The sequence below is a fragment of the Juglans microcarpa x Juglans regia genome, chromosome 8D, assembly GCF_004785595.1.
Source record: "Juglans microcarpa x Juglans regia isolate MS1-56 chromosome 8D, Jm3101_v1.0, whole genome shotgun sequence".
Classification (NCBI taxonomy): domain Eukaryota; kingdom Viridiplantae; phylum Streptophyta; class Magnoliopsida; order Fagales; family Juglandaceae; genus Juglans; species Juglans microcarpa x Juglans regia.
In genome coordinates, this window is record NC_054608.1 from 25,837,166 (window position 1) to 25,981,344 (window position 144,179).

Here is a 144,179-nt window from a genome sequence, read left to right on the forward strand (position 1 = left end):
CGAGTTAATATAATACGTTAGATTGTAAAATTACTTCTATTGTAAAATAGATATAACGAATCATATAAAATCATGTCAATTTATAGGTTTATTTTTATGAAATCTTGTTGTAACTGTAGCATTTTTTAAAAAATATATATATATATAAATTGACGAGCATTTAAATAGTGCAATGAACAGTAACAACTTGTGAGTAATTTGTTTTTTTTTTTTTTTTATTTGTGATTTTGATCATGCCTATAGCATGACCCGATTAATTAATGGGTTTTCATTTTCGTGTTTTGAAGTCATAAATTCAAAACCAATCTTTAAATAATATTTCATTTTACACATCGCAAAACTACAAGGTAATGATGATAGGGTGAATTGATCCAAATTGATGATTACAAGTTGATTGGTCCAAGTGTGGGATAAAATTTACTTAATTATTCTCTCCATCAACTACAAACTCCAATTGAGTAATGTTATATGCTAAGTTTTTATGACATGCAGTACAAATAAATTCAAAGCCAACCTTAAATAAGATCTCCTCATTTTGCCGCCATTAGTGATTTTATAGATAGATTAAGGCCTAATTTGGATAGAGAGATATCTCATCTTATCTCAATATCTAAACACTACAAATATGAACAATTTTCAATTTTCAATTTTTTTTATCTAATAATTACTTAATTATTACAACTTTTCTAAACTTTCAAACAAAAAATAATCAAATTTTGTCAAATCTTAAAATAAAAATCATATTAAATATTTATATTTTAACAATATTTAAATATTATAATATTTTTATTCAACTTTTTCTCTCTTATTTCCCAAAACTTCATAACATGTTTTGATTAAAACTATTTCTAACTCACGAGTCATCTTATCTCAACTCAAATATCTCACTATTATTTACAAACCATCAAAATTTATCTCATCTTAACTGACTATCCAAATAATTTTGAATAGTGAGATGAGATGAGATAGTTTTAGACGAGTTAAAGAAAATATTATTAGAATATTATTTTTTAATATTATTATTGTTTTGAGATTTGAAAAAATTGAATTATTTATTATATTTTGTGTGAGAATTTAAAAAAATTGTAATGATGAGATGAGATGAGATGAGATGAGTTGAGTTATTTATAAATAGTAATGAATTGAGATGAAGTGAATTTTGTAGGTCCATCTAAGATGAGTTTAGATATATTTAGATGTTAATATGAATTTAGATATATTTACGAGAAATTAAAAAAGATTGTGAGTCCCACGTGTAAATATGTATTGAATTGAAAAAAAATTTTGGGTCTCATATATAAAAATATTTTAAGTTTAGATGAATTTAATGATTTGAGAATTAAATATTTAAATATTAAATTATTAACTCAAATTCCGGAAACAAAGTTGCAATCATCACAAGTCCTTTTTTGTTTTCTTTGTTCTTACCAAATAAGTAAAGAAAAAGACAATCATACAAAAGGGGGCAAAAAATCTTTCCATAAGGAAAATTCTTTTGAACCCAAAAAAAAAAAAATGTGAAAACAAACACAACTAGACTTTGCTTTGCCGTGAAAGGAAAGTTAAGAGGGACGGAATTTTAAAGTACACAAAATCTTCAGAGATAGAGAGAGATAGAGGAAAGTGAAACCAGCAGTAATGCTTTTTGTTTTTATATTCATCAAAGAGATAGCATAGCATTAATAATGGTGATGTATTCCTTTCCCTCCTCGCGCCCACAGAAAGCTGAAAACCTTCGTCTTTCCTCTGAGAAATCCAGCTTCTAGCTCTTCAGAGAGGAAGTGACTGTCTTGGAGATTATTCCTATACATTTCTTTTCGTTTATCTTCAAATAGAAATTGCTACTCTGTCTCTCGGTCTCTATCTCTCTCCTTTTCTGGTTTGTGTTAAAGTTGAGAATTTCTGGGTTTCCAAATGACGAGTTGGCGGAGAGTATTGGAGTCCGTACAGGCCGTGGCAGCCCATGGCGTCCTCTTGTGCTTCACGCTTTTGTTCGTCTTCAAGCTCGACCATGTCGTCTCCTACTCCTGGTGGTCAGTTCCCGTATATTTATAGGAAATAATATTGAAATTTTATTTGTACATATATACATATTTCTTTGTGGTGTTTGGTAACTTTGGTTTCTATTGGTTTGGTAATGGATTTTGATTTCTTTGCAATTGCAGTGGAATGGAAGAGTGTTATAATTTTGTGGGTTTTGCTTGACCTCTTGTTTGGGGCATTAATTGATGTAGGAGCTCATGGGCTTAGTATATTTTTCGTTATTTATGTCGTAAAAATTGTTTTTTCAGTTGATCCCACAAACCTATACCCCACTCTCCTTCGGAATATAAGTGAAGAAAATGAATTATGGGACCTACAGATTAATGTTCTGTTGTTTTCAGAATGTTTCAGATTTTTTTTTCCTTTTAACGGTGAAAAGCTGGTAGCCAAATGCAAAAGCTTCTTTCCTGATTAGCTTCACTGTGGAATTGTGTATTGGGTTGTTTTTAATAATCAAACAAAACAATGTAATTGGAGAATGCTTGTAAATTCTCAAACAAGTTTAGTGAGAAAAATATGTGATTTAGCCTCATCTAATTTCTAGTCTGATGCGTTGGCGGTAAATTTAATTGTGTAAAAAATGCTCATGCAATGAAGGATTCGTATTAGATTGGGATAAACCATGAATGGTTTAGAATCACCCGATCTATACCAGGAGCTCCTTAATGGATCTATCACTGGGTTAGATATGTGGTGAATTTGCGTTTCTCTGTTGTTGGATGGATTTCTCTTTCTCCAGATCCAAAGGAGTTGTTCATAAATGCAGTTCAAGCAGCAATATGCTAATACTGATACCTATGGCAGATCATCTTCTAGATTATTGGAGTATGGATTTGTTAGCTAGTTCTAACTTCTACTTGTAAAGTTCAATTAGGCTTTCTCATCATGTGTCCTTGCAAGTTTGCATTTTTGCAGTGTACTTCAGTTGTGTTGGAAAGTTTGTATTATAAGAGAACTGAAACCTATGAAAATCACCATAAACAATGGGATACCAACGATTTGGTAATTATGGACATTTATGACAGCGCACACGCATGCGGACATGCACATGCACACCCATCCACCCACCTAGACAGACTATAACCACACATAGGAATAATTGAAGATGGAGTTATTATCTGTTATTTGTGAGTTAATTAGGATAGCATGCAATTATAATAATCAAAGTGCAATTTTATGAAACTTTTAGTCAGTGTGGCAAAATGCTCAAGGCAAAAATCTAGAATGACGTATTGTAACACCCCCTTCCCGTAGGCTTAGGAGTGCCACGCATTTTCCATAAAAATAATCCGGTAATAGATCCCATAATTTCATAATTGAAAAACTGAACTTTTATTATGCGGAAAAATGTCTAATAAAACTGTCTTCCAAAACATTAAATGAAATAAACTGAAATAAATTCATGTCATAAAAACATGTCTTATTTTAGAAAGTCTAAACTAAAAATAAATGCTCCTTCTACTCCTGGCCTGCCTGCTCGTAATCATCATCTTCACCTTGGTGGTTAAAAACATGAAAATAAACAAAAATGAGTCGATGACTCAGTAAGAAATCTATCACAACGTAAACATAATAAACATAAGATTTTTATAACAACTTTCATGCTGAGCTTAAAAATTTATGATTGTTCATACTGATGTTTATGCTATGTATGACTGTTTTAACTGAATTAACTGACTGATTTAACTGATTTATCTGACTGGCCAACACACTTAACCCTGTGTGCAAGGTTGTGCACCGGTCCCACATCCCGCTGCAGCAAGGGGAACCGCTGATAGTATTCTAGCATACTACGGTGGACCACGACTAAGTTCATGGCTTGCACACCACCCTGAACTGAACTGAACTGCATTGGTACCATGCATCTGAATGACCATCTTATTAACTGATCCGATTTATCTTACACTTGAACTTAAGATGGCTTACGTGTCTTATACACATGAGATGCATGACATACTACATACATAATCATAAATTCTGAATTTAAACATGATGCGGAATGACATGGTCGTATGCTATGCTAGATGACATGCTTGCATATGACATGAGCGGTTCATAAATAGTGGCTGTCAATGAACTGGCTTGGATAATACATACATATAAGCTAACTGTGATGATCCTAATTTATGATCAAATTTACTTACCTCGCTGCGTGTCTTCTTGAATAATACTTCGTAACTTGAGACCGAGGGAGGGCTGAGGCGATGGAGGCGCTGGTGGCTGGGAGTGACCGGCGGCGCGACTGGGGGTTCCAGAAGGGAGTGGGTGCGCTGGGGCTGAGCTGGTCGGCAATTTCTGGTTCCACTGGTGGTGCTTCGACGTCCTATGGTGGTCGACGGTGGTTGGGAAGAACCTAAGGCTTAAACGGCAGTGTTTTGGTACTCTGGGTGTTTCAGAAACAGATGATTTGGAGTGGCTCACGAGTTACTCCTCTCGTACGAGGTAAGTGCTATTTATAAGTGTAGAAGATAGAGAAAAATAAAAGGAAATCATAGAGGAGTAGAGACGTGCATGCGACTGAGAGTGTAGACGTGTGGATTGGAAATCGTTACTCACTAACAGAGTCGGTTTCCACTAGAATTTAAATTTACAAAGCTAGGGATGAGGCTGAAAATAAGGTTAGGATTTCAAATCGACAGAAGTGGGTTCAAACCTGCGGGTTGGAGGTTTAAAGCGTTTAAACAGAGGCTAACAACGAGATGAGGTTCGGTGGCTAGAGGGAAAAATTAAACTTTAAATTTCAAACCAAACTCTAGTAAATGTAATCTGATACACTTTAGAAATCCTTATTAAAACAAATTCTAACAAATTTAAATATAACAAATATAATAGATATTATAAAAAATCAAGTAAATATAAATTCTGATAAAACTATAATTATAATAATAAAATTTTAAAATAAAAAGTTTACTAGGAAAATTACTTATATACCCTAAAACCAAGACTGGTATGTTACACGTATGGTTTCACAAATGCCAAAGAGAAGTATTTCCACATCAAGTTTATTAATTGAGGAACAGGCATACCGTGTTTAAAAATTGAGAAATGCTACATTTATCATCCCCACACTACACACGAACATGTGATTTGTCATTTTTGTCCTTCTGTTTAAACACACAAATTTACATATCAATATGTGTGTATTTAAATAGAAGGAAAAAAATGACAAATCACATGTTGGTGTGTGGTGTAGGGGATGATAAGTAGAGTTTTTCTTAAAGATTTATACCAAGATTGAGCTGACTTATGGCTCTATTCAAACTTTGCAATGTTTGTATTGCAGAACAACTTTTTTTTTTTTTTTTTTGATAAGTAATCGATAATATTATAAATAGAGATAGGCAAAAACCCAAGTACACAAGATGGATACAGGAGATAAAACCTATCTAGGTCAACGAAAGGGAAGCTAGAAAGTCATGAACATCCAGGCCATTAAAATCTAAAGTAATGGCCCATAGCAATAAAGTACGAAAAAGTAAAGCAATGGCCCATAGCAGAACAACTTATCTGGCTGCTTAAATTATTAACTGAGAAGGAACTTGTACATTATGCTGGGTTTAGAGAAAAATGGTGATTTGTTCCCGTATTCAGTCTGTGCTCATTGTGTATGAAGTGGTTGAAAAAACAGGCCAAAACTTTTCTATGCAATTCCCTCCTTTTCAATAGTTTGGGGATAACTAGTGTGGTACGGTGCTGTGATTTTCCCCCTTCCGATTTGGATAATTTTATTACTAGAGGAAAGATAAATACATTAGGAGGGGTGAGGTCCAACAGACACTCCAAAACAACAAATACAATGTAGAAAACAAAACCCAATTGGGAAGTGACATCAATTAATTGGCTATTTCCCCTATTTGGCAGCCATGAAGGTGGTTGTTGGAGCAATCCGTTGGTTGGATTATTTTGAAACATGTTGTAGCTGCAATCCTGCAGCATAAAGGTGTGTATTGAGTTTGAATTATTGAGATGATGGCTGAAGATCTTCAATTCATTGAGTTTCCTGCTTTATTTACTGGGTAGGTGTGGGTTTGGAGAGAGGTGGAGGTCTTGGATCAGATGGTGTATATCTACGGTACGGTTCTCGGTGTTGCTCAATGGCAGTCCAGAGGGTTTCTTCCCAAGCTCTCGTGATTTGAGACAAGGGGATCCGTTATCTCCTTTACTTTTTGTTATTGTTATGGAGGCACTAAGTAGGATGATTTAAGCCTTAGTGACTAATGGTTTTATCAGTGGTTTCCAGATTGGTTCACCGAGTAGGGGTAATACAACTATTTCTCATTTGCTGTTTACAGATGACACGCTCATCATGTGTGAGGCTGATCAAGCCTAGTTGAGGGCTGTGAAGGCACTGCTGCTGTGTTTTGAAGCAGTGTCTGGTTTAAAAGTGAATTATGATAAATCCGAGTTGGTACCGATTGGAGAAGTTCAGGATATAAGGGAGCTGGCTGGCATACTGGGTTGTAAGATAGCGTCTCTACCTATGACTTTTCTGGGATTGCTGCTGGGTATAGCACCGAGGGCACTCACGATTTGGGATACAATGATTGAAAAAGTAGAGATGAGACTAGCAGGGTGGAAGAGAATGTATTTGTCGAAAGGGGGCCGGACTACATTAATCAAAAGTACACTTTCTAACCTACCCACCTACTTTCTATCATTATTCCCTTTACCGGCAAGTGTGGTGGGTCGACTTGAGAAGTTACAGAGAGATTTTCTGTGGGGGGGCTTAGGAGATGAGTTTAAATTCCACTTAGTCAAGTGGGAGATGGTATGTCGACCTATCTCCAATGGCGGTTTGGGTGTCAGAAATTTGAGGTTGTTTAATCGGGCTTTACTTGGCAAATGGTTGTGGCGATATACCAAGGAACCAGAGGCCTTATGGAAGACTGTGATCGAGAGCAAATATGGTGATTTAGGGGAGGGGGTGGTGTACCAGAGAAGTTAGAGGAGCATCTGGAATTGGGCTATGGAAACATATTAGAAGAGGATGGGAGGTCTTCCATCGTTACACTAGATTGCAATTGGGGACAGGTTCCAAGATCAGATTTTGGAAGGACGCTTGGTGTAGTAACAGTGTTCTACAAGATCTGTTTTCGTCTCTTTTCTTGATTGCAAGCACCAAAGATGCCACAGTGGCGGAGGTTATGGAAGTCTCAGGTAGGAACATTCATTGGAACATCAATTTCAACCGAGCGGCACAAGACTGGGAGATGGAGAGTTTTGTAGATTTTTATAGTCTCTTATATTCTGTTCGTCCAAATATCCTGTAGGAAGATGAGTTGTGGTGGCGTCCTGCAGGGAAAGGGGTGTTCTGTTCTTTCTTTCTATAAGGTTTTCACACAAGTTCCAGAGATATAGTTTCCCTGGAGAAGGCTTTGGCGTCATAAGGCTCCTCCCAAAGCCTCTTTCTTTGTGTGGGTATCGTCTTTGGGTAAGATTCTCACTACATATAATCTAAGAAAGAGGAGGATAATTATTGCAGATTGGTGTTGTATGTGTAAAAGCGGGGGTGAGTCGGTGAATCATTTACTTTTACACTGTGAGGTAGCCAGGACTCTTTGGGACGAGGTGTTTAAAAGAATGGATTTAGCGTGGGTTATGCTGGAAACAGTTTTGGATGTATTGGCTTGCTGGACTTCAATTCGAGGGGTGAGACAGATAAAAGCAGTTTGGAAGATGATCCCTATCTGTATTATGTGGTGTTTATGGCAGGAACGCAATGAGAGGACTTTTGAAGACAAAGAGAGATCGTTGGAGGAGCTAAAACTGTTATTCTTTAGGACTCTTTGTACTTGGGCTATTGTTGTAGACTTAAATGGCATGGACCTTCATGTCTTCCTAGTTTCTAATATGCCTTCATAATTAGGGCATTTTTCTTTGTATTTTGACACTTGGCAATTTAATAAATTCTTTTTTTACTTATAAAAAAAAAAAAGATCTTCAATTCATGACCTGAGTGTTTTCAGATAAGGGTAGATGGATAAAAACTACTTCTCGACAAAAGAGAGCGCCAGCATAGTTTGGAAAGTTGAGAGAGCGCTTGACACTTCAACTGTGGCAGTAGATCAAACTTCCAAACACCTACAAGCCAAAAAAAATTAAAAAATAAATAAATAAAAGGAAGTACAAAGATCTACCGGTTAGGTGGGGTTTTTGCGTGGTTGGGAAGGAGTGGGGGGAAGGGATGTTTTTAGGTGGGGATGGGTTGTGCATAAGCCACATAAGCGTTAGCACGAGCATATGTGGCTCACGCGTTGGAGCATGTGGGGAAGAGGTTACTTTGGAGTTGCAGATCTACCTTTCAAAGTTATCCTTAAAATATCTAGAGAAAAATCTTGATAGAGAAGAATTGTAATGCATTTATGTAAGAATTGTACCGTGTTGTGATTTTAGTCCCTGAAAAGGGATATATTCTTGCAATCTAGAGCTCTTGATATTCTCACTGTACCAAATCCCCACTCACAAAATATAAAAAAAAAGTATAGTTACCATGTGTGTTGACATCAATGTGCAGGATTATTTTTTTCCCGCTTTGGATATTTCATGCAGTTGTTGCCCGAGGGAGATTCTCATTACCTGCTCCATCAGTTCCGCATAATCGTAATGTATGTCTTTATGCTTATCTACAGCTCTGAAGATTATTTCATTAGACTGATTCCCTCATTACTTTTGTGAATATATATATCTCAAAAGTATGATCTAGATATGTAATGGGTGCCAATAAAATCTCTCTGTTTTGGACAGTGGGCACCATGCCATGCAATTGTTGCGACACCATTGCTTGTAGCGTTTGAATTACTCCTTTGTGTATATCTTGAGAGCATTTATGGTAAACAACTGTCACCTTGTTATTGGTTATTAAAGATTTGTGGTGACAACTAGTTCTTAGGCCTTCCATTTATTTTGCTTTTATATATCTTTTCATGTCTTGGGAATGAATTTGGTTTTTGACTTATTGACCTCATCCGAGCTAATTCATGATTGCTGGGCTTGCAATTATCCAGTGATTCATCATGCTAATTAATGCATTACTTTTTCATACAGTTCATGGTTTTGCAGCTGTAAACTTGAAGATGGTCTTTCTTCCCCTACTGGCACTTGAAATAATTATTCTGGCTGATAATTTCAGGTATTTTCTTTCTCACTGATCATGCCCAATGACTGATCGAGTAGGCCCCCTAATTCTCTTAGGCCTCGTTTGTTTTCAGAAAACATCTCATCTCATCTCATCTAATCATTACAACTTTCCCAACTTTCAATACAAAATAAAATAAACAATTCAACATTTTCAAATCCCAAAACAAAAATAATATTAAAAAATATATTCTAACAATACTTTATTCAACTTTTTAACTTTAATTTTAACTCATCTCATCTCATCTCTGAAAACAAATGAGCCCTTAGTAATCCATAAAACCGAGAACCCTTCTTCTGCCAACAGCTCAAAAGATTTTCTCGCCGAGTGAAAGATGACTGAAAAGTTTAGAATCTTTCTCTCCTATGAGTGGTTGAGAGATTAGGGATTCATTTTTGAATCCAGATTTAAGAATCTTGTTTGCGATCAGAGTTTGGTGGAAGGAAGAGGGTTTTCCAACGGGAGTTTCTCTTGCCCGGTATCTTGGTCTTCAGTTTGTTTCTTTTCGTTCTTCTGAATTTCAAAGATCATCCTTTACAGACTGAATTTATTTCCTTATTATGCATGATGTGTCAATTTTCCTTGATTGTAGCACAATAGTTTTACTGTTATTACTACTGTCATTATTAGTTTCCCTCTAAATATGGTAATTGCAACTTTATGCACAGTTTGTGATGCAGCCTCTATTGCCTCTACTGCTCAATTATAAAATAGGACACTTAGTTATTGACACACATAAAAAAGGGGAAAAGGATAAAACTTTGAAGAACACTTGTCCAAAGGCCTTCGACACACTGTCATGTGGCTGTATAACCTTATGCTTACATCGCATCAATTACCGTTAATTTGTTTTGAATAAGTATAGTTCAGGCATTGTAACTGTAATTTTTTCAGAATGTGCAGGGCTTTAATGCCTGGAGATGAAGAAAGCATGAGTGATGAGGCTGTATGGCAGACGCTTCCTGTAGGTCTATTGTTTAGTTTCTCAATGGTCAATAGGTTTCCGTATATGATTACTACTTATTGTGGATTCACCGATTCATATGACAATCCTAGCTACATTTTTTATGAATAACAATCCTAGCTATATTAACATATATTTAATGTAATAAACTTATTTTAATGAGGAGAATGTGAATTTTTTTACCGTCAAACAAGATGACCAAAGAATGTTCTGAGGTGTTAAACCTCAAGAACTTATGGCATGCTGGAAGTTTACAATCTTTTGAAGTTTATATAGGGAGAAAAATTAGTCTTTATAATAGCAAGTTTTGCAATGAAATCCATGCCACATTGTAGATATTGCAGACAGATATAATGGGGGAAACAATGTAGCTCTTCCTGTTCCGGAGGGGGGGGGGGGGTTTGCTTAGACTTGCCAACCAATCAAATGGTATGAATGACCTGAAGTTGGATTGAGTTTTGCATTGGGAAGAATTGAAAGATACAGCCTTTGTTGGTTTGTTCTTTTTTCTTTCTGTTCCTTTTTTTTCCGTGTCCGATACTGAATAAGCATTGCTTGTCTCCAATATCAAAATTATGCCTCCTATAAATTTACTTCTTCATGGAAACATAAGTTTTTGTTAGAAAAATGTAGGATTGGTCAAGCACTTGTTCATTTAATGACATTCATTGGGTTTTAACATATACTGTTGGATAAATTTTGGAATTGCATCTGTCAAAATGATTTGGGTACATCCAGTCTACCTGTGCTTTCATTTCATGTTCTTTTTTTTTTTTTTTTATAGGGAAAAAATTTTTGATCAAGAGATGTGGATGCTGGGATTGGAGCCCAGGTCTCCACATTTCATGTTCTTTGTAAGAGATGCATGTCTGGATATTAACTTTAACATCCAAGTAGATTGATCACAAACTTGGGGAATTTTTGAATGTGTTAGTTTGGAATATGAACTGTTGATTTGATATTGGCCTTGAACCTGTTGAGGATTTCTGAAAATAATCTGGGTTTGATCCTCCGCATATGTTCACTTTTTAAGTACTGTTATTGAACTTAAAAATGAACATTTGAAAGGACTAAAGTATCTGCCAATGTGTTGCTTGTAGCACTTTTGGGTAGCAATATCCATGGTCTTCTTTGCTGCTGCTACAGTCTTCACCCTCCTGAAGCTGAGTGGTAATTTCTTTTACTCCCCATAATATTCAGCATTACTATAACAAAATGCACTACACTCTCATAAGCTTTATGTTGCAGTCTCATGATCCGCCTTTATGCTGCAGTTGCTTGGTCCATTGTATTATAACTGTTGCACATTTATTGTATGCATTAAGTAGCACCATTTTTATGGCCATCCAAATCTACATGACACAACCCACTTGACTCATGTACCTTGTTGAAGGCACATGTACCACGTAGTATGTACCTTATTTACCTCATTGTGCCATTTTTTAGGTTCCCCGCAGTGCTGTCTTTATTTATTTATTTAATTGTTTCCATGTGTCCATGTAGGGCTGTCAATCGGGTCGGGTCATTTTGAGTTAACCCGACCCAAATAATCAAACAAGTCAATAATCCTGATCCAAATTCAACAACGTTTGTTTCACGGGTTGACCTGACACAACCCGTTTATTTATCTGGGTTGTGTATGGTTAGGTTGACCTGATACAACCCATTTGACTTGTTAAAAAAGTTAAAAATGAAAAAGAGGAAAAAATATTCACAAAAATTAATTCTTCTTGCTATTGGATAACAAGGCAAAGGTTATTTAAGAAAAATTAAGAAAAGACTTTAAATAAGTGTCATACTTTTCAGTGTAAAACTCAATTTCTGGGAAAAAAAATGTGGCAGGTCAATTGTGTCACGGGTTGACTGACTAACCCATGACCGATTGACTTGTTTTTTTTTGGCTAATTGGGTCACTTGGACACAATTAATCTGGTCAAATTTGGGTGAAATGAGAACTTGATTATGCTCAAATCTAACCATATTGTAATGTGTCGGGTTTGCAGGTTGTGTAAAAAACTGACAGCCCTACATGTCCATGGTGTGTTCTATGTCTTGTTTTGCGTTCGTATCTTTGCTGCATACATGGTTAAGATTTTGCAGAGAATTTTTCTTTAATTCACCTGAATTTCTAAATTCCTGAATCATACTAATTTTTGGACTGAGAATCTTCGGTAATTAGGCATTGCTGTTGTTTGTCACATTTTGGATGGTATCTTGCTTTCTGTTAATTATTCAGCAGTATACTGTGTCTGTATACATTAAATTGATCCATTGTACTCATGTGTACATGATGTAACAGGTGATGTGGGTGCTCTTGGCTGGTGGGACTTATTTATAAATTTTGGGTAAGCGTTATATTGTTTAATGTTTATTTTTTTAGCAAAGTTACTTGGGACATTGACATTTCATTGTTTATATTCAAGGTTTTGAATGACAATGAAATTCTGAACCTTTTTTTTTTTTTTTTTTAATAAAAACTACAGTATTGCGGAATGCTTTGCCTTTCTTGTTTGTACGAAGTGGTCTAATCCGATGATTCATAGTAACTCTCGCACAAGGGAAGCTAGTTCATCTTCTGCGACTATCAGATATCTTGACTGGCACAGTGGTTTAGTAGTCTCTCCAGAGGACGATCAGCAGGAAGAAAGAATATGCAGTCTGCAGGACATTGGTGGCCATATCATGAAAATTCCAGTGATTGGTTTTCAAATCCTCCTTTGTATGCGCTTAGAGGTGCCTTTTTAAGTTGTGGAAATGACTAGTATTTGGGATATATTCTCAAGGGTAATGATATTCTTACACCTCCTTTACTACTACTTTACTACCCAGCTATTTTTTTTTCGTTTTGTTCTTTGAATCTGGATTAAAAATCTCAGAACATGACATTCTTGCATAATCTAGAAGAAAATACATTCAATCAACTAACGTAATCATGTAATTTAATTAAAAATAAATTCAAATTTATAAAATTTGACCTTCTTTTACTCTGAATCAATTTTTATAAAATTGAATTTATTTTGAATTAATTTATATGATTACATTGGTTGATTGAATTTATTTTCTTCTAAATTATGCAAGAAGGTCATATTATGAGATTCTTAATCCAGATTCAAATAACAAAAGAAAAAAAAATAACTGCTAAGTCGTAAAGCAGTAGTAACGGAGATGTAAGGGTATCATTACCCTATTCTCCATAGACCTTTAACAGTTTCTGATTTCAGGGAACACCTGCTGATGCTAAGCATATACCACTGCCAGTTCTCTTCTCTCCAGTTTTTCTCCTGCAAGGTGTTGGTCTACTACTTGCTGCCTCTAGGTTGGTGGAGAAAATTGTACTCTTACTTCATAGTGGAGCTGGCACAGGATTATATTTTAGATTTTCTGAAAGAGCTCATGACTGCTTGGGCTTCTTGCACCATGGTTCCAGGTAAGGGCTTCTTTCCCCTCCCTAGAAAATCTTGAATAGGCAAGACTCTGAACATACAGATCAATAATGCAATCATTGAATTTGCTATGAACCGATTCTTAATCTGAAAGTCTTCAATAACAGGCTCTTGGGTTGGTGGTCAATTGATGAAGGTAGTCGAGAAGAACAGGCCTGGCTTTTACAGCAGGGGGCTTCTGGGTTAGTATTGTTTACTTTTGATTTGGTATTTGCAAGTGGACTATATGCAAATGGATTCGATGCAATTATTTTGACTATTTCTTTAAAAAAAAGTTTCCGTGGTCTAATCCGTGCTTTGATTGTTTATGTGAATATATGTGATTGGGTACGTATCATTTTGATAAGCATTCAAAATATTTTTAAAAGATAAAATAATTATGCACTGAATGATTGAATACATCCTGTCAGCAAGTCTTCACTTTTTTCTCCCCCGTGTAATTCTTTGAATCCTTGTGATTTATATCCAAAAGAGTGAATTAGAAATTTAAAAGAAAAATTGGATGTGTTAGAGGAAAATTATAAGAAATAAATTTAGCAATAGATGCAAAATAACTGACGTAAAACAGGTCAAATAAATTTGGTGGTATGTGAATCCTGAAGGTGAACATATTGCAGCAACTAATTGACTCTTGTTCCTTGAGGTATGATATTCTTGGGGTAGAAAATGCTTGCTTTTAATGCAAGTGACTAGAATCCGGTTTGTAAATTTCAGATTTTTGGGTATGTGCTGAAGTTTGGGTAATTTATCGTAATCTGGATTTAATATATTATTTTATGTTTTTCCCCAATCATTTATGGTCTTAAAATTCTTTAGTTTCAATTAAGTAGTCAGAGCTTCAACTGTTGAAGTCATCTTAGAAGTCAAGTCTTACTGAAAGTTCAAGTCTCATCAAGAGTCCAAGTCTTGTTAGGAGCCCCAATTATTTTTTTTTCATAGGTAATCAAGAAATTTTATTCATAAGAGGGAAGCCCCAATTATTATTTGAATTGGGTTTAATTTTGGATTAGTTTTCTATAAACATTGATGTAATGCAGAGTTTCCTGAATGTTTTATCGCAATTCTGCTCTTGATATATGATGCAATTCGTCTCCAAGATGTGTAAAGCTGAATCTGATTGGAATGGCTAGATCTATCTTTTTCATCTTTTTCTTTCTCTAATTCTCAGACTATACAATTTGACGTTGATAACTTATCCTTAGAATCCAAAAACTCATATGATAAAAACTGTAGCGACACCTGCCTTTCATTAGCCTCCAAACTCACAAAACCAGATCTGCCAGAATTCCAGATTTGCTGTGAAACAGTCCTGACAGCCATCCAAGAGCTTGAAATCTCTTCCTGTTACACTTCCAAACCAATTTTTTTTTTCTTACCCTATTTGAAACCCCACGTAACCTACTATTTTCCAGTCTTTTTGACCACAGACCCCTACTCTCTCTCTCTCTCTCTCTCGGGTAAGTCACAAATTCCTAATTTCAAAAACTGATTCCCTTCAAATACCTGTTGCCGATAAAATTCTGCAGCCTTGTTCCTGTTTCCAGCACCTCGAGACCCTTCACAACTCAAATCTTTCGTAGCCCGAATTGAATCATGAGCCTTCTATGTCATTTTCCCATCTTTTAGAATTTCAAAGTTATAAGCTTCCCTAAAATCTATCGTAATTAAACCATATAAAAATGCCCATTTGCTTATCAAAATAAGAAGAACATCCATGTGCTGCTCTGCTACAGGAAGAATTATTCTGTTGTACGGAATTTTTTCGAATGGCATCTACCAACTTGCACTTGATTTTTTTTTTCATTTAAGTAACATGTTTGAATCAATTTTCTTTTGGCCTTATTATTTATATTCTTATTATGATCATCTTTCTGGTCCTTTTTATTTTCCATTGGCAGTAATACTAAGGCCTGCTTGTGCATGTCCTACCAGATTTTGAGAAATTCTACTTAGATGTGTCATTTTGTGATTGTCTACTCCCTGTTTGTTGTTGTCATGTCCTTCACACTATAGTTTCGTGCAAATTGTCAATCGTAAATGTGCATTGGACATTATGCTATTTTTTATTTTTTTTATCAGTCAGTTTTATTAAGTGCTGTATGTTCCTATATACAAGAGAGAGAACCGGATTTGGAAGAAAAGAGAAAACAAACTGTTGACATCTAGAAATAAAGAGTTTTTAGCAATATGGTTCTAAGGTCAAGCAACATTCTTCAAAGTTTTTAGAATTATGTTCATTCCACAAGTACTACATTTGGTATAAAACGGAACCATGCTGCTATGACCTACGTTTGGACTTCTCCAACAAGTCAGCAACTCTACAACCCTTCGGGGCATCATCCAATGAACATCAAGAAGTTGGAAGACTGAGGCCCATGCTATTCTAGCAGCTTCATAGTGTAGCAATAAATCATCAATTGTTTCACCACTTTTCTTGCACATGCAGCACCAATCCATCACTAAGATTCTCCTATTCCTCAAATTATCCATAGCTAGAATCTTCCCCAACATACCTATCCACACAGCATGCCGTCTGCAATGGAGATTTGTTCAGAAAAATGTCTAGTGGAGTACAAAAGGTTTTTCATACAATAGTTGATAACAAGTCTTGACCTCAAAATTTCTTCGTCTGGACGGCACCCACCAAATCTTATCCTCATCACTATTGCTTAGCCTAGTGGAGTACAAAAGGCTGAATAATGAGGAAAACAAATCCAAATCCCAATCTTGAGCTGATCGAATAAAAGTGATTCCAATGTCTAGTGTTGTTGGAGAGTTGCTAAGAATCTAGCACCGAGGCCTCCTGATTGCGAGGAAGTCCGAACAATTCCAAAAAAACTGCCTTCAAAGTTTGATTGCTGCACCCAATGTCATGAGAAAATCAAATCTTAGTCCCATGCCCACCTTGAATCTGATAAAGCTAGAGAAAATCCCCCAGCCTTTTTTTTTTTTTTTTCACACCCCCATAAAGGCCTGCTGATTTCATTAGAACACCACCTTCCCACATAATGCCATAGTGAACTTGGCCATTTACCCATTAGAGCACGATTGAACACTAGCAAAGTTCTGACTACCAACCCTCTTGGAGAGATTGGAGTGTGGATCTTGACTAGTTGATTAGATGAGACTTCACTCCTCGACAGTTCCCCCCCATAAGAAATCCTTTTGAATTATCTCATATGATTGACCACACCATTTTTTTATTGGAATTGGATTTGGATCCGTCGGGATTGACGGGGCTCAAACTCGCAGCTTCCACCTTGACAGGGCGGTGCTCTGACCAATTGAACTACAATCCCAAGGAAATAAAATAAAGTGTACATAATACATATTCTTATGATTTCATTCAAACCTAGGGGCACATAGTAAGTTGGCATAAAAAGTGCTTCAATTTTATATTTTCGATTATTTTTTTATAAGTAAAATGATTTTTATTAATATGCAAAATAGTCATAGCCCAAGTACACTAGATGTATACAAAAGGGTATACCCACTTAGGAGCTAAGGATAAGATACAAGGAAATCATGAGAACTGAGTCCCTTGAAGTCTATAGCTATAGCCCAGAGAAATGAAGTAATGAGAAGTAAACTTTTTTTTTTTGATAAGTAAAAGTAAAACTTTATTAATAGAAAAAGGCGTAGCCCGAATGCACAGAAAATTTATTAAATTAAAAGTAAACTTTTAAGGTTGTCTAGACAGTGTTCCCAATCTTTGAAGCCCTGTTCATTCCCCCCCTCCCCCCCCCCCAAAACAAAACAAAATGCACCACAATAAGAAAATGGGAGCCATATTTCACACTGCAGCAATTTGGGGATTGCCACAAAGATCTTACAGGCATAATGATGCTAACCTGACTCTGCTGAAAAAATAATTCCGGCCTAGCAGCCTCATAGTGGAAGAGCAATTGACCCACTGTTTCTCCACCTTTTTACACATACAGCACCAATGAAAAATGATGATCCGACATTTCTTTAGGTTGCCCATGATTAGGATCTTTTCTAGGGAAACTTTCCAAACAAAGAAGGCTTTCCAAACAAAGAAGGCAGTCTTATGAGGTGCCTTACACTTTTAGATGCTCCAAGGAAAAGGATTATTTTCCTGAGTAGTGATGGCCTCATAGAATGAACGTACACAAAATTTTCCTTTCCTAGAGGGGACCCAAAGCATCTTGTCACCCTCTTCATTACTTACTCCTAATGAGCACAACAAATTGAAAATTTTGTGAAAGCACCAACTTCCGAATAATGGGCTGCCCTAATAAAGCAGACATTCCACTGTGGTGAACCATTAGAAATTTCCCTTAGCTTGGCCAGGAAGCCTCCTGCTCACACAATCCTATTATCGGTACTTAAAAAAATATAAATTAGATTGTTTATGTATATGGATGCCAAATATGAATGAGGACTCGCCTTATTTCATGTGAAATGCGTTCATCTCTAGATCATTAAAACATGGCTTGTTCACCTTCTGTCAGTGGTGTTTTGGCTCTAGCTGCTGCATTATTTCTTTATTTGCCATATTAAATTCTTCAATGGACTTTGCGCTCTGTATTGGGCTGATATTGTACATTGCTTATTTACCACCCAGGTATAGCACTTTCTGTGGTTATCCGCCAGAGATTGTGAAGAAAATGCCTAAGAAGGATCTCACAGAGGAGGTGATCACAATTCTCTAAGCATGTTTCTTTTGGCTAGATAATCATCTCCCCATATGCATATAGATACATTATTTTTGTCTATATTGCTTTAGCTTTTATTTTATTTTGCTGTTTACCAAATATCGGCTACTTCCCTAAATTATAAATGAGACAATTACTGTTCTGTTGTGTTGAATTTATGATTCTTCTTTGCCTCAGGTTTGGAGACTGCAAGCAGCTTTAGGTGAGCAGGCAGAAATCACAAAATACAGCCAGCAGGAATTTGAAAGACTTCAAAATGTAATCTTCTCATCCTTGCCTCTAGTTTAACAACGGCATGGATATTTAATGTGAACTTGCGCATTTGTTAACCTCATACTTCCAAAAACATTGACTTGCAACTAGTTTAAATTTCTGTTCGTGGTCAACTTAATTTCACCTCGGGGTTTAGTTTATCTAGTTGTAATTAGGGTTTTAAAGCTCAATCATGCAAAATACCTGTATGTGGTTTTTGAGATTAAATCTGAATAGTATTTCAAGAAAATATTCAATTTATGGAATGTGCATGAGTTTCCACTATAGTCAATTATAAAACTTGCTATAGTTTATGCATCAACACTTGTTAATAGGCATCATTAGAGTCCTGATAGACAATCATGCATACATAGGTGTTGCTCTAGTATATGTCTTGTGTACTTTGGGCTAGGCTTACTTTTCTCATCAGTAAAATTATTCTTTACTGATAAAAAAAAAAATTGAGTCTTGATATCTATAGATGTTGTAGGCTTGTTACTTTCGAGAATTTGTACAACTCCAATATTTATCTGTAGGGCCTTACTAGTCAACTTGTTAAAACAGTTGCTTTGAAGATGCTTTTTGCAACTTGAGAGGTTTTTATTGTCAAAATACTCGGCAAACAAGAGTACGAAGAGAACTTTTTGTGAAAAGCCAGTTTACCCTGTGCGTAGCTCCTTTCTCATTGAGTAGGCAATATGCCATTCTTTACATGGTAAGAACTATACATGGTAACTGCTCCTAACTATTAGCATCTATACATAGTAAGAATAACTATTGAGTATATACGGTAAGAATAACTATTAATATCTATATATGGTAAGAATAAGTATACTAGAATAATTACGTTAACATTCCCCCTCAAATTGATGCTGGTAAGTCAACCAGCAACAATTTGCCAACAAGAAATTGATGCCGTTGTTGAGTCATGACTTTGGTGAAGACATCAACCACTTGGAGATCAGAAGAAATGTAAGGAAGAGATATCACCCGTCTTTCCAAGGTGTCGCGAATAGAATGACAATGAACCTCAATGTGCTTGGTGCGTTCATGGAAGATGGGATTCGTTGCAATCGAATAGTACTAGTGTTATCAGCATGAAGAGGGGTAGAAGTAGTCTGAGGAAACCCAAGCTCCTCTAAGAAGATTGCGTAGCCATACAATTTCAGAACAAGCAGTAGATATGGCACGATACTCGGTCTCAGTAGAGGATTTAGAAACACGATCTTGTTTCTTACATCTCCAAGAAATTAAGGCATCACCTAAAAATATACACTAACCCGTAGTAGATCGACGTGTATTCGGACACCCAGCCCAATCAGCATCACTATAGGCAACAAGTTGAAGAAATGAGCCTGTAGGAAAAAATAACCAGTGAGTAGATGAACCTCGAAGATAGCGGATGATGTGTCGAACTGCAGCAAGATGGAAATGCCGAGAAGAAAACATAAACTGACTGACTTGATGAACGGCATAGAAGATATCAGGTTGAGTAGTGGTCAAGTAGATAAGACTCCCAACCAGACGCCGATAGAGAGTAGGATCATCCAGAAGGTCCCCTTCATCTTTCATGTATTTGACAACCTCCATAGGAGTGTCAACAGAAGAAGTGTCCTTCAAACCTACCAAGGTAATAAGATCTTGAATATACTTATGCTGGTTCAAGAAAATACCATTGGCCCGATGATGAACTTCCAGTCCTAAGAAGTATGTGAGCTGGCCAAGATCTTTCATATGAAAAGTTGCATGCAACAACTACTGAAGCTTAGTAATCAAAACACAGTTAGTGCCAATAATGATAATATCATCCACATAGACCAAGAGAAGGACTATACCTGACGCAGACTTGTGGAGGAAGAGAGAAGAATCATACTGACTTTGTGTAAAACTGAATGTAAGAAGTTTACTGCGAAACTTCTCAAACCAAGCCCGGGGAGCTTGCTTGAGCCCATACAAAGAACGCCTTAGCTTATAGACATCATGAAGAGAAGTAGTCATACCAGAGGGAAGCTTCATGTAGATCTCTTCTTGGAGATCACCATGAAGAAATGTGTTCTTCACATCCATCTGATGCAGTTGCCACAACTGGGAAGCGGCAATAGCTACGATGGTTCAAACCCTGGTCATTTTGGCAATAGGAGCAAATGTCTCCTCATAATCAATTCCATATTCCTGTTTGTTACCCAGAGCTACTAGGCGAGCTTTGTATCGGTCCAAAGAGCCATCAGAACGAAGCTTTACAGAGAAAACCCATTTACTCCCAATAGGTTTGGCTGTAGGACAATGAACAATATCCCAAGTGTGATTGTCCTCAAGTGCTTGAAGTTCTGTTTGTATTACATTTTGCCAACACTCATGTTCCATGGCCTGTTTGTAGTAAGAGAGAATGGAAATAGAGGATAAAGTAGTTACAAGAGAGACATGAGAGAAGAAACCATATCGATTAGGGGGTCGAGAAGGACGAGTAGACCGGCGAAGAGTGGCGGAAGTAGAAGCAAGAGCAGGAGCAGGATCAGGCGTCGGGTCAAGATCGTGAGGGGGGCATAGAGGAAGTGGAACTTGACTCATGTCGACTATGTCTTTCATACACAAAACCAGGTTTGAACCTTTCCCTAACTGTCGGGGAATCAGAAAAGCTAGGCATAAGAGATAAAGATGCAGATGACAGCTCAACATGAGATGGAAAGAAATATTGATTTTCAAAGAAAACCACATTCCTAGAAACACTCGTATACTACGAGCAAGGGGATCATAACAGATTGAGATATAGCATAACCAAGAAAAGCATACTTAACAAATTGAGCAGTAAGCTTATGTCATTCATAAGCAGGGAGATGCACAAAACAAACACAACCAAATGCCTAAAGATTAGAACATGAAGGAGAATGGCCAAACAACTTAAAGAAGGAAGAAACATGATGTAATGTAGGAGAGGGTAAGCAATTGATCAAATGAATCGAAGTAGAAATCACTTCACACAAAAAACGAGGAGGAACAAATGATTCAAGTAAAAGGGTTCTTACTACATCAAGAATGTGACGAGTTTTCCTCTCAGCAATACTATTTTGTTGCGGTGTCGAAGGACAAGAACGCTGAGAGATGATCCCTTTGCTTTGAAGAAAGTCCTGAAACTCATTAGACATTTATTCTCGACCGGAATCAGAGTGCAAGACCTTGATGCTTGTAGAGAATTGAGTCTCAAGAAGTGCAAGAAAGCGCTTAAATACTGAAAAAACTTCGGCCTTACCCCGTAGGAAGTAAACTCAAGTAAAGCGACTAAAGTCATCAATGAAAGTAACAAAGTACTTGTAATGCACATGAGAAACAACAAATGCAATCCCCCAAACATCATTATGAATAATATCGAAACATTGTGAGGCACGAGATGCATGATGAGGAAAGGGTAGAACTTTACTTTTGCCAAGTTTGCAGGATGTACAATTAAGAGAAAGATCAAGAGAAGAACATGCTTTATTTCCCAATAAACTAGAGTTAAACAAAGTACGAAGTACATTAGAATTTGGGTGGCCTAGACGTCTGTGCCACATCTTATTTGCAGAACCAACAACATTACATGCAAAGGAAAGTAAAGAAAAACTAGGAATAATGGTGGAAGGAGAAACGTGGAGAAGAAAGAGGCATTCCACTTTAGGTTCCTTCGCGATCATCTTCCCCGAGACTTGATCTTGCACAACACAACCAGAATGAGAGAAATGGTCATTACAATGATTATCAACTAATCGACCAATAGAAATAAGATTTGTGGAGAGGTCAGGAGATACAAAACATCAGTTAAGGAAGATGAAAGATTACCAACAGCACTGATAGGCAGAGAATTGCCATCAACGGTGTTAATTTTCAGATTTTCATCATAATTTCTGACATTGGAAAGATGAGCAACAGTATTGGTCATATGGTTAGAGGCTTCATAGTCAAAATACCATGGCTTAGAAGAAACTTTATGATTACCTGAGAGTCTGAAAGCAGAAATGATCATCTGTTGTACCATTTCAGGAGTGAGTGTGTTCAGGTTTGCTAAGGCTGTAGGAGTAGGAATAGGAACAACCGGCGAGGCATCAGACAATGCAGCAGAACTAGAGGTACCAGCATAGGCATGATAAGCAGTACCTTGCTTCCTTTCAGGTCGAATGGGACAAGCAGAGATGATACGACCTTGTTTCTTGCAGTAGTTATAGAACTTCTTGGGACAATCCCGAGCAATATGACCAAAAGCTTTACAACTAAAGCACTGGACAACACGCATGTCTCTACCTTTATTCTTGGATCCCACTTGACAAGGCCTCTACATCTCTAGGTGCGGGATCACTCCCATCAATATGACCCCATAATTCTTTCCCTTTGACAAATAATTGAAACTGAAACTCCCAAGTAGAATAATATTTGCCAGTAAAACAAATATGGAACTAGTCTAATGACCCTAATTTATCCGATGACGTGATGGAACCAAGAATAAATTAGCCCACCAAAAGAGTGTTGCGACAAGCACAAAAAAAAAAAACAGACGTGCAGAGAAAACCCATACCAGAAAATCAAACAGTTGTAAAAAAAAATATTACCACACCAGAAAACCACAACAGAAAGTTCCAAAATTGTAGTCAAACCAGGAACAAAAGGGCCTGAAAGAAAACTGAACCAGAAGATTCCACCGAAACAAGAACCAAACCAGCATGAACTGAACCAGAAAGTGCGCCGAAATCCAGAAACCACAACAGACTGCACCGAAACAAGAACCAAACCAGAGAGACGCAACAGAAGGTGCTTCTATCGAGCACCAAACCAAAAAACACGATGTCAAGAATTATGAACCTGCTCTGATACCATGTCAAAATACTCAGCAAACAAGAGTACGAAGAGAACTTTTTGTGAAAAACCAGTCTACCCTGTGCGCAGCTCCTTTCTCATTGAGTAGGCAATATGCCATTCTTTACATGGTAAGAACTATACATGGTAACAGCTCCTAACTATTAGCATCTATACATAGTAAGAATAACTATTGAGTATATACGGCAAGAATAACTTTTAGCATCTATATATGGTAAGAATAAGTATACTAGAATAACTACGTTAACATTTATCACATAAAATTGTTTATAATTATCCCCATTTTGTTGTTTAAACTTGAAAGTGAATTGTCCCAAAGGTGTTATTTATCTGTAGGGCCATAAGCACTCGTTAGTCTCACCATAATAGCAATTAAAATGAGATGGCAAAAGGTGGCCTTTGGCGAAAATCATAGAGTTTAGGATATCTGAAGGCTTTAGTCACTTTGAAAGCATTGATTGCCAATTTAATATCAGTGGTGTTCATTGGTGTAATCACTCACCCGGAACAAAAGGTGCTGTGAAAATATCCTCAATTATGCTAGTTTTGTTTGTCCAATCAGAAAGTGATGAGTTTGATGTTGTTTGTTCTTGAATTTGTGGAAGCATCTCTACATGTTCTCATTCTTGCTTGTTTGGGTCCGTTCTTTCCCAAATTAATTATTGTTATAAGTTGAATTCACCTTCATCCATTAATGTTGCCTAGATGTGCTGTTCAGGAAAAAGTTCTATGTAGGGTTTGCTTTGAGGGAGAGATAAGTGTGGTCCTACTTCCATGCAGGCATCGTATCCTTTGCAGGTAGCCGTTTCACCTTGATACTTATAATTTTTTAACATGCAAACTTCATGTAAATCATTTTTTTCCCTTTTGCTGGTGTGAAGCTAATTGTTTTCCAATGCATTGCAGTACCTGCTGTGAGAAATGTAAAAAATGCCCGATTTGCCGCGTCTCTGTTGAGGAGCGCTTACCTGTATATGATGTTTAGGTTGTAGCTTGCCCCCCATTTTGTTTTTCTAAGAGCACAAAATGGAGTGCATAGGGAAGGTAAAAAATGACGTTGGGAGAATGTTTTAATACGGTTTCGCACTTTTCAGTGAAACTTGTTCAAAACTGGGTAATGCGTGTTGGAATTGACATAACAAGAATTAGGTGACAGTAATTGCAGTTGTTGTAACTGTATGAAGCTGTTAATCTTTTCTCTTCCTTTTTTGAATTGTAAATATAGTGAGCTTTTATAGGGGAAATGACAGTCTGCAGGTTTTAAGCTCTTGTGATGCTGCAAACCAGCATTGTGTTAAAAGATATACAAAACTAACTGTGATGCTTTACTTGAAAATGGCCGGACTACAAATTATAGACTGGAATTGTACCATGACATAAAGTCCATGTCGAGATGAAAATATTTAATTAATTTTTGCTAATTTATGTTTGATTTATCTATTATACCTACTCCACATCCTTTTTTTTCCCTTTTCTTTTTTGTTCATAGAGGCTGATTAACCTTTTGCACGAAGGACAGTGCTACTGGTACCGATATTTAATTGAAGGAAGTGTACCAATGAGTGCAAATGTACCTTTTTATTTTTTTTCCTTTTTTAAAAAAAAAATCATTTTTTTACAGTTTTAAATATTTTTAAAAAATAAAAAATATCAATTCATTAATATTCACTTCCTTTATCATTAAGTAGAAAATAAAAATAAAAATTAAAAATTAGAAATTCAATCGGACGATGGTATTAAAGAGAGCTCAATTTGAACTTTTCAAGATAATCACTGAAAGAATAAAAGTGTTGCAGAAGAAAAAGAAAGAGAATAGATTTTGGAAGAAAAGAAAGAAGAAGAAAGGGAGTTGGTTTCATTGTTTTGCTACACTTTTAGTCAAGCAATTGTGCCAGTGTTATCTTGAGTTAAAAAAACAGTTGTGGTGAAGGTTGGATCTCAATTTCCTCTCAAAATGCCTTTGAGGATAAGGGCACTTCTTTGAGGGCGAGAGTTGTTACTAATAACTACTAGTCCATCTATATCTCTTGAGTACATGTTAATGAGTATCATATTTATCTCTTGCCATGTTTATCTTTTTGTTATGTAATGATCTTTGTAGGGAAGCTACATGTATTATTAAGTGGCACGATCCTATAAATAAAGGCATGATTGAAGTTTAATCTCGAACTTGTGTTTGAAGGAGGCCTATGTTACATCTAATAACCTACTTTTATCATTAAATGCGGCATCATTCAGGCTTGTAACAGTTAATATCAGAGCGGGCGATGCTGGGTTGACATATGTATTGTAGAGAAGAGCGCTAGGATCGTTTGGAACAACAGATGATCTTAATTTCTGTCACTTTGGAGCGATTAATAACGAGAATAGAGACACTGGAATTAGATATTAAACTCGATAGTTTTAACTACATATGTGATAATATGCGAGACAAGCCAGTCATCAATGTTCAAGACAGTATTTATGTCAAATGTAAGCCACAAAGTTCTCTTGTAGATGATGATATAGTTAAAATGGTTTTGAGATTTCAATGAGTGGCAATGCCCTCCTTTGAAATCGTTCTTGAGAAACCCCCATGCTAATTGAAGACAATACGAAGACATCACTTATTCTACATCTTGTTATCTTCTTTCTTCCTCGACTTTTTCAATGACTTTCGCTTCCTCTTTAGCACTCACCTTCGATGAATAAGGCCGACATCCCCAGCAACCTTGAAACCATTACAACCAAATCCTCCAATCTAACTCAAATTATAATCGAACACAAGCTTCAAAGATTTGAATAGAAGGGTGGGCTATGATGATTTCCATATCAGGCTCGACTGGATCTTTATCTTTTCTTCCAAAATGAGCAATGATCCTACGGGTTTTGGGTGATTTTTTTTAGAAAACAAAGAAAAGGCGATGTGTCAAGCATTCCTTGGGTGGCGTAAAATGCAATTTCACACCTAAGAGCACTAGTAGTAGGCTTAATAAAGTTTGGTCAAAATTTAATTAGAAAATTCACTTTTATAAATTTAGCTAGTCATTTTGCAACAACACCAAATAACAGACTCAACAAATCTATTACTATTCTATTAAAATATTGATTTTGATATTTTTCTTTATTTTAATTCTAATTTTAATTTAAATATTTATTCGTTATTAAAAAATTATACATTAATTTTTTAACGTTCATATTATTCCAACGGATAAAATTTTTTAACGATTTTTTTTATAACGGTCATATTTTTTCAACTGGTATATTTTTTCTATGGTAATATTTTTTCAAGTATGGTATAGATGCAAATTAAAGTAAAAAGCTAAGCAAAGGATTAAACATGTTTTAAGAAACAGAAACTAGGAAATGCAGCAGGTAAGAATCAAAAAGCAAGAGGGAGAGAGAGGTTTTTATGCCAAAATAATATTTGGTCAGCAGCTGGGACTCAATAAATTTGATCAGTAAAATTGATGAAAGTTTAAATTACTGTAATTTTGTTGAGTCCACTACAACCCATTTTTATGCTTTTTAGTCAAATGTTGGCCAGATTTTAATTTTGTTGAGCCCACTACTAGTGCTCTAATCAATGATGGCAAAATTCAAAGAGCGTTGCTACTCTGCCGCCTGAGTAGCACTGTTCGTTTATACCGTTAGTTGCTTTTGTAACATTTTTTTTTATTTTTCTATTCATATTTTTTTAATATAGTTAAATATTTTAAAAAAATAAAAAATACTCCAATACACTTAAAATCACTTTTTTCATCATTAAGTAAAAAAAAAACAAAAAAATAAAATTACTGAACGGTCAAATAGAGCAGTAAGCATTGAACGGCATTGTAGTGTTTTTCAAATTTAAATCAATTTTGCCTTCCAAAATTTCCCTCTCCTGTTAAGAAAATAACAAAAAGAGAGCTGCCTCAGGGACACGAAACGCACGAATTTGACGGGTAGATAAGTAAAGGAAAAACAAATAAAAAATAAAACAAAACAATAAAAAGTTAAGGGCATCTAAGTTTATTTCAAATTTTTTTATATTTTTTATCATTTTTTTAACATTCTTAATTATTAAAAAAATTTAAAAAATATATAATTTTATTAATACTCATTTTCTTAACCATTAAATAAAATAAAAAATTAAAAAAAAAATAAAATACAAAAAGAATAGTAGATAAATAATAATAAAATAATAATCCTATCATTATTCAAAAGATAAAGAGTACTGCTAGCCACCGCTGGTGGCTCTCACTGGGAGCTACCGCTGGCTCTAGTATGTGTTTTTTCATGTGTTTTATTTAATTATTTTTTATAAATTTTTTAATACTTTTTAATATTTAAAAAAATAAATTAATTTAAAATATTATTAAAAAATACTTCCTTAATCATAAAGTAAAAAAAAAATTATTAAAAAATACTTCCTTAATCATGAAGTAATTATTTTTTATTTTACTTCGTAATTAAAGAAGTATTTTTTAATGATATTGTGAATTTTTTTATTTTTTAAAATATTTAAAATTGTTAAAAAGATCTATATAAAAAAGAATTAAGAAATACACATAAAAAAACACATATTAAAGCCAGCGGGAGCTACCAGTGGTGGCTCTATCATTATTCATAATTGAGTTGGGTTGGGGCACAAAATTAAGATTAGGACAATGCTACAGGGAGCTCTAGCATGTGTTTTTTTTTAAGTTATTTTTTATATAGATTTTTTTAATAATTTTTAAAAAATAAAATAAATTTAGAACAGCATTAAAAACACTTCTTTATTTTGTGGCTCTAGCATTACTTCGTGATTAATGAAATCTTTTTTAATAATATTATGAATTTCTTATATTTTTTCAAAATATCTAAAATTATTGAAAACATTTATATAAAAAAAAACTAAAAATAAAACACATGAGAACACACGTTGGAGCCCCGGCGAGAGCGGGAGCTCTAGCATTATTCAAAGATAAATCAAAAGCTTCAGCTTTATACTTTTTGCTTTTCTCCAGACCAATGAATGGAGAAAATGGTCTGGAGAAAAGTCTTTGCTTAGTCCGGAAGCTCTTTCACTGCATTGGTTTCATCAATAATGGTCTACGGTCTGATGCAGATGCAGTAGCCATGTCCTAGAAGGGTCTGAGAAATGCCGCTGATGTTCTGAAAACAGGTTCTGTTTTAAAGAAGTGTCGTGCCTTTCGTGCTTTATAAGTACCGTGCGATATAGCATTTTTCTAACAAGAATTTCCTTTACAAGTCAAGCCTAATATGCTCAACGTGAATCCAGTCTATTCCCCATTCTGTCCGATTTTTAACCCCTGGGTTTAGCTAGCTTCCTGCCGTTGCCTTCAACGACAACAATGGCGTACGCAGATGTCGAATACCGATGCTTCGTCGGCGGGCTCAACTGGGCCACCGATGACCAAGCCCTGGAGCGTGCCTTTTCTCCCTACGGCGAGATCCTCGGATCGAAGATTATCAACGACCGCGAGACTGGTAGGTCAAGGGGCTTCGGATTCGTGACCTTCAGCAATGAGCAGTCGATGAGGGATGCGATAGAGGGGATGAACGGCCAGGATCTCGACGGCCGTAACATCACCGTGAACGAGGCTCAGTCCCGCGAGGGAGGTGGTGGAGGATACGGCGGTGGTGGACGCCGTGAAAGTGGAGGCGGGTACAGCCGTGGAGGCGGGTACAGCCGTGGAGGAGGCTACGGCGGTAGTGGGCGTGACCGTTGGTACGGGAGCGGCGGCGGCGGGTCCAGAAACCCAAGGAATCCAGACCGGAGTTCTGATAGATCTCTTGCAATCTCACCACCTGCACGAGGGCAGGGAACAGCTTTTCCTCATATGAAAGCCGTCAAAATTGACAATGCTGTCACTCTAGTTGGTGTCGTCTCGCAGATCTATGACAAAGCTTTGATGGAGCCTACTTTCTGTGAGATGTATGCTGATCTCTGTAGTCATCTGGCTGTGGAGTTGCCTGATTTCAATGAAGACAACGGAAAGATAACTTTTAAGAGAGTACTTCTGAACAAGTGCCAGGAGGAATTCGAGAGAGGGGAAAGAGAGCAAGAAGAAGCTAATAAAGCTGATGAAGAGGGGGAGATTAAACAGTCTGCAGAGGAAAGAGAAGAGAAGAGAGTTAAGGCTCGAAGACGAATGCTGGGTAACATTAGATTGATAGGGGAGTTATACAAGAAAAAAATGTTATGTAAGCGAATAATGCACGCGTGCATACAGAAGTTGTTGGATCAGTCTGAGACTCCTGATGAAGAAGGTGTTGAAGCTTTGTGCATATTGATGAGTACTATTGGGGAGATGATTGACCGTCCCAAGGCCAAGGAGCAAATGGATGCATATTTTGAGAGAATGAAGAGGCTCTCTACCAATGTGAATTTATCTTCTAGGGTCAGGTTCATGTTGAAGGATGCTATGGATTTGAGAAAGAATAAATGGCAACGGAGAAGAAAAGTTGAAGGGCCGAAAAAGATTGATGAAGTGCACAGAGAGGCTGCTCAAGAACGACAGGCAGAATCCAGTAGGTTGAGTCGTGGTTTAAGCATCAACCAGTCAGCTAAAAGGACACCTATGAATTTTGCTCCTAGTGGGTCAACACTGTTGTCTTCCCCAAATGCTCAGCTGGGTGGTTTCCGTGGACTGTCTACTCCAGTTCGTGGGCTTGGCACTCAGGATGTTCGGTTGGAGGACAGACAATCTCATGACACTAGGATGTTGTCAGTTCCCTTGCCTCGGAGAACTCGGGGACCTCAAGGTGGTCTTGGGAGAGGAATGTCAATCAGAGGACCACCGTCAATGCCAAGTACTCCAGTAGCTGATGTGTCTCCAGGCTCCACAGATTTCAGAAGAATGGCAGCTGGTTTGAATGACTACAGCACTTTACCAGAGCGAACAACTTATGGCACAAGGGAGGATCTTGTTCCAAGATATATTCCAGATAGATTTGCTGCTCCAGCTGCTTATGAACCTTCAAGTTCTCAAGAGCGCAATGTGAGTTATGGTAACAGAGACCCAAGGAATCCAGACCGGAGTTCTAATAGATCTCTTGCAATCTCACCACCTGCAGGAGAGAAGGGAACAGCTTTTCCTCAAAATGTTGCATCTGAAAAAGTATGGCCTGAAGAACGCCTTCGGGATAAGTCAATGGCAGCAATTAAAGAATATTACAGTGCCAGAGACGAGAAAGAAGTTGAACTATGTGTTAAAGAATTGGATTCCCCAAGCTTCCATCCGTCAATGATATCGCTATGGGTCGTGGACTCTTTGGAGAGGAAGGACATGGAAAGGGATCTTTTGGCAAAGCTTCTGATCTATCTTTCTAAGTCCGGGGATGGTGTGTTGAGTCAAGCCCAGCTCATCAAAGGGTTTGAATCTGTTCTGACTACTCTGGAGGATGCCATAAATGATGCCCCAAGAGCTCCAGAATTTCTTGGTCATATCTTTGCCAAAGTCATTACAGAAAATGTGATCCCTTTGAGAGAGATTGGGTTATTAATACATAAAGGGGGAGAGAAGCCGGGTCATCTTTTAGAAGCTGGGCTTGCGGCAGATGTTCTTGGAAGCACCTTGGAAATTATAAAATCCGAGAAAGGGGATTCTGTCTTAAATGAAATCTGGGCAAGCTCCACTTTGAGGTTTGAGGATTTTCGGCCTCCAGATCCTTACAGGTCAAGGAAGTTAGAGAAATTTATTTTGGGGGATATTTGATGCTCATTGTATATTGGTAGAAGAAAAGGAAAGAAATTATTCTCTAGTGTTTTAGTCTAGTTCTTAATTTGCGACAAAAAAAAAAAAAAAAAAAAAAAAATCTTCTGCTGGCTTGCCGGCGGGCGGGGATTTATATATCCAAACTGCCTAAGCCTAGCTCAATCTCAGGATCATATGGGAATGTCGAGGAAATGCCATAGGCTGTCTGGCATAAGAATCGGGAAGTAGAATACCTCTAGTGACTTCAAGCTCCACTATCAATGACTTTTCTCTCTCTTAGGCTGTGTGATAGTCTGTCTTCCGTATGTTATGCATCAGCTTCTCTAGCATCTCAAATAATTAGGTTCGTGTTGCTTTTCCATGCATCTCATTTTGTAGGCTTCGTTTAGAAAACAAACTCATCTCAATTTATTATTATAATTTTTTTAAATCTTAATATAAAATATAATAAATAATTTAATTTTTTCAAATTTTAAAATAATAATAATATTAAAAAATAATATTTTAACAATATTTTATCATCTCAATTCAATTCAACTCAACTCAGTTCAACATCTAAACGCAACCTTAATTTGTTGTCACAACCACTAGTTAATGTGGCCATTCTCTTGAACTTTGGTTAAGAGATTATTGTATCAAACTTTTATGGTCAGTTGTCTTTCGTTTTCGGTAACATTATAAAAACTAGTTTGAGAAAATTATTTGGAGTTTCAACCCCTTGATCACTTATGATAACAAGAACAGAACAACACAACAATAATAATCATGATAATGGTTATGATAATTTTCGGGACAATTATCTACAGTGCCGATAACGTCCTCCACTTTCCCAATAACTACGAAACAAAGAAACAACCTTGAGTTGAGTAATCCTAGTAGGGGATATCTCTGATGGTTAAGTTAGTGAGAGAAGTGAAAATCTTTAAATGAATCTATATATTCTATAATGTGTCTTTGTTAGTGTATTTATAGGGTTTGGGGTGCACACTATGCAGGACCTGTCCTGCTTGAGCACGACACAGAGGGCATAGTGTCCTTCCGAGAGATGTGTCTTTGCAGGATGTGTTTCATCGTCGCGAATCTCTCACGACATAATCTCTTTTGGATAGAACTCTTTGTCAATCATGACAAGTGCAGGTGTTGCCATTTGGTCTCGCCAAGCAGTGTGTTTTACCTAGTTACGACCCTTCCTTGCCTTTTTTCATGTGGGTTTCTCGTGCACACTTCTTTGGTCATCTCATTACATTTCCTTGCCCTTATTGTACACTTTTAACCAACTACTACCTCACAAATTCTTCCCACACACGTGATGGCGGGAATTTTTTTTTAAAAAAATTCCTATTGTTACCCTCTTGCCGGGATTCTATTCAATAGTCACTTCATGCAATGTACATCCTAAGATTCTATTCAACATGCCTTCACATGTTATGCACGTGGTGCTATCCCGTTGGACGAGCCTCTCACATATCTTGTCATTTCATCTTCCCATAACCGTTTGCTTTATCTATTCTTTTCTTTCATTTCTCCTTTACCTTTCTCTTTCCCTTCACTCTGCTTTGTGGTTTTTTTTCCTCTCTCTCTCTCTCTCTCTCTCTCTCTCTCTCTCTCTCTCTCTCTCTCTCTCTCTCTCATTGTATATCCTTATTTTTCTATCTCTCAAGCATTTGACTTGCGTTTCCTATGGCTCTTAGGAATCCTGCAAGGAACACACAAGGCTTGTCGTTCATTTTTGGATGGTGCTTGTGGGAAACGTTGACCGCCTGGAGGAGGTTATCAGATAGGGTGTCCAAGACTTCGATTCAAATCCTAGATCTTGCTTTCTTTCATCCACTAGCCGATTCACTTATGGACCATTTTTTAGATTTGCTCTCCAACTCTTTGTTTGAGAGGTTCTCCTTGTAGACGTCCTAATCTTCTACCCCAAGGATTATGTTGTGGTGATCAAGATTGATGAAGGAGGGGACATACTAGGTATTCTAGAGGAGAGTGCGGATAAGGTTGCTGAGTCTCGAGTTCCTGCATCGATTCTTGAGGAAAAGGCTACAACTTCGATAGAAGATGTCTCGTTGGGCAATGGCTTTGATGAGAATAGTGCCTCAACCAAAAACTGTGATATTAATGTCGCTCCCATTGACCTGACCATCAAGGTTACGAGTGAGGAATCTGAGTGCTTGCCTGAAGTATCTTCCTCAAGTCCTAGTCATGTCGGCTCTAGGCACTACTTTTATTGGCGCGTATTATTCACCTTACCCTAATTCTTTGCCTTGACAAGGATTGCCTTCTTAGTGGTCCCTCCTCACAAGGATGTTGTCCCCTAAGAGGTTCCACTCCCTATGGAGGTTCCTTTTGAAGAGGTACTGCCACATCAGGAGGCTCCTCCTTCCCCAAGGTTGTACATCAACAGGCCTTGCCTCGCCCATGATCTTTCAATTCCTGCGAGGTGCCTCCTACCTCATTCCATTTTGAGTTGAGTGAAGCCTCATATCCCTTGGTTTCAAGGATAAAAATGGAGCTCAACGTATTCCTTTCCCCAATACGTATTTTGGTGCTACTTTTATAGACTCAAATTCTATCTTTATTTGTCAGTAGGGATGCTACTTGCCCCATACGGGGTGAGGCCACCCCTTCCCCTTCCTTGCCCCCCACCCCTTGCCCCTGCATGGGCGGGGATGGAGATTTTTTCCTCGCACTTTGCCCCAGGCTATGCGGGGGCAAGGTACCTCGTCCACTGCATGGGGTGCAGAGGTGGATCTCCATCCGTTCGCCCCTCCCAACTGGGCATTTGGCTCAGTTCAGTTATTTGGGCCCAAAATAGCCTAGAAACTCAATCAAACCTTTTTTGGGCCATTTGGGGCTTGGAATTTAACTACAAAAATAAATATATTGCAAAAAAATAAAAAATAAATTATATGGATATTGGATATAAACTATTAAATAATAACTATATACTAAATTTCAACTAATGCTATTAAGTATTAACCAATAATCATCACTAAAGCACTAAGCTATTACAATTATACAAATTAAGAGAATTAGTAAACTATTACAATATTACAAACTCATCTAAAAATAGTAAATATTACAAATTGTACTAATAACTATTGTAGCAATATTACAATTAATTGTAAATTAATAAAATCATAACATTTCAAATTTGATCAATTTGGGTTGGCGGTGAGTTCATTGCGTTGTGTCGAGATCATAAAACCTGCTATATTAATAAGTTAAAAATAAAAGAAATTAGAATTATAAAGTTATAAACGCTAAACAAAAATTTAAAATACATGCATATTGTGCAAACCATGTCAAATTGGCAATGGTGAATCCAATACACACAAAGCCATACTGTATCAGAGGTAGCCGTAAATATCGTCTCATGTATCACTATAACAATTAAATTTGAAATTAATACCGATTAAATGAAAATAATAAATTAAAATAAGAAAATGAAATTCAAGTCCCACGATTACCAGATCCAAGCTGATCACCACCCTCTTCCTCGACGTCGACCTTCTTATAGTGAAGAACATCCAGATTGAATCCAATACATGCCTTCCAATACTAAAGGTAGACTTTGAGGCTATGGTGCTAATAGGGATGACCAAAATACTGCGGGCTATCTCTCCAAGGACCGGATACTTCACGACATTCATCTTCCATCAACTTAATATATCAAAGTCTCGTGAAAATGGTTCAAGCTCCGCTGCCAAGTATCTATTTATCTTTGACTGAGCCTCTGTAGAACTCTGGACGAAGGGACTCTGCTCCAACGTCTCACCCCAATCCAATTTACGTCTTTTCCCAAACTCGACTTTTGGGACTAGTGGGGCGGTAGGTGTAGGTGCCACAATATTACCAACCCGCAAGACGGTAAACTCACTAAATAATCTACAAACTTTTCCCTAACCCTTGTTGCAATATGATCCGCCCATGCTTGCCTGTACGCAATTCTCAATCTATATATCATGCCATCCACCTTAAACTGAGGGTCAACAACAACAGCTACATATAATAAAATATTAGCCCTAGTGAAATCTCCATAATACTTGTATTTCGCCCTTATAATCAATGCCATCTCTTGCAGCCTAATCTGACCACCAGTGACCATGTCATCTAATTCTTTTTTTATCCTACATTTTTTGCTAATAGAAATGATGGGATTTAGGGTACAAAGTTCCAAAAAGCGTCAAGGTGACTTCGTAGAAAAGCCTAACAAATCTATGAAAATAGATACAACTTTCCAATCATCATTCATAGGCTTCCACAATCCCCTGTGATCATCAAAATATTTTACATATTGAATGTCTTCATCAGCCAAGAATGCAAATGCCAACTTATATTCTTGGGTCGCCTCCAACATAAAAATTGTTGAGTTCCATTGTGTAGGCATATCAGTACAAAGGCCAACTCGTAGCAACCTTGAATTTCTCTAATCTCGAAGGAGAAGATCTCACCCATCTCACAACAGTCCTAACCTGAGTAATCGAGTCATAAAGATCTTTCAAACCATCAGTGACAATAAGATTCAAAATATGTGTCGTACATTTCACATGCAAACACTCACCACCCATGATTGTCTTATTTGCCTCTCTACAATAGGTCTTAAGATGTCTCAATGCGACATCGTTAGACGAGACATTATCAATTGTGACTGTAACAACTCGTGTCAACTCTCACTCCTTTATTGTAGCCTCCAATGCCCTCCCAATCGTCTCACCATTGTGATCGGTGATTTGACAAAATTTTATAATTTTCTTGTGCAATGTCCAATTACAATCAACAAAATGCACAGTCAATGACATATAATTAAAATTTTGGGCTGATGTCCAAGTATTGGTAGTGAGGCAAACAAATTGACCTGTCAATTGACCCCTCAACTTCTATTCTTTAGACCAATAATTTTTTTTACATCCTTCGATACCGTGTGGCGAGAAGGAAGATTAAACCTTGGTTCTAAGTAGTGAGAATACACTTGGAACCCTTTCCCATCAACAACTTGAAAATGTAACTCGTCCATGATGACCATCAACAACTTGAAAAGATAGCTCGTCCATGATGACCATACGAGCTAGGTGTCTCATACACTTATCGGGTTCATACTTAGTATACCCCCTCAATGTTGCACCCCCACTACTCTCATCCACCATTTTTTTAAGTCCTAGATTGGCTCTTCTTTTGCAATGGTCTTAATATTGAGTTATTTTTGCATTCTTCTTCTAAGTGGACCTTTAATTGTGAGGTACCATGTTTGCTATAATGACATCTATAAACTTTACCAAAGTGGTTACACTTGACTTGTGGGATATTGGGGTCACCACCCTCTAGTTTGGTAAAATGAGACCAACCTATGGAAGCAGATTTCTTGCTGGGCTTGGGGGAGGGGCAAGGGTCCATATGCGTAGGGGTAGGTGTTAGGCCAGGAGTAGGAGTAGGAGTTGTGGTAGGGGAGCTTGCACTAGAATCTGCCCGATTTTCCATGAACTCAAAGCAAACAACAAATTTGAAATTATAGCAAACATAACAATATGCCAAATAATTAGCATCCAAGTATTCACATCCAAACAAAAAACAAAAAAATTGATATGATACTCTCTATTTTAATAGAAACTCAAAGTAACCAAGAATCAAGAAACATACATTCTTTAATATTACAATCATTAAGCAAATTAGTTCTAATTTTCACCAAATAGTCAATGTTTTTTTCAGCTGCATGTAGTTTTGATCTATTGTTTTTAGTGCTTGTCTATTATGTAACTATCATTGCAATAACCTTTTTATTAAGGAAGACATCCATTGATCAAAAAGTTCAAATAAAAAAAAAAAAGAAAAAAAAAAGGAAAGAAACGAAGTGATTAGTCCCACTCTATAACTTAGTCATGATGAGACTTCACAAAAAACCTAAAAATACAAAAAAGAAAAGAAAAAAGAAAAAGTTAGCCATGTTAGTCTAATAGAGTGAGTCATGGTCTACTTGTTCACGATTTAGTTGATCTAAAACATGAATTTGGAAAGTTGAGACCTTGTTTTGGATATATGGTGTTGGCCTAAAATCATTAGAGTGGCCAATGGAGGCTGGTTGGCTGTAAGGCACATGAAAGCTATTGAAAAACACATAACTAAGTTCAATGCTTCTGTGGACAAGAAAAATGAGTCATATGATCCTAGAGAAATATTGCCAAGAACCCAGAGGAAAACAAGTGAGAGCCTAAGGAGAGATAAGAACGCAAGGAGAGGATGCACTCCCTGCCACAACTTGGCTAGGTAGCAAGAGTACACCCTTTAGGTGAAATCTGAACTATAGTGGGTGGTTTGACCGTTGAGGGAGCCTCTTCTGCTGTAAGGAAAGTACATGCCCGATGAACAAAGTATAAAGAGCTCTTCATAGTTGAGTGACCTTTGAAGCTAGCAAGAGCATAGGGAATGCCCATCTCCTTTGGAGACGTCGACTGCAAGGTTGAGTTATACCCCATGACGATGCTTTTGTAGTCACTACTAGTTGCCAACTACACAACCCGCATGATCTTAATTGACAATGAGATTATAGCGAACATCTTGTACTAGGATGCCTTCAAGAATATGGGAATGGAGGATTGAAGAAGATAGATTGTGGACAATACCCAAAACTTTGTAGGGATTCACAAGCGAGATTGTGAAGCTTGTAGTTGCCATCAGTTTGCCTATCGACGTGTGGACTAGACCTTGCACGACCACTGTTATGGTAGATGTTTTGGTTAGGCAAGAACATGATGAAGGCGGACCCGTCAACCAACCATCTAAAGATGAAGTTCTCAACCAAAGCATGAGTAAAGGAAGTTTGAAGTGAGCATGTACTGGCACAAGACTACTACATTCAAGAGTTGAAGACTGGAGGAGGAGATGCTCGCACTAGAGGCGAATGAAAGTCATATTCTGCCACCACTCGAATTCATCGATTGGATGATTGAGACTTGGGATGAGAATGACCTCAAATAAGGCAAAGCAATCAAGCCCCTAGAGATGATTGATTACCTTGTACCTCAGGCAACTAGGAACTACCGCGAGGATAGGAACATGTTTGACCCCAAACTCCAAGGAACAGTTGACACTACTTTTGGTCAATCATAGAGAAATTTTTGCGTGGAGTCACGAAGATATGCCCAATATAAACCTAGAGGTAATGGAACAATGCCTGTTTAGACCTCGTAGAGAAAAAAGTCAGGTAGAAGCAAAGAAGTTTCAGTGCTGAAAAGTATGTAGCGATAGCAAAGGAAGTAGAAAGCTTGCTCGAAGCTAAGCCCATAAGGGAGTTTCACTATCTCGAGTGCCAGTCGAATGTGGTGTTAGTGAATAAAAAAATGGAAAGTGGCACGTGTGCATGGACTTCACAAACTTAAACAAGGTTTGTCCCGAGGATATCTTTCCCTTACCACGAATAGATCCGACATTGGACTCAACGATAGGGTACAAGATGTTAAGTCTCATATATGCCTAATTGGAGAAAATCCAAGCAATAATAACTCAGAGAAAATCTGAGCAATAATAAAGATGAAGTTTTCCTAAAACCTGAATGAGGTACATAAGCTAATTGGAAGGATATTGGTGTTGAATAGGTTTGTGTCAAAGTTGACCGACAAATAACTCCCATTCTTTCGGATATTATGGAAGACCTTAGAGGGATATCGACTACAAGGAGGCGTACAAGCAGTTGAAAATCTACTTGTCCAGCCCACCTATCTTTAGCCAAACCAAGCCCACTAAAATACTTTACCTCTACTAGTTAGTTGCACCAAAGGCGGTGAGCGTTCCACTAGTAATGGAGGAAGGAAGAAGTCAAAGGCTTGTGCATTACACGAGCAGGGCACTGAGGGGAGTGGAGACGAAGTGGTAGTAGCTACAAGCAGTTTAAGAGCATACTCCAGTCGCACGCAGTAAGGGTGTTGACCTAGGCCCCACTAAAAAAAGGCCTTGTACCGACCAAACACATCAAGTAGACTGTTAATTGGTTGATCAACCTCAATGAATTTAATTTAGACTATCTAATGAGAAACATCATGAAAGGGCAGGTCCTGGCGGACTTCATCATCGAGTTCAACAACTTCCTAGAAGAGCAATCGAAGAGACTAAAGGGAAACTACTGGCAAGTTTACGTTGGTGATTCGTTTTGCCACAACGGCAAGGGAGTGGGAGTCTACCTCGCAACATCACAAGATGAAGAATTCAGTTATGCTATCAAAAGTGGCATTCAATGTGACCAACCAAGAAGGCAGATTATGAAGCGCTATAGGCAAGACTCGTGTGGTGAAAGGCTTAGCGGCAAAAGAGTTCCAAGTGTGTGTGGATTCACAATTGATAGTGAATTATGCAGCAGGGACCTACTCGGCGAAGGATAACAAGCTAAGGGTACATCTGCAGCAGGTGTGGAATGGCGAGGTAGGTTCTAGTAGTTCAACATTTGACAGATACCTTGAGAGGAAAACTAGCAAGCTGACAAAATTGCACTTGTCATCTCAAGAACGGAAGAGTACCTTCCCCATGGGACGTAACGACACAGTTCTAGAGTGCTTGTCCGTCCAAGCTGAGGTGTGTGAGGTAGAGGTAGCTATCTTAGAATGGCCTCGAGTAATAGCAAGGTACTCGATAGCAGGGAAATTACCGGATGCATAAAAGGAAGTAAGAAAGATAAGGTTCGAGGCCACCAAATTCACCATGGCAGACAACATATTGCATAGAAAAGGGTTTTTGAAACTGCTCCTAAGATGCATTTCAAGGAGAGAATCCCAATATATAATGGTGGAGATGCACAAAGGGATATGTGGGAATCATTTCGAAAATAAGTTCCTGATGTTAAAATCCATAAGGCTTGGCACTATTGGCCCAATGCCTTGAAGGATGAGGATGCTGAAGAGCTAGTGAGGAAGTGCAATAAGTGTAATGTACAACCTACATACCCCACAACCCGCCAGAGTAACTAACCACCATGTCTATGACATGGCCCTTCATGCAATGGGGAGTAAACATTGGGGCCCATGCCACCCAGAAAAGGTGGAGTTAACTTCGCCATCATTGCTATAGATTACTTCAATAAGTGGGCAGAAGCATAGGCCTTGACAATGATCATTTAAACCACATAGTCAAGTTTCTCTAGAACTTTATTGTGTGTAATTTTAGCATAGCATATTCTCTGGTCTTAGACAACAGCCGACAGTTTGATTGTGACCCATAAGAAGATTGGTGTTCAGAGTTGAGAATCAAGGTCAGATACTCATCCTCTGGCAACCCGTAGGCAAACAGGCAAGTTGAGATGACTAATAATATGATATTCTGCATCATCAAGAAAAGAATTGACGATCACAAGGAAGCCTGAGACAAGGAGCTTCCCAAGGTACTATGGGCATACATGACTACCTTCTAAACCTCGACAGGTTGACAGTAGTAAGTGCGGTCCTGATATTGGTGGAGATTGGCATCCTTAGCCATCAAGTGCAGCATTATTATGAGGAAATAAACAACATGAGCCTAGAAGGAAATTAGGACCTGCTTAAAGAGAGAAGGGAAGAAATGAAGGCAAGAATCGCCATGTACCAAAAGAGGACTACTGAATATTTCAACATGCAGGCCAAACACAGAGCATTCAAGATCATTGACCTCATACTGAGAGAGGTTATCACGACCACTAGAATACTTGAATATGTAAAGCTCATATCGAGTTGGGAATGATTGTATGTAGTTGTAGCGATTAACAGGCTAGGGACATACCATATAGAGGACATGAACGGGAAAATGCTACCACACCCATGGAATACAGAGCATTTGAAGAAATATTTTGTTCGGACAATTTGCGGTCACTTGTAGTTGAGGAATGCATCAATAAAAGGAATTTTTAGTGGACAATGGACCATTTGGAGCTAGTAGGGTAACGAGTAAGCATTCTGCTCTAACACTCACATTGCGAGGTAACGCCTAAAGTTACCTCGATCTCCCCAGTTACATTGGTGGTGAACAAGTGCTTGAGTCTAACACTTGTGATGTGGAGTAACACTTTTGATCTCTCCAGTCGCATTGGTGGCGAACAAGCGCTTGAGTCAAACACTCACACTATGGAGCTACACCTAAAGTTGCCCAACCTTCCTAGCCACGCCCATGGAGAGCAAGCACCCAAGTCTAACACTCCTGTTTTGGAATAATGCCCAAAGTTATTCCGACCTTCCTAGCCACGTTGGCGGTGAGCAAGCGCTTGAGTTTAACATTCGTGTTGTGAGGTAATGCCTAAATTTGCCCATAGCTTCACCAATGGTGAGCAAGCACTCGAGTCTAATACTTGCACTATAAGGCAACACCTAAATTTGCCCTGACCTTCCCAACCATGCTTATGGGGAGAAACCTTTCAAGTCTATCACTCGTGCTGTGAGGTAACACCTAAAGTTACACCAACCTTCCTGGCCAGGGTAGTTGCAAGCAAACGCTCGAGTCTAACACTCGTGCTTCTGGGCAACGTCCAAAGTTGTCCTAACCTTCCCAACCATAATGGTAGTGAGCAAACACTCAAGTCTAAAACTTGCGCTAACCAAAAACATCCTTGTGTTGAACACCCAAGGTCTATATGACGGCTTTGCTAGGGCCAATAACATGCGCATAAATGAGAATAACAAAAGAGAGATTTAGCAACTGAGAAACAACATACAAAAAAAATCTCATTATAGGGTGTCTAGTATAAAACAAGACTAAGTTAAAGCAATGCCAAAAATAAAAGTTTAAGCCTCAAGGTCGCCACTAGGTGCAAGTGGAAACCACTTGGCAAAGAAAGCATCGGGCATGACATCAACATTCAAAGTGTCCAAGATGGCAAAAACAACAACATCCGGGAGAATCGCATAGAGATCCAATGTCATAAGTTCGTCCTAGGCTAAACTACCAAGAACCTCCATAGAGTCTGGAGCCCAAAGTTGCAACCAATCTCCCATGCTTGATTTTGAACCTTTAGCATCGCAAACAACTAAGGAGAAAGGCAAGTCACCTAATCTCTCCTCTTGAAGCTTTTTGGCAAACTCATTAGCATTGCTAGCAGCTGAAGCCCTATGTGACAGTTGGCAAAGTCAACCAGCTTCACGTAAGTGGTTTCGGCCTTGCAAAGCACTAGCTGGATCGTCTTGTACTTCATTGGGCCATTTCAATTCACCCTCAACCACATCAAGCTCATGACAAATTTTGGCCCTTGCCTCCTCAAACGAGGTGGCCCAGCCAAGAGCCTTCACATGTCCAATGTATGCATGTCTGTCCTAGGGTTGGCCACCAATAACCTCCACAAAGTCCAAAGCCCAAATTTGTAACCAATCCCCCACGCTCAATTTTGAACTTGTAGGGCCGCAAACAACTAAAGAGAAAGACGAGTCACCTTATCTTTCTCCTTTTGTAGCTTCTCGGCAAACTCATCGGCATGGCTGGCAACTTTCTCGGCTTCCCTCCGTGATAGCTGGGCGGAGTCAGCTACTTCAGATAAGCGGTTTCGGCCTTGCAAAGTGTTGAACCCAAGATTTCAAGCATCATGTAATTATATATCTATATATGAATTTTGATGATAACAAACAAGTTTAAGCATAAATGATTCTTAAGCTCAAGTTGTGAATATAATAAAGCCAAGCACATCTACGTATCAAACATGAGCAAGAAAGGAAACAAGCTTACAAATAAAGCTCTTAGAGTAAATTTTGTACATCTCTTTCAAAATTCAAAACAGGATAAAAGCTCAAAAAGAATCTTTTATCATAAAGTGTCAAGTTACATTTTTCACAAGTGCATGATATATTTGAAAATTAAAAGTTTAAAATTTAAAAGATGATAGATTGTCATCTTTCACATGTGCATGACATGATTAAAAATTTAAATTTTAAAAATTTTAATGATAATTGATTGTCATTTCTTACATGTGTATAATAAGTTTGAAAATTTTGAAAAATAATTGATACTCTTTTTTACATATGCAAAAGGTAGTTGTTTTTTTTTTTTTTTTTGAAAATTTTGAAAAGTGATTTATGCTCTTTTTGACATATGCAAAAAGTAGAAGATTTGGTTTGCAAATTTGAAAAGTGAATAATGTTATCTTTGACAATTGTTAAAAGGATAAACTTTTATTTGAAATTTTTTAAAAATGAGTGATGCTGCTTTTTGACATTTGAATATTTTGAAATTTGAAAAGAATGTCTCATATGTCTATAAATAGCTCACTTGAGATCTTTAGAATCACAACACTACACATCAACTACAAACTTTACAACATTAATTCATCAGAAGCTTTTGATCCCTCTTCTCTAACCATTAAGTCTTAACACTTGTTTATTTTGAGAGATATATAGTTTGCGTTGTGCTGTTTTCATTTCACTCATTAAGGAGTGTACTTTGATAAGCTACCCACTATAAACTCTTGTATAAATAGTAAAAGGGTGTGTGTAGCTCTTGTGAGTGTAGTAGGAGTTTTACACAGGGAATAGTTGAATCACCACTCATAAGGTGATTGCAAGTGTAGAATATGTTCTACACAGATTCTTTGAAACGGTATTGCTTAAAAGTGTAATAGGTTTCTATCTCCACCTGAAGGAGATTGAATAGTGAGTTTAAGAATCCTCAAGGGGTAGCTTAAGACAAGGATGTAGGCAGTGGGGCTGAACCTCATTAAACTACTGAGTTTGCATCTCTCTTACCCTTACTCCTCTTATTTATTATTGCTTGGTATTTTATTCATAGTTTACATTGCATAATTGATTTATAATTGTTACTTATAAAAAAAAAACCCAACTCACCCCTCTTGGGTTAGTCATCTGGGTAAGACAAAGCTCATCTTAGATCCTCTTGTACTTCACTGGGCCATTTTCAATTTACCCTCAATCACATCAAGCTCACGATAAAGTTTGGCCCTCACCTCCTTGGCTAAGGTGGCCATGCTCACAAACTTATCATCCGATTTTTCTCAACCTAAGTGAATTATATTTCCTTATCCAGTTGAACTGTGATCCCTCGAAGGACTTGCAGTTAGAAGCTAGCTTCTCCTCCAACAGTGAAATGGCTTGGTTAGCATTTCACTCAGCCTCCAAGGCTTAGTCCAACTTAACCTTAGTCCTTGACAACAAGAACCACTCAAAGGCCAAAGTAGCCATTAACTCTTTCACCTTAGCCTTCATCACAAAAATCTCCGCGCCTTTCCTAAGGGAGCACTCACCAAGGTTGGTGTAGGAGGCTTCCCAATGCCAGCGCTGCCTCTCTACAATGGCCTGAGAAATAGACTTGAGTTCCCCTTCCATAAAGCTTGGAAGGCTTCCACCTTCTCCTCCAAGGCAGTACTAGCACTAGGCGATTCATCTTACCATAAAGGATAAGCCTTGCACAACAATTAACAACATTAGCCTTAATAAATAGGGGTGGCCTGCATTTGAGGCCTCCAGCGGAGGCAAGGACCAAAGGGGGCCCAGCCCGCTAATATATATTAATATATAAATTATTATGTATGTATTTATATATATATAAAAAAAGGCCACATGTATGAAACAACGTAGACAAAACGACATCGTTTCATGCATGAGGTTTTTTTTAACTTAATAACAAATGATCAAACAACGCCCCCTCCCCTGCGACTCCCTCTTACTCCCTTAGCCCCTTCTCTCTCTCTCTCTCTCTCTCTCTCCATCATCATCCAACTATCATTATCGTCCCCATTATGCTGTCGTCGTCACCGTTCATCTGCATCTCCGTCACCAAAGGCAAGAATCTACTCTCAGTCTCCGATTTCACATATTTTATTCTTTGTTGAGTTATGGAATGAAGATTAGAGGAAGGATGAAGTTTAATCGGAGATGGAGAATAAGATTGTGTTTGTGAATTGTGTGCTGTGGAGACTCAATTGTGCATGTGTTTTGATGATTGATGTGTGTTAATTTTTGTTGGTTTATGAATCTTTGATAGTGATTGTTTTGGGTTTGTGATGTGTTTTGATGATTGAATACGTGATATTATGTCTGTGATAGTGATTTTGTGGGTTTCAAAATTAGGGTACCAATCCGAAATCCTAAATTAATTTAGGGGTTTCGAATTTGAAACCCCTAAAAAACTCCTAAATTAATTTAGGATGTTGAAATTCAGTGCATCTTGCAAAATCATATGTACAAGCCCTGAGTTAAAGGACTAGGTTTTTTGAAAAATAAGAAAAAAGGATTATGTTGTCCAGCATTTTGTTTGGGCGTCAAGGATCTATCTTGATCTTGGAGGTTCTTGTTTTCCTATCAATCGACTCTTTGGTGGGGCTTGGTGTTTAGTGACAAAGTGCTCTACCTCCCCACCCCTCCACATTCATTTTATCTGTTTCCTTTACATCAATCCTCAATGCTATGACTTCACGTCTTATGGTAGTGTAACAACTCAACCCAATATTTGTAAGGTCGGGATATAAATAATCTTATTAGGCCTAAATTAAGTTTAATAGACCAATTTTAAATAAGCTGATGGGCTATTATTTATTTAGATTTACATCATGTTGAGCCTAAATTAGATCATATATTATTTATTTAATTAAATTTGAAAAAATTATCAAAAAACTTTATTTTAACATATATTACTATTATTAATTTGCTTAAACACCATGTAATTTTAATCGAGGTTATTATTATTATTATTATTATTATTATTATTATTATTATTATTATTATTATTATTAATAATTTTAGTTTGTATAAGCGAACCACCTTGAAACGTGAAACTGTCGCAGCAAACCACTAAATTGAGGTCAGCCCACGTCGCATGTCCTTCCCCACGAGCAGGTCATATTTCTTTTGCTCCATACTCTCTCTTTCTCCGCCACCCACGTTCCACCGTTAAAAAAAAAAAAAAATTACTTTAGCAATAAAATAATTACATAAAAATAAATTTACAAATTGATATAATTTGATGTAGTACGTCAGATTATAAAATTACTTTTATTATAAAATAAATTTAACAGATTCAATTCATATTAGTTTGTGAATTTATTTTAAATAATCTTTTTGCGTAGATGGCAATTTAAAAAAAAAAAAAACTCACGTTGAAGCCACGCTACTCCTTTATCCAACCATGCGCCGCTGTGAAAGTCGTAAGTTCGTAACCACACCACTACACACACATATATAGATAGAGACACATGCACTGTGCGTTCATCCCTTCAACCTCTGTAAATCCATGCCAGCAGCAACCACCATCATGTTAGAGAGCGTCCACGCTGCCACCACGTACACCATGAGCTGAGGCGTCTCTCTCCTCCACCGTTACGGCCAACAACCAGTCGCACACCAAAGCTGCATAGGAAAGGACAACCTGGCGTTGACCCTATCTCGAAGCCTTCGTCATCGACGATTTTTTGCTCCAGTCACTGTGGTCCTCGGCCACGTCTCCTACATCTCGAAGTTCTGCCACTTGTTGGGTTTATGCTCCTTTGGAGTCCCACATCGGTGGGAGAAAAATAAGGAGGAGGCCCCATGGCCTATAAAAGGGAGGTTTAGCCTCCTAGTTAAATACACCAAGTCATAAGATTAATTAGTAACTTGTGACTCTAAGAAAAGTCCTCTATTAGCTTTTTCTTGTAAAAAGAAAAGAGGTGAGAGTTAAAGTTTTACTAGTGGAAAAGTTTTGTGGGTGTCATTTGGGGTGAGGAGAAAAATTGTGTGATTGTAATAATTTTTCACATAGTGTATTTTCTTCTCTGGGTCTGGTGGTTTTTCTCCTGTTTTTGGGAGTTTCCACGTAAATTCTTGTGTTGTTATTATTTCTCTGGTTTTCTTCATATTTCACCAAAAAGTAGATCCTGGAGTGAATTTGGTAGGTTCAAATTCCTAACAAGTGGTATCAGAGCCACTAGGTTCTTTTTGGTGGGTGGAGCTTTGGTGTGGTAGTGTGGATACGTACAGCCTAAGGAGGTTCTGTCTAGGAGATTGGTATTTAAGTGGTCCAGTGTGACCCTCCAATCTTTCCTGGGAACCTTGAAGTTCTGTCTAGGAAAGAATAATCTTTCCTGGGAACTTACTTAGTGAGTACCATTCATTTCTACAGTAAAATTCATCGAGGCAATGTCAGGAAGTAAGACTTCAAATTCTATCAGATATGAGGTGGAGAAATTTGATGGGAGAATCAATTTTGGCTTGTGGCAAGTTCAAGTCAAAGATATTTTGATTCGATCAGGATTACACAAGGCGTTGAAGGGCAGACCAATCCCTGAAGTCAGCAGTGATACTAGCGTGACTGATGAAACAAAGAGCAGATCTGTAATGAGCGATGAAGGTTGGGAGGATCTGGATTTGAGAGCAGCAAGTGCGATACGTCTGTGTTTGGCCAAGAATGTTCTTATAAATATTCATGGAATATCTACGACAAAAGAACTCTGGGAAAAGCTCGAAGAGTTGTATCAAACAAAGGGCGTCTCAAATCGGGTGTACCTGAAGGAGCAGTTTCATACACTGCAGATGAGTGAAGGTACGACTATTTCAGATCATTTAAGTGTTCTCAATGGCATTGTCTCTGAGCTAGAATCTATTGGAGTTAAAATTGATGATGAGGATCAAGCCTTGAGGCTCATCTGGTCTCTTCCATCTTCCTATGAGCATATGAAGCCTATTTTGATACATGGGAAGGAGAAAATAATTTTTTCAGAAGTTACCAGTAAACTCTTTTCTGAAGAGAGAAGACTAGGTGGTGGAAGAAATGGTTCACCTGGAAACTTAGCATTGGTATTAGCTGGTAATGGGAAGAGGAAGAACTCCATGAAGATGAAAGTAGTCTGCTGGGGGTGTGGACAATCTGGGCACGTCAAGAAAAATTGTCCAAGAGCAGGAGCAGGTTCGGCAAGTGGCTCCAAGTCAGTAAATGGAGATACTAGTAATGAAACTAACGTTGTGTCTCTCTCCATGGAAGACGATGTCTGTTAAAGGGACATGTACATCCTCATGGCATGCCGCTAATTCCCAAAGTTGCCATGATAGAGGATGTGTTAATGTTAGTGGGTCCACAAGTTTGCACACATGCATTGGTTTGGCATTAATGCAGGGTGTGGTGGAAATTTATGTCGATGACTGATGAACTTCCAGAAAAGCCAAATGTGGAAGTTGCACCATAATTTTTCAGTAAGGTTATTTTCGACATGGGCCGAAATTGAAATGCTTGGAATTAGTTTATTCTGAGTGGTTATGCTTTTATGGTGGAGCATGATAGCAGAAGTTATGAAGATCTTCATTGCGGTGGAGCGTGGCTGTGGGATCGACCAAAGTCGCAAGGTGGAGATTGTTGGGTTTATGCTCATTTGGAGTCCCACATCGGTGGGAGAAAAATAAGGAGGAGGCCCATGGCCTATAAAAGAGAGGTTTAACCTCCTAGTTAAATACACAAAGTCATAAGCTTAATTAGTAACTTGTGACTCTAAGAAAAGTCCTCTATTAACTTTTTCTTGTAAAAAGAAAAGAGGTGAGAGTTAAAGTTTTATTAGTGAGAAAGTTTTGTGGGTGTCATTTGGGGTGATGAGAAAAATTGTGTGATTGTAATAATTTTTCACATAGTGTATTTTCTTCTCTGGGTCTGGTGGTTTTTCTCCTGTTTTTGGGAGTTTTTACGTAAATTCTTGTATTGTTATTATTTTTCTGATTTTCTTCATATTTCACCAAAAAGTAGATCCTGGGATGAATTTGGTAGGTTCAAATTCCTAACACCACTGTCGACCTCCAACCGCACCACCGTGAATATCGGCACAGTCACCTGAGCTTCGTGGCGCCTTGCCTTCTTCCACATGGTGCCCTCTGTTTCCTTGGGTAAGCCTCTGCCGCACAGTGCCATTTTCTCTCTCACATGCTCGTTACTCTCAAGTGAAAAGGAGCCTTATGTATCCGTAACCTAGTGTTTTATATAAGGGTAGACTTTCTTATTTTAATTACAATTATATCCTAGTGTAATCGCAGACTTTTCATCTTGCTTTTGACCTTTTGTGATTTCATAAGCACTTTCTTTTGCTAGTCTTCCAGAAATGCACCCACACCTTAGAGACTTTTACACAACTGCCTTTTAATACTTGCCATATAGCTTTACCGTACAGTATATTGAAGATTATTTTTAGTGTTATTACGTTGCTGTCCTTGAGATGTAAGCCATGGCAAATTATGTCTTGGACTCTGGCCGGACTTGATTTTTAATTGGACTTATGTTTTGAGTTAAGTTTAAGTTGAAAGGATACTAATTTAGACTTGTATCTTAACTTCGGCTTAAATTTTATGTTGAGCTTGGTTTTATATATTTCAAAAAATTATTATAATATGTTAAGTTGGATTTAGTTTTATTTGAATAAATATGTTACTCTAGAAACTCAATTTTACAAAAAATATTTAAGGGCTTTTTAAATTAAATTAGTAAGCATTAAATTATGATTAAACTATAATAACAGTTTACAAGAATTTTAATATTAAGTATTATTAAGTCTATTTTATGAACTGAATATTTCCACCTTTATTTTATAGATGTAGATAAAAATATATTCCTTACTAGATTATATTTGAAAGATTAGATATGATATTATTGTTTAAATAATTATATGATATTAGTAGTTATTAACTTTTATATATAATTGAATATTTTATTAGCTTAAATTCTCTAGTATGTATTTAATTAAGTAGAATATTCGGCACATTTTCTAGAAGCGTTAGTGACGATTCGTACTTCGTATAAGTGTAGAGCTACGAATTGAAATCTAGAAAGCAGCGCAATGAGGTAAGTAATTTGATCATAAATTGGAATTATCACATGTCAGTTTAGATAAATTATTCTTAAATTCAATTCTTGATAGCCTCTTTTTATGTACCTTGTATGTCATGAGTCATGCAATCATAGCATTTATTATAGTTCATGACCATGTTAAATTCTACATCACGTTTAATTTAGCATTTTATAATTATGTATGTATTATGCATGCCATGCACCCCACGTTGCATGAAGACACGTAAGCTTTTTATGATCAAGTTACGTAAGCTTTCTTATTATTAAGTGTAAGATAAGATAAGTTTTATAAGATGATCATTTGGATGCATGGTACTAATGTGATTTTATGGATGAACATGCAAGTCACGGACCTAAGTGTGGTCCACCATAGTATACACTATTAGTGGTTGTCCTTGTGGCCACAAGATGTGGGGCTGGTGCACAACCTCACATATAGGGTTAAATGTGTTGGTCAGTAAGATAAATATGATAAGTTAGATAATTTAAGATAAGTTATGCATGACATGAGCACATATACGAATGATCATGAATTTTATTTCTTAGTATGAAATGTTTTATGCAAAATTCCTATGTTTATTATTTTTACATTGTGATGGGTTTCTTACAGAGTCTTTGACTTATTTAAGTTTTATTTTATGTTTTTAATCACCCAAGTGATAATGATGAACAGTGACGTGAGCAAGTATGCCGGGATTAGATGGAGCAGTTGATAAATTCTAGACTTCTTAGAATAAATTAATCTTTTATGACTTAAATTTTATTCAGTAGTTCTTTTCATTTTATTTGGAGACATGTTTTTATTAAATCATTCTTTTATGAAATAAATGTTTAGTGATATGAAAAATTGATAAGTTGAGATCTCTTACTGGGTTATACTTTATGAAAAATATGTGACATTCCTAGCCCTAGGGAAGAGGTATTACAAGTAGGCACAATAGCTTTCAAACCTGTGCAAGCTAGTGCTTGCGCTTCAGATGTTCCACCTCCGCCTCGCACATTCATGCTAGTATATGTTGCTTGCGTTTCAAGTGAAAGTGTGGGAACCCTTTTCTCGCCTTCGCCCATCCTGCCTGCCATTTCTTCCCCTTTCCTCGTTTGTTTGCCAGTCGCTCTCTTGTCCGGTTGCCCTTCTCCCATTTTTCTTTGCGTTGTCCACCTTCGACTTTCATGGACCAGATGATGCTTTTAACATATCCTCAATATTGATAAAGTCAATTATTCGATCCATAAATTCTTGCAATATAGATGGAGTTTTGTGCTAACTCTGACATGAATGGACTCTTAGGTCATATGTTGCCCAAAAGGACAACCAATTTTATGTTCTCATCATGAGCGTGAGTTGTTAGACATTCTTTGTTGAATTAGGCCATGCACTTCTTAAAGGGCTTGTTTTCTCAATGCGTCATGGTGAGGAGGTAAGAGGTCGGTTGTCTCCTTCCCCTGCTAGTCATGAGTTGCTTGAGGAACTACTGACCAAGCTTGCGATTGAACCGGTTTGCAGACTCCTAAACCACCATTTGCCATGCCTTTTAGGTTTAGAGGGAAGTTACAACATGCTATTTCTCTTGGGAATTTATGTAAGGTTATATGGGTTTTGAAAGTCTGTAGGTGTTCCACTCGTATCTTAGACCTATCCTGAAAGTTCTTTGTGGGGGAATAGATCAGAGGGAATCGCAACATTGAGAATGTCCATCGTGCTTAGGCAAGACAGTTCTTTCCGGTGACATAAAACATTGCTATTTGCATAGATCGTATATATTTCTCTCTTTAATAATGATTATCATATCTTGAACATAAAAAAGACTATTTACATAGATTATTTTTTTTTTTTAATTCTTTACGTGGAGTGACATGGTTCCATATTTTTTCATATTTCACATTATAAGAAATAAAGCTACAAATTGAAATTTTATATAATATATTATATTTATTTTATAATAAAAATAACTTTATCGCATCAAATCATCATAATTTATAAATTTATTTTTATGAAAATATTTATAGCCAAAACATTTCTCATTATCAAATTAAACCGCTAAATTATAAAATTACTTTTAGTACGGCTAATATTTGCAAGATAATACAGATTGAGAAATAGCACACTTCCTTTCCCGATCAAGGCAGAGTCAGATTGGAAAGAGACCTTAATAGGTAGTTTTCCATATGAACTTCATGTAATCGAAATCAAAAATCTGTACTTTACCCTCCAATTTCTACAGCTAGAGAGCAACCCGAGGTTCAGAAGCCTTCTCTTCTTATATCCAACCCACAAAAAATCTCATTCTCTTCAAATGTTCTTATTTTTAATGGATACCCATTTGTTTTTTCACTAATTGAGGTACCCAATTCTTGCCGATCCAGATTGGTCCGTGCTAGGGCTGTATCCGGGTTATTAAGTTCAGGTAAAATGCCGACAATCCACATACAGATCTCTCTGAATTAGAACCATGACTGCCGTATACTTTGTATTTTCTGCCTTTATGCTTTGTTTGGTTGTGGAGAAATGGAACGATTCATGTGTTTTGTGGTTTTCTGATTAATGTAAGTTTGTAAACCTGAAGTACTAGTCAGAGAGAGATTGATTTGCTTTGATAAGCTGAGCTTTTAGATTCTATGGCGAGAATTCAACGTGAACGAATTTCAAGTTGCTTCCTTTCCTTTATTTCCTTCTGCCTTTTGAGTTAAGCATTTTTGTCACTCCGCATGACTTTCCTTGTTTGTGGGGTTTATTGTTGTTATAATTCTTTATTATTTTAATTTTTTTTTCTCTCTGCATATAAATGTATTTTTCTTTGTTAGGCTTTGATTTCGTGATTGCAAGTCTTGACGTGGAGAAAACACATAAATTTTTAACTGGGAAAGTTTGACATTGGTGTTTTGGACCCATGAGAATCTTTGTAATTTTGAATGGAAATGATGGCTGAAGATAATTGCGATTGAAACTTTTGAAAATGAGTCGATCTCCTTCATTTACAGTGAAGACAGAACTTAGTCCAAAACTCAATCCTGAATCTCTGCAGCAATGGGTTGTGGCCTTTTGTATTATTAGATTTGATCTTGAGCAGGGTCAGCTTATTGAAGAGTGTTACCCACCTGACTGTCTTACACAAGATGAGGAACTTGAAATTGCTTTTAGTTCATTCCCGGATTCTGTTTCCCAGCACCAGAATCGCTCAAGTATTCACGACTGTATCTTCTTTTTTCGGTTTCGAAGAAGGGGTGATTCTCAGTTGGCTAATGTCTCTTCCTCCGAGATCTCAGAAGTTGATAAGGAGTTATCTCCAAAGAATATGGACATAAGAAATCTCAGAAGATCCAATACGAGAAATAACAATAAAGCTTCAAGATACATGTATGGTTATGTTTTTAATAGACAGAGACATGATGAGAGGCTAAAGCGAGGTGGGGAACAGAAGTCTGTGGTAATTTTGTCGCTCAGTCCTTACTCCAGTGTGTTTAAACCCTTGTTACAAATTATGGGTCCATTGTATTTTGATATTGGAAGGAAAGCTCTTGAGCATATCGCTGCGTATGTTTCGATGTGGCCTGCTCCTGTACCAGGTCAGCTAATGGAGCTTCCAATAGGGAATGCCATGCTTAAAGTGAGCTTGCCACCTGCTCATAGCTTGCCCTTGAAAAGTGGAATGTTTTTTGAAGAGTCTGTTTCCTTTATGGCTCCTTTACTTCCTAATAACCAGTCAGTACCCCAGGGTCTTTTCCATGATTCCGATATTTTTGGTACATTTCGGGGGCTTCTATTGCAGCTTTGGGTGTTGTGGGAGTTGTTACTCATCGGTGAGCCTATTCTCATCATTGCACCCACGCCTCCCCAATGTTGTGAGGCTGTAGCCAGCCTTGTGAGTTTGGTTGCACCACTACTATATAGTGTTGATTTTAGGCCTTATTTTACCATCCATGATCCTGTATTTGCGCACTTGAACTCACTTCAAGAAGGAGACATCTTTCCTCCAATGGTTTTGGGTGTGACAAACCTCTTTTTCCTTAAAGCTCTTCGTAACATCCCCCACATTGTTTCAGTTGGAAGCCCTTCTACAAACTCAAACCAACCTAATCTTGCAGCAAGGTCTTCTAGTGGCAAAATTTCTGTTAGATCCCAAGCATTTGGTCTTCAACAGCTTTCCTTGAAGCAGTTTTCTCCTTCAAATTTGTTAAGTGCTGTGAAGTTGAGAAGAGATGGTCCCCTTTGCCTTATGACGGAACATAAGGAAGCCATTTGGAGCACTTATGCTGCAACAACGAAACCGGACACTTCTATCTTGAATAGGCTTATAGATGCTGGCATGTCACCTAGGGTTGAGGAGTCAATGTCACTCGTTAACAATGAGATATTGCGGCGACATTTCTTGGAACTCACTACAAACTTTTTGGCCCCTTTTGGTCCATATTTTAGGAGTAAGACACCTTCAGAAGGCTCTTCTCCATTTGTTGACCCTCCCCCTCTCTCTCCATTTAATGCTGATGAATTTCTTGCAAGTTTGTCTGCAAGGGGTCCAGGGAAGTTCTTGTCGAAGAGAATGAAGTCTAATTGGATGGATTTATACAGGTAATTATTATTAACCACAACTACATTGTTTGCTACCTGTCTCCCTCCCGAATCTTTCTTATGTGTTGTTATCAACACATATGGCATTATTAAGTGATTCTTTTGGGCACCTCTAGTTGGTTACTTTTGTCAATTTAATCTATTAATTTCATTTTTTTTGAGATTGAGATGCTTTATATTTCTGTCAGGCGTTTTTTGAAAGGTTCCAACTTCATGCCATGGTTTCAAAGAAGGCGTGCTGTTGCTGAACAAGAACAACATAAACTGTGGAGACAGGCAAGGATGAAGACCGACATACAACAATTCATATCTAAAATGTCTGAGTTGGAAATTGTAGACTCATTTAATGCTATTGAAAGACATCTTCTTGAAGAACTACAGGTACTTCCCCTCATAGATAATATTCTATATTCTGCTTCTTGTTCCTATATATTCTCCAGACTTGGAGTAAATCAGATGTCTCTGCAGACCCTTAAATAGGCATTTGCAGCTTTCAAGTGAGCACCTTTATGTTAAAATTACATTCTATGAGCTCCGAATCATAATAAGGGAGCAGTGATCTTTTCATGGGAGTGTTAGAAGAACGGGGATCAACTGTTTGTTGTTACTGCAGTGAGGATTAAGGCTACGTTTAGGTAGTGAGAATACCTGAGAAGTGTTGAGAATGTTTGTGAATAGTTATGAGTAGAGATTGGAGTGAGTTTGTGGGTCCCATTGAGAGTATTTTGAGTTGTTTGGATGTGTGAAATATGTTGAGTTGTTGACTTTTGGATAGGTAGTTGAAAAAGGTGTGGGTCCCATAAATATTATAGTGATTTTATTTTTAGTAATAAATATTATAGTGATTTTATTATATTAATAAATATTGTAGTGATTTTATTTTATTTTTATATATAATAATGATAAATATTATAATGATTTTATTTTTAATTTATATATAATAGTGATAAATATTATAATGATTTTATTTTTATATATATAATAGTGATAAATATTATAGTAATTTTATTTTTTATTTATATATTATAGTGATTTTATTTTTTATTTATATATTATAGTGATTTTATCTTTTATTTATGTATAATAGTGATAAATATTATAGTGATTTTATCTTTTATTTATATATAATAGTGATAAATATTATAGTGATTTTATCTTTTATTTATATATTATAGTGATAAATATTATAGTGATTTTATTTTTTATTTATATATTATAGTGATAAATATTATAGTGGTTTTATTTATATATTATAGTGATTTTATTTTTTATTTATATATAATAGTGATAAATATTATAGTGATTTTATTTTTTCTTTATATTTAATAGTGATAAATATTATAGTGATTTTATTTATATATTATAGTGATTTTATATTTTATTTATATATAATAGTGATAAATATTATAGTGATTTTATTTTCTTATTTATATATAATAGTGATAAATATTATAGTGGTTTTTGAAAAGATTTTGGTATGTTTGGCATGTAGAGTATTTCTAATAGTACGAGAATACTTGGAAAGTGTTGAGGTATGTTGGCTACCCAAACGTAGCCTAAGATCTGAAAGACGATTTATTAATTAATGGTATAACGACTAGTTTTTCAACTTGTCATCCTAGTAATTGTATGATTAAAGTGGAAGTAGATAATAATGTTGGGCTAAGGAGGAGTCGAAGCATTTGCTCTGAATTTCCAAGTATCAGTGAATGCCAAGTCAACTTTTGATGTTATCAATCTCTCTCCTTCAAGCTTCCAACTTGTGATGCCTACAAACATGACATTTTTTAAAGATGGTAATAAAGAATAAATAACTAAAAGATGGGAGAGAGGTGGTAGGTAAATTTGATTCTCAAGCAATGGTCTTGAGTGGAAAGCAACCAGAAAAAGAAAAAGGGGGACTGGGAGAGAGGATGAGTGGTCAAAGGAAGGGGTGAATTTATATATGTTCACTGCTTAACTCAGTTATTATGCCACTTCTCTGCATGAATTCATAAGTGGAAGGAGTATATGTGTGTGTGTATATATATATATTATATATATATATATACATATACATAGACACACCCCATAGCTTCCTTAGCTCCTCAAACATCCTTTTGGTTTGAGTTTGTTGAAACCTGAACCCCAATTACCAATCTCAGGTTGAAAACCTCGGTTCGGGTTGGATAGTAATTTGCACAAACCCTAGCTTGATTCAGGTTTAGGAGCATTTGTGGATCTAGGGTTAGAATTTTAGGGAAATGAGGTTATGGTTCAAAGATTGACTTGGATTCGAAATTATTGGTGGAGATCTCTTGACGCCAAAAATCTAGAGCATTGTGGTTGAAAGAAGGCGATCGAAGTACAAAGTTCTTCCATAGAGTGGCCATTCTCATAGGAGAATTAATACCATTGAAATGCTGAATATAAACGGCGTGGCTAATACAAAGACTCCTGTGATTCGAGAGCATGTTGCTGATTTTTTTGAACACTTACTGAATAGGTGGGATGGTGGCCAAAGCTCGATGAACTAGCTTTTGAGTCCATAGATCCACAAAGTGTTTCGTGGTTGGAGAGACCCTTTGAGGAAGTGAAGGTTCATGGTGTGGCGAGAAAAATGGTTAAAGATAAAGCATTTGGTCCTGATGGTTTCTTTATGGGATTTTTTCAAACATGTTGAGATGTGGTGAAGAAGGATTTAATGAAGGTGTTTCAAGAATTTTTTTCGGTTGGAAAATTTGAAAAAAGCCTAAATGCCACTTTTATTGCATTTATCCCTAAGAAGCTTGGGGCAACGGAAGTGAAAGATTATCGACCCATTAGCCTCGTAAATGGGGTGTATAAGATTATATACAAGGTGCTTGCAAATCGTTTAGGGGAGGTGTTGGGAAAGATTATTTCGAAATCCCAAAACGCTTTTGTAAAGGTTAGGAAAATTCTGAACTTAGTTCTCATTGCCAATGAATGCCTAGATAGTAGATTAAAATCTGGCAATAAAGGGATTTTCTGTAAATTAGATATAGAAAAGGCTTATGATCATGTGAATTGGGAGTTCTTAATTTACTTGCTTGAGAGGTGTGGATTTGGGGAGAGATGGTGTTCGTGGATCAGATGGTGCATCTCAATGGTGAAGTTTTCAGTGTTAGTAAATGGTAGTCCAGCTGATTTCTTTAACAGCTCGTGAGGCCTAAGACAAGGGGATCCTTTGTCTCCGCTTTTATCTGTCATAGTTATGGAGGTGCTTAGCAGAATGATCTCGACCTTGGTTAATAGTGGTTTTGTGACTGGTTTCTTGGTTGGTGACCCCAATAGGGGTACTCTTAACATTTATCATTTATTGTTTGCAAATGATACACTGATTTTTTGTGAGGCAGAACAAAACCAGATGAGGGCATTGATGGCTCTCTTACTTTGTTTTGAAGCGACATCTGGTTTGAAAGTGAACTTAGACAAATCAGAGTTAGTGCCAGTTGGTAATGTTCACAACATCTGACAATTGGCTAACATTCTTGGATGTATGGTTTTTTTTTTCTTCCCATGAATTACCTTGGTCTTCCATTGGGGGCAGCATCATGCGCTAAATCAATTTGGGATACAGTGATTGAGAAGTTTGAATGTAGATTAGCTGGTTGGAAGAGATTGTACTTGTCGAAAGGTGGCCGGATCACCTTAATCAAAAGCACTCTGTCTAATTTACCAACGTATTTCTTATCACTATTCCCAATTCTTGCAAGTGAAGGCGACTCGGATTGAGAAATTGCACCGAGATTTTTTTTTGGAGTGGTATAGGGGATGAATTCAAATTCCACCTGGTCAAGTGAGATAAGGTATGCTCTCCTATTTCTTCCGGTGGGTTGGGAATCAGAAATCTACAGATCTTTAATAGGGCTTTACTTTGGAAATGGTTGTGGAGATACACCATGGGAGTGGGAGTTTGGAAGCATATTCGACGAGGGTGGTGGGGTTTTTACCCATCACACTAGACTTATATTGGGAGATGGTTCTAGAATTAAATTCTGGAGCGACCTATGGTGTGGTGATAACGTCCTTAAAGATTCATTCCCTTCAGTTTTCAGGATTGCTTATGAAAAAGAAGCTTCAGTGGTTGATAACTTGACGTTATGGTGATATCTGGAGATCAAGTCCAGTGGAACGTGAACTTTAGTAGGGCTGCCCAAGATTGGGAAATTGGTAGTTTTGAGGATTTTTTTCGTCTTCTATACTCCATGAGACCGAACTTTCAAGGAGTTGACAGGTTGTGGTGGATACCCATAGGTAAAGGCATATTCTCTATTCACTCTTTCTATAAGCCTCTCACACAATTGCAAGACAATAAATTTCCATGGAAGAGGATTTGGCAAAATAGGACGCGTCCTGAAGCGACATTTTTTGTTTGGTCATCCTCTTTGGGGAGGATTTTGACGATGAACAACTTACGGAAACGGGAGCTGATCATAGTAGACTGGTGTTGTATGTGCAAGAAAAGTAGCGAGACTGTGGATCATCTTCTACTGCATTGCGAGGTTGTTAGAGTGCTATGGGATGATGTGTTCTGAAGGTTAGAGCGAGCTTGGGTCATGCCCACCAGAGTGGTTGAGTTGGCTAGTCAGACAAATCTAGGAGGGGCTCTGCAAATCACAACTAAGTGGAAAATGGTGCCTATTTGCATCCTGTGGAGCTTATGGCAAGAGCGAAATGACCGGATGTTTGAAGACAGAACGCTCTATAGAGGAATTTAGATCACTTTTTGTTAGAGCATTATTTTTATGGGCTATAGCTGTAGATTTTAATGGCCTTGGCCTTCATGATTTCCTTGTTTCTTTTTCTTCTTCCTAGATAGGCGTTAACTCGTGTATACCTTCTTGTATACTTGGGCTAAGCCTATTATTATTACTTCAATCGTTTACTTATAAAAAATGTTATATAGGAAAGAAGATAAAATGTTCTAGATCTTTAAAATTCCAATTTGTCTAATTATTGGCATGACCTTGCAAATCATTTTAAATTTAAATGGCCAAATTTATTGTCATTTAACACAAGAATGGATGATGTGGCTCAACAGGAACAAAGTTGTTCTTTCATAAATTATATATGTCACAAATATTAATAATCCCATTAATCAAGTTCTTATTATAATTATGATGGAATATCAGCTATATAGATCCAATGACTAGTCTTCTAGGACTAGGATTAGGAATCCTAATTTGACTAGCAAGGAAATTTTCAGGAAAACCCATAAAAGACTCTTAATACTATAAGAAATTATATAATAATCTTGAACAAACACAACTCACAAATTAATGACTTAGATTAAAAGCTATTTTAACCCTAGACTCAAGCTTCAAAACCTTATATGACTCATGTCAATCTGTTGTTATCTGTGAGCTCCACACAAGAAAGTTTTCAAGTGCTAAAACTGAAAATTACAGTAACTTGACTTTCCTTTACATGCCTGCATCATTATCCCCCTATTGGTAGAATCTTGGGCGGCCATGAGTTTTGAAGTGTCAAGTTACAAGAATCTTTGAACTTGGAACATACATGGACGTTTATTTTACTTTTGGAAGCAACAATGTTGACATTTGACATCTTTACAGCCCAATGTTCTGTTTGTCTTGCACCGTTATAATCTCCATCACCGTGAATTCTTTACACTCTTCATTACAGCTAAAATTCTAACCTTATGATTTTCATATAGCGATCGAGTAAGGCATTGTCATCACTTCCAGTTTTCCTTGCTGGTCCTTTGCAGCATCAATTTTAACATCATAGCCTTGCTTTTGTGAAATTTCTAGAACTGTTTCTTATGATGATGAACAAGAGGAGTCAGTTCTTGCTTTGCAAAATATTGTTTAAAATATTTACCGACTAGTGCTATTCCAACTGCAGTTGTCATTGCTTCATTTTCCTCCAAAGTAGTTTTAACAATTCCCACTTTGCCTTTAAGCTTGGTTTTTTTATTTTTATTTTTTTTCTTACTATTCTTCTGATCTTCCTTGAGAATGTTGAATTAGGAAACAAGTTCAATGTTTGTGAATTAAAAGGAAGAAAATAAAAATTTATGTTGAAGGAGGATTGGATCCTTATCTCTGATACCAAACTGATGTAGGATAAAGTATAAACTAGAGAAAATCTGTCTACATGTGCTTTTGGTCCGCTTACAGTTGGGGGAATCTGTGGATTAAGAACTTAAAATTATAATTCTAGCATAAGCACCATTTTTTGAAGCAATATTTTTGATAACTCTGCAGCTGTATTTGGGAAAGGGCTTGGTTTGGGGATGTAAAGAAGAAGAAAAGGAGATAATATGCTGCTGTTCAGAAGTTATGTGAAAAGTGACATGAATGGTAACAATTTTGCCTAAAGAAGAAGAGGAAGGGAGAGAAGAACAGTCTAGGAAAATGTCTTCAATGACATACAACACTCATAATTACCTTAATCAGATTTGAATTTTGAATCCAATGAGCAATATTTGTGTAGTCATTGAGTCTTACTTAAGCCACTCGGTCTATTACTCTTAATTTGGCACTAATAAAGACTTCTAATACTAAATTTTAGAATAATCTACACCAAACATAATTGAGAAATTGTTCCCAAGAAAGGAATGCGCGATGCTTCGAAGATAAGGAACGCACAATGGCTGAGTTGAAGAATTTTTTTCTCCACACTTTAATGTGCTGGTTTTCTGCTATTGTATTGCATGGTGATAATGTGCATGATTTCTTGTCTTTAATTTATCGCTCTTAGAATGTAATTAGGGGTCCTTCTGTATACTTCCTGTGTAAAGGGCTATGTTTATTTCTCTTATATATATAATATTGATCTCTTACTTATAAAAAAAGAAAAGAAATTGTTCCCAAATTAACATTGTGTGCATGAATTTATGAGATTTAAGATGATGTCCTTGAGGATGAAGATGTGCATAATGCATGAATTTTGGTGATTGATCTATAGGAATTGGATGATCCTATTTGGTCCAATACCTAGTGGAAGACTCCTATGATCCTTTCATTATAGTATCTATTAAAGGTCTTGGATAAGAAACCCCATGTATAGTAGCATAATGACTCATTCAGCCTTCAAAATCCTTCAAGCATTGCCTCAATCCATTTTTGTTGTGAGCTCTATACCGGAAAAGTTTCAAGTTGCCAAAGTAAACATTACAGCAGTTTGACTTTTCTTTCACGGCTGTACCACTAGAAGTTGCTCTACCACTATTTTCCTAAATTAGGAGATCAGGAGATGTTAGAAATTAGGCTGGCTGATGTAACTTTTCAGTGTTAGACTGAACTCATTTGTTCCACATTTTAATAAGTTCTACCCTGGTTTGAGAACACTTAGAGATAATATGTAATCATTTTCTCTTTTGTTGCTTTTTGTGACCCAATCCTAAGAGTACTCAATGCAGTTTACTTGGCTTTCAATGTGGTAACAGTACATGTGAAATATGGCACACATGTAGCCATCTAATGCTATAAAAACTACATGAAGAGACCGGCAGTATTATTTTTTGATATGTAAAAATTTTTTTATTAATCCGCGTAATTAGGCATATCCTAGGTACGTATATAAGAGATAACCTAATTACAAGCTTAGTGCTGTGAAAATCAGTATAAAAGTCATTAAAGCTAGTCCCATTCAATACAATGGCTGAGGCCCAAAGTAACAATGTATGAAAGAAAAAGTCTCTAAAGCCTCCCATTGATCGTTCCCTGTTGTCGAAGCAGCGGCCATTCCTTTCATTCCATATACACCACATTAAGCATAGTGGCACCATCTTCCAAACAGCGGCAATTTGACGATTACCCTGAATTCCTCTCCAGCATAACAATAAGTCAATCACCCTCCTAGGCATGACCTAGGCAATGCCAAACCTAGAGAAGATTTCATCCCATAGAGCCTTAACCACATGAAGAGACAAGAATTATTGAGGAAGTAAAAGAAATAGAATAAAGTTGACTTCTGAGGAGTAGCTTAGAGAGAAGTTTGTATTATCCATTTACGGGGATCTGGCTTATAATAATTGCTTTGAGAGTGTGCAGTGATTTTTGTTTCTTACAGTTCCTACTAGTCTATGTAAATATCAATTGCATCTTCATTGTTAAAAGTAAATAGCAGTCTCTTAAGGAACTTCTACACCTGTAGATTGCGATACCCCATATGATAAGGATAAGAGTAGGTAGTGTATGAGATCCCACATTGCTTGGGAATGAGAAGTTCTTACTCTTTATAATGTTCTAATGAGGCTCAAATTGTATCATTGACTAGTCCTTTTAGAGTATAAGCCATGTGGTTAGGGCTTTCCATTAGGGCGTTACAAATGGTATCAAAGCCTATCCTAGTAAAAAATGTGGGACTTGAGCCGTACCACCTATGACGGACTGGCCCGATGAGGACATTGAGAATTTAAGGAGAGTAGATTGTGGTATCCCATATGATAAGGATAATGGTAGGTGGTGTATGGGACCCCGCAGTGCTTGGGAATGAGAAATTCTTGCTCTTTATAATGTTCCAATGAATCTCAAATTATATCATTGACTAGTCCTTTTGGAGTATAGGCCATGTGGTTAGGGATTTCCATTGTAGCGTTACAAATGGTATCCCTGTCAGAAATATGGAACTTGAGTCGTGCCACCTACAACGGACTGGCCCGACGAGGACGTCGAGAATTTAAGGGGGTAGATTGTGATGCCCCATATGATATGGATAATGGTAGGTGGTGTATGAGATCCCACATTACTTGGGAATGAGAAGTTCTTGTTCCTTATAATGTTCCAATAGGGCTCCAATTGTATCATTGACTAATCATTTTGGAGTATAGACCATATGATTAGGGCTTTCCATTGGGGCATTATATAGATACTGTCAAAATGGGTAGTAGTTTACAGTGTTTCTCCTTTGTACTACAAATGATTGAGCTAGATATGCAAAGTTCCATATGTTACTGTAAATTTGTAATGTTATCACGCAGCTATATAGTGAATGTGCCAGTAATTTTTATTGTTCAGTTCACATGAATATGTCAACCGTCTTTATTTTATCTTTTGTTTGTTTCTTTATTTCTTTATCTTTTTATGTTTGGATCATTAGTCTCAATATCCCTGGATGATTCATTTGGCTATGCAAAGAGAATTTTTCATAAAGGCAGAAGTACTACATTTTGCTTTATGTGAAATATACTTATATGTGGATTGGCTTTTCTTGTAATGAAAAGATATATGCCATGCCAGTACATTTACATTCCTGCCAAATGCAATCTTCACAGCTGCAGCATTCTGGAAGGGCCAGTGCAGACTCTGCATCATCTTGCCAGAAACTGAAAGGAGACCTACGAACAGTTTTCTCGGTTCTTCCTAAGGACATGCAGCAGCTTCTGCTTTTCAACCCACAAAGAGCAGCTCTTCTACAAGGAAGTTCTGAACTGACGAAACTTCCCGGTCGCCCATTGGTGCAAGTTGGTGTGGTATCTTCCACTTCACCCAGATAATACTGGGAAATTGATTGACCTGGTATCTTCCACTTCACCCAGATAATACTGGGATATTGATTGACTAAGGTATGGATGGGCTTCTCATGCTGCCAAAGGACAGCGAGTGTGGTTATTTTGTAGCTCCGTTATCAGACTGAAATTAGTTCTGTCTTTTGTGCACAAATGATCTACAAGGTAAGATGAAAATCTACAGTCTGAATTCCTCATCAGATCATTGCTAACCACTAATAATATCATTATTTCAACTTTGTGGTCTCCAAATAAACAGATACACAAGAATCACGAAACTCTTCATTGTATCACCTTTTCCCAAGCACACTTGAGATAATTGGAACTCCACAAACAAATCTTATGGGGTTGGTTGTTTTTTTTGTCCGGTAATTTATTGGCACCGGTTATTCGGTAAACTAGTCTGGCTAATCCCGGGGGTGTCTAGGCTGATGAGGAGTTCACTGCAAGTGCACTTCAAAAATTATTGTGGGGTTGGTGTTTGCCACTTTAGTACAATAGCTTACAGTAACCAGTGTTCAGCATGTGAAGGATTATGACAAATGAAATCCGTTTCCTATATGGTATACTTGATCTATACCTTTCATTGGTTCCTAGAATTCCTAGAAAAAGCAAACTCCAGCATGGCTACACTGCATTGTTTCGGTTGGTATGGTTTGTCATTAATCGAAATAGTGACAGAAACAACATACCATTGAAACTCAATCAGATTAATTAATCAGTATATCCTCACTTGTATTCATAAACTTCAATCGCTTGAATCTCATTTCGTGTGTTCTCTTTTATATCTTCTTGAATCTCATTTGTCCTTTCTATAAAAAAACCATTTTTATATGGAAATATTTATTTGCTAGCCTACTTATTGATACACCAGGAACTCTACTAATGTGAAAGCCTCTTTACTCATTTTTAAGGGGAAGTTTGGATACAAAAAAATCTCGTCTCATCTCTTCTAATCATTACAGTTTTTTCAAGTTTCCACAAAAATTACAATAAACAGTTTAATTTTTTCAAATTTCAAAATAATAATAATATTAAAAAAATAATATTTTAATAATATTTTATTCAACATTTATCTTAATTCACTATCCAAATCTCTCTCCGTCCCACATTAAGTGGTGCGTTTTTACACCAGTTTGTAAATAACAAAACTCTTTCATATATCATGATTATTTTTGTATGGCAGACACCTTTAAGCTACAATTGTACTAGGATTCCATCCCTCATGAGAGAGAAGAAATGAATGAAGTTGTGAAAACAGGACCACTTGCAAATCTTATCTCCGCCATAAATCTTGAGATCTTTATTAATTGAACATTGATGGCTGAACACGACATTCTTTGCTTGTCTCTTTTATTTTTTCTAATAAATTCTTTGATTGTTTCTAATGTTGAAATCTTTATAGATATCTTAAGAGTCTGTACCAGTCTCTCAAATCCTGCATGGGTCCTGTCATTCTCCTTCTCCTTCCCTCCACGGCATGAGACTGGTGACTTGCCACAGAAATAGACAGCAATTTCATTAAAAATAAACAAAGTTCAACAAAAGGTAAGACAGACTTATATTTTAAGAAAGTGATTGGGGTTTGGCTTAAACAATTAAGCTATTATCTCTCATTGACAGTTCCTCTTAAAAGTTGGCAAATGAAACCTAAATATTTGGTATTTTTCTTTAAAAAAAAAAAAAAAAGAAGAAAAATCATCACCAATATCTAGCACAAGGGTTTGTTTCTGTATGAGCTGGTATGTGTTTACCCTTTTGAGTTAAAAGAATGAGTTTTGTTATTCATCATCCATATACATCATACATTACTTTTTTTTTAAAAAAATTATTTTTAATTTTTTTTTTTTGGTTTTATTCTTTTTAAACTTATCAAATTCTTCTACTTATCATTCATATACCACACATTTAGTAAGAGAAAAAAATAAAAATAAAAAATAAAAAAAGTGTGGTATGTGGAGATGATGAATATAATTTTTCTAAAAGAACAGGTTTTGTCCATAGTTAAAAGACCTATGCAAGCATCTAAGCAGCATCTTGAGATGATACCATATTATCAATGAAGGAATTACATTGGTGTGAATGCTAAAAGATTATAATTTAGAGGCAAATTTGATTTAAGATTTTTTTATATTTTAATAATATGAGAAGAAAGGAGATATCCTTAACAATTTACACTTGTATTAGAACGTAAGACTTTTTATAATATATATATATATATAAATAATTCTTCTCATCAGTTACTATTGACTACTTCACATCTTATGAAAAAAATTAAAAAAAGTTACCAGGTATAAAGTATGAGGATGAATAGTAACTGATGCATAACAAAATCTTTATATATATATGTATATATATGTATGTATATATATATATATCGCATAGAAACTTTTTCAAGTGAGTGTTATAGTCATAAATAAATTTTTAAATTAACGTGATTTAATATAGTATGTTAAATTATAAAATTATTTTTATTATAAAATAGATATAATATATAAAAACAAGCGAATTTATTTTTATGAAAGTCGTATGGTTACATCATGACGAAGGCTAGTACTCTTTCAAAACGAAAGGAAGGCTGTTATACACGAGGGAGGGCAAAATGTGTGGGTGCATTTTAGCCAAAAGTTGAAATGGAGAATTGGCCACGTCTGCGCAATGCAAAAGCTCTGTCATTCCCCATGTTCCCCGAGAGCGCGTTGTATCCACTAACCAGCCCTCTTTGTTAAGAGAGTAACATAGTCATAAAAAGATTATATAAAAATAAATTTATAAATTGATGTATTTTATATAATTTGTCAGATTTGATTTCTAATAAAAATAATTTTAAAATTTAATAAATCAAATCAAGTCATATCAATTTATAAGATTACTTTTATATAATCACTTTATGATTAGAGTATTTCTCTTTTGTTAATATCTCTGGCTCATGTCACAAATTTTGGAATTAAATTGGAGAATGAAAACATTAAAAATTATAAAATCTTATTTCTTCAAATATATTTTATATATATAAAAAATTTATAATCTAACATCTCAAATCATTATTTTGTAAAATGATTTCTTGTTTTATTCTTTTAAACTCAATTTAGTAAATATATACACACATTTTGTTTATGTACAATATCGGAAATCTAGCCCTTTAAATTTCCTTTAGTTACGAAGAGATTATATAAAAATAAACTTACAAACTGACGTGACTTGATATAGTACGTTAGATTGTACAACTACTTTTATTATAAAATAGATATAACGTATCATATGAAATTATGTCAATTTGTGAGATCTCTTTATGATCGTAGCACTATTCTAAATTTTTGAAGGCTAAAATTATGAATATTTGATCTTCTTTTAAGGTTATGAATAGTTTTTTGTAAAATTATGAATATTTTGAGGTTGATATTAATTTTAGCTCCTCCGTATGAGAAAGAAGGTAAACTAGTAGGATGCTTAGGATGGGATTTCAAAGGCTTTTGGATTTTTGAGGGCGTGAAGGAAAATCATAGTAAAGGGAGCGTGGTTGAGGGCAGCTTGTGATGATGGTATTTTGAAAGATTCTCCGTCTCCATGATTGGAAATGTCGCACCCCCAAGCGAAAACGATGGCATTTACAAGTTCATTTTTTACACCAAAAAGAATGGAAAATTTCACTTTCTATTCTTAACTCTCAAGAATTTTACAACTTTGTATAGTTCAGAACTAACAAAATTGATACATTAGATATTTAATTATAAAAAACTGACTCTTTGCACTTGAGGACAAGTTTGGATATTAAGAATATTTCAGAATATTTGTGAATAATAGTAAAATAGTTTGAGTTAAGATATTATATTAGATTTTGAGAAATGAGAAAGAAGAAATTGAATAAAAATATTATAAAATTAAAAAATTATTTGGATATAATTTTTTAATATTATTTTTGTTTTAAACTTTTAGAAAAAATATATATATATTTTTGTATTTTGTTTAGAAAGTTGAAAAAATTGTAATGATTATGTAATTATTAGATAAAAAGGTTGAAGATTTCAAATTAAAACGTATTTTGTATTTAAGTGATATTTAAAAATGAAATATTTGAGAATATCTGAAAACAATTGTATTCCTAAACGAGCGTTTCAATCAATTTTAACCATTAAAATAAATGAAAAATAGGTAAAAATATGGTCTATTAATAATTTGAAAATAGAACTTACGAAATTTTGATAATTTAAGGTGCAAAGTACAAATTACATACTGACTTTAACATGCAAAGTATATTTATTTAAAATACTAATTTTTTGTGAGATTGATATGACTGAACATGACAAATAACCCATGCCTTCAAGTGGTCCTCTTAAATTGATAGTTTGATGCCTACCTCACTTCTTATCCTACACACATTCCGATCCACTTCATACTATCCTACGCACCTTCTTCGTCTCCTTGGTTTTTGCTTTCCTCCAATTTCACAACCAAAGAACTGAGTCTCCAGAACACTTTTTTCCTGCTCTAAGTTGGACAGCTGCAAAGCCAAAACCATGTCAAGTGTAATAGTTTGGAGCAAAGAAGAAGATAAAGCTTTTGAAAATGCCATTGCTACGCATTGGGTGGATGAGGACTCCAATGAGCATTGGGAGAAGATTGCTTCAATGGTTCCTAGCAAAAGCATGGATGAACTGAGGCAACACTACCAAATGCTAGTGGACGATGTACGAGCAATAGAGGAAGGACATATACCTCTCCCCAACTATGTAGGACAGGAAGTAACATCTTCAAGCAAAGACAATCATGGGCTTTCTAGGGCTACTGATTCGAATAAGAGGTCAAATTGTGGCTATGGAAGTAGGTTTTCAGGATTGGGAAATGACTCTGCCGGGCATGGAGGAGGGAAAGGAGGGTTGAGGTCGGAACAAGAACGACGAAAAGGGATTCCATGGACAGAAGAAGAGCATAGGTATTGTTCAATGACTTTGGATTCATGTTGAATTTAACAAACTCTGCAACTTAGTGATACTTGCAGTGTTATCTTTCCAATTGTTGAGGTTGGAGCTTGAGTTGAGTTAGACTTAAACCTATACTAATAGATCCTATACCTATATCTGACTCAAGAAAAATGATTAAAGTTGTATAATTGGAAATGAGTTGTGTTCTTTGAAAAATCATATGTGAAATATGATAAAAGAAACCATAATTCTCTATACATACTTGACACTGACCTACTTTTGGTTCTATAGGTTGTTTCTACTTGGCCTCGACAAGTTTGGCAAGGGGGATTGGAGGAGTATTTCAAGAAACTTTGTCATTTCCAGGACTCCCACACAAGTGGCTAGCCATGCCCAAAAGTACTTCATTCGCTTGAATTCGATGAATAGAGACAGGAGGAGATCTAGTATCCATGACATTACAAGCTTGAACAATGGAGATGTCACTTCTCATAAAGTACCCATTACTGGCCAACAGAACAACATGAATATGTCAAGTGCAGCCACCATAGGACCACCGGTGAAGCACAGGGCTCCAGCTCCACTGCATATGCCTGGTTTAGGCATGTATGGAACACCGGTTGGGCATCCAGTCGCTGCTCCACCAGGGCATATGGCGTCGGCTGTTGGGACTCCTGTCATGCTTCCTCCTGGACACCATCCCCATTCTCACCCTCCTCCCTACGTAGTCCCAGTTGCTTACCCAATGCCACCTCCACCAGTGCACCAATAACATCCCTCCCTGTTGTCGTCAAAGTTTTCCAGGCTTGCATACAGAGGAAGCGATTTATACAGGGAAATATCACATTGCATTGGGAACTCTATGAACAGATCACAACACTCTCGTATCAAGTTTTAACCGAAATATGCTTTGTAGATTATCACTACTCTATTAGTAGCCTTTACGTTATATATATATATATATATATATATTAGTATAGAGATTTTAGCATCTTGGCATCCTAGTTTTAGAACTATGGCAGAGAGCTCAAAATTTTTGGAAACAATCGATAATTAGGCTCCGTTTGGATTGAGAAATGAGATGAAATGATTTAAGATAAGTTGAATAAAATATTGATAGAATATTATTTTTTAATATTATTATTGTTTTGAGATTTAAAAAAGTTAAATTATTTATTATATTTTGTATGAAAATTTGAGAAAATTGTAATGATGAGATGAGTTGAGATTAATTCTCAATCCAAACGGGACCTTATTCTGTATTCCATAAATATGAATAACTTTCATCACAAACTTCGCGCCATTAAAAAATTATGTTCAGAAAGAAATTATACAAAACGTGAAGTTCAGAATAGTTTTTTTTTTTTTTTAATGCTCAACACAAACAAGCAAAGTGTTTCTTTATCACCTCATCCAATTCCAGACTCGGGTATGCGGGATCTAATTTTTCACAAGTACAATAAGCATTTAAATTGCACTAAACTCATGGGCAACGGGGGGTTTGTCCGGTGGTCCTGCTTCTGCCCAAAGCATAGATGGTCTCACTTCAGTTTGATTTTTCCCATTTAATGCTGTCACTCAATGTAGAGGAAAGAGTTTTTCTGCCAACTATGATGGCAGAGATTTTGGAGTTAACCATGTTAGACAGGATATAGATAATGGCACAAGCACGTTGGATTCCATCATTTTCTGTCTGTCTGCGTAAAAAGCGGTGGAAACAGGTGAAAAAAGCTTCCCGGACCGAGCCAGATCCTTAAATAGGGTTGCTGAAGCTCAACTCTAGGGAGGGAGGGAGTGAGAGAGTGATTGGGCATTAAATTGGGATTTGGCACTTGATATAACATTGAATTAGCCAAAAATAAATGAGGGGTAGAGAATGAGATGGAAATCTGTTTCCAAATTAAAGCCGCAAGTGCACATACAGTAACTTTAAACATCATGAACATGCAAGAGAGATAGTATCCAGAAACTAGCCGGTATATAGTGGTGCACAAAATTACACAGAAAGGGGTGCGTACATATATGATCTACAAAAATCAATCAACAGCCCTTTGATTTTACATGGAGATGCCCATTTAGTAGATGATACAAAAAACTTTTCTGCCCCCATTTCCACCATAGCGGTGCGGCAGCTCGCTGCCTCTTTTTAATCTGTTTCTCTGCAGGAAGAGGTAAGAGAGATCTAATTAGGAACTTTAAAATGGCCCATCCCCAAAAGTCTGAAACCAGCAAGACGATGAAAGAAACAAAAAGCAGGAAAAGTGAGAGGAACATAAAAAAAAGGTGCGATGGGAATCTCTCCAAGACAAGGCCCTTCGGACCCAACCCTATAGAGTAAACTTCGGTTCTGTGCACCGCACCCTCGGAAGTTTCCTTACACAGAACTGATTAAATCGCTGGCTTTTCACCAGGAGATGTGGCCCCAAAGGATTGTTTGCACCCATGAGATGTTGAACCTTGGACCTTGAAGGGAGTGATACCCTAAGACCAAGGCCTTCACCACTTGGGCCAACCTCTTGGAGTTTATCGAGTTTATGTTCTTAAGCTGGAGGAAGAACTAAATTTGGACCATGGTCCATGACACTCGAATGTATTATGGGGAAGAGACAGAGATATCCTTACTCTTGGTTTTCATGCAGTACATCCCCCATTGTGACTGCAAATCTGAATATATGGACCCCAGAGCAGGCCAGAAGTTCATTTGAATTTTAAGCACTTCCAGAACAGTTTGCACGCCAGCTTTGGAAGGTAAAAAATTTTCTGGATTGCACCCAGGACTTTCCCCCAGCAATACCTTTTTTTAAGGAACTCCAAGTCAGAAATTCACATTAAAGAAAATAATTGCTATAACAATGAAGTCGGTATTTCAGTAGTATAGCACCATAGAACAAATTGCCTCGAATTTTGCTATTATAAATCTCCTAAACACCTCACACCAATATCTGAATAAGTTTATTGTCAATGATGGATATTAAGCAAGTTGAACCCAAAGCAGATAGTTCAATTTTGATTAAATGAAAAGTTTGTACTGCTCACAGTCCTACAAAATTTGTGCAACTATGCATTATACCCTCTTAACTTTATGGTACGTTTCTATTTGGTCTCTACCTATCAACAAGCTTCTTCTATTTGGTCTCTGACCCTAGGAACTTCATTCTCTCTCTCTCTCTCTCTCTCTCTCTCTGAGATAAGTAGGAATTTCACAAAATCATCCCCAAGCTTGGAGGAATATTGCAGAATTAACCTTTATGAAATCTCTGTTACTACAAGTGTTTCTCACCAAGCCAGTTGACATTTCCCATCTGAAGTGCCCCATGAGTCCTGCACATGATAAGCATGTCTATTGTGCTTATATGCAGGAATCGTAAGGTTGGTCTTAAACATGTGAGGCTCATGTGTATATAATTTTCAGTGGCTTGGATGAGGTCCCACAAATATATTCCGTCTACCCATAGAGTATTGGATTGTTAACATTTGCAACAATCTGCAAAGTTAGCTGTTAACATCACTCTCAACCAAAGTTTGATGTTGTATAATGAAAGTTAGGCCTAACAAATATATAATGCATATTAACATGTTGGAAAAAATATTCACCTTAATCACAGCAGTAGCAGAAGACGATATTGAACGCAGATTATAGCTGCAAACAAATGCATCGGACAAGTTATTCGGATGAAACAGAGGGGAACTAATTGTAAAATTAAGTATCAAATAGTAGCAACAAACCCGCCCTCAAGAATAACAAGCAACTTTCCACCAGAAAGGATATTCAACATGTGTGTCATCTGTGCATAGCCTGCAGGAGTAACCTATATAAACAAAATTACTCTGCAATGTAAGAAACAAAAAAAAAAAAAAAAAAAAAAAAAAAAACAAAAACGAAAGACAACAAAACAAAAGGAATCAACATATCATCCAATTACAACAAAAAAACTGACAAAAAATCCATTGCTTAAGTTTTGTGCCAGAACTTTAAGGAGTGGATTTTTGTTTACTTCTCTTTTACCTATGAAAAAAACTTTAAGCAGTGAATTTTCTATCTTACAATAATTAAAAAAATTTCAAAGTTTCTTAAATTCTTTACACGGCTTGTAGATATGCAGCACATTGCACAATTTCACTAGAAACACCAAAGAGAACCAAAAAGGTCTGGCATAGTGCTTATTTAATTGAACAAGCGAAATGACGAGAAGGAAAAAGATACACTCTGCCAACAAGCGAAATCCTTACATCACAGCATCCTAGGGGATCACCCCTTGCAGCATCAAACCCCGCTGATATGATGGTAAAATCGGGAGCAAAATCAGAAGCTGCAATAATTTGTCATTGGAAAGCCATTAAATGGGTTTCAGCTAATAACCAAGTGCAGAAGATTGCACTTGTCATGAGACATGACATGATCGCACATACTGAAAGACAAAATGCAAATATGCGAGTGCAACTAGTATCAAGTGAAAACTCCACCTTCCACGAGAAAAATGAGAACTTAAAAAAGCATAAACAAATATACAAGTCCTAGATAATTTCACTTATATATAAAAGAAGAAATACTGTATGTGCAATTCAGCAATTATTTCAGTATTTTGCATCTTAATGGTCTGGGAGAGGAAGAAGAAAATAGGAGATGACAACCTATAGGAAGCACAACATGCTGAAAGGCAAAAATATAATCATTGTCGCCAACGCCCCCACGACTCCATGGAATATTCACACAGTATCCTTCTGCCCCCATGGTACCGAACTGAAGAAATCAAGATATTATCAATGAGCATTAGTTTCTTCTTTACTGATAATATTATATATATATATATATATATATATATCAATGAGCATTAGTTATCTTACAAATACCAACCAAATAGCATAATAAAATAATGAATGAAATACAATTGACAAGACATAAACATATTAACAGAGAAATGTAAAGCTTGTCAGGACAAAGACAACAGTGGATTAAAGGGCAAGCAAACAAACAAGTACAAAATCCTGATGCGTGCTGAGTTGCAGAGAAGAAAACAGATATATATATATATATATATATTTCAAACCAGATATGTACCTATCTTACAAAGGCAACAAAAATGAATTTCTCACAACATAAGAATGCTTAAGTACAAGTTGTTTAAAATGAGTCTGTATTAAGGGTTACTCCATCTTGCTGAAATCAATCTGATGCAGGATAAAGGAGATTGGGTTTGAACAAACAACCATGCACTAAGAAAAACCACGCTCACCACCCTTTGAAGCCTGCCAGATAAAAAGCAAAAACACTTGCCACTCTATATGAATCCATCAAGGATACAAAGCAAACAAGAAAACCTTATTCTAAAAAACCCAAAAGGCTAAAATTTTAAAAGTACTCAATGTTGGGTGTGCCTGGTGGCTACAATGATTTCTTCTATATCAAGAACCAAAAGAAACCCCAAGTGAAATTACAAAAAAGAAAAAAAAAATCAGATTCAAAGTGGCATTCACGCGGTGTTCTGGCGTGTTGTGGAAAGATATTAGAAATGGTATCCAAACAATGTGTCTTGGGAATTCCCAAGAGTGTATTGAATGGTAACTTGACAACTTATGATCCTGATCCACGTGTGCTTGTAATCTTTTGTTATGTAACCCCAATTACTACCAATGTTGTACTTCCCTGGTTGAAGAAGACTCGATCCTCAATCACATTCAGTTTTGGCTTCAATATTCCAGTCTACTAAATTCAAAAAATTCTTTTCATCCCCTTTGTTGCCTCACAAGAATCAATAAATATACCACTAGTATCACCATACTTTTTTTATAGGTATCTAGTATCATCATCCTTGTAAGAAACTAAGCCTAATAACCTTGCATTTTTAATTACTTTTGACATTTCCACATAAGGGAGATGTCATGAAGAATGAATTGCTACCATCTTTCTCCATAGGATCTAATTTTAATAATTGGCTTTAATCTCACTCTTGTGCTTCTTGAATTTTTTTCAAACCAAATCTAAAAATCCCCATTATTGCATACTTTATCATTTTAAAAAAGTCCAAAAATTTCATTAAAATTCTTGGAGCAACCCAATCAACATATATATTTTAGTTGGTATTGACTAAATAAAGCCTTCAGTCAAATACTTCACATGCATCTCGATTTTAAACATTTTGCTAACTACAGAAGGAAGAACATACTCGGTGGAGGTTTATCATCGTAGGAGCAGACACAATAGAATGATGAAGAACATCTCAATCTACTGCACAATACTTTTTACTTAATCATCCTCTAAAACCTCTTCAATAGTACACTGGCCTATAAACTCCTCCAGCTGCACTCACTCTTCAAAGTTCAGAATATCTAATTTCATATCATCATCTATTTGTATTTTTTTTTTTTTTTTAAGTAAATGGTAGTATTAATAAGAATAAGCAAAGCCCAAGTACACAAGGAAGTATACAAGAGATAAAACCTATCTAGTTTGCTATAAAAGAAACAAGAAAATCATGTACATTTAGGCCATTAAAATCTACAGCAATAGCCCAAAGAAATAAGGTGCGGAAAAATAAAGCTCTAAGTTCCTCTATTGTCCGCTCCTTGTCTTCAAATGTCCGCTCGTTATGCTATCGCCATAAACTCCACATGATGCAGATAGGAACCATCTTCCACACAACTTGGATTTGTGGCACTCCACCCGGCATTACCCAACTAGCCAATAACTTTACCACTATAGCAGGCATCACCCAGTTTAACCCTATCCGACTGAATACTTCGCTCCATAAGTCTCTAGCTGTCTCACAATGTAACAAAAGATGATCCACTGTCTCTCCAGCTTTCTTGCACATACAACACCATTCAATAATTACCTGATGCTTTCGCAGATTATCAGTAGTCAGAATCTTACCCAGGGCCGCTGTCCAAGTGAAAAAAAGTGCTTTGGGAGGCGCCTTATTCCTCCACAAACTTTTCGAAGGGAAATGAGAGTTTGGGACCAAAGTAAGCGACTTATAGAAGGAACGAACTGAGAAGGTTCCTTTATCTGAAGGCGTCCACCATAGCTTATCTTCGCGCAAACCATACAACTTCAAAATACACTCGGCTAAAAAAAGCCTCAAAACTATTTATTTCCCAATCTTGAGCAGCTCTACTAAAAGTGACATTCCACTAGACTTGATCCCCTGAACGAGTCATAAGATCCGCCACCGAGGCTTCTTGATTGCATGCCACTTGGAAAACGGATGGGAAAACGTCCACTAGAACCTCCTCCCCACACCAAATATCCCTCCAAACTTTTAAACGGGTACCTTCCCCCACCATAAATTTCATATGACGAATAAACACCCCCCACCCATGTCTTATGTGCTTCCAAACCCCCACCCCATAGGACCCATTCCCCTCTCTAGTACACCAACCCCCCATAACCTACCATATTTGCAATCAACCACTAATTTCCATAGGGCTTCTGATTCCAAATTGTATCTCCAAAGCCATTTCCAAGTAGTGCCCGATTAAAGGTTCTAAGATTCTTAATCCCCAACCCATCTGAAGGGATTGGTCTGCACATCTTATCCCAACTGACTAGATGCAATTTGAATTCATCTCCCATCCCACTCCATAAGAAGTCACGATAAAGTTTTTCAATCCACACCGCCACACTAGCTGGAATTGGAAATAAAGATAGAAAATAGGTAGGTAAGTTAGAGAGAGTACTGTTGATAAGAGTCACCCAACCTCTTTTCGACAAATATAGTTTCTTCCACCCTGCCAATCTCCGTTCTATTTTCTCAATAACTGTATCCCAAATAGATAAAGCTCGTGAAGCAGCCCCCAGCGGTAGTCCCAAATAAGTCATAGGGAGAGAAGCGACCTTACACCCAAGTGTGCTAGCCAATTGCCGAGTAGTACTGACAGTCCTGACAGGCACTAACTCTGATTTATCAAAGTTCACTCTCAATTCTGATGCTGTTTCAAAACATAAGAGAAGCGCCTTTAGAGCCCTAAGATGGTCTTGCTCTGCATCACAGAAAATTAGTGTCATCTGCAAATAGTAGGTGGGAAACCGAGATAAGACCACTCTACGCATCACCTACTGAAAAACCAGCCATCACCATGGCTAACCATAGTCGACATCATCCTACTCAGGGCCTCCATGACGATAACAAAAAGTAGGGGGGACAAGGGGTCTCCCTGTATTAGGCCTCGAGAGCTGTTGAAAAAACCCTCTAGATTGCCATTGATCAAAACTGAGAATCTTGCCGTTGAGATGCACCATCTGATCCATACACACCATTTCTCCCCAAAACCACATCTCTTTAGTAAATACAAGAGAAAATCCCAGTTCACATGATCATATGCTTTTTCCATATCCAGTTTACAAATAATCCCTGGAGTGCCAAACTTAAGTCTACTATCTAGATATTCATTGGCTATTAAAACAGAATCCAGGATTTGACGAACCCTGACAAAAGCATTTTGTGGCTTTGAGATTAGTGAATCTATGGCCACCCCTAACCTGTTTGCAAGCACCTTGGAAATGATTTTGTATACCCCGTTTATAAGGCTAATGGGCCTAAAGTCCTTCATTTCCAACGCTTCGAGTTTCTTCGGAATTAAGGCAATAAATGTAGTATTCAAGCTTTTCTTGAATTTCCCAACCAAGAATAGCTACTGGAACACATTCAAAATATCCTCTTTCACCACCTCCCAACAAGTTTGAAAAAACTCCATCGAGAAGCCGTCTGGGCCAGGTGCTTTATCCTTCACCATCTTACGGACCACATCAAATACCTCTTCTTCCTCAAAGGATCTTTCCAACCAAGACGCTGTTTGAGGCTCAAGGGAGTCAAAACCAAGTCCATCTAACTTTGGCCTCCAACCCTCTCCTTCTGTAAAAAGATGTTCATAGAAATTCACCACATGTTCTCGGATCTCAGGAGCCTCCATACAATCTCTACCATTGATTTTCAGCAACTCAATAGTATTATTTCTCCGATGAGAGTTGGCCACTTTATGGAAGAATTTAGTGCTTCGATCCCCTTCTTTCAACCAAAGTGCTCTTGACTTCTGTCGCCAAGAAATCTCCTCTAACGATAGAACCCTTTCCAACTCTGAGTCTAGCTCTGCCTTACGTGAGACTTCCTCTGTAGTGAGAGCTCTATCTTCAATGATCCCCTCAAGGTTATGTAATTCCTCTCTTAGAGATTTCTTTTGCTCCCCTATGTTTCCAAAAGTTTGCAAATTCCAAAGCTTTAAATCCTCCTTTAACGCTTTCAATTTGCCTACAAGTATATAAGATGGGGTACCATAAAACTGATAAGAAGACCACCAAAGCCTTACCCTATCCACAAAGCCTTCGCTTTCATGCCACATGTTTTTGAACTTCAAATAACGACGACCTCCTTTTATACCGCCTCCATCCAACAATATGGGAAAGTGATCCGAACAAAAGTGCGGCAATCTGTTCTGACATACCTTCAGATAATGACTTTCCCAATCCGGTGATATTAAGAATCTGTCCAACCGAGATCAAGTCTGACTATTAGATTAGGTGAAAGGACCTTCTACGAGTGAAAGATCCACCAGATTCAGGTCAAATATGCACTCCGAAAATTCCACCATGGCTGGATTTAACCGACTATTTCCAGATCTTTCAGTAGGGAACATTACTACATTAAAATCACCACCTATGCACCAAGGGAAGTCCCAACAGCTATAGATACCAGCAAGTTCTGCCCACAACCACCTTTTGCTTTTGCCAACATTTGGTTCGTAGACGCCTGCAAAGGCCCACGAGAAGTTATCCTCCACCATTTTAAAAGAACATGCCACTGTAAATTCCCCTACAAACTACTCCATTTTCTCCACGACCCTTATATCCCACATCACCAAAATACCACCCGATACCCCATCCGAAGCCAAAAAGACCCAATCAGCATACGGGCAACCCCACACACTTCTCACTAGTTTTCTAGTCACCAGTTTCAGCTTGGTTTCTTGTAGACAAACGATGTTCGCCTTTCATTCCTGTAACAAATTTTTTATGCTTAAGCGCTTATTAACCTCGTTCAACCCACAAACGTTCCAAGCCACAATTTTAGGCTTCATAAAGAAACAATAGTCCCCTTCCCTTTGGACCTATCACGGCTTAAACTACCTTCATTCAAAGACCACTTAAGTCTATTAAGTTCCCTCTATTTCTTGGAATCAGATTTCTTGGACTGGGAATGACTCACCTCAATGGCCATGAGGAGGGCCATAAACTGTTCTTCATATCCCGCACACTCCATACCCACAATATGTTGGATATCTTTTACCTTTTGAAACAACCAATCAACTAACTCAAATTCATTCAGTAACAAGCAGTTTAGTGGAAAAGGTTCCCTTGCATCTGCCTCACCCTCCCCCCCAATGCCCGTCGGGGATCTCAGCTAAATCCTCATTGCCCACCAGGATCACAACTAAGTCCTCATTAACCTCCATAAACCCCTAGGGTAGCCCCATGACTCTGTCTTCCAATAGGTCCGCACTCCTCACGTCCCTATCCTCCGATAAAGCCTCAAGATGCTCTTCATAGTCTATCGGCGTTTTCTGTAACTCGGGAGCTTGGAAAACACTGAAAGGAGATGAGAACTACTTATTCTCCTCTACGCGCGACGATAAGATTTGATCTACCACCTTCTTGGGTGGAGGAAGTGTCGACGACCACTGTCGGAGTTTTCTGTACAGGTCCCAATGATTCAAGAGGAGATATTCCATCGTGATGGCTCTGTGAAGGATCACGGAGCACTATTTGTAAATTATTATTCCAAGGCGCATGATGACAAAAAGAAGCCTCTCCACTCACATCAGGCTGTGAATGTGATGGAACTTATAGACCTCTTCTCCTGATCAATTTGATGTCTAATCCTAAATCATGACGCGAATCATAAGATTTCAAAGGGTTGTATCACTCAAGATGCTATACAAGTTCTTTCACTTGTCTTTACAAAATCATCCATCTCGACATCTCCAAGGTCACATTTCAAGTTGCCCCTTCAACTTTCCAGCACAAGGTGACCACAACCAACCATGGAACCAAAGCTCTGATGCCAAACATGATACTAGGTAATAGAGATAGAGAAGGAACACACAATAACATGTTCAAAAAAACTAAGGACAATAGAGTGGTTGTACTAGCCAAAACTCATCTACGTATTATTGTAACACCTGCTGGGGCTGTCCCTTGCTTGGCTATTCGAACTCGCCTTGGGGCATACTTATTAGATCTCTTGTGGTACTATTGGCAGAGGGGAAGTGCCACTTAGAGACTTTGAATTAGAAGGAAGGCAATCGGGAAAGCCCTAAAGGTAAGAAGGTCTTTGTTCAAGTCAAGTGACTTAGCTTAGAGAAAGAAAACCATCAGGACAGGTCTTGTTGTTCGTATGTCAAGGCTGGTAAGGTTTTGTGTTGTATTGAATTAAACCACATGCTCCACCGCTTGTGCAGGCCCCTGTCAATAGCATTGAGTTTCAGTTGCACCACCGTATAGGGATACCACAATTAGCTATATCATACGGTAACTTGCAGGAAGACCGTTCAAATGATCAGTTATATCATACGGTAACTTGACAACTTTTATTCGTATTCATTTATGCTCACAAAAGGCATTCTTTTTATTAAGTAATTAAAAGGTTTTATTTATAAACTCAAAAAGCATAGTCCAACAGGAAGTATACAAGAGGAACACCTAACTAGGAAAAGAGACGAGAAAATCAAGAGGTCTGCCCATTAAAATCTATAGAGGCTGTCCAAAGGAGCAGAGTCTTGAAGAAAAATGTTTTAACCTCTTCAATCATGCACTCGTGGTCCTTTAAGTTTATTTCATTCATTTCCCTTTAGATACACCACTTTAGGCATATAGGGACCATCTTCCATACAATCTCAATTTGTGGGTGGTCATATAAAGCTCTCCAAATTGGCAAATAGGTCTACTATCTGTTTGGGCATAACCCAAGCCAACTCAACTCAGCCAGGGAAGTCATTCCATAAGGTGCTTGCAATCCTGCAATAAGGTAAGAGGTGCTCTGCTAATTCTCCATTCTTCTTGTGCATACAACACCGAGAATCTTCCCTAAAGATGATATCCATGCAAAAAAAGCTGCCCTCCATGGCACCTTAGTATGCCAAATACTTATACAAGGAAAGGAATTACTTTCGTGCTGTATAAGGACCTTACAGAGATTGAACAATGAACTTCCATTTCTTGGAACAGGACCAAAAGAATCTGATCTGCATCACCCAAGCATAATCTAGTAGAGTACAAGAGGTTGAAGAACTCTATGAAGGTGTTAATTTCATAGCCATGCGCTACTTTGATAAAGCTCACATTCCATTGTGCGGATACATTGGAGAGCTTCAATAAATCAGCTATTGAAGACTCTTGTACACACAATTCTATACGTCTCTAGGAAAACTTGCTTGAGAGCCCTATCATCTTACCGTAAGTCATGCCAAAATAAATCTTTGAGCCCTCCTTGAGTTATGCCACTAGAAAAATCCCACCATTCTTTCCTAATAGTTTTCCAAAACCCTATCCCATATGGCCCATGTACCTCATCAGCAACAATCCCAAGTACAGCTGAATTTCAAATTCACCATGACTTTCCACAAGCCCTCGCTCTCACGTTGGTAGTGCCAAAGCCATCTCCCTAGGAGGGCATGGTTAAACAAATTTTCAAAATCCCAAGCCCTCCTCAAACATTGGAGAGAACATCTTAGCCCCATTTACTAGGTGAAATTTGAACACTCCACCTAGCTTGCTCCATAAGAAATCCCGTAGTAACTTCTCTATATGATTGGTGTGAAGTGGAAACAAGGATATCAAGTATGTAGACATATAGACTTGACCTTAAAAGAGACTCCAAATGGGAGGTCTAGATATTTCAATTATTTCATCATTATGACAACACCATTATGGGCATCCGTCTACAAATGTAGGAAGTTGAAATTTCTTATCTGACATGGAAAACTGTAGTAGATGTCCTACACATTACATGATTGTTCTAATTTACTTGAGAATACAAGACTAAATAATTTACAAAAATAGTATATAAATTCACAGTTCCCAACATATTCATAATCTATCTTATATCATATTCCCATAATGTATCTAATCTATCTAATACTTAGGATGGCAGCTTCTTGCTGCCACGTCAAATAACCAAGGCATTCATCAAAAGTACATTAAACTAGATATTCAACTAAAAACAATTATTGTACTTATAATACTATGGATGTGAAGGAGTTGGGAAAATCAAGGAGCAAGCAGAGATAACAAGTCATGTATCTCAGTTTTTTCCTCTTCTACAAACATCATGTCACCAGAAAATTGTCATAATCATCACCTAGCTGAGTTTGCTGGGAGAGTTAGTCCATTAAAAATGTAGAGCAATCAATTACCTCATGTGCAGCTCCAGTACCAGGATAGAACTTTCCTCCCTCATGTCTATGCAATGATATATACAAGACCTATAAATTCGGTCCAACTCATCAGCACTAAAAAGCAAAAAATAACTTACTAGGACAAGCAAGTTTGAATTAATCCAACAAAAAAAATTCAACAAAAGAATTTTAATTGAAATGGAAGGGGGCAATTAGTCAAGTGCATCCTTACAAACCCTATAATATGTTTTTTTATACCATTATAGCATAATTGGGACGTTTTATATTAAAAATGCATTAAAAAGCTTTTACAATATCAATGGGAACTTTTGCCGACGTAAAAAGCTCCCGAAAAGCTGTAACACAAAACAAAATTGGCTTACTCATTCCAACTACATAAGTGACATCGCTGAGAACTTACCACCTCCTCAAAGACTTAATCATTCAAAATGACTAGTGCATTAAAGGGTTGGTGTGCATAGCGAAATGAAATTCAATTATCACAAAGCTCACCGATTTGTTCTGTTCAAATATCTCCTGTGTGCCATTCCCATGGTGAACATCCTACAGGAACAGAAAATAGAAACCAGCATGAAGTTTAACAGCATAGCACTTAATGGATTCAACACTTAGTCAGAAAGTTGGAAAAAAAGTACAGCTACATGCAAAGTATTATTATGAAGAAACATACAAAACAAAGCATCAAATGTAGTAAAGAGTACACATTACCCAATCAACAATAAGAATTTTCTTAGCCCCAGCAACCTGAGCTGCTAATGCAGCAACTGCCGCATTATTGTGGAGGCAAAACCCCATGGCCTGTCTTACACCGGCATGATGACCAGGAGGTCGAACCTGACTCAAAAAAATAATAAGATCAAAGAAAGCATAGAGTTTGCAAGAGTTCTCTGTTACTTCAAGGAGCTTAAAACAAACAGTATTTAAGTACTAGATTTCTCATACCAGAGCAAAACCATTTTTGGCACGCCCAGAAAAAACTTCTTTAGCTAGATCAGCGCACAAACCTGCTGCAAGCCTAGCAGCGTGTGCTGAATGCTGATTGGCATATGTGTCAGGAGTGAAATAACTGCAATCATATAAAATTAATCAACAAAAAACCTAATCTCATGTCACAGTATGTCAGCGTTGGTGTTTACAAAAGCTTGCTTGAGCAAAAACGACTTCCACAATGACTCAAAATATATCTCCTTAAGAGCGTTCATTAGAGGAGCTTAGATTACTTTATGCTAGAACTTTTATTTCTAAGGGCCAAAGCTGTAGATTTCGATGGCCTTGATCTTCATGATTTTCTTGTTTCCATTCCTACTTCCTAAATACGTGGTACCTCTTGTATACCCTCTTGTGTACTTGGGCTATGCCTGTTATTATTTATACAATCAATTTTACTTATTAAAAAAAAAAAATACATCTCTCAAATAATACTTAACTAGTTAGGATTCTATCATGTTTCTTTTCACTTTTCTCTGTTGGGCCAGTAAAGAACAAGTTGAATCAGGAAAAACTTGCGAAGTACCAATATTGCAAATGGGTGGGTGTATGTCCAAACAGGCAAACTAACGCACAACAACTAGAAGCAAAAGAGCGTGAGAGAGAATTGAAATCCAGCAGATTAACATACCTGTATAGAATCTGTCCTGTAAGTTCAACAGTTTCGATATGCTCCAAGGAATGGACCTTTAATTCCAAAATGTAAAACCAGTTATTAAGAATTATTACAATTTGTTTCATAGACAAAAAAAATCTTCTATGTTTAGTTTTGGAAAAAACACAGAAAATAAATTGGCTGGTGAATCTGCTTATTATTATTATTATTTTATTTTATTGTTACCGGGTGTCCAAGAACAGCGTCCTAACTAATCTCAAGGGTGCATAGGCCCTCAGCAAGGAGTTTCCTGCACCTCGGGTAATTTGAGGGAAAATTCCCTCAGTCCAATTGCCCCTAGGAATTGTTTGCACCCAAAAGGATTTGAACCTTAGACCTGGAGGGAGCATACTACCAAGACCAAGGCCTTTACTACTTGAGCCAACCCCTAGGGGTTCTGCTTATTATTATTATTATCATGGCAGCAAAAGAGAGGTCTTTCATGGTCAGCTCAAAGATAAAAGGTAGAGATTCCATTGTTTTGAATATGCCTTTTCTGTTAGCCCAACAAATTTCCACAGATATTTCAGATGAACACCCCTGATGCCATCCACAGAGATCCTATTGACTGCTGGGTAGTTAATAACTTCACTCTCACATACCTCCAAGGTAATGGGTGCTTACTTACCATCTGAAGTTCTTCTTTTGTAATCTCTCTAGCAGGAATAGGATAACATCTTCCAGGAAATATACCTGCACAGGTTAACATTTGCCAATTGCTTGTCAGACTGATGATGGAAGGATTAACCAGTGGTAGAAAACTTACTTGCAGGCTCCCGGTAGGATGAAAATTTGATAAAATCAAAGTTCAAATAAATTAAAATCCCTAATTCATGATGATTTGCAACATAGGTAAATACCGGCTGTAGCAAGGCTAGCAGCAATAGCTTGGAGACGATCTGGTCTTTCTGGATGTGGATGTGTCTTCATTTCAACCTACTCTAGCATAGCAAACACCCAAAAATAGAAAAAAAAAATGCAAAGCATTATATAAACAGCAATAAGAAATGTTCAACAATAAAATTTTACAATGATATGTGAGCTGAACTCACAGCAGAGAATCATGAAGTAAGGAAGCTGTAGAAGGAAGCTGAAGAAGTTTATTAATCCAAAGGTGCCCTAAACCCAAAGCTAAATGATTGCGGAGACAAGGAACTCATTTGAAACTGAGACCTTTTTCTTCCAAGCCAGTGTTATGACTAACTCAAGATGGAACATAACTGAATTCACTGCAGACATAGAGATACATGACTTATCTGGATTCAAATGTCCATGCCCAAATCTATAGTGCCCTACTCTTTACACCCCATATTTTATCAATTACACAGTAGCTTGTTTTATCCTTACACTAATGTATGCATCCAACCCAACAAAAGCCATAATTGCTCAAGAAATAGAATATCATTCACCAGAAATAATCAAATATGCAAAACATGATACAGCTTGGAATGTTGCATCTATTTCATACACAAATCAACAATTCTTAGTCAAAAATTGCCTTTTCCACTGGCTTCAATTCAGGGTGCAGTTTCATCTTTGACAAAATGCGTGCAAGTCATAAGTAAAAAGCCAATTTAAATCATGAAAAGTAGGTAGAAAGCCAATTTAAATTTCAATAGGGGCAGAGGGGCCAATTTCATAAGTACGTTAGCACATAGATACATATAGCCTCTCTATTGCTTGGCACACGTTTATGTAAAAGAAAAACAGACAAGTCTTTTTTTTTTTTTTATCAGTAAAGAAGAACTTTAAATGAGAAAAACAGGCATAGTCCAAGTACACGGGACATATAAAAGGGCAACACCTATGCCTGATTGTCTAGAGATACAAGGAAGTACAAGTCTTAAAATTATATCGTAGAAGCGGAAGTTGTAACTGTATACAAGAGTTACATATCAATAAAACCATCTCAGAAGAAAATTTTCCTATCAAATACAAAAGTTTCCTACTTTGCCATAGTCATAAAACTTCTTTGCAGCATTGTAGTTATCATATGGAAGAGAGAATTTGTATGGTATTTATCTTTTTTTGGCTATATATACCACTTGTTTCACACAAGCATATGCACATCGACTTTGACATATGAGATTTCAAGAGCTTTTGTTATCTTTTTTTTTTTTCATAAGTAAAAATTTATTAACACCAATAGGCGTAGCCAAATACACTGGATGTATACAAGATAAAACTTCTTCTTTCCAGCATTGTAGTTATCATATGGAAGAGAGAGTTTGTATGGTATTTATACTTTTTTAGCTATATATACCACTTGTTTCACACAAGCATATGCACATCGACTTTGACATATGAGATTTCAAGAGCTCTGGTTATCTTTTTTTTTATTTTTTTATTTTATAAGTAAGAATTTATTAATACCACTAGGTGTAGCCAAGTACATTGGATGTATACAAGATAAAACACCTAGTTGGGGTGCAAAAAAGATACAAGGAACAATAAACCCAACAAAGCACTAGCCCAACAACAAACCCATCTACGAAAATGAACCTAACAAAGCCCTAGCCCAAGCCCAAAAATGTGCCTGCCCCAAACCACCACCAGTGCACCAATGCCTATCCCACCAAACCAGATTTCGCCCATATACCAAGCCACTGTAAATTCCCCAACACACTGGTCCTACTAACAATATACAATTGGTTTTGTCTTCCCTCTGGTCCTCCCTCGACTTGAACTACCCCCTTATTGTCATAATTGATTGCCCAAGTAAGACGCTTTAGCTCTCTGCTCTTCTTAGATCTTGATTTTGTGCCAAGTACATGACCCGCCTCTGTTGCAGTGAGGAGTGTTGTGAATTGGTCCTTGAATCCTTCACAGGTGAGCATACCACCAAGACCAAGCCTACAGTTCCACATACAGTTCAATTTTACTTATGATTGCTTTGTTCTTAGAATTAACCAATCAAAAATAATAAATAAATGGCTTGGAGGGGTAGGCTCAACTGGTAAAGGCCTTGGTCTTGGTGGTATGGTATGCTCTCTCCAAGTCTAAGATTCAAATCCTCTTAGGTGCAAACAATTTATAAGGGTCATCAGACGGGGAGAACTTTCCCTTGAAATTACCTGAGGTGCACTGGCAAGAAACTCCATGTCAAGGGCTTGTGCACCCTAAGATTAGTTGGAACTTTGTTCTCGGACACCCATTGCCCATAAAAAAAATTTAGGGCTCATTTGGACACTTGCAGTATCTCAGAATTCTGTGAATAATAGTTCAATGGTCTATGAGTAATGAAATTGTTGGAGTTAAGATGTTTTATTGAGTTTTGAAAAATGAAAAAAAATTGAATAAAAATATTATAAATTTAAAAACTGGTTTGAATATAATTTTTGAATATAATTTTTATTTTGAAGTTTGAAAAGTTGTATTGATTTTTGTGTTTTGTTTTGAAATTTGTAAAAGTTGTAATAATTAAGTAATAATTAGATGAAATAGCTGAAGATTTGAAATTGAAAAGTGTTTTGTGTTTGAATGATGTTTGGAAAGAAAATTGTGAGAAGTTTTGAGAATTTCTCATCTCATCTCATTTACCAAGCGTACCGTTAGTAATTACATTCATCCATGTGATACCCCATTTTGATAAGTGATAAGGGTAGGTAGTGTGGGATCCTACATTGTTTGGGAATGAGAAGTTCTTAATTTTTATAATATCCCAACAGGGCTCCAATTGTATTATTGACTAATATTTTTGGAGTATAGGCTATGTGGCTTGGGCCTTTCATTAGGGTATTACAAATGGTATCAGAGCCTATCTCAACCAGAAATGTGGAACTTGAGCCATGCCACCTATAACGAACTAGCCCGACAAGGATGTCAGGAATATAAGGTGGGAGATTGCGATACCCCATTCTGATAAGTGATAAGGGTAGGTGGTACATGAAATTTCACATTGCTTGGGAAATAGAAGTTTTTTCTCTTTATAATATTCCAATGGGGCTCCAATTGTATCATTGACTAGTCTTTTTGAAATAAAGGTCATGTGGCTTGAGCCTTCTATTGGGGCGTTACAATCCATTGCATTTCGTTAGTCCGATTACATACCTTATACTTCCTTAAATTTATACCTATAAAAAAAATACTTCCTCAATTTTCTAAGAAAAGCTCATATGGTTCATTGGAATGAAGTATCCAAGGAGAAGAATTTGGATCTCGTTTTTCAACTTAAATGGATTGAACAAATTATGAAAAGCACATGTTTTTCTATATATGGATTTAAACCTTTTTTTTTTTTTATAATTAATAAGAATTTCATTTCATAGCGCAAAACCCCAATCTAAGTACAAAGGACGCATACAAGAAAGACACCAATCCAAAAAGTAAAAAAGATATAAGAAAATCATGTAAATTGAACCCGTTGAATTTTGTATGGTTTGTCCAGAAGAAAAAGAAGTATTGAAAATAAATATTGAAGAGCTCCTCAAAAGGACTATCCACAATCTTCAAAACTTCTATTAATTTTTCCAAAGAAATGGATTGTAATCATGGGGAATAAGGGCATTAAAGAATGAACTGAAATTGAATATCCCTTTTTTGGCATAGGCCCAAACGTCTTCACCCCCACTTCTCAAACCAATGGAATATAACATATTAAAAAAGTGATGAAGGCATCCACCTCCCAATCATGGACTAATAAAACCTACGTTCCACTGCACGAGATTACTAGAAATCTCCTAATGATAAGTTACAAAAGCATCCTTGGCACAAGCAATACTATACACTTCCAGAAAAGCTTCATTTAGGAGAGGTTGTTTAAGCATTATTAGTATGCGGATGTGAAATGATTAGGTGCAAGATGTAATTTCAAATTTATAACACCGGTGATTTTGTTAGAGAAAAACCCTCAAAGATCTCAAGTGCATCATATATTTTTAAAAATTAATATCACAAATTAGCAATTATGGTTTGAGTCCCTTGATTTTAAATCCTCAAAGTCAAATGTAACCCTAATTATTTCTATTTTATAATTGATAGAAAAATCCACTTAGGCTCTATTTCTCTTAGTCTAGACTATAGATTAGACAAAACAAAACTTAAACCACGTTATAAATCATAATAAATAAAAAATTACTAAAATTGAAGGGACATGATATTTACTATCTCTAAAAAAATGCTAAGATGCGAGCGAACAAAAAAAGATATAGAAAATCAATTTTGAGATAACTTAATAAGTAAATGACATATTAGAAGCACAATACAGCACAAATGATTGTGAAATCAAAACCATATGCACAGAGAAAAAAAAAGCTTTGTACAAGAGAAAACCTAAGCAACATAGAGAGGTTGAAGGAGATATGTAGAAAAGCAGCACCATACTTCTGAGTGTAGCAACATTCTCTCATCAAAACCTATTGCTGTAGAACTATTTGAGGTTGAAATTTGGGAGACCGAGTCTACATAGACAAGGAGAAAATGATTATGGCCAAAACAAACAGTTTTGCAAGACAATAATGTCCTCAATTTCAGCTACAAGAACAACGGAGAGAAGAAACTAAATTCTTTTTTTAATTTTTTTTATAGGTAAGCAAGAACTTTATTCACGAAAGCAACAGGCATAGCCCATGTGAACAGGACATATACAAGAATTACTTTATGGAATTGTGTTCTTTTTCTTCATCCCTATAGTTGGCTGTTTCCTATCATATACTTTCTGTATACAATACTTACAAGAAAAAAGAAAAAGGAACGCCCTAACTTTTTTTTATAAGTAAAATAACAATTTATTGAAATAAGTAAATAGGCATAGCCTGAGTACACGAGGTATACAAACAGCATACACTTAGTTACAAAATTAGGAGCTATAAAGTGAAAAAGAACACCCCAACTTTGACATCGAATCAACACCCAAAGTTTAGGTTCATAATGATAGCACTTATAAGAAACCAATGGCTTCAATAAAAAAAATAAGCTGCAAGAAAATAAGAAGCATCATTTATAAGATTCTCGACCAAAAATTTCAAAATACATTGAAAATGACATGAGACAAATGTAATAGCCAAGTAAGCATTCCCACCTTTGTTTCTTTCTTTTATTTCTAATTCGATTTCTACTGGACCTACATCTTGTGAAAAGGGAGATGCAAAAAACCCATGTTTTAGGATTCCAGATTCTTTATGCTCCCCACAGATCTGCATGGAAAAAAATAGCAGCAAACTCATTCATAGACAAGCACATCACCTTGGAATATATGAAGAGCTACACTATCAAATGAGGAAGAAACAATATATCTAGAGTTTTTCCGAGTAAGGAGAAAACAACACTCACCTGGAAACATATATATGAGTTTCATAATAAAGAGGAAAACGATAAAGATAAAAGACGCAATAATGAAGGAAAGTACGTCATTTTTACTAAGTATACAAATTTGACACATGTAGGTAATGTCTGGGAACAAAGAGTTTTTGAGTTTTCTCAAAATTTTGTTACTCTCCAAACATCTTTACACCAAAACAATCCCAAACATCAAAACATTGGACTTTTGAAATAGATTTTAGTGGTATGAACTTATATGAATTTCTTCTATCACTAAATCATCGAGCATAGGAGATGCTCTTGTATATGTCCCATGTACTCGGGTGATTGCCTATCCTTATCACCAATAGAATTTTGTTTACCAATAAAAAAGAAAACAAAACTGCTCTTGTATATGTCTCGTATACTCGGGCTGTTGTCTATTTTATGATTAATAAAATTTTTGTTTATCGATCAAAAAAAAAACTAAAATAACTTTCACAAACTCAAGAAAAGCCTCTCACAAAAATTTTCTTCTCAAACATATTTTCAACAAGCCCCACCACTTTTTCAAAACTCAATATAAACATATCTCAAAAGCTTTCTTAATCCAAACATATTTGCAATGGGTCCCCACACTTTCACAAAAGCCCCATAAAACTCATTTTTAGAGTTTTTTTCAAAAGTTTCAGATATCTTCAGGAAAATCTGACATCCAAACATCCCCTTCATCCAGAGGAAAAAGTATAAAAAATCTAATAACAATAGCTAAAAAAAAGAACTGAAGAATAAACATACATCACAATGAATAACATCATCAAGGTTGACCATTGTACAATTGTTGCAAAACCACTTGACAACTTCTACATGCTCTTGTGCCGGCTCCCAGTCACTATCTTCATCATCGTCTTCATCAAAGAGGCCTTGATTGTTATACATATCTTGGAAAGTCATTTCTTTCTGCTGCTGCCTAGCCTTTTTCTTCTGCACAGAAATCACATTGTTAATTGCATGTGGGAACTAAAATCTTCTGAAATTTTAAGCAAATACGGCCTCAAGTAGTCAAGTGTTCCACTTACACAAATAACATGGCTAACTTCCCCACCATTTTCGTCACAACAAGGCCCAGCAGTGGATCCAACAGAGCCCAACTTGGTACATCTTCCATTAAGGGCTTGGTGTGGGGTTTGGTCACTTTGTTTATGAAGACTGTTCTCAGCCTCTCCATTCGCTAAACGACTCATTTGAAATGTTTCTCTTGCCATGTTGGATTAAGAGTTCACACGGAGAATCGTTCCCTCATTGTTAACATCCAAAACATCACCCAATACTGTTCAATGGCATGCAGAAAACTACTTAGCAGCGCAAGCATACAATGCATACACACTCACGCATATATACAAACAGACAGGGAATATAGAGTAAAAACCAAAGAACAATACAAGCAAAAAAGAAACGCCTAAACAAAACAAAAAACAAAGAGATGAGAAAACCCTAACTACAGAAAAAAAATACAAGCGTTAGATGTTATGGGAGCAATGGGAAATGAAAAGAGAGAGTGGAAGGGAAAATGAAATTTGCGGGACGAAGTTCAAGTTAGAAGTTGAACGTTACCTGGGAGTGGCGCAATCGGAAAAGGTCGCTTCCGATGGCAGAGAAAAGGTGAACAGTGAAGGCCGATGCTGCGACCTGCGACCTGTGACCTAGGGAATTACCATGACACCTTGGGTAAAGAGAGTTGGGGAGTTTTCACTTTTTCCTTTTTTCTTTTTTTTCTTTTTTTGTCTTTGCCTTGCATTCTTGTGAATTTATAGTTGCTATATGCAGTTTTTTTTTTTTTTTTTTCTCCCTTTCCTTTTGCTTCCTAAAAATCTATTTTCTTTTACAAAAATATTGTCTAAAGTAATTTTTTTTATTAATTCTAATATAATATCTTCTTATTTTAAAAATATATTAATAATTTTATTACAGATACAATTATTCTTATTTAGACAATTACCAACTTATAAATAAAAAAATTTTCCCCTTTTTTTTTTATATATGATAGACCTTTTTTATATTATTATTTTGTCATTTTCTTCGATGACATCTTTGCCTCCTTAGCTCACTGGTCTATTTTTTTTTTTTTTTTATCCACATAGGGTATACTGAACAAAGTCTTGACTAATCTTGGAGCAGCACGGTCCATCAACAAATAGTTTCCCCAGGTGCACATCAGGTGATCTAAAGGGAAGTTCTTCTAATATGATGGACTCTAGATGTTGACTGCATTTAAGGATTTAAACCTTAAATCTAGAGGAAATATCTCGCCAAGATCAAGACTATTATAACTTGAGCCACCCCTAAAAGTTTTGTTATGTCTATATTTGTATATTTATTATAATTACATGGAATCATGTTGCATGCATTTGAGTATATATTGCACATACTGTTAAAGAGATCACCATTATTGAAAATAAATCTTGATAAATTACGAATGATAAACAGCTAAGAGACCTAACTTAACTTAAAGGAGGTAAAACTAAAAATTCCCTAATCATGATGTTTCTAAAATTGCAAAAATAGACACCTCCGATATAGACATGAGTGAGTCCTATACTAAAGCAAAGAGTTTTTCTTTTTAATAATCACGTCATGCATTAATAATAATAAAACAAAGTACCATAGTTACTTTATATTAAAATACTAAGGAGGATTTTTACTACTATGAAAACTTATCAAGGGAGTAGCTTAAGGGCTATGCTACCAAGTTCAGAGTTAGCAGCGACCCATTGTGCGCTTATTGGTTTTGGATCTGATAAATATCTTGGATTTTCCACCTTGTGAAAGACCTAAGGATGGACAAGATGGTTTGGATAATTGGATCAATTCGCGAAACTTCACATGCTCTTGGATTTTTTATGGCTATGGTGACTAATAGGGGTGAAATTAGGATTTGTTGTGTTGGGGGGGGGCAATTGGCAAAGTGTATTGTATATAGGGGTGAACAATAATCGATGGAACCGACTATCACCGACATTTAACTTTAACTATATAAGGTAGCTATCTAGGGACAAACTAAATTATTAAAGTTGTCCATCTGAACCTCTCACTTGAGCTCCCCCAGACTTCATTTTACTCCACCATGGTTGCCAGCAAGCAAATGATTCTACAATTTTCCAACTCCAAAGCAGTCTCCATGTCGTGAAGAACAGAAAGAGCAAGAAGAAAGAAAAAAGTGGAAGACAAATAAGAGAGTTATTTTGTTATTCAGTTTGTCAAAGGAAAAAGAAACTTAAATTTCATTCTGTCATTTTCTATCATAGGATAGTAGAGATGGTGTGTGAACATAAATAATAGATTTAGACTTTTAGAAATTAGCATGCTACTTTTGACTGTGTGTTCGAGTGTTGGGGCAATCACAAATATTTTAGGGATATTTGAGTGTAGAATTATAATTATACAGTACATAATATTTTTTCTTAAAACTTTTGGAGGGCTATCGTGTCTACATAGTTCTACCCCTGGTGACTACCTAGGAGTCATCTTCTTTTATTATTTTCTCGAGCTGTCTAATTGAAGCCTCTTTAATTGCTAAAAGACCAGCTGCTGCTTCCCTTTAATTTGAGTATTTTGTAGTCATTTGGCTTGTCCATTGTAAAGATGATGTCTTGTTGGTGGTTTTTGCCAATTGCTGCACATATGCTCCCCATTGATCCTACTGACACATCATATGAGATTGAGTATGCTTCTGTCGCTGGGGGGGGGGGGAGGGGGGGTCTAGTCTGATTGTTTTGAGAATTCTAGTTGTTTTTCTAACCATCTGTATTAATGCTTCTTATATGTATTGTACCTTCTTTCTACTTTGATAGGATTAGGAAGATTACCTTGTTCTGGATTGTGTACATTTTGATTAAGAAGGTACCATATGTAATCCATGGCTAACAGGGCAAAGTGCTTGAATGATTGTTTTTCTTCATCTTGTAACTTCAACTTTTTGTGAGGTTCAATTGCAATGCTAGTCCATTCCAAGATTGAGTAATTAGACAATTGCCATGTGTCAAGAGGCCAAGGAGATTATCACCAAAGAATTCTAGTGTGCATGCATCTTAGGAAGAGATGTTCTCTAGTTTCCTCTATGTTCTTTAGATGGTATCTCACCAATGACTTCGTTGATTTTCGTTTTGGTGGGAAGCATATCATTTGTTTTGTAGAGAAGGGATTTTAACCTATCTTGGACTTTTATCAGCCAAAGCTTCTTCCATTTAAGGTCTACGATCTTACTGATTTGGTGAGGGAACTAGTAGTCAATATGTTGACCTAGTTGAAAAGTTCATAAAAGTAGTTGCTATCCAACGAAGCTTGTGACATTATATTGACTTCTACTCGAGAGAGGGGGCTCTTTTGGGTTTCATTGGCACCTCTTGATTGAATAGTGATGCTATTAAAATTGTATTCAATCTCTTTGGTTCTTGCAAAAATATATCTAAGACCATATAAGTTTGATCCATTATGATGTCCATGTTTTTTGGCTTTGGCTTGAAACCGTTTACAGTTGGTATCTAGGGATCTTGCCACATTTTAGTAATTTGCCCACTAAGGACTTGGTAGCAGAGCCCTTTTTAAGCAATTCTTTTGCTTTTAAGAGGTTTCTCCATAGCTAGGAATCCTAAGCTTTAGCAATAGCAATCTGGAATGTAGTGTTGTCTGAGGTGTTTGCTAGGTCACATATAGACTATTACCTTGGGAACTTATATTCCATGTTATTTTGCTAAGAAGAATAAGGTTATAGTCTTACATTTTTCAAAGACCTAGTCCTTCATTTTTCTTTGGCTAACCTATTATTTTCTAAGCTTTTGTGGTGAAGTTATACTTCTTGTCATCATTGATCCCCACTAGAAATTCTCAATATAAAAAGTCAATCTTGCCCTATATAATTTTCAGGATTTTTAGCACTGACATCAGATAAGAGAGAATAACAGTTGCTATACTCCTTAGTAGGGATATTTCTCCCTTTTCAGTGTCCTGGCCTTTGCCTGAAAAGCCTTAGGGCCTGAGACTTGAGTAAGCCTAGCCCGACCTAACCTCCTGCAAGGAATGATCAGGTCACGGCAAACGTGGGGGGAGAGGGGGGGGGGGGGGCAGCCCGAAACACGCATGAGGAGGGACTATCACATTAAATGTGCCGATATGGTATGCGAGCGAAAATTTTGAGGAGATTCAGTTGTCGACAAGGGGGTACCTCATTAAATGCTACAACATTGCAGTCTAGGGGGACAGGATCCTATGAAGGGGGGAATTGGAGACCGAGGAAATGTAGGTTACACACTCGATCACTTTCTCTAGCTCTCTACTACCTCTTTCCTCTTTGTCCCTTTGCTTGAGAAATTCTGACTTTGGCATCAGAGGTGACGTGGCCACCCCTGCCGCCCCCCTTTCTTTTACCTTTGCATGTACAAGAGCGCCATCGTTGCCAGTGGCTACAAAACACACCTCAATAGTTGGTATCATCTGTGGGATCCAATATTAATTTGGTCTAATTGCATCAACATGCCTTTTATACGCCAGTCTCGACCCGCTCCCAAATGGCTCACGATTGAGAAACCGTGCTGACTAATCGAGAGGATGTATATGCAGAAGGGGAGGAGCAAGCAGAAGACCCCAGGCCGAAATTGGTGGAGCAAGCATCGGGGCTACCCCAAGGGAAGAAGAGCTCGGAGACACTTGGAGCGGGGAGTGCGTGGCAGAACATATTGGTACTGTACCGAAAGTTCTACCCATGCCCACTGAGCTCATTGATAGGGAAGTGGAGACTCAGGATGAACAAAACTTGAAACAAGGAGAAAATGATGAGCTCCTCGAACTGGTATCCTTGGATGTCGCACATTCAGAGAGGAGAGTTAGAATAAGGACGAGGATGAGTAGTGAAACGAGATCTTAGTTAATACGGCTCCTTGTTGAGCATCGCCTGAGTATGAGTCTCGCCGTGAGGAAAGTCCAGCAAAAGAGATGAAGCTTTAGCGCGGAAAAGTACGCCTTGATAGCAGAGGAGGTCAACCAGCTACTGACTCAGGCTTCATCCGGGAAGTCCACTACTCGAAATGACTTTCCAACGTGGTCTTGGTGCTAAAGTCGAATGGCAAATAAAGGATGTGCATAGGTTTCACCGACTTGAACAAGGCATGCCCAAAGGACAGGTTCCCCTTGCCGCGTATCGACTTGATCGTCGACTCAACAGATGGACACAAGATGCTAAGCTTCATGGACACCTACTTCGGGTCCAATCAAATTCAGATGAGCTAGGAAGACGAGGAGAAGACTGCTTTCATTATGGACCGAGGTCTCTACCACTACCAAGTGATGCCCTTTGGCCTAAAAAGCACTGGGGCCACCTAGCAGAGACTAGTCAATCGGATGTTTAAAAAGCAAATTGGTCTTCTCCTCATCGATGACCTGCTGGTTAAAAGCAAGGATCACATACCAAGGACTTAAGGGAAGCCTTCGTAGTCCTCTGGAGGTATGAGATGAAACTCAACCCTATGAAATGCGCTTTCGGAGTGGTATTAGGAAAATTCCTCGGATTCATGGTCTCGGAAATGGGCATTGAAGCTAAGCTAGAGAAGATTCAAGCTGTAATCAAAATGAAGTCTCCCTGCACCGTCAATGGGGTACAAAGACTGGCTGGAAGAATTGTTGCTCTTAATTGGTTTGTCTCTCAATCAACTGACAAATGTGCGCCATTGTTCTAGGTGTTACAGAAGACCCAAGAGTGGAACAATGATTGTGAGGAGGCATTCGCCCAACTCAAAAAATACCTTACCAACCCACCCTTATTAAGCCAAACGATGCCGATAGAGACATTGTATCTCTACCTATCGGTGAAGGCTATCATTGTCTTAGAGGCGTTGGTCCGGGAGGAGGACAAGCTACAAAAACCCATTTACTACGTTAGCTGAGCATTGAGGGGAGTAGAATCGAGATACCCGCCAATGGAATTGCTAGCGTTGAGGGTTGTACGCCAGCTCAGGATGCATGTCGGCTCAGGCCATACTTTCAAGCACACCAAATTCAAGTTTTAACGGAAGCGCCACTAAGAAAAGGCCCTATAGTGCTCGGACATGTCCGGATGCTTAGTGAACTAGTTGATCAAGTTGAGCGAGTTCGATATTGACTATGTGCTCTGAATGGTGGTCAAAGGGCAAACCGTGGCAGGCTTCATCTCTGAGATGACGGGACTCGTTGAGGACGTGCCCCTTCCACTAAGGGGCAACCAGTGGCATGTCTATGTCAACGGATTGTCATGCCAGAAAGGCGGAGGTGTGGGGGTACACATAGTATCTGACGAGGGCAAGGAAACCTACCACTCGATAAGGCTTGGGTTCAAGACCACTATTACCAACAAAGCGAAATATGAGGCTTTATTGGTGAGGCTAGCCATCGTGAGGGCATTGGTTGTGGTAGATGTAAGAGTAAAGGCGGATTCTGAACTGGAGGTAAACCAGGTCAAAGGGGAGAATGTAGTGAAGAGCAAAAAATTGTAGCTCTATCTGCAGCAAGTATAGGAAGAGAGCGATTGGTTTAAGAGTTTTGACGTCAAACCCTAAAAAGATAATTGGAGGGCGGACCAACTAGCCCGGGCCACTTTGGGCATAGATTGTAATACCCTGCTCCTTTCTTCTTACGTACGCTTCTCTCTTTCTGACGTACGTTCCCTTCTTATGACGTAAGCAAATTCCGAGAGTAGAAACTATGTGATTGTCTGCCCTTTCTATCTAGCGACTGCGAGCCTCATCATGCATGCCGAACCACGATGGCGTGTTTCAAAAGATATTATGTGATTTCTAAGGCACGCCCAGTGTTTTAAATGTACTGAAAATATTTATAAGGAGTATTTCCAGTGTTATTGAATTAAGTTTGATTTAAATACGACAATTATAATATTCTTGAAGAGCTCCAAAAATATTATAATTGTTGGAAATCATTTTAATATTATTATTAAAATGATTTCAACTATTTAAAATATTATGAGATTTAAATTATGTTGAAAGTTTTAATTAATTAAATGGTTTTATCCAATTAAATATATTAAATAAGACTTTATCATTTATTAATGATGAAGAATATTATTTTATAAACTAAAGTTAGTTTAAATAACATTCTACCTTAATTCCTCTAAGTGCTTTTAATTATTCAAATCAGTATTTTAATTTCTCATCGTTAGATCGTTTTGAGGATCTCCAGACGAAGGGACTGGATAAAATACCCAGATCCCCTCTCTTTCCCTCACTTTTCCCCAGCCCTCTCTCTCTCCTTTCCCTCTCATTCAGCTTACACAGCAAACGACTCCTCTTTTCCGCCTGATTCTTCTACTGCATAGCCCGGTGCCGCCGTGCGCCGATGAGCCTCACCTCCACCACCACTGGCACCACCTTCCTCCAGCGAGCCTCCCCAGCCCGATATCTCTCTCCCACTCTCTCTCTCTCTCTCTCTCTCTCTCTCCGCTGGCTGTGCAATGCTCGAATGGGCTTGGTACCCGTTGCGCCGCCGTGCGCCACCTAACGGCGCCACTACTTCCACAACAGCTTCCCCTCCCACTGGCCATCCTCCTCCACCGAAGCTGGCCTCCACCGTGCAGCCCTCCCTCTCCCCTCACTGTAAGTAGTCGAAACGGATTTTTAACCCATTTCTCCTCTTTGCGCCGCCGTACATGGCCACCAAGCACCGCCATGAACTTCCCCTTCCCTCATCCTTCCTCCTCCACGTGACCCATGGCCAGTAGCCCCTCCCCCATCTCAAGGTTTCTCCCTCTCTCACGCACGGGTTTCACACCCTCCACCGCCGTGTGCCGCCACCCACGGCATGTAACCGCCACCTTCAGCCTCCTTAAGCCACCACCGATCCATCCCAACCACTCGCGGCCCCGATCTGCCACCCATGCACGCACACTCTCTCTCACTCTCCCAAGGCTTCTCCTCCACCGTGCGGCCAGATCCGCCGCCTGAGTCACCGTGGTGCCACCTCGACGCCACCACAAGTTCCACCACACCTCCTTTAGCCAAGCCCTAGGTCTAAACCACCACTTTATGTGGTGGGTAACCACTACACGTGATGGACAGTCACTACGCATGACTGACTGCCAATGCACAAGGCCAGATCCGTCGTGTTACGCTCCTTGCCACCATCACAAGGCCACCACGAGCCATTCCAAGACCACGTTTAGCTATACAAACGCCCAAACAATCACCGTACATGGGTTAGCCGCTACGTACGACCCTTCCAACGTCATCGACCGTGACGATCAGCGAGCAACACATGAGTTATCCCGTTGATGGTATAACCCTCTATCTCTCGTTATTTATGTTAGATGTTGATTAGTTGATTAGGTTGTGGACTGTGCTGTTAGTATTGTAGAGTTCACTGTGTTGGGATGTTTTATGTAGTGAAGTGTTAAGACATTCTGTTTAGTGAAGTGTTAGGCATATCGGTGTAGTGCGTTGTGAAGTGTGGAGCGTAGTTAGGAATTGTGTTGTGCAGTGTTGTGGATTGTGCGGTGTAGTATGGTTGTGGAGTATGTGCTGTATTAGTGATGTGGCATGTGGAGTGGGAACAGTACACGCTGAGTGTACTCTGTGTGTGGCGTAGTGTAAAATAAGGAGAGTATATGTAGAATATACCCTCCTAGCGTATTGTGGAATGGGAAGAGTACATGTGGAGTGTACTCTGTGTGGCATAACGTGTGTAAAGAGAGTACACGTGGAGTGTCTATGTGGTGGAGTGATGCACCATATAGCGGATATGCCATAATGGTGATTTGGCGTAACGTGTGTGAAGAGAGTACACGTGGAGTGTACTCTATGTGGTGGAGTGACGCATTATATGGCGGGTATGCCATAATGGTGATGTGGCATAACGTGTGTGAAGAGAGTACACGTGGAGTGTACTCTATGTGGTGGAGTGATGCACCATATGACGAGTATGCCATAATGGTGATATGGCATAGTGTGTATGAAGGGAGTACACGAGGAGTGTACTCCATGTGGCAGAGTGATGCACCATATGGCGAGTATGCCATAATGGTGATGTGGCGTAACGTGTGTGAAGAGAGTACACGTGGAGTGTACTCTATGTGGCAAAGTGATGCACCATATGACGAGTAGGCCATAATGGTGATGTGGCATAGTGTGTATGAAGGGAGTACACGAGGAGTGTACTCCATGTGGTGGAGTGATCACCATATGGCGAGTATGCCATAACGGTGATGTGGCATAACGTGTGTGAATGGAGTACACGAGAAGTGTACTCCATGTAATGGAGCAATGCACCATATGGCGCGTATGCCATAATGGTAATGGGTCGTGGCGTGTGAAAATGAAGTATACGTGGAGTCTACTCCACGAGGCAGCGACATTCCGTGTGGCATGTCACAGAGATAAAGATGGTTGTGTGATTGATGGGCATGGAACGTGATGAATAGTATCGGAAACTGTGGAACAGTGTCCCGAAGTAGTTATGGCGTAGCTTGTAGTCTGAAGTAACAAGTGTCACTGTGATGGACTTATGGCTAGGAGTATGCATGAAGTAGTAGAACAAATGTAAGAGTACGCATCAGAAGCATGACTGGGCAACGTCACGAAGTGACGTGGTTACTGACAGTCATGCTTATGATGGGTGAGGAGTTAGTGTAGAAATGATGTAGCAGGAACGTGATGAGATGTCACGATGTGATAGGAGTACGTGAGGAATCGTACTCGTGATGAGTTAAGGGTTGATGTAAGAATGACGTAGCGGGATGTCAGGTGATGTGACAAGGTCATGGTGTAGCTTGGATATAGTCTCAAGCTATATGACATGACATAAGGCGTGGTTGTGAATGGAGGTTTGTCGTGTTAAGTGTTGGGATGAATTGTCAAAAGGGACAGATAGCATGAAGAGTCATGCTAGCCGAGTTAAGAGAAGGTTGGTATTGGAGTATGACCCTTGTCCCTGCGAGCAGGTGATCAACATGTTATATGTTGATCTTAGGTGATAAAGGGGTAAGGTACATGTGTAATCTGGTTAGACACATGTGCGGACGGATTCACCATATGCAATGGGTAATCTGTCTTGAGCACAGTTACACAGTGCTTAAGCCTCAGAGTTGGCTTAGACTCGTGTAGCTTGTATGGATGAGAATGAGGATTTAGTGTGGGCTAAGGTGCATGAAGGTAGTGACTGGTGTATTGTTAGGATTGGGATGCATAATTCCATTGGTCGGAATCATGCGTCGAATGTGGTTAGTAAGAAGAGTGAGACGAAGGTCTTAGTGTCTTAATCCTAAGGTGAATCAAGAGTTCACTTTTGTGGATGAGCACTCAAGGCAAGACCTTGAGTTTGAAGATGTGGTGACTGTAATGGTTCCCGAAGGGTTTAACATAGTAAAGGGCACGTAAGTGCACGGGATAGAAGGAGAGTGTTCTAAGTAAAACGTAGTTCTATTTCTAGTTTAAGTTGATTATGCATTAGATAGAGAATGATGTTAAGGTTATGTGTATGCATATAGGTTGCCATATGACACGCACATGAATGGACTGCATGATATGCAAGTAGCATGGAGTCCAGGTAAGTGTTACGTTCATACTCTTCTAGAGTCTTTCTTAAAATATAAGGAAACAAAAACGAAACGATTTTCCTCATGATGCTTTATGAAAAGACACGAAAGACGTTTTACAAAAGAAAATGCTAAATGTTCAAAGGTATAAGTATGTACAGCCCTCCTTGGAAGCTCCTTTTACGCAACGAAAGTATTAATTGTACACATGTGAATGGATGACTATACGCTGTATCTATTGTATGTATTTTTTAAGAAAATCTACGAACTGCATGAAAGGCATGAAAACAGACGCTTTTACGGATCCTATGAACAGAGGCTTTCACGTGCGCCATGAGGTGATGCTCATGGATGCCGTGAAGGACGACGTTTAAGGTGACGCAAAGCCGACGTTTAAGCTTATGTATGTTTTAAAATGACGTTTTCCACGAATGAACTGTTAAAGAAAAGATAGAACTGAAACAAACTGAAAAAGGAAATACGTTTTCGGGCTTACGCCCCAAACGATGTTTTCTCATGAAAATGAATGTTTTCTCATGAACTGAATCTTAAATAAAAAAAAGAACTGAATGAAAGTTCCAGCTCTTTAGAGCTAGCATGAACGAATGAATGAAAGCAAAAGAAAGACATGAAAGCATGAAATGTATGAAGACACGTAACGATCACATGAATGAATGAAAGGGTACCAATGAATGGGCAGATTGCAATGCCGGGTAAGTAGTACTGGAAGTGCACCCAGTGCTGCCCCCTATGAAAGTGATTCCTAACCCGTGGCCACGGGCGGAGTCCGGGTCGAAAGGAAGATCGCTAACCCCAACACACGGGGCATAACCGTGTGTACTGGCCTATGAAAGTGATAAGAAAGAATGTATGAATGCATGTATGCATGTACGCACGTAACGCACGAACGCACGAACTTTTAAGAAATGAAGGCACTGACGGGGGAAACGTCTTACGAAAAGAAAGCCTATTTTCAAAAGGAAACCCCATCCAGTGATGTTTTCGAATGAACGCACATATACCGCATTCTTGCAGAAATGAAGGCACTGACGGGGGAAACGTTTTACGAAAAGAAAGTCCATTTTCAAAAGAAAACCCCGTCTAGTGAAGTTTTCAAACGAACGCACGTATGCACGCACGCATGTACGTATAGCATATATGAATGATGAATGCATGAATGAAAACCTATGTTATTATTTTTTAACTATATGAAGTAATGCTTACGAGTCATCGACTCATTTTAGTTTTTATGCATGTCCCTCCCCCTCACAAGAACTGAGTGAAAAGGACGGACACGGCCCATGGGGAAGAGCACGGAAGTCTAGGCACGAGTTTTAATTGTATGAGAGACCTTTTGATTGTAAGAATAATATTTTCCGCTGTAAACCTCTTTTATTCTAAAAGCACATTTTATGTCATAAACGTAGAGTCTTGCACCCTGGGTATGTAAGTAAAAAGTTTTAAATCGAAAGGTAATTCCCGTCGTCCTTTATAAAAAGTCCCACCACAATGACAGACGTTACATGGATGATGCTGAATTACCATGGGATTCGTTCACGAGGGTGGTGGAGGTCCCAGTCGTGGGAGTCGTGATAACAGAAATGGGAGACACTATACAAACAAGGTTTCTCTTCCCTGCTTCTCAGGTGTATCTCGCCGGAGGAAGCCTAGTATGTCATGGAAGAGATACACAAATGAGTTTGTGGGAACCATTCGAGTGGAAGGACCTTGGCGGGACAAGCATTGAGAGTGGGTTACTATTGGCCCCAAGCCCTTAAAGATGAGGAGAGAATCATATTAAGGTGTGAGAAGTGCCAGGTACACGCGCTAGTCCCGCATTACCCACCTGAGGAAATGACATCCATCACTTCCCTCTGGCCATTCGCGCAGTGGGGGTTGGACATCTTGGGGTCAATGCTGTGGGAAAAAGGCGGTGCGAAGCTCATCTTAGTGGTAGTGAATTATTTCACAAAATGGGTAGAGGCGGAATCCTTTACAAAGATAAATGCCACCCACGTGACTCGGTTCTTGTGGAAAGCTGTGGTGTGCTGATATGACATACCTCGGGTCATCATTGCGAAAAATGAAAGATAGCCCAATCTTTACCACTATAGAAGCTGGTTCAGCGAATTGAGTGTAAAGGCCAAGTATTCATCCCCGGGACATCCCCAAGCTAAGCCAGGTGGAGGCAACCAACAAGACCCTAGTGGGAATCATGAAGAAAATGTTGGTGGCCAAGAAGGGGGCATGGGCAGAAGAGCTTCTTGGGGTTCTATGGGCATATCGTACCACGATGAAGATCCCTACTAGACAGACCCCCTTCACATTAGTGTATGGGAGTAAGGCGATCATCCCGGTGGAGGTGGGCATTAGTGTGAAGGACCCATTCACACTGAAGCCCTTCACTTGTGCCTTGGCCTCGGTGGCCACAAGGGGGAACACCTTTCCTAAGTGTTCCAGTCCCTCCTGGATCCTTAGCTCACACCTCGACATCCAAATGCTACCCAGTGCGGTCGATTTCAGATCTAACTTGGTTCTTAAGATAAGTGCTCCGCAATCGAATCTTGATGGTTAAGGGAGGGAACACCTCTCTTAAGTGTCTCAATCCCTTCTCGCCACCCAGCGCAATTGATTTCAAATCCAGCCTGGTTCATTAGGCTGATGCTTTGCGCTTGCGCCTCGACATCCAAATGCCACCTAACGTGGTCGATTTTAGATCCCACTTGGATATTTAGGTCGATGCTATGCGCTCGAACCTCGACAGTTAAGGGAGAGAACACCTCTCCTAAGTGTCCGAGTCCCTACTCGCCACCTAGTGCAATCGATTTCAGATCTAGCATGGTTCCTTAGGTCGATCCTCCCGCTTGCGCCTTGGCGTCCAATCGCCACCCAACTCGTTTGATTTCGGATCCTATCTAGCTCTTTAGGTCGATGCTCCGCTTTTGAACCTTGGCGATCAAGGGAGGGAACACCTTTACTAAGTGTCTTAGTCCCACCTCGCCGCCCAGCACGATTGATTTCAAATCTTGCCTAGTTCCTTAGGTCGATGCTCTGCGCTAGTGCCTTGGCATCCAAACGGCACCCAGCGCGGTCGATTTCAAATTCTACTTGGCTCTTTAGGTCAATGCTCAGTGCTCGAACCTTGGCGGTTAAGGGAGGAAACACCTCTCCTAAGTGTCTAAGTCCCTCCTCGCTGCCTAGCACGGTCAATTTCAGATCCTGTATGGTTCCTTAGGCCGATCATTTGCGCTTGAGCCTGGCCTAGATGCCACCCAACGTGGTCGATTTTGGATCCCGTTTGACTCTTAAGGTCGATGCTTTGCGCTTGAACCTTGGCGGTCAAGGGAAGGAGTACCTCTCCTAACTGTCCTAATCCCTTTTCACCACCCAGTGCGATCGATTTCAAATCCCATCTAGTTCTTTAGGCCATTGCTCTGCGCTCGTGTCTAAATGTTCAAAAGCCAGCCAATGAGTTTGATTTTAGATCCCGCTTGGCTCTTCAGGTCAATGCTTCACGCTCGAACCTTGGCGATCAGGGAGGGAGCATCTCTCCTAAGTGTCCCAATCCCTTCTCACAACCTAGCGTGGTTTTTAGATCTCACTTGGTTTCTTAGGTTGATGTTTCGTGCTCGCATCTCGACACCTAGCGTGGTTGATTTCAGATCATGTCTAGCTCTTCACGTTGATGCTTCAGGCTCGAACCTTGGTAGTCAAGATAGGGAACAACTCTCCTTAGTGTCCTAGTAAATGTTTTTATTTTCGTTCTGTTCAAGCTGGAATGGTCGAAATTTGCTGTGCCAGAATAGTAACCGGCACGGCTTTGGTGAATGTTTCGTATCGACTGGAATTCCTATTTTGATGTGTTTCGGCCCATTCTGCGAGATTCCAGTATTCCAGCAGGATTGTAGTATTCTGGCCAAAATTAGCATTTCGGTCTAAAACATTGATAAAGAGAGTCTGTAAAATAGAGAGAGATGGAGGGAGGAAGGGGAAGAATTACTCTGTATGAAATCCCTAAAATCATGGTTAACAAAACAAATATCCAAAATTAAAAACAAGAAATTTTGCTGAAGAAACCCACTGACAATTCATCAATTTCTTCGCACCCAACTTTCTCCGATGCTAAAACCATGGCCACATACAAAAAGCTCAGTCACTTCTCTTTCTCTCTCTCTCAACTTTCTCTCAAAAAAGAATTTTCTCTAATACTCTCTTTTAGCTTTATGAAGCAACGAGAAAACTCTCTCCCTTAAATTTCTTTTTTTAAAATAAACTCTATTAGCTTTACGAAGTAAGTACTCCTGAAATAACTTAGAAAAAAAAAATGTATTCCTGCAAATAAAATATTCATTACTCTCTCTTAACCTTCTTGAGCAATGTGTACTAACTAATAAAAAACCTTCTGTGCAAATGATAAAACCATTGACAATCTGTCAATTTCTTAGCTTTTTACTATACTTCATTTTCAAATAGTTTTGAGTAGCTTTTCACTTTTTATTATATTTTTAATATTTATATTGATATTTTTAAGATTTAGAATATAATTTTTATATATAATTTATTTATATAATGAGTATCCTAAAATAATATACCGAAACGTATCGGTACCGAAATATTTCATTCCAATACCTTAATCGGAATGATCACCGAAACAGAATTCAAAACTTTGGTCACAATCCCTCCTCGCCACCCAGCGCGGTCGATTTGAAATCCCGCCTGACTTTTCATATCAATGTTCCTTGCTCAAACCTTGGCGGTCAAGGGAGAGAACACCTCTCTTAAGTGTCCAAGTCCCTTTTCGTCACCCAACGTAGTTGATTCTAGATCCCTTTTGGCTCTTCAGGCCGATGCTCCACACTCGCTCTTTGGCTACCAATTGCTACCCAGCGTGGTCGATTTCAAATTCTGCCTGGTTTCTCAGCTCTGTGCCCCGTAAAAGCAAGCTCACTCGAGAGACTTGTCATGGCGAAACAAGTTTAGCCCAACCTTAAAGCGATGAGCAATGGGGAAAATGCTAAACCAACAATTGCACATGTGAGGAACGCCAGGAACTATGTTTATTATTCAGTCCAAGCATTATAGAGTACATATCCCTAGTATTGGGCAGTAAAGAAAAGAAAAGAAAAGAAAGAGAATAAAAGTGCACAACATGGGCTACAAGGAAGAATTTACCACATACATTCTCTAACATTACAAAGTAAAAGGTACAAGGTTCCCTGCCCTTAGGCAGGGTGAGAAGTGAAGAATAAAAACTATATACAAATTTTTGTGGTTGATCAGGGATGGGTCAGAGGAGGAAAGGCGTTGGGCACCAAGTAGTAGCCCAAAGAGTTGAGGAATTGGAGCGAGGAGCCGTGCCATAAAGACCTCAGGTCGAGCTCTAAAAGGTTGACCTTAGGATTCTCAGGGACAAAGCTCTGCATCCTCTTCAAGCCCTCTTAGTAGCCATGACCCCAGGCCCTGTTGCAAATCGCCCTTGCCGCTGCCAATTAGGGGGAGATCCTCATCAGTTTGCCCTGCGAGGCAGCCAGTTTAGCCATCAGGGAAGCCACCTGTGTGTCGCGAATAGTGATCTTGTTTTGAGCCGAACCCAACTCAGATCTTAGGGACTTAACTTCCTCCTCTCGAGACCTAATTTCTTCTCTACTCTGCTGGAGGGAGTCATTAAGGCTTGCAATCAACTGGTCCCACGACCCGACCTCACCCTCTAGCCGTTTCCACTCTTTTGATTCCCGTGAGCGTTGCTCCTCCAAATTCCAAATGGACTGCTCAATCCCTCGAACAACTTTGTCATGGCTTTGGTAGTGCTCTCTCAATTTCGTCAACTCGGCTTCCTGATGAGATAGTCTGGCTCGAATGGCATCGCGCTCCTCCTCGAGTACCTTTCCTTGTCCCTCCCAGCCATGTCATCCTTGAGGCTAGCAACCTGGTCGTGGAGGCGAGCACTTTCATTCTCTAAGTTGGCCTGTCTGTCCACAATCCAAGTCGTGACATGGTCGATTCCCTGGTACACGTGAGTAGCAAGATTATAAGAAGAGGAGAGACATAATGCAATAGATAACATGCATTGCAAAAGAAAGAGGCATATCGGGGACATGATTCCTCTCAGTGAGCCAGATATCTCACACCCCAGCATCGCCTTGCCTTCCCCCTCGCAGGAACTGCACCGGTCCAACCAGCTCGCCCTGCGGGGTAGGGGAAGGGGAGGCTGGTGGAGAACCATCGCCCTCCCCGACACAACTCTCCCTCATAATCGGGGACCCCACCACTATTAGGCTAGCTACCTCTCTGGCTAGATGCTCCACAGTGCCTCCAACTTGGGCCTCACTGCTCAAGAACCTCGACGTCCCATTGCTATCACGGTGCCCAATAAGAGCCTCTGCTTTGATACCTCTTGGGCCGACTTTTCCTCTGACACGGTGATGGAGCAAATGAGAGGTGAAGAAACTTCCTTTTCGACTGGGGCCACACCCGATCGGTCTATTCAAGGTGAGTCCCTAGTAGCCGAGTGGAAGGTAGTAGGCGTCTCACTCCTAGAAGTCATGGACGGAAGAGAATCAGAAGGGCAACCCTTCCCCATGGATCTCTCTGACAATATACCTGAAGCAGTAGCTGACATAATCCCTTCGGCACCTTTGAAAGGCTCACATAAGGCAACCAAGCCCGCTAGCACAGGATCCAGAAAAGTCACGAAGAAGGCCATGTCGAGCTCATGGTCTGTGCCATTTGACGATGCGAATGGACCTTGCCCGCTTAGCGGGGTAGAAGCTGGAATCCGATGATGGAGGGGAGCAGTTTGTGGGCTTGAAGAAGAACGATTGACCATGGCGGCCACGAAGTCAGCCTCTGCCTATTCCATAAGGACCTAGACGTTGTTTGGTGAAGGCGGGTTGTGCTATGCCTCTACCATCTCGGCTTAACCCCTCCACGGCGATGATGAGGTCGAAACCCTAGTCAGAATGATGGGTGAGGTGTCGGACGCCCAAGTCGCGCTCCTCGATTGGGAATAAGCCCGAGGCCTCCCAAAGGTACTACTAGAGGCCGACAGGCCTCATGTGTCGGCCTCGTGTAGACCCAGTGTAGCTTTTCTTCATTTCCTCTCTTGCCCCCAGATTGCGTGGGCTTTTCTCGCCCTGAGAATCGAAAGACCCCCTCAAGAAATTTTGGCCAAAATTTCCAGACTGGTCCACCATCACCATGAACTGTTTGATGTTTACCCTGCTCTACAAAGCTTTGCTCCAGACTTCATCCTTGTGCGCTTCTACCTAGGCATAGATGTGCCCAATGTGAGCCCGCTCTCGGGTAGTAAATTTTATTGGGAAGTCCTTATCGTCAGTGACAACCCCTCAAAACATAATGTGAGGGGGAACTCCCAACCCTGCACTGACACAAAAAATAATTTCTTCAACCAGTCCTTAACACGATTGTACTGGGGTTCCAAACGAGAGATCTAAAACCTAGGGTGGGAGCTGAAGCTGCACAAATTGCCTTGGTGGCGCTAGATCTGGTGAGTGTGGAAAAAATCTCTCATGGTCAGATATGGATATTATTCATCCCCGTTGCACAACACCACCAAACCATGCAAGTAGACATGAGAATCCTCCAAGAGTTAGGGTGGAGCTATCCTGGAGCCAATCCAGAACATTCCGTATGGGACAGTAGAAGGGTAGTTGCAACCCGTTGGAGAACATCATGGATTACAAGGCCACTTTCTCTATGAATCCCTCTGAGTCCACGACCCCCTGCTTGGGCCCTGATCTCTCCAGGCTAATGTAGTTGAATATCCCAAACGAGTTGCATGTGGCATTCTTGTCCGCTGGAGAAATGGATGCCGACTAGTGTTACCCCTCGAAATACTACAAGGCATCATGGGGAACATTCCCTAAACCCTGGGGAGGAGTCTTGGGGTGCTAGGGTTGAGATTCACAAGACGAGATGTAGGAAGTGACTTTGGGGGCCATTGTCTTGAACTCTAATCTGAGATGGAGGATGGGTTTACGAGAAGGAGGAAGAGAGAACGGTGAAACAATAGAAGGTGAAGAGTCGACAACATGGACCAAGCATTTAAAGGGACTGCAAAGTTGGTTGCGCGGAGTTCGATGCGAAAAGGGCTAATGTCAAATATAGGTATAATTGGGGGAAATAATAAAAGAGTAACATTTAATTCCCACTGTTAGGATGACAGAAATTGATGGGCTAATTGGAAGGAATATTTCTCCCTATTTAGTGGCTTGGCCGAAAAGCCTCAGGGCTTGAGACTTGAGTAAGCGCAACCCGACCCAACCTCCTGCAATGAATGATTGGGTCAAGGTAGACGCAGGCGGGGCCTCAGCCCAAACCACGCGTGAGGAGGGACTATTACATTAAATGCATTGGCATGGTGTGCGAGCGGAAATCTTGATAGGAGATTAAGTTGTCGACAAGGGACTGCCTTATTAAATGCGACAACATGGCAGTCTGAGGGGACAAGACCCTATGAGGGGGAACTCGATCACTTTCTCTAGCTCTCTACTACCTCTTGCTCACTTTGCTTGAGAAATTCTGACTTTGGCATCGGAGGTGACTCGATCAGCCTTGCCACTCGCTTTCTTCTACCTTCGTAGGTACATGAGCGCCATCATTGCTGGTAGCTACAAAACACGCCTCAGCATGCCTGATTAAGGAAGTTCTCCGTACTTGGGACAGTGTACTCATTTTCCAGGAAACCAGCTTACTTTCAATTTTTCACAATCACATTCATAGTCACGTTCATGTAATTCTTATATTTACATTATTTAGTCGCACAACTTAGTCATGTATTAATATTTAGTCATATTCAACCCCATAAAGTCTAATTATGCCTGAACATTCAGTCCTCTTTAACCTCATGGTCAGTACACACTATTAACTCCCATGCGTTGGGGTTAGAGCTCTTGCCGTGACAAGCAGATAAGAACTCAGCCTCCGTCTGAATTAATCATAACTAGGTGCACCACCAGTGATGCATTTCGACATTACAAGCTGCCCCAAACTCATAGTACCGTTTTTACTGTCATGGCCATAAGTATTTTACCTCAAATAGTCAAATATTCATTTCATTCAATTTCCTTTACTTTTCATTTAGTTTTTCCTTTTCTTATCTTTCACGCATTCAATATACAATGATACTATATGTATACACTTAGAAACATGTAGTCCATTTCTATTCATGCATAACATGTAATAGTAATCGTACATGTATAAAGGGCAATCAAAGAAGAGTCTATACACATATATCCTTAAAATATATACGTATAACATAGTTTACAGATAGGGTGGAGTGGGAGTTTCTTAAAGCAGTTATGGCCAAGCTAGGGTTCAATCAGAAATGGATTGATTTGATTATAAGTTGCCTCAGTTCAGTTACATATTCTATATTGATAAATGGCTCTCCTCAGATCAAATTTGAAGCTTCTAGAGGATTGAGGCAGGGTGATCTATTATCACCATACCTCTTCATTATTTGCTCTGAAGCTTTAAGTGCTTTGCTGAATCGAGCTGAGATGACAAAAGCTATTACTGGTTTTCCACTTGCTTGAGGACAGATTTGTATTAGCCATTTATTTTTTTATAGATAACAGTTTGTTATTTTGCAAAGCTAATTCATTAGAATGGAGCAATATGATTAGCATGTTGGATAGTTATGAAAAAGTATTAGGACAAAGACTCAATAAGGAGAAGACTTCAATTCATTTTAGTAGAAACATAAGGACTGAAGCCAGAGACTTTATTCTAAACATAGCAGGTGTAAGATCTTCTTCCTCTTATATGAAATATTTGGGACTACCTACTCTTATATGTAGATCTCGATTTAAGGCTTTCTCTAGAATTTTGGATATAATTAAAAGTAGAGTGAGTTGTTAGAAAACAAAGCTATTGTCTAAAGCAGGAAAAGAGATACTATTGAAGACAGTAATCCAAGCCCTACCTACCTATTGTATGGGGGTTTTTAAATTACCCAGATCTCTGATCTTTAAAATTAACCATATTATGAGTCAGTTTTGGTGGAGCCAACAGGAGAATGAAAGGAAGGCTCATTGGGTGTCATGGGGTCAAATGGGGAAAGCCAAGTCCAATGGAGGTCTGGGGTTCAGGGATTTGGAAAGTTTCAATTTGGCTCTACTTGCAAAACAAGGCTTATTATGGAGGATTGAGATAAGGAATCAGGTAAGGATATGGCAAGATTGATGGATTCAACAACCTAACTCTTTTAAGATTCAAACCATGTCTACAAGTTTGGACTTAAATACAAGAGTGAGTGCTATCATAGATCCATATACCAAAAATTGGAATGTCAATTTGATTCAGGAGTGGTTCTCAAGTAAGGAAGGGGAATTGATCCTAAAATTACCACTAAGTTGCTCAAACTTGCCAGACAAGCTTGTTGGAGATGTAGTCAAAATGGTATGTTTTCAGAAAGAAGTACTTATTATTTGTAGAAGGAGTTGAATGAGAGAGAGAGAGAGAGAGAGGGGAAAGGTTCAAATCCTAATGTAGATAAACAAATTTGGTCTTTTTTTATGGAAGTTAAATATGCCTATTGCAGTAAAGATCTTCATATGGAGAGCTTGTCTAGAGTCTCTACCAACAAATTCAATTTTTTTTTAAGAGGAGAGTTTTGGATTCACCACTGTGTTCACTGTGTCAGTTAGAGGAAGAATCAAGTATACACATGATATGGGAATGTCTAGCTGTGAGGGATGTTTGGTGTATGCGATTTAAAAAATGTAGAAGGTTGGCTTTCCAACAGGTTGGTTTCTAAAGTGGTTTGTAGCTATTATTGAATTGTTTAAACAAGAGCAAGTAGAGGAAATTGTAGTTACAACTCATCAGAAGATATGGCATAGAAGAAATAATTTCTTGTTCAAAGGATTTTTTACTCACCCAACATAAGTGATGGTATCAGCAATTAAGGCAACAAATGAATTTAAAGATGCAAACAAGAAGGTTAGCAGAACAGATGCAAAGCTGAATGCAGATGTTGTTAATTGGACTCCTCCTCCTTAGGGGGTCTACAAAGTGAATTGGGATGCATATTTGAGCAAGAGAAGCAGCAAGGTTGGAATAGAGATTATTGTGAGAGATCATAGGTTATGTCATTGCTACAAAGAGGATGAAGGTGAGTTATGCTGAAGACTCTCATACAGCTGAATCATTGGGGGCTTATCATGCAGTACAGTTTGTATTGGAGATTGGTATAAGGAAGATAATCCTTGAGGGTGATGCTTTAAATATTGTTAACTACATAAAACAGGGAGAGGATTCTTGCCATTACTCGAGGGCCACTATCTGGGATATTAAAAATGGTCTTGCTCAGTTAGATTATTGGGAAGTGGTTCATATAAAAAGTGGGTCAAACATTGTAGCAGATGCATTAGCAAAAAGTGCGTTAAGCATTTCTGAAGATGCTGGTGAGTCATAGAGTTGTCCCTCTTTATTGTTTCCCTCATTTGAGGTACTTTGATCAGTGAAGAGTTACCTTCTTCTTTCAAAAAAAAAAAAAAAAACATAGTTTACAAAAATGACATTTTTGTTTACATAAAATAGTCATATGGGTATGAAAATTGTTACTTACCTCGAGCCTCATGCAAAGACCATCACCTTTATGTAGAAAATCACTTTCATGTAGTCAAATCAAATTCATGTTGCTTGGCACATACATTTAACATGTTATTACGTCAATTTCCTTTTTAAGCGCACCATTAAATTAAAAACTTAGAACTTCACCTAATAAGTCCTCAAATAAATTCCATTTGATCTCATAATTAATATTATTTAAATATCCAATTGGTGATTTTATGTTAATTCCTTAACATATTTCAACTTGTAGATCCAAAAATCATCAACCTTCATAAAAATTATAGTGACCACCTTTCTTCCCACCTTAAGCCTGTAAAATTCATATGTAACATATATTAACCTCAACTTTGCCACACCAACGTACCATATTGACCATATATCTCAAACACGTAAATCCATAATTTCATGTAACCTCATGATTTCATGCAAGTTCATTATATGAAAAAGCATCACCATGACCTAAAGTAATTCATCTTTTCCTCGAAATATGCATACATAAAAATTGAATTTTCTTCTCTAGGGATGAAAGTTGTATTGTATTTTACTCAAGTCAACATATGGATGTAGCAGTAGAAATCTTTAATTGCCTGTGTTTCAGTTCTCTTGTATAAAAAGAGCTAAGTTGCTATAACATGTTTTGGTTGTATTTTAAATGACTTTGCCCCTACTTTGGTAGGTGTTTGGAGAAATCTCAAATAATTATTATTCTCATATTTGTTTTCCATGTGGGACAAATAGTATGTTTACCTTGCGGAAACAATGCTCCTTTTATAAATACTCTATGTTGATGTTGCTATTGTTGCATTTCGTTTTCATATGGGATAAATAGTACGTGAGTTTATTTTATAAAGTAAAAATATTCATTTATTTCCTTTTCATGTGGTTCAATAATATCCAAACTCTAAACTCACAACTTTATTGTTTGTTTGAGTATAACATGTTATTCTACACAAGTTTCTTTAAACTTAATTTCTTAACCACACAAATTGTGACGCCCTGACTCCCATGTACAAAAAAAAATAAGGGAATCGTGATGTCAGGATGATGACAACACGGTCACGCATCCCAATGAAATGTGCTCAAGTGTGTGTGCAACATGCAAATGTGCACAATAAAAATCGCAGCGGATATTATAATAGTCAACTAAGTATCAGAATTTTAAATACAAATATTCAAAACAAATTATCTTTAAAAAGTTATACAGTCATCCCAAATATATTACAAAGGCAATACATAAATTGATAAAAAATGAAACTCAATAAATAGGAGCAATCCCAGATTACTCCACCAACGGAGCCAAGCTAAGGCTCGTCATCCTCATCTGCATCAAAATCTGCAATACCATAAAATGGTACCATAGGTAAGTATAAACCAAACAACTCTCGAGATAAAAACATATTAATGCAACCAACATGCATTCAAACGACAAAATCCACTTAGCCATAAAACACATTTTTTCCCAAAAATGATTATTTCCAACACACGCCAAAATCCCATTTTGGCCCAAAAACATAGTCTATCATTTTTCCAGAAAATGACTCACACAAAAAAACCATTTATCGGACACTGTAGGCGGGAATCGCAGGCGGGACTCTACCACCATCCCTACCGCATGCACTGTAGGCTGAAATCACAGGCGGGATACAACCACCATCCCTGTTTACCACCATCCCTACCGCGTGCACCGTAGGCGGGAATCACAGGCAGGACTCTACCACCATCCCTGCTTACCACCATCCCTACAGTTCCTTTCCACACAATGAATACTTAGCAGAGCACTGTAGGCGGGAATCACAGGCGGGACACAACCACCATCCTTGCTTACCACCATCCCTACAGTCTCTTTCCTTTTTCTCACATGAAAATCCAATTTTCAATAAACACAATAACATGAATGCAATTACACGAAAACCCAGTTTTCTTTACAAACATGATCATGCGTGCAATATGTCATGTACATGAACAACGTCATAACAATAACCAACAATGCAAACCAAACACACAACAACTCCATCCACAATCTATCCGACCCCCGAACTCCTTGGACTCAGTCCGGCATAACCAACCAGTTCACAGATAAAATGAGTTAGTGCAAAAATACATTTAAATCACGAAAGTTCTTTGAGAAAATACTTACAGTGCTATATAATAATTTCTAGAGGATCACGGAGGTACAAGAGACAGTAACACAGCAACAAAACAGTGCCAAATGCATTGTGGCCGTGGGTCTCAAAAACCTACTTTTGAACGGAGACAAACCAAGACCCGAAATTGATAGGGTAGGGCTTAGAGAGGTCGGTGAAGCCAATTGTGGTGATGGTTTACCGTGGGTGGCGGCACAAATGGTGGTTTTAGGCAAAAAATGTCGAAATCGGAGATGGAGATAAGTAGGCTTCACCGGTGACTGATCGGAGCTGGGGTTGGGTCCATTGGGTTGCTAGGAGGTCGAGGATGAAGTGGTGAAGAGATGGTGGCCGGTGGTGGCACGACGGTGGCGCTGGAACGAAGAGAAGGCCACGGCTTAGTGTTGGGCATGGGGGCTATCGCCGGTGATGGAGGAGCTGGAAACAGAGGGAGGTGGTCGCCGGCTGGTGGGGAAGCTGATGAGAGGGGTGGTGAGGTGCACGATGGTGCACGGCGGTGCAGAAAATCAACAACCCGAATGGGTTTCACATAGCCAGCTGGGAGAGAGAGAGAGAGAGAGAGAGAGAGAGCGTGGGGAAGGGAATCTGGGGTGGGGGAGGTCGCCGGAGTGTGGGGAAGGAGGTGGGACGGGCGGTGTCGCCGGACAGTGGCGCACGGCGACGGCTGGAGGACGAACGACGCGGATGCAGGGGAGAGAGGGAGAGCAGGTCTCGCGGGAAGGGAAAAACAAAGGAAGAAAAGAAAGAAAGAGGAAATAAAAAGAAAAGAGGAAAAAGAAAAGTGGGGAAAAGAAATGAGGTTCAGTCCTCACTTCTTGGGTCACAGAAAATGATCCAACGAAAATGATTTTAAAACAGAAAATCAATTAAAATAAATTAAACGTAATGATTCAATGAAAATAAAATAATTAAATCCCACAATAAATTAATTTAAAAAAAGAAGAACAATTTAAATGCATAACAATAACAAATATTAAGGAAACATCTCAAATTAATTTTCATAATTTAAAGATCATAAAATAAACCATCTAAAAATATCCGATAATTTTAAAACAAGAGAATAAATTTTTGAATTATTAAAAATAATCCTTTCAATAAAAATACACTAAAATACGGAGTGTTACACAAATGATGATATTTACCCGCATCAACCCTTAGATCAAATTTCTTGTATACATGTTTCTTGTGTATAGTCCTGTATAATGTGATCAACATGTTCAATATAAAGTAACGTTCGTGTAACTATAATTGGGACACAAACAATCTTGTCAAAACTCACAAGATAAAGTTCTTCTCTAGCTCTAGAGGCTCTTCAATGGTGCGGCAACATGCAACCTAGAGTGTGGCATGGCGGGCGGTTTTGTTGAAGCATCCTTTGAGTGTTCCCTATTGTTGTTACATGTGATGGTCTATATGGGGGTTGCAGAGAAGGCTCGATCCTCCTAGGTTATAGAACGACTTGGTGTTGCAACCTGAAACAGCTAAGAGGTGGCGGAGTGGAGCTGTGTTATGAAGGATATGGATGTAAGAGTTTTATTTAAACTCTATGTCTCACACAGTCATATCCTGATGGGTTTAAAATAGTTAAATACTTATCATTTAATTGATGAGTCACAATGAGATAAGATTAACTCCAATAAGATAAGATTAACTCTATACCTAATCACAGTGGGATACAAAATCTCTAAGTTTCTTGATGGCTAGAAGCCTATAAATAGTACTGATTGGTTAAGGGTTCTCACCTACAACATTATTGTGCCTCTAGCATCAGGAGATACTCGAAGGTAAAGTTGTTAGGGTGATCATTCTCTCATAGTTAGGTCAGATTCATTATCAAACTGTAATGGAGGAATGTACGTTTTCTAATTGTTATTATTTTATTATTGTGGATCATAGAAGATCGAAGATCCAATTATTAATATTCATATTAAAATATTTAACATGTGGTATCAGAGCTTTAGGTTATAGATTTTATATTATCGTATATTAATTTAACATCATAATACCGTATACTTCTCCCATTTTATGTTGATATATTTCTATAAAAGAAAAGCTCTCACGTGATTGTTCTTGATTCCACGAAGTATTGATGCATCTGCTTCAATCTTTGCTTGGGTTTTATTTTATTTTCTCCCTCATTGTTTGCACTGTGTTGGTAGTGTTGGTAGTTTAGAAGCCGTTGTATGTGTTTAAAGTATATGGTGTAAGGTGACCGAAGTCCCTTACCGGTGACTTGGGATGTAGGCGGCTTTAAAAGGCAACGTAAAAGGGTTGAGAAGTCCCGATCGAATGATAAGAATTTTCTATGGGTTTTCCTTGATACAAAAGAAAAATCAGAGAGATAGAGCCACTGAGTGAGGACTGGAGGGGGTGACGCAAGGTGGTAGGAGTGCTACGTTGGCACCCCGGAATGGAAACTGCCACCACCACCGTATAGATTCTTGATATGGTGGTTTGATCCATCTCTGAGATGGGTTTTTTGGAAAACCATACTATGAAATACAATGTTTGATGCCGAGAGGAGGCTGAGAACCCCCTCATCGGCGCCTCTGTAACAACGGCAGAAGGCTTTAAAGCTCACTGGTCGTGGTGATATTCTAGTAAAAACAAAAGAAAGGGAGGTAATGGGTTTGATGTCAGCAAGAGGAGGCCGGGGGCACCATGCCGTCCTCTCCTTGCCGGTGACACCTGCAGTTGCAGTAGCCTAGAGTTGGAAGAACTCTGGTATGGCGGCTGCTGAAGGAAGAAGAAACAGCCTAGGTTTTTTTCCTTTCAAAACAGAAGGGTTGGGTTGTAAGGTCGGGTAGTGGGCTCTGGCCTAGTCTGAGATAAAGTAAATAAAATCCAATGGGCCAATATATATGGGCCACTGTTGTGGCCCAGCCCAATAAAAGAAAGAAAGAAAAAATTTATTTTCTTTTATGTGCATGTATTAAATTTTATTTTTCTTTTATGTGTATATTATTATTGTTAAATACATATATGAATTCTTTAATATTTATTTTGGTTCTTATTTAAATTATTATGTCATATATAATTGTTTATCAAATATGAGACAAATGATTTATACCAAAATTAATGAAAAGATTGGTTGCCCAAAGGTACAAGAATTTTTTAAATTTTGGTGAAAAATCATTAAATTCCATAGTAAGGTGGATATGGTGGAGTGGACAATTTTGTATGTCAAGATCTACTCTCAAATGAGGATTTTGATGAAACTACTAGTTCATCCATTAAAGTAAATTTGAAGTGAACAATTTGTGTGTCAAGATCTACTCCCAAATGAGAATTTTGATGACACTACTACTTCATTCATTAAAGGAAAGTTGGAGTGAACTATTTTTCTGTTAAGATCTACTCCCAAATGAAGATTTTGATGATACTACTAGTTCATCCATCAAAGCAAAGTTAGTATGAACAATTTGTGTGTCAAGATCTACTCCCAAATGAGAATTTTGATGACACTACTTGTTCATTCATTAAAGTAAAATTGGAGTGAACAATTTGTGTGTCAAGATCTACTCCCAAATGAGGATTTTGATGACACTACTAGTTCATCTATCAAAGTAATTTAAGGTTAGAAGGAACACTTTGTATGTCAGAGTTTACTTCTAAAGAAAAATTCTGATGATACAACTAGTTTATCCACATAATTTAAAATTTGAGGGAACATTTTGTGCGTTGGGGTTCACTCTTAAAGGAGGGATCTCGATGACACTACTAGTTCATCCATAATGGCTTAAATTCTGTTAATGTTTGTGATTGTCGAACTCAAAGCATTAATGTGATTAAAATATTTTTCTTGCAATATGTATGCGAATATTTTTACATGGTTTCCTATACATAATGGATTATAGTTTAGAAAAACATGAACATGCCAAATTTACACTAACAATTTTAGACCTTGGTTTATCTATTCTAAGTCTAACATCAATTATTGTTGCAAATAGTGATAAGGATCAGAAAAGTACAATGTTTAAGAAGATTGAATTAATTACTACATATAAAACCATATGAATTTCTTAGTTTTATACATATAGTTTACTTCAGAGGCATTATTATTTCGTTAAAGTAATGAGATATGAACAAGTTGGTAGCATGGTTGTTAGCTAGATGCAAAATTATTTTGCTAATTTGTATGAAAAATAATTTGTATCTTTTGGAAAAAGAAGGAAATGATAGTGATGAAAATATAACAATTGTGTCAGTTGAAGTTTGAAAGAAATAAAGACATAAAGATTTAAGTGCCCTAAACATAAGATATATTCGAATGGGAAAGTAAACCTATTTTTGTACAAGTTTCAAATCAGATCTTATACATATTTATACATTTTTATTATATTAAACTTGAGTACAAATGTTTATATTTATTTTATCTGTATAAGTTTCAAATCAAACTCTATAAATGTTGATACTTATTTTAGTGGCTGAACTCGAGCACAAATGTTCAAAATTTTAAATTGTTTCAAAATGCCATTTATGTTTGTTTTATTTTTCCTTCCAATAAAATTTTTATTTGTCATGCCTTCATAATAGTGCTTTTGTTAAAAAAATTTCATTTTCACTCATGAGACATGTATTGGAACTAAATGAAAAATGATTTATGAATTTTTTTTTACAATTTGTAGCATAGAATTTGAAACATAATTTGTGACATAAAAGTTTGGAGAATATCTCTATGAAAAGTTATACAATATTTTCTGCATTTAGATTTTCTAAACTCAGGATGCGTGTTGATTTATATAAAAGGAAAGTAAATCAAACATATTAAGAAAATATGGTACAAGGAATAGAGAGTTTTTTTAGATAATGCATATAGATGCATGCAAACCTTTTTTTTTTTTTATAATATTTGATAGATAGAAGTATTTCATTACTTTTATAAATGATTTTCATGGTATGAATATATCTATCTGTTGCATGAGAAGTCTTAAACTATTAGTAATTCTTGAGGTATTTCTCATGGAGAAGAATTGTAGTTAGATAGAAATGTGAAAATCATTGAATTAGATTGAAGTAGTGAGTGCCAGGAAAAGTATTACGAGTCAAGCCATAACTGTGACATATTTTGTTAACTTCTTGAAAAAATGTGCAATAAAATTATTAATGTAACGACCGGTTCCCGGAGGTCCGGAGAGTTAGTTTTTAATACCTAATATCAACTTAAATAACACAACTATAAAATCTATAAAATCCCATAAAATATTAATCCATTTAATCAATCCAAATATCTAAGTTCCTCTATGGGACAATAAAGAAATTCACAATAACATAAATTAGAAATTCTCAAAAATTTCGAAAATATCGTTAACTCATCAAATCAAAATACCCGAAAAATAAATCAGTTTACTAGCTACGACTCTCAAATAAGCACTTGTACTCTCAGACACTTATTCCACTAGGATCATCACACATTGCTAAAATTTCTACTCTTGTTCTCCAGCTGAACCATCATAATTATCTGAAAAATAATTGGAGATAAGTGGTAAGTTATTAACAACTCAGTAAGCAGAGGATATATACTAGTGTGTAAACATGGCCATTTACAGAGTTCAGAATGCAGAAATAAAATATTTTCTTTCAGAATGCAGAATCAGAATAATGTTTTCAAAATGCAGCGTTAGAACATGTTATAAAAAATATTAGAGCGAAAGTTCGAAAATATTCATAATCAAAATCCCTTTGGCATAGCGTAAATTGAAACATCACATCTTATCTTATCATATCAGAACAAATACCATGTTTAACCCCCGTGGTAGGGTTGTGCAAACCCCGGTAACTAATCGAGTAGAAACATAATGTGAATCTTCCCCTTATTCATTCTCGGAGCCCCGAGTGTACGCATAGGAAAGACCACGCAGAAAACCACTTTGTTTCCAAAGTGGGTGCACCAGAAACAGAAAAATTGGTACCAACCTTAACAGGGGCCACAATTTTACACCCGTGGTGAGGTCAGAACGGAATAGAAACAAAAACAGAATGTTATGCAAGAGGTTTTCAGAAATTACATCATATAGAGTACAGAAAATCTTCAGAACAGAACAAAATCATATCAAAAAACATATTTTATGCACAAAATTTCATATTAGCTCTATTTTTCAAAGTTTAGAAACAGAATGTCAAAAATAAGCTCATGTCTACACCAGTCATGACAGAAAATACTTTCTTCTTAAACAGAATCTCATGAGTAGTACAGAACAAATAACTGACGTTGTTTCAGATTTCTTTTCATAACAAAACATGCACATTTTCCAAAACAAGACCCCAGTTCCTTCTATTTTAATGTAAAGTCTAGCATATGAACCCCGCTTACCTGAACTTCTTAAATACTATTCTGAATCTTTCCACATCATGCTGAATGAATGTCAATCGTCACCTATACAAAGCATTAAGCGTTACTAAACTTCTAAAAGGACTTGCTAAAACTCTCTGTTTACTTAAATTCATAATACAGAAATAGTTTTTAAAAAAAATAATTATTAGCTATCAAAAGTCTAACAAAATACTATCGTCGTTCAAAGTGTATTCTAAACTTATTATAATATAGTTTTATCAAATATGACAAAACAAACTTAAATTCATTTCAAAAATTAACTTAATTTTATTTAAAACTCATCTTTCTATAAATTATTATTAAAACGATAATTTAATACTGCTAACAAACAAAGTATTAGGACATCATAAGTTTCTTAAGCAGTAGTAATACATAAAATAAAGTTCATTATAAAATCAATAACGTAAAATACAACAAATCTATTTTAAACATCAAACTCATAAGAAGTTAGCTCATTTAAACAAATTTCAACAGTTTCTAAAATATAAAAGCCAATTTACACTTACAATTTACATCTTATTAAAATATTTATGTTAAATTCAAATAATGTCAAAAAAGGTTAAAACTCATTTAGTAATATATACTCAAATCGATTTTGAAACATTTAGAATAAAATAAAATCTTATTATTAATTCACTACTGAAAATAGTTATAATCATTATGACTATATAACTAAAATTTTAGATCTTTCAATACTATTTACATAAAATTATAATTTCATGCTAAACATGACTTACAAGAAACATCTCAAATAAATCAAACTCAATATCAAAACAAACATCAAATGGCAAGAAATCATACTGACTTATAAACTAGATGCAGTAATATAAATATACTAAAAACAATTTCTTTATAAATATCATGAAATCATCTAAATGAGAAGGGCATTTTGGGAAGAACCATAAACAGAACAAGGAAACAAAAAGAAATCTTAGATTCCAACACTTCTAGACCACAACCGTGTGACAGACTACAGAGGAGAGTCTCTACTCACTGAGATAGAAGGAGAGGCGTGACGACAGTGTGGTGGGTGGAGGTCGAAGTTGGTCGGCGTGGCAACATGGCACTGAGAGAGGGAGAGAGGGCAGCGTGTGTGAGAGAGAGAGATGAGAGGAGTTTACGTATCATGTGGCGGCGTGCATGGGAGCTTCGGGTAGTGGCGCTGGACATCTCTGGGCAGTGGATGCTTGCTTTTCGGCGTCATCTGATGCTGCTGACGGTGGCGTCGTTGCCCAACTGTGGCAAGGCATGGTTCTCACTTTGGGTGACGATGCTCTGTTTCCATGGTTCCAAAACAGAGCAGCTCCAGTTTTTTCTTTCGACGGACGATGGTGATGGTGGCGTTTATGTGTTGAACGGCTGAGGAGTATGGGTCAATGGGCGGGTCTGGCAGCTTGTGGTGTCATTGCTGTGTGAGTGGAGTTGGTTCCTGTTTGATGACACGGAGAGGCTGGGCGATGGGGGCAGTCCCACGGTGCTGCAACAAGGCGCAGCTGGTTGCTTCCGTCATGTGTCCTGCATGGTTTGGATGTGGAAGGTGGTTCGCGGAGGAGATTCACAGAGAAGAAAAGAGAGGGAGAGGGAGAACATTGGGTGCGAGGTGGGTGCATGCTGGAAAAAGGGTGTTTGTGTGGGGAGGAGTGGCTAGCAGCGGCAGTGAATGTAACAAAGGCAGTTCTCTATGCATGGCTAAAGTGTGCGTATAAATATGTGATGTGAAAACCCTAGAGAGATGAGGGAGACATGCGTGCGGATGGAAATAGAGTCATGTGTGTGCATGGAGTGGGTAAAATACCCTAGAGACGTGCGGGTGAGAAACTGCTCATGAACCAATAGTTTTTTTTTTCAAGATTTAAACGAACGGCCAAGATCTCCAAATAAATAAATAAATTCCTCAGTTCAACCATACAAATTCTGGGTCCGGGTGTTACAATTAAAGACAATGACATATATCTTAAATTGTGTTCCTAGTAAGTAGTCTCAAAAACTTATTTTGAGTTATGGAGTGATATGATACTTGATTTAAGGCATATACATGTATGAATAGTCAATATAAAGTAAGACTTTACAATTCAAATGAAAGAAAGATAGATTGTATAATAGTTAATGGGTACATTATTGATTACTCAAGGAGATCCAAATGATTTAGGTTGTATTGTCTCTATTCAGGAAACTAAAATGTCAAATTCCTTATGGTTGGTAAAATCAGTGAGAGTATAGACACTAAAGAGACGATTATTGTAAAGTGCATTCTTGTACTTCGAAAATTCTTATAGTTCATTTTATAATTATCTTAATAATAACATAGAACAACAATCAAATGATCATCTACCTCATCAGAGAAGCACCACTGAAGAATTAGCCATGGAGACATCAGAATAGGTAACCTCATGTGATTTGGTTCGCATATGTTTTCACGAGTTATAGAAATAAGTGATTTTATAAAAGACCAATACATAAAAGAGTGATTGAAATCCATGAATCAATATAAAGTCTATAATTTTGTCTAAATTGTCTAAAATATATAAAAGTCGAATGTAAATGGATGTTGGAGACAAAATCCTGACTTTAAAGGCAATGTTGAATGATATCAGACTTGTAGTTAAGGATTTTACTCATAAATGAGCATTGATTAGAAAGAGATTTCTAATAAACCAGAAAGAACTAATTAAGGATCACTATGACATTAGTAGCTCATTATGGTATAGAGTTATATCAAATAGATGTGAAAATAATTATAGAGTGAAAGTCTGAAGTGTACAAGAAACAAATAAAATGATTAATTAGAAAAGGTAACAGATTTTTTAAATATTGGGATCTAAAATTTGATAATACTAATATTGTTTTTTGATTTAAAAAAAATATTTATTGTTAATGTATATACCTTAAGATCAGTGAGAGTATATTTGTATTTATGATCATGCATGTATATGGCTTTTTGGCCTGTATGAATCGTGGGTTGTAATATGACATTAAAGTTATGTCTCTAAATAACTTTAAAAATGAAATTTATGAATGAGACACCATTTGTAATTGGAATTGAATTTTAATATCAAGATGATGACTGTTAGGATTGTCTCAGTATAGTTGCATAGAGTTTTGAAAGATTTTACATGAATAATTGTTGTTCAATAGATACTTTTAAAAATAAAATGTGATATGCTCAGTATTTTATAGTGTTCTTGAATTGATTAGGTTATTAAGAAAATTCTGTATATGATTGTTATAATAAGTCTGATGATTGCAGAAACTTGTATAAGGTTGAATATTAGTTTTTTAGTTGGCATTCTTGATTGTTGCCAAAGTAAACCAATGATGTTTGACCCAAAAGCTGTAAAAAGAGTGATACTCTTAAGATTATATTGTTGCCTTAAGAAGGACTGATACTCTTAAGGTAACTGGATATTCAGACCCTATTTTGTGAGATTACTCTAATGATGGAAGATATAATTATGGTTATGTATTTTGATATTTAGTAGAGTTATTTTATGAAAAAGTATGAGGCAAATCTCTTACTACTTCATGTGCAATAAGGATTGAGTTTTTGGTATGCTTTGAGTCCAGAATGTATGGTATCTGACTAGGTAAATTTATTTTTGGACTTGGAATTGTCGACTTATAGCCAAGCAGCTAAGAAAGTATTGCAAGAATTCTTCAGAATATTTTTCTCCGAATGATAAGTATTTAAAGAAATTTCAAATACCTAATTGTTAAGGAGAAAGTACAAAAACAAATATGTCCATAACAATAGTGTGTTAATGATTATACTTTAAAGGACATGTTGAAAAGATGGGTCATATGCTTATACCCATGAAGTGAACATGTTAAAGAGATCATTGATATGCTGAGTATTTTGTTACTGGACATTAAAAGATAATTATCATGGTTATTTTTGTTTTATTGTATTTTCACTTTCAATGTACATTAAATAGTGTAGATGAATGATAACAAGATAATGTCTACATTAGAAATGAATCTAAGACATTACAATATTAGTCTTAATTGTCCCTATTAAAGATCTTGTTAAATTAAGTTACTAGTGCTATGATACCTAGAAGGAAATTTGTTAGTCATATAATAGAGGACTGTCATGACTCGCATTGGTAGCTGGTTTGATATTGATATTGCAGAACTCATGTAATGTCTTCTGAGTTATAAAAGTTTTCTGGAAATAAATTTCGGCAGTATGGTTAATTTCTTATAATAAACCCATGAACGAAAAATATTATTTTATGGGTATATGGGCCAAGTAGGAGAATGTAAGAGTTTTATTTAAACTCTATGTCCTACATACCCATATCTTGATGGGTTTAAAATAGTTCAATACTTATAACTTAATTGATGAGTAATGATGAGATAAGATTAACTCCAATGAGATAAGATTAACTCTATATTTAATCACAATGGGATACAAAGTATTTAGATTTCTTGATGGCCTGATGCCTATAAATAGTACTGAGGGGTTAAGGGTTCTCACCTAAAACATTATTGTGTCTCTAGCCATCAGGAGACACTCAGAGGTAAAGTTGCTAGGGTGATTCTTCTCTCATAGTCAGGTCAGATTCATTATCAAACTGTAATGGAGGGATATACGTTTTCTAACTGTTATTATTTAATTAATGTGAATCATAGAAGATTGAAGATCTAATTATTAATGTTCATGTTAAAATATTTAACAATGGGAAATGCTTTGTCTTGCAGTGGCTTGATGCCGACGTCCCTCGGTGGCGATTGGATGTGCGGTTTTCTGGTTTCCTGGTTGTCCTCGATTTTTCTTGGTGTAAAATAGAGGCTTGCACGTTTGGCTCATGGTTGTTGCCAAGTGTGGTGTAAGGTTGTTCCTACGACGGTGAGGGTGTGGAGGGGCAACATGGACTCTGCTTCTGGGAATGTAAAATAGGGGCTGAAGTGGACTTTGGTTGTAGTTGAAACTAGACTTCACGGACGCCATTCCTATGGTAGATAATAGCAGGGTATGTGACTCGGGTGCACGAAGTTGTGGTATTCAACGTACGATGCATGTTAGTGTGGGCATGTCAACTTGGTAGTGCAGGTTAGTGTGCTCGTCCGCGTGGTGCAATTTGCTGTGTAGGAGCTTGCTAGCCCCAACGGTGGTCATGCGGCTAAGATAGAGGACGGGTCTAGTGCAGTAGGGGTGGCGACTATGTGTTTGGCTTCCCAGTGGTCTGGTTTTCCCAAGTTCGTGGGTTGTAACAATAGACATGAGAGAGAGGCAAAGAAGTGTTGAGCAGCAGCCCTAGGTAAAAGCTGAAGACGACGACATGCATGGATTTTTATACATGCGAGGTAAAGGCTTAATACAACTGAGTTTGGGCTTTTCTCACACATATATACGTGAGTTGGGTCTAATTAATGGGCTTCATCCCATGTGTTTTTTAGGGCTTAGGGCTTGCCTATAATTTCATGGCTTAAGCCACTTAACAACCTTAATGGGTCCATCTTAAATTATGAAACGAGCCCAACTTGTCCAATAAATACTTTTGGATTTTTAAATAAATTATTGAGCCCAATACCAATTAAATATAGGACCATTTGTTCCATAAATATTAAATGAGCTTTTCAACTAATTATTGAGCCCAATAAAAATTCCATAATCCATCGTAATAAATTTTGGGTTAGTAACCTATTCAAAATTATCCAATAAATCTCAATTGGGCTTCCCAAAAATATTGACCCATTAATACTATCCAAAATATCCACTAAACCTTATCGGGCCTTATGGGTTTAGCCAATAAACTTTTGGGCCTAATTAATGTAACACCCCTTTCCGTAGGCTAGAAGTGTCACGTACTTTTCATAAAAATAAAATCCGGCAACTCAAAGTTCATAATCTCAAAGTTCATAAATAAAAATCAGCAATTTATTTTGTGGAAAATGTCTAATAAAAGTCTTCCAAAAATATTAAATGAAATAAACAGAACGAAACTCATGTCATAAAAACATGTTTTATTTTAGAAAGTCTGAACAAAAATAAATTAATGCTCCTTCTACTCCTGGCCTGCCTGCTTGTATTCATCATTATCACCTGGGTGGTTTAAAACATGAAAATAAACAAAAATGAGTCGAAGACTCAGCAAGAAATCTATCACAAAGTAAACATACTAAATATAAGGTTTTCATAAAAACTTTCATGCTGAGAGTTTAAAAATCCTGACTATTCATGCTGATGCTTGTACTATGCATAACTGTTTAACTGAATTAACTGATTGATCTGACTGATCTCATTTATCTGACTGGCCAACACACTTAACCCTGTGTGCGAGGTTGTGCACCGACCCCACGTCCCGCTGCAGCAAAGGGAGCCGCTGATAGTATTCTGGCATACTATGGTGGACCACGACTGAGTTCGTGGCTTGCACATCCATCTTGAAATTGAACTGCATTGGTACTATGCATCTGAATGGCCATCTTATTAACTGATCTGATCTTATCTTTCACTTGGATTTAAGATGGCTTACGTGTCTTATACACATGAGATGCATGACATACTACATACATAATTATAATTTCTGAATTTAAACATGATGCGGAATGACAAAATAGTATGCTATGCTGGATGACATGTTTGCATATGACATGAGTGGTGCATAAATAATTGGCTGGAAATGAACTGGCTTGAATACTAATTATCTATAAACTGAACTGTGATAATCCTAAGCTTGTGATCAAATTACTTACCTCGCTGCGTGTCTTCTTGAATAACACTTCGTAACTTGAGACCTATATGAAATAATAACTATCAATAAATTGGTTTGGAAATCACATAAGTACTAATATCCTACTTAATTAAATCTACAATCTAAAAGATAGTGTTAAACAATTCAATAAATCCTGGTATCTAAATTACTTAAAAATACTTATTTATAATTTAGATGAATACTCGAACTATTTTTAAATAATTCATAAACTTCAACTCTTAAAATAAGTTTCATTTCTTAACATAATTATTAAATTTTATAAGAAATCTAATAAATATTAATATCACTTAAATATTCTTAACATATTTCTTTATTTTCAACTTACAACTTTAATAGCATAATTATAATAACATCTATTAAGGTAAACAGTAGAATATCGTTTAATAAAACATTCAAAATAATTTAACAACTTTTATTACTGAAGTATGATATCAAATCTTTCAAATATAATTTAACTGTATATATAATATATATATATATATATATATATATGGATCTAAAATATTTGGTGAAAACATTCAATTAATAAAAGTAGACTTAATCATAATATTATTCCAAACCCATAACATATTCCTTAATTTTTCTATTTAAAATATAACATAAATATCTTGAAAATCTAATAAATAGTAAATTGGAAAATTGCTTAACATAGTAGGCTCAAAAGTATAAAATATACTTTATTTCCTTTAAATGCTTTCTATAATAATTTATGTCTAATTTGCTTATAAATATCTAAGTAAAAATCTCACCTTTAGAATATGAAGCCCAATAAAATTACTAAAAACAGTTGTTGAAATAATACAAGATCAAATCCATATCGACATACAAGTCCATTAAAGATTATTACAATTTAAAAGAGTTGCAATTCTGGCCCATAAAAATATTACTATACGAGTCCATCTACATAAGACCATCACACGCACATAAAGCCTAGGGCCCATCAAGAATTTAGGATTCCTCTGGAAAACAAAATACACGAGCCAAAAACAGAGAGCTTGTGAGAGAGGGAGAAGTTCTGCGATGGAGCTTACCGAGGGGGCTGAGGGCGACGGCGGCGCTGGGTTGATGGGAGTGACTGGCGACGCGACTGGGGGGGTCCCTATGGTGGTGCGACACCGAGTGAGATAGAGAACGTGAGTCAGAGAGAGGGTGCTCTATCACGCCGAGACGCAACCGAGAGAGAGAGGAGGCTGGCGGCGTCAGTCCTGGGCTTACCGGGAAGACGTGGGTTTGACGGGGAACAACCAGTCGGCAGTTTCTGTGTCGCCTAAGATGTCCCCGACGTAAGGTGTGGCGGAACAACCAAGGCTGGCTGCGTCGAGGTGCGTCCACGGGAGCAAGAGGAGCACAGAGGCTTTGGCTTCGCGCTCAAGGCTGCTGCGGCGTGCCCTGGAGGCTGAGGGTGGTCCGACGTATTCTAGGGTGGCCAAAGGTGGCGTCGGCGCGTTCTGGGCAACGTGGAGTCGCCGCAGAAGAAAGTGGGGTGATGGCAGTTTGCGGCGTGCTAGGTTGGAGACGTTTCGGGTTGCTCTGTTTTGGAAGTGGAAAACAGAGGCGGTTGGTGCTGTTTACGTGGGCTGCGGGTAGTGCTTCCGTCGTGAACGTGGTTTGCACAGTGGCCTTTGGTGGTCTCCATGGTTTCAATTTGTTTGCTTGTGTTTGATGGTGTCTCCACTGTGGTTTATGGCAAAGCAAGGGCTGAGACGTGGGGGGAAAGGCTTGTTGTTTTGTTTGCCGAGGAAGAACGTTGTTGCGTGATGATGGAGAAAGTGTTGCCATGGGGATAACTGCTACGGTTTTTGGGAGGATTTCTGAAGGAGAGAAAGAGTATAAAGATAAATACTAGTTTTAATTCGACGAAAATAGAACTGAGTAACGTCGAGAGGAGAGGGAGAACGTGGAGTGGAGGAAATTGATCACCAACTGAGTCGGTTTCCATTAGAATACTAACAACTAACACTGAGAAGAGACGTACGGGTTTAGAGGTTTATTGTGTTTAACTAAGAGACTAAAAACAAGAGATAAGGTTCGGTGGAGATAGAAAAACTAAGATTTGAATTCAAACCAAAACTGAGGGACGTAAAATCTGATAAAATAAAAAAATAATAACCTAATTATCAAACCTAATAAAAATATCCGTGTAATTATCTCTAATGATATAGGATCGGGATGTTACAATTAAAGATTCATAGCTAAACTCAATAAATTATACCTTATGAGTTTATCCAAAACAGCCTATTAAAATTAATTTAGGTAATAAGATTTATCCATAATTCTATCCCTAATTATATTGGATAGGAGTGTTGTGCCTTTTGCTTAGTCTCATATTGGAAGACGAGGGAGGACATTTAGTGCTTCATACGAGTGCGATTGTGGCGACCCTGACCCCTAGTTGTTGTTTGGCGAGGAACCGCGGTGCTTGAGATGCATGCCGAACGAGCTACATCCCTCACGTGAATTCGGAGATTGTGTGCTCGTATACCAAACACGTGTGAATTAAAGTCGCAATAGAAAACAACAAGGTATCAGTCGAAGACTAATGTTAATAGTGTGAGAGATTTGTAATTATTCATCCATTAATAAAAATAGCCAAAAGTCACTATCAGTTCATCCATAAAATAATTACAAACCAGTATTTGTTCATCGCCCTATTCAAACAATATTCCATCATAAATTGTTCTTCGTCCAAATAGAATAAACATTCTAAATTACAAAAAAATTAGGAATCACTCGACCCTAGTCAACATGTGGAATCTTTTCACCAAAATAGTATGGGGAATCACTCTATCCAATCAACATGGAGAATCTCTCAACTTGATTTAACATGTGGAATTGCTCCACCACTCACACCCATTTTGGTTTATTAACGCATGTAACTACGGCTCCTCATCATAGGATGTGCACATGCCTTGGCTCCTTTCACTACACCGCGGGTAACGGCCATGTAAATGACTTCATAACAAGTGATGCTCATTTTCCTTGCCTGGTGTGTTTGTAGCCAAGCATCCTCTAGCCTTCGTCGGCAGATAGGCAACAACGTCAATCCTAGAGTATTACCATCTCACCAATCATGTTGTCACTCGACGACAACCTATGGGACATTACTCAATTTTTAAGTGCTCCCGAGTAACCAAAGAAGCTCCACCAAGATAACGCTCTTTCCTGACTTGGGGTTTGTGATACACACACATACCCAGAACTCCTCATCAAACCGATATATGACGTTTGCTTCCTTGTTGATGATGACCTCAAGCTTAGGTCCCTCATTGAAGTCCCAAATAGAAGGAAGAGAGAGAGAGAGAGAGTTATTGAAATACTTAGAGATCTCAATAGTAGGAAGAAAACTGATAGTAAAATATCTTTTCTACGTGTCGTGCTATTAGTCATGGCCCTGACAGTTCTTGTTTTTTATTGGTCAAAGGGAAAATCGTGAGTCTCAGTCGTCTACTTGTATGTTGGATTGAAGAATGGTAGAGATTGAGTAGATTGATAGGACAAAACTTGAACATCCCTATGGCTAGACGTGCAGTCTGCCCTCCTATGAGAATCTCCCATGTGGCATTAAGCCTTCCTTGCGTGGTTAGACTTATGGTCTGTAAATTTGTATTCCCTTTTTCCCATGTGGGCTTCTGTTGAGACGTCATTATTGGAGTGCAAGCTTTGGTAAATTGTCGCTACTTTCTGAGCACCAGTGTGCTATTTCTAGGTGTTCTAGTAGTTTTCTTACCTTGTCATTTGTAGCTTGCCTCAAACCACTTCCGCATACTTTTCTTGCCTAATTTTCATTTTTCCTTTTGTGTTTGCTCACTTTATGTACCTTCAGTGCGCATTTGCTCACTTGATATAGAATGAGCTTTAGCCACCTTTGTTCATTATTTGCCCAAGGTGACGTTCGATTTGCTCACAAGTGCTTTTCGTCTCGAGCCTTTGCTCACCATAGCGTATTGATCGCCAAACTGCCTTCTTCCATATTGTGTTTACCCCCGTCATTGTCAATCCGTTACTCGCTTTCTATACTACTTGTGCGTCCTTTTGATTTGACGAGGTTCTCACAACGATTCATTGCACAGTCACTTTAGAACACATTTTGCACTTACGCATCATCCTAGAATGTCACACCACTCACAACTTCGTATTTTCTATTTTTTTTTTTTTAGAACAGAAGCAATTTCATTTATAATAATAACAAAAAGTCAGTTACAATAATAAAAGCTATGGAATTACAATTCAACATTTAATAAGAGTCTAGATTGAATAAAATCTAGGCATTGAGACGACCACTAAACTGTATCATTTACAAGGCGAGCATGTCTCGCAAGTAAATGAGCTGCTTCATTTCCTTGCCTCCCCACATAAAGGACAACAAATTTCTCAAAAGTAGATAGAAGCCTTTGTAGCGCAAATAGAATATTCCCTTGCCTGGAAAAGTTAGGCTCCTTGTAGCCAATATCTTCAATCACAGATAAAGAATCCCTTTCCAATACCAAACTAGAAAAGCTTATATGCAAGATCATATGTAAACCCCTCAAAGCAACCAAAGCCTCAATGTCTTCCACTTCAAATAGCTCAAACTCTTCTTGACACAAAGCAAATAAAACATCCTTTTTGTCATTTCTTAGAATTGCCCCCGCACCCCTAGAAATAGAAAAATAGAACAAAGCACCATCAAAATTAGGCTTGACCGTACCTGGCAAGGGAGGCTTCCAAGAGAGAATAGTTTCCTTTCATACAATCAACTGATGATATTTAATGGTAGTGTATCCCTCAACATATTCCAAACAATCGTCAACAACATCTTGAAGCATATAATTATAATTCTGAAGTTAAATTAGAATTCTAAAATAACTTCATATTCCTATATTTCCAAACACCTCAAGAAATAGTAATAATTCAAGGAACTGAAGTGAAATCAGATTGCATCAACGCCAATACCAAATCAGAATAATTACCAACAATTCCAAAAAAAGTAGAACAAAAAGAAAACGTACAACCAACAAATGTTTCACATTTGGATAGCCCCAAAAAGTGTGACAACAATCATCCATTACCAACGTATAAAGAGGATATACCGCACTAGAAAGAACTCCTCTCTTCATCAAATTCAATTTTTGGGGTAGATTATTCTTATAAGCACGCAATCCAAAATTCTTAACTTTATTTGGAAGATTTAGATTCTAGAATTGACGCCAAGAGGGTGAAGAACCATGATAATAAGAACTTTCAGCACCAATAGTAGAATCATATAATGTCACAGCAAAATAACATACAAACTTTACCAAATATAAACCATTTTTAGTACCTGTCCATACAAACTTATCTTCCCATGCTCTTGGAAGTAAAGGAAGCTGTATAATAGCATTAACCACAAAAGAAGGAAATATAGATTGTATCAGATCCACATCCATAGCTCCATTGTGTTGATGCATGAGCATATTAACTTTCGAATTATCTTGAAAAACATGATTACGTAGGAGAGACTGGGGTAACATGAAAATAGGGACCCATTTATCATGATTAATTCTAACACTATAACCCTTCCTTATCCTCCAAATACCCCCATATATTAAGAGAGATTTAGAGGTACAAATACTCATCAATACATATGATGACTTCCTATCCAAATGTGAATGTAGAAAATTTGTAGTAGGAAAATACTTAGCTTTATAAACTTGAGACAACAAGGAATTAGGATTTTGAATTATTCGCCAACATTGTTTTGCTAGCAAAGCCAAATTAAAAAGCTCAAGGTTCTTGAAACCAATACTACCCCGTAACTTTGAAGCATATGTCTTTGACCAACGAAGCTAATGTATCTTCTGTTTAGATTGTTGTTGTCCCCACCGGAATTTAGCAAACAAACATTCTAGGTCTTGACAAAATGATTTCGGTAATAAAAAGTAACTCATAGTATAGGTAGGTAAAGTCTGCACAATTGCCTTTATTAATACTTCTTGACCCACCTGTGAAAGCAACTATTCCTTTCAACCTTGTAATTTATTCCAAACCTTATCTTTTAACTATTTAAGTATATTATTACAGTTGAATCTTCCAATGAAAGAAGGAAGACCCAAATACCAATCATGAGGTTGTAAATAATGCACATCCCAAATAGCCATAATTGCATCAACTTTCTCAGGTTTTGCGTGATGACTAATACAAAGTTAGGATTTGTCCATATTTATCTGTTGTCCTGAAGCCACCCGTAAACTTGTGTTAACTGCTTAAAACCTTCATTTTGGGAACAAGTAGCCTAGCAAAATAATAAACTATCATCTATAAAAAAATAAATGTGGAACAGTGAGAGCTCTAGGACAAATTCTGACACCCACTATCAATTTCATGTGTTCAACAGCCTGAAGAAGAGAAGACAACCCATCAACACATAGAGCAAACAAGTAAGGAGATAATGAATCACCCTGATACAAACCCCGAGATGCATAAAATGAAGTAGGCACTCCATTAATCAGCACCTTATAAGAGGTTGAATTAATGCAAGATAATACAAGAGACACCCATCTTTTGTCAGAACCAAGCTTCAACATCATGATATTCTCAAGAAAAATTCATTCCATCCTATCGTAGGCTTTACTCATATCCAACTTCATTACATCACACTACTATGCCTCTCTTCCTTGTACGCATACAATGAACAGTTTCAAATGTCACAAGAACATTATCTGTTATAAGCCCACCAGGGACAAAAGCACTTTGACTATCTGACACCATTAGGGATAAAATGTTTTTAAGCCTATTAACAATAACTTTTGCAATGATTTTGTAAATCACATTGCATAAGCTAGTAGGCCTATATTCTGTATTATTTTCAGGCCTCTTAGTTTTTGGTATAACAACAATAAAAGTTTCATTTAAAGTAGGTGGTACTACACCATTGTTTAAAGAGTCTAAAACAATCTGTCTAACCAAATTCCCTACTATGTGCCAATATTTTTAGTAAAAAACTGAACACAAACTATCAAGCCTGGTGTTTTAAGAGGGTGCACCTGAAATAAAGTATACCATATTTTGGTTAATATAACAATTTTCTATTTTAACCGTTGTAACTGTCCTTAACAATTAGAATTTTTGAATTTCAATAACTGCTATTTTAACCTTTATTTTTCAAGTAATAAATACTATTTTGCTAAAATAAGCTCAAATTAATTATTTTCTACTTGATCATCTTCATTTGCTGTTACAATATTGTATCATGAGGGCGATTATTTGGTTCCCAATACCAAAATTGGTTCTTGAGTGGGAAACAGTATTTGTCAAAGAGACTGTGAATAGATTACAATCTCTCTTCATCTATCTCTTCCATTTCTTTCCTAACAAAAGAAACCACTGAAACTTTGCATAGAATTGTTAATAGATAGTTGCTATTCTATGAAGAGAAATGATTTGTGCAATCCTAGAATGTGTAAGTTTCACACACTTCCTTTAAAAAATTGTACATATTTAGCATGGAAAGATCTACTTGCAAGCGATTTCGTGCACCAAACCACGCACCAATGTTAAATGTAAGGCATTTTTATTTATTTATTTTTATAATAAAAAAAGTTACGTGAGTGTTGGTACGCGGCCAAACCACTTGTACCTAGCAAATCCCAGTTAGCATTAGTGAGGTTGCTAAAGACAACATTGATCATAAGAATTTTGTGCGCATTTTCTTTCATTTATTATAGAATAGTAATACTACTGATCCATTAGTCCGCCCTCAAGCTGGTTGAAATCTTGGATCCGCCTCTTGACGACGGTACATGCCATCACAATGTGCATGCTTCATCAGTATTCCTGCAACTCAGAGAGTTCTAAAAATCCCAAACGGCTTCAAGCAATGAGGTTTTCGGGTTCTGTCCAGCCGAAACACGTTTGCTTTTGCAAAACCCACGTTAAATCGTGGGTTCGGTTCTATTTTATGGAGCTTTGTACTCTCATTCTATATATGTTTGTGAGAGAATCAGGCCAATCGGCCATGGCTGATGAAGAATGAGAGCTTCGAATTAAGCTCTTAACCCAGAACTCAACCCCATCTTTATTGGCATAGAAAACTATATGTAAAGATCAAAAGATGGGTTTGTTTAATCTTGGGTACTGGTGGTACTGACAATTGAGCCCAAAACAACACGATATAAAAATCACCAGTGCATAATATTTCCACAGAGATCCATTTTAATTCATGAACAAGTGAAAGGTGTTTGGTTTTTTCTAGAGCATATCATATTCATGAGTGAGAGATCTTATATATCACCAAAAATAAAAACCTGGCTAAGTTTATGGACAAAAGGAAAGCATCACCAAATTTTGAAGAAAATGGGGTTTCTTCTCTCTCTCTCTCTCTCTCTATATATATATATATATGTATGTATGTATGCACGTACATATGTTAGTTGTTCAAAACGAAAAAAAGAAAATCGATTATTATAATACAAGGCTAGAAATTTTCATGAACATGAGAGTCTAATTTCATGAAATCTTCTCCATTAATTCTCAAGGAAGAAGAGTCTAATTGCAAGTAACTTGGTTTTGATGCAGCGATAGTATTTAAAATGTACAATGGGATATGACGTTTCTCCTCTCAAATCCCTTATCTTCCCTGATCAGAATAACCCAAAAAGCACCTCATTGTTTCACCAAGGCTACAAGATAGTGCACATCAAAAACTCGATTTTTGAGACAGACACCTTCTTACAACAAAACAGTACTGGGCTGACTACAGAAATTTGAAGATTAATGCCAGTAATTCATGTCACTGCTTCAAACATTTTCCATCCAAAAAGACAAAAACAACTGCAAAGACAGAAACCAAACTGATGTGATCGAAGGGTCTTTTTAACAGGAGGAAGGAGAGAAAAAAGTCTGCATTGTGTCTTGCTATACATGCTCCATAAACTAAAGGAGAAGTTAAAGAAAAGGAGAAAGGTAAAAGAAATAGCTCCCAATAATTAGAAGGTGAATTCAGGTACAGAACCATAGTCTTAATCATGCCAGCAGAGAAGCATGATAATACATCTTCTGAATATGTAAAGCCTACCTCTTCCTTCTTTAAGAAAACCAGTAAGCCCTTTACATGGAAGCTTTCTCTTAGACCCTCCAATATTAGCATTCTTCATCTTCATCTCTTCTTCTATATAATGGGGATACTGATTCTTTTATTTTTTTGTTCTTTTGTTTTCTTTCTTCCACTTGGATTCTGCAATAGAGCTCTCTTATCTCTCCTCCTCCTCCTCCTTCTTATATAGATCAGTTTGGGTGTGAGGTTCCTCAATCTCAAAGTAATGATGAAAGGAGAAGAAGAAATTCTGTTGTTATATATAGGGATGGCAGGATGTGGTCCAGGCCTGTGCCCCAGTAAAAGAACCAGAGGCTGGGCGTCAAGGACATGTAATCACTTGGCACTGCACTTTGGTCCCAACTAACTGGCATTCAACACTTGTACAAGATATAGAATGTGTTATAAACTAGACAAATCTCTCTCTCTCTCTCTCTCTCTCTCTCACATTATGGTGTTAAGAGGCAACAAGGGATAAAAGCAAAGAAATGTGGAAAATATGCCATCAGCAAAGACTCTTCTGCATCCTTAATGGGACTGCATTCATCTGTTAAAGAGCCAGAAATGCGGAAAATATGCCATCATCAATATTGGGAATGCATATATCAAAACTTGCAAGAATAATCCTGACAATAATAATAGCATATTCATTTTCAACAAAAAGCACAAGAAAAAGGAGATTAAAAGGGTATAATAATGTTCATTTTTAGAGTGTTTTATGCAGAGCAGTATCTATAGGATATGATTTGGTAGGTCGGGTTTTGATTTTGGTACCGACGACTATTAGCATAAAATTCTAAAGCAATGCATATATGTGTATGTATATGAGAGTGATCTGTAGAATAATGATAACATATAGAAAAGACAGACATAGCTGTATGCATGGTACGGACAAGATTAGGGAGAGCACGTGATGTTTCACGGGAGGGACATGGTCAGTGTCCGTAGCATGGAGGCCAGACAACCTAGTTTATCATGACTTGCTTTGAGCCATACTCTTTTGTTTGTTAAATTGTCACCTCTCCTTTCTTTCTTTGTTTCTTTCTATCCATTGCCCTTTAATTGCTTTCCCTTTTTCTGGGTTAGAGACACATCAGATCTAGAGTTGTTTTTCTCAATTTTGACTTTCTTCATGCCTGAAATGACCCAACCAACCATGCACTTATCTTCTTTTCTATAATTCATGCCATTTTAAAGATGACTTCGAACCATTCATGAATCTTTTCCATTTCTGTTCAATTATTGTAAGATAGTAATGGTACAAGTCTAATTAAAGCAGCTAGGTTTGGCTGATGAGAGATTTTTGTACGTTTCACCTATTTTATGCAGAGCATCGGTCCGAGTAGAATCATCCTTTTGTAAAACTAGTAGGTCCATTAAAAAGAGATTTTTTTTTTTGTACACTTTATTTATTTATTTTATGGTGGGGTCTCATATTTTATAAAGAATAATGTTATTCATCATTCTATAATATATTATTAAATAATTAAAGACTATTTATTATATTTTACTTATAAATCTATCATATAATGCTACATCAAAAAATGTTGAGAGGATGATACTATGATGATAAATAAATTTTTCTTTTACAAAATAACCATGCAAAACTGGTACAAATCATTAGTACTCTTACGTTATATATGAATGCCATACATTTCACTTGAAAATTGTAATGCACTTTTTTTTATATGTTATGATGCAGTCCAAACCCGTGGTGGCAGCCAACGTAGGAGGGGCGTAGATGGAGTCGCCCATGGAGGCTCCTCTAGCCCCCATAGGCAGTGCAATCTTGTTGTTGTGGTTTTCTAGCCCTCTCAAGCGGCTGAATTTGGGCCAGTACTAGCGTCTCTACATAAATATTTTGAATACTGTATCGGATGTCGTACCGGTCACGGTCAAAGCACTGGAACGAAATATTTCGATACCGGTACCGTTTTGTCTACAGTTTCAAGATAGTCGATATATGAATAAATTATATATATATTATATTCCAAAATAATAGTCTATATATAAATAAATTATATATAAATACATATATATATATAAATTATAAATAGTCTAATCTGAATTGGAGGTCAAAAAATAATCTTGTAAATTGAAAAAATGAAAAAAAAAATAAAAAATAAAAAATTAAAGGTTGAAATATTGGCGGGTACGGAGAATTTTGGCCGTACCAACCGGTACGGTACGAAATTAAAAACACTGCTCTAAATGCCAACGGCAACCCTATTTGCGTCGCTCCCAGTAGAAGGTGGTAACTATCTTATTTTTTGCTATGAATAATATATTTATTATTTATTTCCAACAATTCTAAAAAACTTAGAATTGATATTTGAAATTATAGTTTTCGCGCACTACTTTTATAAAATGGGATAAATTAGGAATTTATATGAAAATATTATTTTTTTAATAATAGCCTCTATTTTTTTTTTAAATGGAGTATACAAAAATTATATACTCCAAAATTGTAAATAATATTGCCCTTCAAATAAATATACTTTCAGCAGGTTCCAACACAGTTTAAAAAGAAAATTTTATATACTACATTATCATCCTACTTTTATTATATATTTTATTAAATAATGATAAATGTGTCATATCTTATTCAGTAAGATAAAAGTGAAATTAGAATGTGGTGTGTAGTATCATAAAACTCTATCAAAGATTTCCAGTGGGGGTCCTCTTGCGCTTATTACTATAGGAGGGTGGGGTCCACCTCTTACAAGAGGACTTGGCAGAAGATCATCCTAAATACATTAACCAAGACCCTGTTTCTTACCATTATTACCCACTTTTTACCCATCGAACATATGTATATTAATGATAGTTACCAGGAATATGACTGAAAGAGGTCGCAAAATCAGGAATATCACTGAAAAAGTTGGCAAATACCTGCTTAAAAAAAAGCCTCAGAAAAAGAAAAAAGAAAAAGAAACTATGAAGTAGTGGCAGAATGTGCATGGATTTCGTGTAAATGACTGGCTTCTTGACCTTCTTGATTATTGCCGGTGCCGGACCCCTACCAGGATCTGACAACTACTCCGGCAAGTACCGAAGCTTTATACAATGTATATAGAACTAGAAATTAGTACTGCCGGTGGCCTGCCCCCTACCCAAAACTATTGACTACTTCAACAAATTATAAGAGAGTCAAAAGTGAAGTTTTATTTAGATTTAAAGATGAGTTGAGATGATTTTAGATGAATTGAATAAAATATTATTAGAATATTATTTTAAAATTTATTATTATTTTAAAATTTGAAAAATTTAATATTTTATATAAAAATTTAAAAAAATTATAATAATAAGATAAAATAAAATAAAATTCATTTTCAATCTATACCGGAACTGAGTCATGATTTGGCAGTACCAAGTAGTACCAACACATCAATTCATGAAGAGAAAGAAAGAAAGAAAAGACTTGGAATCCCAGTAATCGAGTACCGCAGAGTATCGAATTTTGTTTGTCCCCAATGATGGGTACCATTTTTGTTTCACATTTCATTTCTCTTACAGTCTCAAAATAGCTTGACCATCTTTTTATTTTTTTCAAAAATGACAATAGCAAAATGCCAAAAAACTGTCTCAAAATAGCAAACCTGCATCACTGCAGAAAAAGCTCTTAGTCTTTGAAGGAAGCAGCTCAGAAAATCACCAGTTTGATGATAAATAAGCCTCCCTGCCAACTTTAATGCATTACTGTTTCATACCTTTCACAAAAAAGCACAATATTGACCATAAAAATGGACACCTTCACAGTTCTGCCAAGCTTTGTAATACCCAAATGCTCCAAATCTACTATTAATTGCTGACAGAAGTGTGTGGTAAACATCACATTATCTACAACGCAGTGTGTGGATGGACAGAAATACAGCACATAGGGCAAGAGTACTTCATTGTGAGTCAAAGAAAATGAAAGTGAGATGTTGTAGAAGTTGGGATGGAAAAGGAATCATGCATCTGTCATTATCTGTCCATTTTTCTGGCTACAGAAAAGGGCTACATCTTGCATGTGCCATAACAGCACCCCACATCCATAGTTATATTGCTTTGCCCTTTGAATCTCCTCGAGGTGATAGATTTCCTCAACTTTCTCAAAATGTTACTTGAGAAACTACAAAAATTAGTGGTGTTGGGGTAAATATATACCAGCCAGCCCCAGCCTAAGACGCACCCAGCCCAAGACATGATAATGCTGCCATCAAGAAGTAAAGGGAAAAAGATCTTTACCCATGGAAAAAGGCAGGTCAGACACGAAAAAGGAATGAAGTGACATAAAATCGAATTTCTTACTGACCACTTATAGAACCTCAATAAAAGGGATATGAGATCTGAGAGAAGGGGACTTCTAGAATTCTGAGTGACTACTACGAAGACAGGGAGAGATCTTCTTCAACCTCAAGAGGCGAGACGCCATTTTTATCTTCTCTAGGTTAAAGGGGTCCTAACCCCATTGTACAGTTAGATATGAGAGACTATGAGAGATTATAAAATATTCATATCATAGTAGATTTTTATAATACTCACTTCTCTAGGGGTAGGAATGTCACGTACTTACGCACAAATAGCCAGGCAAGAGATTTCATGATTAATAAATCAACTAAGTAATAATTAAAGCCTCTTACTAAATCTAATTGCTCCATCTAAGTTTGGCTCGCCTCCTCGTATTCATCATCATCCTCATTTGGGTGGTTAGCAAATGAAATAAAATTAAAATGAGTCGAAAACTCAATAAGAAACTCATCACAATATAAACATAATAAACGTAAAGTTTTCATAAAAACTTTCATGTTGAGAGCTTAAAATCATGACTGATCATATTGATGCTTATGCTATGCATGACGGATCTTGATTTATCTGAATTAATTGACTGATCTAATAGGCCAACACACTTAACCCTGTGTGAGAGGTTGTGCACCGGCCCCACGTCCTGCTGCTGCAAGGGGAGTCGCTGATAGTATTTTGGCATACTATGGTAGACCACTCTTGAGTCCATGGTTTGCACATTTACTTTAAAACTGAATTGGTACCATCATCTGAATGACCATTTGATTATACTGATCTTATTTTATCTTGCACTTGTACTTAAAGAAAGTTTACATGTCTTATGCGATGAGAGATGCATGACATAAAACATACATAATTATAATTGTTGAATCTGAACATGATGTGGAATGACATAATCATGTGCTATGTTGGATGACATGATTGCATATATCATGACATGCGTGGTACATAAAAGTGGTTGTTAAATAAATGGCTTTAATAATAATAATCTGACTAACTAACGTGCTACTCTTAATTTGTGATCAAGCTACTTAACTCGCTGCGTTATTTCTTGAGTTTTTATAGCTCTTTACCTATATGAAGTACGAATTATCACTAACGTTTCTAGAAAAACGTGTCATAATATTCTGCTTAATTAATACATACCAAGAGGAATAATTTATTAAATATTATATTTCATACAAAATCATTAAATACTAAATATCATATAATTAATCAAATACTAATAACATATTTTTGCTTTAAATTTATAATTTAGTAGAATAATTAGGCTTTATACAAGCTGCTAAATAAATTGCAAAAATCTTAGCTTATAAAACAGTTAAATTTTTCTTAACATTAACATAATTATTCAAATTTACTAATAAATAATAATATCATTTAAATATTCTTAACACATTTCTTTACTCTCAATTTACAACTTAGTAATGTAATTGTAGAAGAATTTATCAAAGCCAAAAGAATTTCGTTTAATAAAATAGACTTACACAGATTACAGCATTCAAATTAAAATTATACAATTACTATTTATTGCAGAAATTTAAATATTAATATAATATCTAATATTTCAAATATCATTAAATATATATATTTTTTTATCTAAGTTTATAAAAAAATTGGTGTAAACATTCGATTCATAAAAATAGACTTAATAATATTTAATATTAAAAATTATTGTAGGATATTACTATAATTCAATCTTACAAGAAATCTAATAAATACTAATACCATTTAAATATTCATAACATATTTTCTTTATTTTCTAGTTATAACTATAATAGAATAATTTTAATGAAGTTGACGATATAATAACGAAAATTCGTCTCGATAATTAAACTTAATGATATTTAAAATTCAAATCCGGTTAAACTATTATTAAAATCTAACAATAATTTAATGCTAATAACATATTAGGATTTAGTAGGAAATTGTATTTTATTTAAATATATTAAATAATAGTGAAAACTCATTTCATAAAATAGACTTATTCAATTTAAGTCATTAACGATAAAATTTAACTTTTATTATTTGCTCTAAAACTTAGTTGTAAAAGTTAATACTCAATAACATAATTAAAACTCCTAATTATACTTTCTGTAGGAAAATAAAATTTCTGTAAGAATGAAGTTTTTGAGCTAACATGAAGTAAGCTAAGCCTGACTTAAAATACTTTATGTAACAATTAAAATGAAAAAAGAAGAAGAAGAAATTGAACTCAGGGATAGGCCTAACTTAAAATCAAAGCCCACGTAAAAATTAAAGTCTAAGATAATTTGCCATGTCTCCCAATTTGGGTATAATGTAAAAGAGAAATTATATTTGCAGTCGTGAAGTGCACAAATCCTATGCAATCTTTTAGAAAAAAGTAAGTAAATACGGAATCCACATAAAAAATAATAAATTTTTAATAGTGAACTCTACTCTTTTTCAAAGTAATTA

At 37.2% G+C, this 144,179-nt stretch overlaps 6 protein-coding genes across 15 annotated transcripts; 4 read left to right on the top strand and 2 right to left on the bottom strand.

The window, feature by feature from the left end:
• Positions 1–1,553: 1,553 nt before the first annotated feature.
• On the top strand, positions 1,554–24,471 carry LOC121242858. 5 transcript variants are annotated; one of them, XM_041140851.1, is made up of 14 exons: positions 1,556–2,033; positions 8,558–8,648; positions 8,788–8,872; positions 9,103–9,172; positions 10,073–10,142; positions 11,243–11,312; positions 12,442–12,487; positions 12,626–12,875; positions 13,364–13,569; positions 13,693–13,767; positions 18,174–18,243; positions 18,442–18,522; positions 24,077–24,156; positions 24,265–24,471. In XM_041140851.1, the coding sequence occupies exons 1-14, from the start codon at positions 1,915–1,917 to the stop codon at positions 24,341–24,343; spliced, it is 1,392 nt and encodes a 463-aa protein (XP_040996785.1). In that variant the 5' UTR covers positions 1,556–1,914; the 3' UTR covers positions 24,344–24,471. The 5 variants fall into 5 exon arrangements, with proteins under 5 accessions (XP_040996787.1, XP_040996785.1, XP_040996786.1 ...); XM_041140852.1 differs by having other exon boundaries at positions 10,082–10,142; XM_041140849.1 differs by having other exon boundaries at positions 1,557–2,033; positions 9,088–9,172; positions 10,082–10,142.
• A 4,013-nt stretch (positions 24,472–28,484) lies between these two features.
• On the top strand, positions 28,485–31,181 carry LOC121242965 (glycine-rich RNA-binding protein GRP1A-like). Of its 3 annotated transcripts, XM_041141011.1 has the most exons (3): positions 28,485–28,965; positions 29,008–29,011; positions 29,066–31,181. In XM_041141011.1, the coding sequence occupies exons 1-3, from the start codon at positions 28,680–28,682 to the stop codon at positions 31,044–31,046; spliced, it is 2,271 nt and encodes a 756-aa protein (XP_040996945.1). In that variant the 5' UTR covers positions 28,485–28,679; the 3' UTR covers positions 31,047–31,181. The 3 variants fall into 3 exon arrangements, with proteins under 3 accessions (XP_040996945.1, XP_040996944.1, XP_040996946.1); XM_041141012.1 differs by lacking the exon at positions 29,008–29,011 and having other exon boundaries at positions 28,501–28,965; positions 29,066–29,321; XM_041141010.1 differs by having other exon boundaries at positions 28,485–31,181.
• A 20,670-nt stretch (positions 31,182–51,851) lies between these two features.
• Positions 51,852–64,071, top strand: LOC121242930 (protein DENND6B). Of its 3 annotated transcripts, none has more exons than XM_041140939.1 (5): positions 51,852–52,192; positions 52,590–54,354; positions 54,543–54,735; positions 63,551–63,832; positions 63,879–64,071. In XM_041140939.1, the coding sequence occupies exons 2-4, from the start codon at positions 52,742–52,744 to the stop codon at positions 63,821–63,823; spliced, it is 2,079 nt and encodes a 692-aa protein (XP_040996873.1). In that variant the 5' UTR covers positions 51,852–52,192; positions 52,590–52,741; the 3' UTR covers positions 63,824–63,832; positions 63,879–64,071. The 3 variants fall into 3 exon arrangements, with proteins under 3 accessions (XP_040996873.1, XP_040996875.1, XP_040996874.1); XM_041140941.1 differs by having other exon boundaries at positions 63,602–63,832; XM_041140940.1 differs by lacking the exon at positions 63,879–64,071 and having other exon boundaries at positions 63,551–63,837.
• A 4,114-nt stretch (positions 64,072–68,185) lies between these two features.
• On the top strand, positions 68,186–69,683 carry LOC121242661 (transcription factor MYBS1-like). Its single transcript, XM_041140574.1, has 2 exons — positions 68,186–68,768; positions 69,049–69,683. Exons 1-2 carry the CDS (start codon positions 68,353–68,355, stop codon positions 69,527–69,529), a joined length of 897 nt encoding a protein of 298 aa, XP_040996508.1. The 5' UTR covers positions 68,186–68,352; the 3' UTR covers positions 69,530–69,683.
• A 953-nt stretch (positions 69,684–70,636) lies between these two features.
• LOC121242660 (histone deacetylase 15) lies at positions 70,637–91,820 on the bottom strand. 2 transcript variants are annotated; one of them, XM_041140572.1, is made up of 18 exons: positions 91,658–91,820; positions 91,123–91,373; positions 90,842–91,024; positions 89,826–89,940; positions 89,129–89,205; positions 84,667–84,742; positions 84,435–84,499; positions 83,783–83,838; positions 83,107–83,230; positions 82,873–82,998; positions 82,657–82,707; positions 82,162–82,230; positions 73,390–73,498; positions 72,988–73,067; positions 72,484–72,566; positions 72,352–72,397; positions 71,380–71,551; positions 70,637–70,916 (listed from the first exon to the last, which is right to left on the bottom strand). In XM_041140572.1, the coding sequence occupies exons 2-18, from the start codon at positions 91,306–91,308 to the stop codon at positions 70,798–70,800; spliced, it is 1,737 nt and encodes a 578-aa protein (XP_040996506.1). In that variant the 5' UTR covers positions 91,309–91,373; positions 91,658–91,820; the 3' UTR covers positions 70,637–70,797. The 2 variants fall into 2 exon arrangements, with proteins under 2 accessions (XP_040996506.1, XP_040996505.1); XM_041140571.1 differs by having other exon boundaries at positions 90,842–91,027.
• Positions 91,821–137,198: 45,378 nt separating this feature from the next.
• On the bottom strand, positions 137,199–137,573 carry LOC121241963. The gene has a single exon (XM_041139822.1). The coding sequence runs from the start codon at positions 137,518–137,520 to the stop codon at positions 137,380–137,382; it is 141 nt and encodes a 46-aa protein (XP_040995756.1). The 5' UTR covers positions 137,521–137,573; the 3' UTR covers positions 137,199–137,379.
• Between the last annotated feature and the right edge of the window lie 6,606 nt (positions 137,574–144,179).

What these genes read in the sequence shown, in the direction of transcription:
- LOC121242858 (XM_041140848.1), top strand. Translation starts at nt 1,915, where the DNA reads ATGACGAGTTGGCGGAGAGTATTGGAGTCCGTACAGGCCGTGGCAGCC. An exon ending in CAGTTCCGCATAATCGTAAT is followed by an intron (nt 8,649 to 8,787) that starts GTATGTCTTTAT and finishes TGTTTTGGACAG; the next exon opens with TGGGCACCATGCCATGCAAT. An exon ending in AGAAGGATCTCACAGAGGAG is followed by an intron (nt 18,244 to 18,441) that starts GTGATCACAATT and finishes TCTTTGCCTCAG; the next exon opens with GTTTGGAGACTGCAAGCAGC.
- LOC121242965 (XM_041141010.1), top strand. Translation starts at nt 28,680, where the DNA reads ATGGCGTACGCAGATGTCGAATACCGATGCTTCGTCGGCGGGCTCAAC.
- LOC121242930 (XM_041140939.1), top strand. Translation starts at nt 52,742, where the DNA reads ATGAGTCGATCTCCTTCATTTACAGTGAAGACAGAACTTAGTCCAAAA. An exon ending in AATTGGATGGATTTATACAG is followed by an intron (nt 54,355 to 54,542) that starts GTAATTATTATT and finishes TATTTCTGTCAG; the next exon opens with GCGTTTTTTGAAAGGTTCCA. An exon ending in ATCTTCTTGAAGAACTACAG is followed by an intron (nt 54,736 to 63,550) that starts GTACTTCCCCTC and finishes TGTAATGAAAAG; the next exon opens with ATATATGCCATGCCAGTACA.
- LOC121242661 (XM_041140574.1), top strand. Translation starts at nt 68,353, where the DNA reads ATGTCAAGTGTAATAGTTTGGAGCAAAGAAGAAGATAAAGCTTTTGAA. An exon ending in TGGACAGAAGAAGAGCATAG is followed by an intron (nt 68,769 to 69,048) that starts GTATTGTTCAAT and finishes TTGGTTCTATAG; the next exon opens with GTTGTTTCTACTTGGCCTCG.
- LOC121242660 (XM_041140571.1), bottom strand. Translation starts at nt 91,308, where the DNA reads ATGGCAAGAGAAACATTTCAAATGAGTCGTTTAGCGAATGGAGAGGCT. An exon ending in AAGTTAGCCATGTTATTTGT is followed by an intron (nt 91,028 to 91,122) that starts GTAAGTGGAACA and finishes ATTTCTGTGCAG; the next exon opens with AAGAAAAAGGCTAGGCAGCA. An exon ending in GCATGTTGTGCTTCCTATAG is followed by an intron (nt 73,068 to 73,389) that starts GTTGTCATCTCC and finishes AAATTATTGCAG; the next exon opens with CTTCTGATTTTGCTCCCGAT.
- LOC121241963 (XM_041139822.1), bottom strand. Translation starts at nt 137,520, where the DNA reads ATGAAGATGAAGAATGCTAATATTGGAGGGTCTAAGAGAAAGCTTCCA.